Source organism: Nesoenas mayeri (assembly GCF_963082525.1).
Source record: "Nesoenas mayeri genome assembly, chromosome: 4".
NCBI lineage: Eukaryota > Metazoa > Chordata > Aves > Columbiformes > Columbidae > Nesoenas > Nesoenas mayeri.
In genome coordinates this window covers 18690272-18810877 of record NC_137540.1, presented here as the reverse complement: position 1 = coordinate 18810877, position 120606 = coordinate 18690272, and the positions used below count along the sequence as shown (strand labels likewise).

Below are 120606 nucleotides of genomic sequence, written 5' to 3'. Positions count from 1 at the left end.
GGGGTTTGTGTGTGTACGGGGTGGGGGTAAAATGTTGTCAGGGCAATCGAAAGTGGTTTTGGTAGGGAATGAGCTAGCTGATCCTTCTGCAGGATTGAGAGCTTTTTTTCCTTGAGTTATCTTCATAAAAGCTGCTACATTCCTAAGAAAAAGGAGGGTGCAGTGTTACCTTGCTTTCTGCTGCACCACACGAGCGGTGGCTGTAATAGCAAGCAAAAAGCTGTAACAACGCTTGCTTTTGAATGCATTTCTTTTAGTGTTCCTTCTTGTTGTTAAGAATTGTGTACACTAAAATAGGAAAACAAGTTAATTGACTTGCATTTCCTAGGCAGGTCTCTCCAGCCACATAAACTTCAAGGGGGAATATTGTTCATAAGTAAGAGATCTCTAAGAACAAAGTCTTTCAGTCCAGCTAGGTTAAGATTTGGGACTAAATTATATCTCAGTGATTCAGTATCATGGAAACCTTTACTGGTCTGTGTTTGGCTTCCAAGTGGCTGTTGCTACTGAGTACTTTTCAGTTATGGGAGGTCAAAGGCTGGTACCTACAATTCTTGCTAGTACAATTTTTTTAATTAATTGTGTTGATTTGTCAGAGGATGGTTTTAATTCCTTTCTTTTTCTCCTTTAATTTCTCTGTATAGGTGAACGTGCTGGTAGTTGCTTCCATAATCTCTTGTGCTGCCATCCTCATCGTGATAATTTATAGCTCCTACACACTGAACTATGGTGAAGAGGAGGAGCTGAGTTCTACCCCAGTCCATGTTATCCATACAGTAAGTATCAATATCATGCTTATTACTGGGAAACGTGACTTTCTTATTCTGCACGCATTACCAGGCATTACCTGGAAATAGAACCAGACTTACAGTGTGCCTAAATTAGAGTTTGAAGTGGTGCCTGCAGCAGTACACTTGTTTTTGGTTTTTTTTTTAAAATAAGTGAGTCTACACTTAAGTATCAAGTTAGGTGCTGAAAATCACAAAACCTACGCAGGACTAGACAGGCATTTTACAGCTGGCTCCTGCCGTTCGCTGCTGCCACAGCATGGCTAGGATGGATGGCAGTGTGAACTACCGCCCAGCCTCCCTGGACCTCCGTCTGAGCTGTGACGAGCTCTGAGAAGCAGCTGTTTGAGAGCAGCAGCTCGTCCCTGGAGGTCTGCACAGCGGGAATGCACCTCAGTGCACTGCAGGCAGGGTAACTGCTGTCGCTGGGTGCCAAAGGGTTGGCTTGTTCCAGGAAAAATGATGATACTGCTCATGGAAAGGAGGAGTTATTGGCCTGAGCCCTGGGCTGGTTTGAGGCAGCAATTGCTGGGCTTGAATCTTTTCCAGTGGGCGCATCAGATGATAAAGCTACAGCAGTTACAGGTCAGCTGACTAAAACCAAATATTATTTCAAGTCTATCCCCTCCATAGTCAAGCTGAAAAGAAGGAAAGAGTTAGCTCTTTGGTACCCCAAACCTGGTACAAGCAATGGCTCCCTGTGAGGTTGAAGGTAGATCCAGGTAGGTGAAGTTGTTACTAGTTTATTGCAGGACAAATCGAAACGGCGGGCTGCTACGGTGCAGTACAGCAAGAAGATGTTTCTCTTATTCAGTGTGAAGAAGAGCAGACCTTCCCTGGATTCCTGCTCATTCCAAACCTGATGCTGCTGCGTAGTGTCTTGCATTTAATCAGAAGCCCCAAATACTGCTCTTTTCCACTTTGAGGTTTGCACTTGGCTTGCTCTTTGGAGCACAGGAAGAAAAGCCTTTAATAACAGTGACTGTGAACCAATCTGCTACGATGCAACTGCAGAATTCCTGCAGTAACTAGAATATTTTTGGTGGCTAACTTCACTTTTTTGTTGTGGCTTTGACCTTTCCTTTTCTGCTTGCAGAGGTTTGTACATAATAAAGTAGTCAAGGGTGCTAATATAGCCATGTTAGCTGCATCCCTCTGCAGTGCTGTTGTTGTGCTGGTGATGGCTCACTTGGGATGCCGCAGCCTTCCACAGTGCTCGTGCTACGATAGCGTAACTGGGATGGTGAGTTGGGGCATCTGTGTGTTTGTACTGAATGTGGGTGGGAGGGGAAGAAGATGGGGAGAAGTTGTGTTCTTCTTCTATAAACCTAGCCTTAGTCATCCAGGGCTAATTCTAAGAAATCAAGTGGGTCTTAGGAGGGTTTTATACTTTTTGTATTTCTCCTTTTACTGTCTCCCTCTTATTTACAGTTCTGTGTAACACCTAGCATAAGTTATCATCTTCGTTTTCCAAATGTGTAGTGCTGAAGCTACTGTGGTCCCATTTCCTATTAATTCGTGCACTCCTCAAAAACTGCTCCTTTTCCTCTTACCTTTAAATCAACAATTGCTCCTGGTACAAAGACTTACTGAGTCTTACACATCAAGATGCCTTATCCATAGAACTACAAATCCAATAATAAAAATATCCGCAGTGCCATGTGTGCAGTGTCAGGGAGAAGACACGCCACATTTTACTGCTCATGTATGAGGACTCTACCTCAGGTTACAGGGCACACTCTGCACATCTCTGCTGAGAAAGTGCAGTAAATACCAGCTGCTTCTCTACTACAGTAATTCTGATGTTGTATTAAAGCACATGCATCTGACCATCTAATTTGATAAGGAATTAATGGGTATGGGTTACAAGGCAGCTGTTCTTGACTAAAGATACCAAACATGTAATGTGAGGCTGCTTTAAAGCTAAAACTTGTTACGAGGAGTGGACTACAGAGACTTTAAAAATGAGTTTGGGTATATCTTATTGAAAAAACTCACACATTAGTTTTTCAATGGCGTTGTTTCTTTCATAGGAATGGTTGCAACCCAGTGAGGACCAAAATCAGGCTGTGGAAATGGTTTGTGCTGTGCAAAGTGAGTAACTCTTTCCATCTGTGCGTTTGGATATTCTCCAGGGATGTGGAAAGAACATCCTGAATAAGTTTTACATCCCAGGCCAAAATCCTGATAAGCAATATACTTGGAACCAAAAGGAAGTCAGGATTTTGTGCAAGCATCTATACCAGGTTTAAGGGTTTCTTCTTTCCTTCCCCACACAGGTTCTGGGGGCAGAATTTTTAACTTCCCAGATGAGTTTCCAGCTCAGGACTTAGACATAGAGGAAGATGCATCCAAGCCTCCACCATATATCAGAATGGCTTGAAAAAGTGGTCAAACATTTTAAAGCTACTCATCTAAAAATGTGGCCAGACAGATGTAAGAAGTTCTTCCGCTTTAAGGATGGTTATGCACTTTTCCTTGGCCTTTTAAAAAAGCACACGCAGACAGAGAGAACTATTGAATGCCCAGCGTTCAAGGAAGATGACAGTGCAAAATGGAAGATCTGCTGATGTTTTTGGGCATTTAGACATTGTATAGTTGAAATACCTCATTGCCTCTGGAAAGCGTGGGCATTATTTCCTCCAACTTTTTTACTTAAGTCATGTTTTATTCCACCAGAATTCACCATGCAATTTGTCTAGCAGTGCTAGCCTTAGGCATTCAGATATTAAATACAATTAATTTTTAAAATAAACTGCTTGTGGAATATTTCCCCCTTCCAACGCTGTCTTGGTTTCTCCCCCTCGCCCACAGAATTATTTGGACGATACGATAGTGGGTGAAGGATAATGAAGGGCTCACTTCATTACTGAGCTTCAGAGTGCTTCCCCTCTTCCTCTTGGCAGGGATGGGGACAGGTGAAATTTATGATACAAAGCCTCACCAATGCCTTCCAGGTACTTCTATCAAAACGTGGATTCTGTGGGATGTGTGAAGGTACAATTAGTTTTAGTCCTAATGTGTAAGCCTGGAGTGTGGTAGGAAACTGAGTTGCAGAAGCTCCTCTTACAGAGTAACTTAGATACTCTGAATTCAGTTCAGGTTTTTCTATTTTGACTTTGGAGACTGAAAGTTCAAAAAAAAAAGCTTATTTTGTGGCCCATAGGACCAAAGTCCTATGTTGGAGATTCTCTAGATGACTTCTTTGTCCTTTAGACCAAGGAGCTACACCTTCCAGTCAACTTCCAGCAACTGCTGAGGTGCATAAAGCTCCCATATGTACTTGATAGTTCACTTTCAGGTAGGCTTAAAGTTCAACCCGAAGTTTTCAGTCTCTATTCCTGAGGTTTTCCTACTTGCATCAGTATGAGCTGGAGCAAAAATATTTAATTAAGAAATTAACAAATGGTGGCACCAAACCCACTAACTACAAAATCCACTTTCAACTTAAACCTGACTATATTTTTACAGCATTGGCCTTTAATATGGTAATTTATAATATTGTAATTCAGAAGGTGATGCTGTGCCTTTTTCTCTGGTATAGTGCCTGTCAGCAAGCATCAAAGCACCAAGTATGACCACTTTCTCCAACCTCAGATGCTTCTGGCATAACTCCAAACAATGTGATGAAACATTGGGGATTTTCTTTCCCCCGATTAACATAAACTGCTTTTCTTGTACGTTAAAAGAAAGTAAGAATCCCTCAGAGGTTATTGTGATTGCTAATACCTAGAAGTAGTGTGGCTTTGATTGTCTTTTAGTCTAAAACAGATTTTGCCTTTGAAAGCAGAAACTTGCTGGAAGTAGTTCGTTGCTAAAATGCAGTGCTCAGCCACTGTGTTATTTCTGGGTGGAAACTACAGTCCCATTAGAAATACTATTCTGTAACTAGTTGTTATGGTATAGGAAGGTATATACTGAGCATAATTCAACAGTGTTCAACTGCTAGCTGAAGAGAGCAATTAGATTCTATTGCGAGCATGCAGAGAGTGAAAGCCCATAGCCCCTGTTCAAATGCAGCACAGTTTCCATCGGCCTGAAAAGACAGCTCCTGAAACAAGGGGCACTGACTTCTCTGGTTATCAAATAGCCTTAACAGCATATATTGAAGTGTGAGTGTGGAAAAGAGAAGCATTCTCTGCCCTACTTCTAAATAAAAATGCATGTAGTTTATTCAGCAATGGCTATAAAGCCCTTGATGATCAGAAAAGAAGCTGAAATATGGAAATTGATGGAAACTGTATACCAATTTAACATCACTCCCTCTAATTGGTTAGCATTGCAGAAAATATATTTGTGATTGCAGCTTCCAGTGCTATATTTAGTATCCTGTTCTGCATGCTAGTTATGGTGCCTTCCCAGAGCCTGCCAGTATCTCCAGGGACTTTTCATGGTTTGCATCACCCACAGCTTTTGCTAATGGAAGTCAGATGGATTTTTTTAATTTTTTTTCATTTATTATGCAAACACACATCCATGTCACCTCCAGAAGAAATGGCCTCGTCATATGTTCCCCGCAGACGTTTTTCTTGCTGGCAAAAAGAACCGAGCCAACTTCCCTGGTCCTTCCCAGCACTGCAGGGTTTCCCCTTTGTGCTGGGAAAGGCCCATGGCTGCTGGAGGGAAGTACAGCTACACATGACAAGTGGCATTTTGTGTTGTGGGTGTAGCCGTGGATACACCTCAGCACAGTGCCTGCAGAAGAGTGCAAGCAAGGCCCGGGGAAAAAACAAAAATTCCAAGTTCCACCTGGGCTCAGAGCTCATTCTGCATCCAAACACCCCGCCCATGTGGGTGCTGCACCTTATTCATAAGCACTTTATGCTTACACCACCAGGAAATACAAATAATTTGGCATTTTTTAAGAGGAAGGGAGGCAACTGTGCCTCCGGCTCTTTTGGCATATCAGAAGCATTGTCCTCTGCGTGTCCCACCTGAGGAGGCTGCAAGCAGGGCAGCAGCACCTCGCTGTTGACGTGGCTTACAGAACCGGGTTGTGTGGTCCTGCATGAGAAAATTATGCAGACATCAAACACTTCATGCTCACCTTGTGTTAGCGTCATTTGTGTTAGTCAAAGGCAAGAAATTACATCCGAAAAGGTTTTTCTATCTTGAGTAAGCTTAGCAAAATGTTACCCTATTCCCTGATGCACAGAACATGACGCACAAAACCCCCGGGCTATAAAAGCAAAGGCTGCCAGCCTCTCCTTTGGCGATGCACTATCAGTAGCAGCCCGAAGTTAATCAGAGGGTGTAATCAGCAGGTTAATCAGAGAAGCTGGCTCTGTGAGTTAACATTCAACTAAGGGCAAAGTATTTGCTGAGGCTGTTTCCTCCACTGCTGGGGGAGGGAGGAGGGGAAGAGGAGGCATGTTGGTCCTGGTGAGGATCAGGGAACAGTTTCAAGTACTGGGTCACCCCCGGCCCCAGCCTGGGAAAGTCCTGAAAATCATAGAACTGTGCCAAAAAAAATGCCATTTTGATATGGACCATGCAGTTGGCTTCTTGGGGTAATGAGGGGATTTGGGGGGCAGGTTTCAGTGAAGTGAAAGAGGATGTTGGTCTTGGTAAATACTGACGTGAATTAAAAGATTGTGCTTGATTGATTGCTTTAGGTGAGACTTTTTTAACTGAGTGTGCTTGTCTTTTGAATATTCTGTCTTTCTTAGCATCATTAAAACTATCAAGCTCTTAATTATTTTTATTTTACCCTACTGTTTGTTTTCACCATCGTTAAATTGTGCATACATTCCTTTACACTTGCCGATAGACATTTTCCTGTTGCTCAGGCATCTTGAGCGAGAATTGGATCGCATTCCAGTTTCCTGCATAATGCTTGTCATACAGAATTGCATCCAAAGATAAAGAATGTAAAGCACCGATTATGTCCTACTATTGAAGACCATCCGAGAAAGTTCTAACTTTATGGTAGTTTAGAGTGTATATAATGTACGCAAACCTCTCCCTGTGTAGAAAGGGAAATAACTATTGCCAGTGCATGTCTTCATTCTGCAGTGTAAGTAGGCCATAAAGGCAGTTATTTAAAGAAAGAAATACACAACTGTGTAAGGTGACACAGGCAGGTTGCAGGAACAACCAGAGGCCACAGATGCAATGCAAAGAGCAAATTATTTTTGTCACCTTGCTACCAGGGGATGTGCGAAACAGCACTTAAGCTCCTGGGCAGAGGTCACACAAGCAGAGAATTCAGCCCTTGGTGAAGATCAATGAGCCTGCTCTTTTCAGCCTGTACACAGGGATTCACACAGGCGCAGTTTACCACAGTTTTCTGACATATTCCATCCTCTCACTCAAGACGTGGCTTCTGCTGGGGCCGGCAAAGACGGAGTTGTTCACTTGGGCTTGTGAAGTGTATCACAGAGCAATTTACAGGGTCACATGATAAACAAGTTTAGAAAAAGGAATAAACATACCTCTACAATAATGCTTTAAATCAGGTGTCCTATTCATCTTGTCAAGGAATTAAACATCAAGTAAAAGAATGCCAGGCATTATCAGTTGATTGTTACACTTGCTGCATTAGTCCCAAAGATGTTAAATGTTGTCTTCCATGCTGGCTAGTTCATCAGTTATGTTGAAGCAACACACGCCTTCAAAATCAAAGCAGCTTTTACAGCCACTACCTACTCAGGAAAAAACAAACAAACAAAAAAAAAAAGAACAAGAAACATTAATGTCAAAGTATCTTAGCATAGAATAATTCTGTAATACACCTACCGGGGTTGTCATGCTAATGAAACACATTGCTGAGAGATCTGTCTGCAGCTGCTAATTTCTCCTAAACATTAAAGGCAAATGATTTGGGTACAGTAGAGGCTAAACAAATCTAAGTATTTACATACTGGACTTGTGGAAACAACCTGGGCAGATGCTTGTAGTATAAGATTGCAAAGTGAGATGAGCCAGCCCATGATAGGGATGGAAAACAGGTGTGTCGTCTCCTGCCAGTAATACCAACGTGTTGCTCCAGCTCCTGCAGCTGATATCACTCTGGGTCTGATAACCCAATGGGAGGTAATTACCCACACAGTTGGAGAGCTCCAGCTTGCACTTTTTCAGATCGATCTTCAATATGATGTTGCATTCTCGACACCAATAACACTGTTCCAATGCTGTCTCCTCTAGATAAGGTACAGGTATTTATCGAAGATATCTGAAATTCAAGAACTTGAGATTAACAAAGGATGTAAAATAAGAGGGGAATTCTGGGTACAGAGCCACAAAGCATTCTCTGGAGTTATTATATGAATTTTTACATCTAGATCAATAGGCTACAGTCACAGTTCACAATCCATTAGTGTGGATAATTCCATTTCCCCTGTAGTTAGTCCTGAAACTGTACCCACAGCAGTGTATACATATTGCCACCCCCTAGGTGGGGACAGAGGGCCCATATAATCCACCTGCCAGGTATTCAAGGCCCATCAGCCCCATTTTATCTTTCCCCATAGCCTGCATAATGCTCTGAAATGTAACCGTGTACAAGGAGGGCAATGATGTGCACATGTTTTACAAGTGTATAACAGCAACGGGGCTTGCTTGTGAGCAATGTCCCATGCACACGCAGCATACACTGATCCATGTCCACAAGCTACATGCACAGTTAGAGCTTGAGCGTGCAGTTCAGCAGAGATCGTATTATCTATTATTGTTTTGTGACTTGAGTGAATCATCTTCATTGTGCTCTTCTATTAACCCTTCATAAGGGGAAGCCTCTTCCACAGAAGAGGTGGGGATAAAAGTGCTCCAGTGCCTAAAAATCCCCTGTCCTGGTTTTGTTAAAAACAAGTTTCTCTTTTAGTGAATTTGCCTGTCAGCTAAAGCCTTCATATTAGCTGCATTTTCCTGGAGAACCAGATACATGTTTTGGTAAACCTAGCAATGGAATGCAAACTTATTGATAAGCACGGATGGACATCTCGCGAGAGGAGCAATGAGAAACAAGTGACCAAGAAACTGACCAACTGTGTATAACATTCCATTCACGTGAATACTTTCTATAAAAGTGGAAGATCACGAGGATCTCGGCCCTTTTTTGCCTTTTCCCTTCTGCTTATGGCCGACATTAGGAGAGGACCTTGCTAGTTGTCCCTGCGAACTGAGGCCTAGTGACAGACTGAATCCAGCTCCGGTTGGCTGTAGAGTCCAATCCAGAACTTTGGGTGCTGGTTCTGCAGTTGCTGAGACTTTCAAGATTGGTTTTGTATATTTTGTATTATTTTCTCTATTCTTATTAGTAGCATTAGTAAAACATCTTTAATTTTTTCCCACTCTCTTCTCTCTGTCCTTCTTTCCCTCCTGATCACCTGTGCTGAGCGGGAAGGGGGGAGAGGGAGGGGCAAAAAGGGGGAAGTTGGGGGGAGAGGGAGTTAACAATACATCTGCCAGGGTTTTATTGTCACCCCGCAATCTAAACCCTCAACATCCCCAAAAGGCATATAATTGTTTTACTGAGACTGGCACAGAAATCTGCTGGGTCGTTTGCTGTACCTTATCTGTCATTTCTTTAATCCGTCCATGCCAATCTATTTCTAAAACTAGTACAGTAGCACTAGGGCCCTGTGTTTTAGTCAGGTTATTTGTCTGGCCTTGGTCCTGTTCATGCACTTTCAAAAATTCGGCAGCTGCTTCATTTTCTTGTTGTGACACTGCCATAGTCAATAGATCATCAATATAATGGCAAACAGTAATGACACCCAACCATAGTGCTATATTAGCTAAGAGCATTCAGTGACAAATGGAAGGACTGTGTTTGTAGTCCTGAAGCAATGCTTGGAAATATTAATATATTGCTGTTGTTGACAGGTAAAGGCAAACTGGTCTTGCATTGAGGTGGCAGGCAGGATGGGGAGTTCAGCGTAGTGTTGGCGGTGGGGCTAGGGCTGGTCAGCTTTTTTGCATAAGTATTAACTTTTTCAATCAGCAAAACTCTTCCAATGGCGTGATCCCACCTATTAATAATCACAGAATACTAGCTTGTACAAAATAATTCCACATTTGTTTCCTCATTACCTGAGCTGTGACTCCTTTTGGTTTTGATGGCTTTCCTTTATTCACCATCCAAATAGAGGGTTCCAAAATTACAGCCCAAATTTCTCTCAAGATATTTGCTAGAGTATTACCCGTAGCATCTGTCACTGCTGGTATAGTCACAGGTTTTAGTGAGGCAGGTGCCCCTCTCAAAAGCTGCATTTCAATACTTCTCATCACTGCTACCCCATCTGGACCAGCTCCCATAATCAACACATGAGCCATCCACATCTGCTGCACTAAATTAATAGTTTCCTCCATTGTACACCAATTTCCAAGGGACAACACCAATTCAACAGGTTCAGCATATGCTGTTAAAACTGCTGCACACAACCACCGATATAGCACAGGTTCAATAATATCTTGCCTGTCAGGACCTCTGACATTTTGCAGCTGAGCATATCTCATTGTATCTGATCATCATTGGCTATAGAGCTTAACAAATAATTTTCATTTGCTAAAAAAATTGATAGATGCAGCTTCACTATCCTGAGCTCACAAAATCCATGGCAGTATTCCCTCACCACTCTTCAGCTGAGAGACCTCTAAAGATTCCCTTAACTCTCTCGGAGCATAAGCACATACAGTCTGCCCCCCATGATCTGCTTGTTCCTGCTGCTGCATGATTTGCATGGGGGACTGTGCTCCCACCACCTCCCTACTATTCAAGTCAGAATCAAATTAAAACTCAATATCATAGTCTGAGGAGTCACTCCAAAGATTTCCATCCCACTCCTTGGGCTTCCGAGACCGCTTTGGGGTGAGAGCATGAACCTGAGAACTCAAAAACTTATCTTTACCTATTTATCCCTTTGTTTATTAATATTAGTGACACGTGCTACCAACCGCTCTACATTACCTTGCAGCTCATAGCATCGCTCTGCTCGAACAGGAGCTACTTCTTGCATGATCACCTTTGCATCCTGTAAAAACCCAACCTCCTTTTCAAATTCTCTTATGTAATTTCTCTGTAGTGCCACAACTTCACAGTCAAGCACTCCAAGACCAGTAACTAACAACCATCCCAATCTTCCTGATAACTTGTGAGAAGAATCCACCGCCATTTTCCAAGGGAACATGCACACAGCCATTTCAGTTGCCTGGAGGGTAATCACCACCCACTCACCTGTCTCAGGCAATCCCTCCAGCAAGGCCAGTTAAGCCAGAAAAGCAACCTCAGAGGCACAGGACTTCAAACTGGGCCATCCCAAAGTACAGGGAGTCACTGACACAGCCTCCCCCGTCCCCGACTTTTTTGCAAACCATGGCATGGCTGTTTTTAGAGGCTGCCGACCACATCAAATGTGTAAGCTGATGCAGGCAGGTCGCAGGAACAATCAGAGGCCACAGATGCAACGAGAAGAGCAAAGCAAACCTGTTTTTGTTACCTCTTTAACTGGGGGATCTCTGAAGCAGGACTTAAGCTCTGGGCAGAGGTCGCACAAGAGGAGACGCAGGCACTGCAGAATTCAGCACTCGGTGCAGGTGAATGAGCCAACTCATTTTGGCCTGTGCACGGGGATTCACGGAGGCACAGTTTACCACACTGCTCCGATCTGCAGGAATCTCAAGGACACGTGACAAGGTGCCTTTATGACTTTTTCACAGGCCTGTTAGCCTAAACACAGAGGTTTTACTTGTGATTTGTGTGTTTTTCTACACCCCAGCTGCAGTTGCTTGAGCGTATTTACACTTCTCCTCCTTGCCTGACCTCCCGTTATTCTCATACAGCAGCTCAGCCTTGTAACAAACCTTCTGGCAGCCCCGTTGCTGCGCTCAGCAGAGCTGGCTGTAGCAAGGTGGACAGCAAGCGATTTCTAAATGACAGACCTCCTTCCTTTCCAACTTTTGGCATCAGATGGGATGTCTGTGTATGGCTGGAGCAGGGAGTGTAAGTGGTAACAAGTGCTCATTGCAGTAAGAACAACTGTGTGATAATGTGCTCATGTAGACCCATGAGAGGTGCTGGCACAATAAGTTCAGAAGCGTTAAATTCTAAACATACCTGGAGGAAAACAGCTTGAAAAGCTTTAGCCACAGAAGTAAAGTGCTGGGTAGGTGTTGTATAGGAAAGGGATTAGATGCCAAAAGCCCATGTCATTTCGCCCTTTTGTTTGGGTATTGAAGTTAAATAGCAAAAAATACCACTCCTGGTAAGCAAGCAATTTTACTTAAGTGCTGCAGGACTTGGTTTTACTTCCTTTCACCTTCTTGCCAAGCTGGTCTATGTTACCACAGTGGAAATCTGAAGGGTCTTCTGGACGTTGCTTCTCCTCTATCTTGTATGAAAAGGCACAGACTTTTCGTGACAAAGTCTTGTTTGCCACTGGCCTGTAATAACCTGATGCGGCTTCCACGCAGGTATCTTGGTCTGTCACCTTTCTTTCCACACTCTCATACAAGGGCACACAACGACCCGCCCTCACCTGCGCGGGAAGAGGGGCCGGCGGACGGGCGCGCGCGGGATGAATGGGCGGCCCGCGATTGGGTGGAGTGGAAACGGGCGGGGAGCTGGGATTGGCGGGGTCAGGAGTCTAGGGCCGGGATTGGCTGGATGGGCGGGGCGGAGGCATTAAAAGGCGTGCGCTGGCAACACCAAGCGTCGGTGCAGTTGTCGCTCCGGGGGGTGAGGAGTGGTGCGGCCGCTCCGCCCGGGCGGGAGGCGGGTGGGGGAGGTTCAGTTCGAGCGGCCGGTGTCCCGAGGCGGGGAAGCGGGGCCCCGTCCTACCGGTTGCTACCTGCTTGGATCGGGCAGTGGAGGTCGGTGTGGGGCCGAGCGGCCCTCAGGGCCGGTGAGGCCCAGTGGGAGCTGGGGCGGGCGGGGGATGGGGGAGATGCGGGCAGTGCTGGCCGGGGCCGCGCGCGGCTCCCCGCGGGGCCGCGGATGGGGGGGCAGGGCCTAAATAATACAACTAGGAACAAAACTGCTGTTATTTTTTTATAAGTATAATGTAGAAAAATAACGTAATGAAGTTTTCCACGGGGACAGGTGCTGTCCCTCCCGTTTCCAAGCACTGCCCCTTCTCCCCCCGCACCTGGGCCGCGGGGCCACAGGTGGGTGCGCTCCCCCTTCTCCAATCACTCCGCCCAATCTGGGGGTTAAATGCTGCGTTTCCACAGCTTGGGAGCGGAGCCACGGGGCTGAGCCTCCGGGCCTGAGGAGCTGCCAAGGCGGGGCGGGCTCAGGGCTGTTCCCGGCACTCGGCTCTAGCGCTGCTCTCGGGGACGGGAAGCGGAAGCCGAGCGGCCCCGCCCAGGCCCCGAACACCGCTCGGGGGCGGGGCTGGGCAGGAGGGTGTCAGTCCCGAGTGGGCGGGGCACTGCCATCACGTGACCTAACAACGCATGGGATTGGCTGCGAGGGGGGAGGCGGGGCAAGGCGTTATTCAGAACGAGCCAATAAAGGCACTACTGGGGTAGTGATGACAGTGATTGATCTACGACCTTGTGAACAGCCCCCATCGCCGCACTGAGACAGGAGCAGCTTGTGGCAAGGAAGAGGTGGAGCCCGAGCCGGAACAGAGATTCTAGAGCTGAAGCTGAGGAGTCACAGAGCTGAAATCGTAATAAGGTACATAGGGCTAGTGCTGAAATACAGGCGGGGGGCTGGAGGGGAAGTGGTGTAGGAGCTGAAATACCTTAAGGCCGGAGCTGACATGACACAGAGCTAGAAATGAAATACTCTATGGCAGGGGCTAGAGCTGGAATAAAATCTATGGGCCGGAACTGGAAGAAACACTGCAGGGCTGGGGCTGAAATAAATAACATACCAGAGCTGGAGCTGAAGTAAAAGCTGCGAGGCTGGAGCTGAAACATCTCAGAGCTGAAATGAAGACCGGGGCTGTGGAGCTGAGAGAAACCCCATGGGGCTGGAGCTGAAATCAAGGTGCTGGGACAGGAGCTGGAGCTGAAACATCCCAGAGCTGGCTGCTTTCTTTTAATCCAGCAACCTGTGGCACATGCAAAACAGAGCCTTACAAGAGCTGAGAAAGGTTGGGAGTAGCAGTAATAATCGAAGTGTGGATATAGGCTGAAAACAGAAAGTGGTATTGGCCTGTAGCAAAAACATATATATCATATAACCAGTGCACAGCATGCACTTCTTGCAGTCAGTCTGCATGATTTCTTGATCCTTCCAACTTGAGATATTCTGTGATTCTCTGGCACCAACACTGCAGAAGTACGAGGAAACGTCTTTAGACTTTACTTGAGAGGGGAAAACCCATCAACGCAAGCAGCGTTTCCCAGCCCTCCCTATCAGCCTCTCTGTAAAGAACAACTGCTTTGTCCTGCACCTCTTCAGGCCAAGCTAACTGAAACACACTGCAAAACTTGCAGGTTTTTTAAATACCATTCTGAGCTATTGCACTAATGTCTGGTTTTGGTAGTTACAGCTTCAGTATTGCCAGAATTATTCTGTATTCTCTTTAATTGACATAGAATCATAGAATAACATATGTAGTCTTAATTTAAAACAAACAAAAACCCAAACCAACAAACAAAACCACAAAAAATCCCCACAAAGCTTCAGTTTGATGTTTTATCTTCTGACCTCTGTTCAATTCATCTTTTTAAATACACTCACCACATTTTAAAAAATCAATATTAGTTGCTGCGTATATATAGTGCTTACATTCCACCAGTACATGCAAATGTTGTTAAGCCCTTGCCCCCCACCCAACAAACATGAGACCAATTCAGGATTACGGCTGGTGTTCTCATTTGCCAAGTTCTTTGCCCTCTGTATCGCAGGCCTACCCAAAATGTGAGTATAAATGCAGACGCAAGAGCTCCCTGAACACAGGGAACGTCCTCCTGCCCACAGCAGCGTGGCAGAAAAGGCAGCAGGAGTCACGTCTGTGTCTCTTATTTTGCCTTGTGCAGGCAGCCTGGCAACCCTGTCTGAACCAAGACTTTTTACATCGAACAGCCCTTCACCAAAAAAGCCCAAGGGCTGGAGCTTTAAAGCAGATGCTGGCACTGGCCTCCCGGGTGTCTTGTACCACACAGTCACCTTGCTACCACAACAAAAAATTGTAATCGCGTACACACCTCCAGCCCTAGCAAAGTGTTGCATTACAATGCTAAAGTGTGCATGCCTATCATGTCAAAAAATATAGGTGTGAATACACAGATTTTCTGGTCATCATTTTAAATATATAAATCTTTATATACACACACATACACACACGCACACACACACATTACTTTGTGCAAAACTGAAATACAACTATTTAATCAAAGTTGAAACTTTTGAAAAAATTTAGCTCCAGATGCAGTTTGAGAACAGCAAAACTATCCCAAGCCTTAGAAGCCAACCACAAGGGCTGCCAGCACTGGGCTTTTCAAGAGCAGCATCACAGTGACTCAGATATCAGCTCAGCACTGAAGTCACTACTTCATGGTAGTCATGTGGATGAATTATCTCATACAGGAACTTGAAAACTCCTTCTGATTAGCAAAACAATTTTTATTTGCAGCTGAATCTTTGGTTGCTGGAGCCAGGAGCCCTTCATTGCCTCTAATTTGAGAGCAGGCTAAAAATATCGTGAAGTAAATAGAAAAGCTGTTGCATGTATTTTAGGGTCAGCTTAATCTTTTTCTCATTGTGTGCCCTTTCCGGAATAAGCAAAGCAGTGGGGAATGGGGGACTACAAAGGACAAGACACATTAAATTAATGTGTACAGTTTTTTTCTTACACCTTCATAAAATCCTAGCAGTCCCATCATCCCGTGGCCAGGGCTTCCAGTTTAACCTTTGTGTGTAGAAGACAACACAATCTTACTTGAACTTGTCTTCTGTCAGCTTTGTTCAGCAGCACTAACCTGTGGTTATTTTTTTCCCTTGATAAAGGCTGAAGATGAGGGGTTCAAAATGCAAAGGGGTTGAACCCCAAAAGAAGGGGTTCAAAATGCATTCAGCAGCCTGCACATCATCAAAATCCCGATGTCAGCCACCAGCAACACAGGGAGGGGGAAAACACAGGAGCTGAATGAAAGTGTCTCCAGCTCCAAGGGTCTGCACTAAAAGTGACAACCATGTCTCGGATAGGGCACTTGGCCATGGGAGAGGAAAAAGGGTCTTCAGACATGGCCTCTGCTTTATGACACGATTTAGATGCACAGTGTGATGTTTCTTAACGTAAATAACTGAAAATATTCATTTAGTGGAAGTTTACTGAATTGCCTCACCATGGAACTTTTTTCCTGCCTGTGACCTTCTCAAAGGGGCAATGTAAACAGTAAAAAAAAAACCCTTTTTTTTTTAAAAAAAGGAAGTGCTGAGCTAAGATCACAGTCTTATGACTCTTTTCGTACACTTACATTTACACTATTTGTCTCAATCCTTTTATTTAACACCTCTGTGCACACATGCATGCATGTGCATATGCATATGCACATCCATATGCATGCATGTACATGTGGGTATATAAAGATATAGCCTGTAATCACACAAGCTCTGTAGGCTCCATGTTATTGTGACTTACCACTGATTTTGCACGCTGATGGCTACATCTATGCAACACTTCTCTGGTTTTCGGTTTCAGTGTTTGATGGCATCTGAAACAGTCAATTTAAAAGAGCTTACAAATTGTTAAAAAGACAATGTCTATCCTTTTTTAAAAAAATGACACTCTGTATGCCTCCTACCAAAAATTGTTAGTATTAAATAAAAAGAAAAACCCCATCATTATCTTCTAAAATGAAGATGTGACTATCTAATGCACAGCTTTTACAGTCAAGCAGAGGCGGGGCTGTTGCTGTTAGTGTGCAGTCAGCTCTTTGCAGTACTGTGAAGAGTTGCTTGTTTTAAACCAGGACCTGACATGTATAGACTGTGCAGAACGAAACAGTACGATGGGCAGATAAAAGAAGAGAGAGCCCCCTTGAGATCTTCAGTGTTGTCAAATATAGTTACTTTTCCTTGATTCTCTGGAAGAAAGGAACTACCTGAAGATTCTGGTAGGGGTTGTTGTTTTTAAATGTGCGAATTCCATTTTCAAGCTCCATTACTTAATGGAAACACAGACCATGAGACCCAAGTGCACCCAACAGGTTTCAAAATAAGATGCAGAGACAGGAATCCAAAACATGTGCCCCACTCCTTTTTTTCTTACAGGCTTTTCAATTGAGGTGAGCACAGCCCGAGTCCAGATCGCATCTGCTGGCACTAAAACACAGTCTAACGGTGTGCTGACTACTCAGCCCCCTTACTCTGAGACTGACAGTCTTGCTGTCAAGCTCTTAGTTGGAACTACAGCCCACATCTCTGCTCCATGATCACCACTGTGCCGCCATCCCCAGGCCCCAGTCACCTTACATCAATTCCTGGTTTTTTTCAGGGGTGAGAAGAGCAAGCTGGGGAGAGGATTACAAATTTCTTGACATGGTCATTGGTATTGCTGGGAAATTTGCTTTTCATTAAATGATTGGCTAAGTACTCTATCATTCAAGACTCTCATTAATCAGGAGTGATTCAGCAAAGGCAAAAAATAACACATTTAGATAATACCTACTTGGAGCAGGATTACCCATCTCAGTGAGTGTCCCTGGATGGCCAGCAGCTTTTCCACACCTTCCTTTGGGCTCTGGAAGTGTGTTCCCAAACGACAGGGAGCTGCCTTCTGTAAGTACTTCAGTCCGTGTCAGCCCCTGTGGTGCTGAGAGGCTGCCCAGGGCCTAGCCGGTCCCAGGAGGTCACTGGACACCATTCTTTGTGTCACCCTCTCGATGTCACAGGCCCCACTGAGGTCTCCATTAGGCCTGATGAACAAGAGGCCTCCTTTGGGTGTGCAGTGTCAACAGGTGAAAATTAAAAAAAAATATAATTAAGAAAAAGGACACATGGCTCTACTTTTTATCTGGAATTTGAGATGTTACAACACATTGGTCAATGACCTTGAAAGCAGGACTCTGAAAAAGACCATTAGAATTATATATTCCAGAGGAAGTGAAAATGTTTACCAAGGAATATGACTGCCAAAACATTTATAAAAGCAATAAGTTAGCGGATGATCAGTCGGGGAAAACGTTAGTACCAGGTTACAGTTCAAAGGCGACAATTGTGCTATGTCACCCAGGATGAATCAGGTACCGAGTCTATGACCAGCTGCAAAATACAGCAGCTGCCCTTGCAGTGCATGATCAGCTCTTAAGGAGACAAAAGCAGCAATTTTTGGCCCAAGAGTGATCAAAGCCATAGGCAAGCACTACATGGATATTTTTTTTTCTGATTCCAGGTGGGAAAACCCCTGTGAGTCACAGATGAAGGTGGTAAAGGTCACAGAGGGAGTGGGAGGCCAGATTGCCTTTACCTTAATTCTTGCAGACTCCCACATTGCTCCCTTCCATCAAAGTCACAGCCTAACTAACTTTTAGATCACTAAGCCATATTTTAGAGATGAAATCAGATTAAAGTGAAAGACATTAGTTTCATTAGTGGTCCTCATCTATTCTTATCACATCTGGAAAGGTGTCTTTTAAAATTATTGGTTTATAAAGATGGAAAAAAATGACAATGGTGGAGCTATTTAAAGACTCTGTACTTTAGACCCTTTATTGGATTAGTAATAGTTTGGAGAGATTAGAGTACACATAAAAACAAAAACAAAACCCCAAACAAATATATTTTGATGCTTCTTAGCTATAGCATCATGAAGACACAAAAAAAAACAACCCACAAAACCAAGAAAATCCTAACGTGCAGCAAGTATCTGCACGAATACTAAGACACATCTAGAAATTATATGACAGCCTCTTGCCTTCCTAAGTTGGAAGTCACTTCCTTCCTAAGCAGTTCAATGAAGTAGGTGGTGTCAATGTGGGACAAGGGCTCACAACTGCATCACACTGTTGATTGTCTGTCAAGGTCTCTTCTGGTCATTCCCAGCGTCCAAAAGCAAAAACTATAGACATTCGGTAAACATTTTCTTTTAATCACCCTGTAGAATCAACAGCTCGTGTAAGCAGCGATGGCTGCAATTGTATTTAAAGACACAAAACACGTCTAAATAAAAGATGTTTTTACCTTTTTGTTTTTAATACATTATTAAGTGTAAAACTAGAAGAGAAGCATAAATAGGACAGTAGTGAAATAGTATGTAACACAAATTATCTGAGAGTTCCTGCGTGAGGAAAGGGCTATAATATTTACCAAAAAGCCAACTTAATTGCACTTGGATCCTTCCTCCTTGCATGCGCGCATGCACCTGAGCACACACAAACCTGCAAGGCTGTCTTTTGATGTAACAAAGAAGTCCCACCTTAGGTGAAGTTAAAAGGTTTTCTTTCTGAACATGATGTGAGACTAGGAGAAGGGGAATGGAGAAGACTCCTCTAGGGTCTTTATATACATTCAAAGGTCAGTAATTCCTTGGTTTAGAACTGTTGTATCACTTCCCATTGTTCTGGAATCTGAAATTAGTCCCAAACGTGCCCTAAAGCATCAGGTGGGCACTTCAGATGCTTCAAAGCAACTCAAGAAAGCACTGACAGTAGTCCAAGTATTGTGACAGCCTGTCACAAAATTGGCACCCACACATACAGAAAATATAAACTCTTTTTCCTCCCTTATAGTTTTTTTACAGATTTTACCAGAAGTCACATAATCATTCCTAATATAACTACTGAAAACAAGTGATAACCGTTTGTGGCAAAGCCAGTTTATTAGGTTTCTGGGATTGTGTCTTGCCCTCCCCCCAACACATACAAAATAACCCAACTTGACAATTTGGTAAAGTGAAAATACATATACAAAGTATTCAGTACTTTTGACACCGGTTTTGGAGGCAGAACATCACCACTGAAAGCCAGGAAGCGTACTGAATCCTGCACTAATGACCACATCACTTTTATGCCAGAACCATTACAACATGCTTTGTGCTGAAGACAAAATTACATACTTAAACATAGTTTCCGCACAATTTTAATGACATGAGGGCCCTTATTTACAGGTTGCGAATAACTCAAACCTTAACAGATTTTCAGATGTTTGAGATCAAATTTAACAGTAACATTGTAGCTACATAATGTCCTTACCTCAACCCCCAACCTGACTGACTTTAGAATTCTTCACTCTTTTTATTAAAAAAAAAAAACTAACCACAAACCAAAACAATAGAACATTTGCTGACATACACATAATTAAGAGGGATCCTTTTGAGAAAACGGATTAAGGACATGAGTGAAAAACAAATCGTCCAAGAGGACTGTAAACCATATTTATTTACAAATGATACACATAAATTTAAGGTTCTCTTCTTAAAAGAAAAAAAATCTTTTAAGATTAATCCATTTCTTAAAAAAACATTAAGGACACTAAGTGTTAAAAAGCTGATTGTTTCTGAAAGGACTGTAAACCAAATTCTAGTCATGTAAGGTTCAGAGTGAATACAAAAGTTCCCTTTTACAAATGTTTCATAAAATTACTGTCACAGTTGTAGCAGCTTTATACAGGAAAAAATATCATTTAGATTCTTTTTAAACATCTTAACCATATTAGACCAAATTGCTCTTTCTAAAGCTAGAAAAAAAGTCAATGCATCTTTCTTTTGTCAGTATAACTTGCAAAAGAATTACATCTTATTGACTGTAGTAGTTTAAGTAATACTAGTTATCTTGTTTCAATGATTTGTTGCTAACATGATCACTAGGATGGCAGCTTCTGAACTGCCCTTCCATTTAGTATCCAGTCAGTACCACACACTACACATTGCAAATAAAAAAAGTCTTCATCTTACTTCAACTCCTTCAAAAACCAAGTCACAAAACATTGTTTGACATGGCATATGAATGAAGTCACAGATTGCATTCTATGGCTTACATTTCTCTTTATGTAACTACATGCAACCTAGCACCATTTTTATTACAGAACTTCACCTTCAGACAGAACTGAAATAACATGGTTGCAATTATGGCCAGAAATGGTTCCAGAGGAGGAACTGCCCTCGTCTGACCCACCGCATTACCAATGCACAGCAGTAATGCCAAGGATGCCCGACCTACAGCCAATGACATTACACAGGCAGGTTTTAGCTCAAAAATCTGTAGCAGATGATGTACTTGGCAGATCTTCTCCACATTTCAAGACCTAATTCATTTTGTACTCAGAAGTATTTTAAGGAATTCTCATATTCCTAACATTTTGTCCTGAGCATTTCAATCCCTAAAATATGTTATCAAATTGGCTGAAAAAAGCTTTTTCAAGATATTTGAAAAGCATTCATCGTCAATAAAATCCTCTGAAACCCCCATCTTTGCAAACCAGTATGCTTTTGCCAACTTCATTCCATCTTTTATTCACTTGAGTGTTTTTACTTATCCTGGGACACTCAACTCAATTACAGTATCTTTATAAGTAATTCCTCATTGAATACTGAAGTTTTAGTCAGGTCAGAGAAGTTACGGACAGTTACAGTCCCAAATTTACCCCAAATCCTATGCTACAGTACTTTCCGTAAGAAGGAATGCATAGTTTAGTTTTACATGCTAATTATGAAAAATTAATGAAGTTTTAAGTATCAAATAATTGTTTAGAAGCAGGGACAAGTTGCCATGAAGAACCAGACAAAGTTTACAGAGGAATGGCAGGCCAAAAGCAGTTTCCACCTACACTGACAGCCCAAACTTTATCTGACAGTCTTAGGGTTTGTTTATTGAAATAAAAAGGTACTTGCTTAGCAATTTGCTAGCAATTTCCTACCAGTCACCAAATAGTCCTTCAAACATCAAAAACCTCCCCATTCGCTGACCCAAAAATCAACCTATCTGGCTGTCGCAAAACATTTTTTCCTACGTTATTCCAATGCAAGTAGCAACCAAAAATGTTAGTAAACTGGCTTACTATTTATAACCTTACCACAAGGGACGAGAACTATCTGAGGCAGCAAGAGCTCATGTAGAATTGCTTTGTCAAAACTTCACTTGAAAGTTTTCTTTCCCTTATATTTATAGTGAAACTTCAGTAATTCTGAAAGTACAATTACAAAGTGCAAGAACATGAGATGAGAATATCTACACCAGAAAAAATAAACACATTAAAGTGCCAAAGAGATTCGCTATAATTGTTACCAAAACCTGGAACTTTGCCAAGATCATAATTTTGAAGCATCTGCAAACAAGACAAGGTGACAGCTGACAAGAACCATTTAACACCAGCAGGTCACAGCAGGTTTTGGTTCAGGTTTTATATGTATTTCATCACGATCTGGGGGTTGACTAAGCATTAAGGGCTTGTGACTTTTAAGCTTGTGAGCCAGCGTCATAAATATGGCCTCCACATGGTCATTGTCATTGGGGTTTTTGGCAGAGGTTTCAAATAATGGCATACTGTGAGTATCAGCAAACTTCTGCGCCAAGTCCGTAGGTACCTGAATAGCACTTCTCAGGTCACACTTATTTCCAACAAGAATCCGTGGTATATCATTGGCAAGAAGGTGTTGTTTGCATTCCTCTATCCATGACGGCAGACTGTGAAAACTGGCAATGTTTGTCATATCGTATACAAACACAACAGCATGTACATTCCTGTAATAGTGCTGTACCATGCTCTTTCTGAAGCGCTCCTGGCCTGCTGTATCCCAGAGCTGGATCTGAAAAAGGAAAGACAGTGAGAGAAAAAAAAATGTTATTGCTCATGTTGGAAAATAACACAAATCACCTGTAGCTAAGGAAGTCACACATTCACAGAAGCCCACTCCTCTGAATTAATCCCACTGAAAAGTTTGTGCTGAAGAAAACTGTTGCTTTACACAGTATCAGCAACTTTTGCTTTCTAAGCTGCTCATAACTGAAGCTAGGAAGAAATTATGATGCAATTGGATCACAAATATGACCTCGTGAAAGTTTACGGGAGTATATATTTTGTAATATTTTTTACACAAATACTGAAGTCTTGCCAATACCCCTTTTATTTGAAGAAAGAACACGTATTCCACAGCACAACTCCTGGCTGACATGATTTTTATTGCCAAAAATAACATCATCTTCCTCAAACTTTTGTTCTTAGCATGAAGTTTACTGCCTATTGTGTTACTCTATAATAGGAAGAAATCAAATCATGTGTATGTAACAATAACATCAACAAGAACAGGACAAAGAAATCTTTCTCCACAGTGTATCTCTTGGAATTAAACTCTCCTGTGACAAACCTGTAACTTAAGCTTATTTAACTCTTAAGCTAGGACCATACTGTGGGTTTGTAGTATCAAAGCATGCACAAAAGTGAAAATAAATAAATAAAATAATGCATACATAAAAAATCATGCATAAACCTCCTTTTAGCTTAATATAATGCTCATGTTACCAACTATGCATCATTTTGTCCCAAAGAGACTGAACATATTTGCTTGAAGCTTAGTCAGCGTAACGGATAAAAAAAAAAAAAAAAATCAGAAGAACTGAAAGCTTTCAAACTTCTCAGGTCTAGATTAAAACAAAACAAGCTTTGAAGCACAAGCAGATGTAAACAATAGTAAAAGTCTGAAATGGATGAATCATCCTGGTACAATGGAAGCTTGGAGTCCTCAGATGTGCAGAGTACACTACAGAATTGTGCACTTACTGGGCATGGTGCTATTTTCACAAACTTGCCCTCCAGAAGACATGGGACTGCACTATACAGAAGTCAGAGCCAATGCACCTTTACACCAGGTTACCTGTACAGGGAAATACACTGGTGTGTGGCTCTGTCACACACACCTTAGCGATGGTGTTATTATAACACTGAAAGACAACATTTGATTCCTTGGGTCAAAGTCTGCCAGGGGAAATTTAGGCTGGATATTAGGAAGAAATTCTTTAAAGAGAGAGTGGTCAGGCATTGGAACGGCCTGCCCAGGGAGGTGGTGGACTCGCCGTCCCTGGAGGTTTTTAAAGTGAGGCTGGACATGGCACTTAGTGCCATGATCTAGTAAACAGACTAGAGTTGGACCAAGGGTTGGACTCGATGATCTCTGAGGTCTTTTCCAACCCAGTCGATTCTGTGATTCTGTGAAAGCTGAGTCCCAGTTTCCTGCCCATCCTGCACAGCTGAGCCAGTTTGATTAATACTTCAGCTTTTAACTTTTGAGCAGGAAACGTCAGAAAGAAATGTTTCCTCCCTGGGAACGAAAGGAGTTTCTTTTCAGATTCAGAATTCACAGAATATTAAATGTTCTGTAAATGATGAAGGTTCATTTAAAATTCAGTCTGTTGCCATGAAAGGTGCAGCCAATATCTTGATTAAATTGTTCTCCCATTACCATAGTTCTGCATTCCTTTGATCCAAATGTTTCTGTAAAACTTATTTAGAAATTGCAAGTGTCTTGAAAGTTGCCTCGTTTACCATTTTACCAGTGACTCGGGGCAGGGGGGGGGGAAGAAACCCAAGTGCCAGGGAACTTTGCTTGATGGCAAGAAGCTAAGATGCATCACTGATAGGGAGGAAGATTACAGTATCACATCTTTTTTTTTTTTTTTTTTTAAATCTGGAAGAGTAAAAATAGGGTGAAACTCAACACAAGCAGATGCAAAGTCTTGGTAACAGTGACTAACAATAAACACTTTTCCTACAACTGTAGGATTCATCAGCTTGGAAATTATTAAAACAGATGATGATCCAGATACACAAGTCAATCATAGGACATTATGAATCACCAGCATGATAGAGAAGGAAAAAGAGTAAACGACGTTTCAGGATGATGTGACTTTTTCTGCAATATTATGTTCAACTGTGATAACCCATCCTCAAGAAAAATTCAGACTGCAGCAGGCGGAAATGGCAGTTACTGGTTTCATCAGGGGAACTGAGAATTTACATGAGAACATCAGAACAGCTTGGTTCCTGTAGTCTAGTCCAGTTCTAGTCCAGCTTCTGACCCACAGACTTATAAAGATCCACGTCCTGCTTCTGAAAGATTATTAAGTACTGCTTTATTAAGATCATTAAGAAAAGCAAGGCAAGTCACCCTAGCCCCTGACCGCAGGAAACGGTAGGCAGTTGCAATCCACCTCATTTCAGAGCAAATACTCACTTTTTGCCAACTCTATTATACTGCAAACACAATGGACTGCATTTCCGTGGTCTGTTAAGGCAGTCTAGACAATCAGATTAAATACAGGCACCTAAGTGTGGGCAAGATTCATTCACCTGCCCAGGTAATAGATACTTCTAGATCCATGCACTTATAAAATATTATAAAGTCAGGAAACTTAAGGAAAAATTTCATTAATTTGGAATTTGTCAAATTAAAGAGAAAACAAAGAAGCACAGCCTGTTGTAATCCTTATGTTCCAACAACATGTTAAGGAATCACTATACATAATCTTGGAAGATGCTATATGAAATTAATTTAAAGAGGAAGCTCATTATCACAGGCAGATGTGAGCTTGTACTTCTCTCCCCACCTCATTCTGAGAGCAGAAATCAGTCATGCTTCAGTCAAGCACAGATCCGCATGTGTATTGCCAACCTTGGGTAGAAAAGGGGCAACTACATTAAAGAGTTATGTATCTTCCAAGTTTAGCTTAAACTATAGTTCCTCCTAATTTTTATCTATATGCACCTTTCAAGCTTGAAGGGTATTATCTCAAATTAAAAATGTTTGTATTCTTGGCATGGAATCATTTGTACTGAGGCAAATCCTTCCCCAAGACTGAAAGTTTCACACTTCAGAGGTTTATTTTTTTCCTCTTACCAGGTGAACTTGAAGAGATAATTCAATTTCTGCCCCCTCCAAAATATTTGCCCTACTGAAAAACAGCACTGAAAATATTCATGTTAATAGATGTACAGCGATAAATTAAGATTATTGTTTCATTATTATTTCAATACTATCCATCTTCAAGGGAGCACAGTGTTATAATAGCCCTTTAAAATGTGTGATTTGAAAATCTGGTTTAACAATATAATCCAGCTAATAAAACCGTGGACAGAATCACTTTGTCACACACCCTAGGGAAGACAAACAGTACTTAAATATATCAACTCAGCTATCACCTCCTACCTTCTAACTCCTTTTTGTGGATCCAGAAAAGCTGTTTTCTAAACAAGGACTCCCTTAGCATGCACGGCTTATAACACACTGGTAAAAACATAACTGGCCTTTAAAAAAGACAAAATCGTAAACTACGTCTCCTCTTACAAGATGAGGGAAAAAAAAACAACTGAAGAGCTCCAAGGTCTGGAACATGATGTTTGGATTTTCTTCTTTGAATTTAATTTGCATCCTTTGCTCTTTTAATGTAGGTCAGTAAACAGTGACATCATTGTTTTCATTGATTTTCAATGCTTACATCAATTTAGAAAAAGGAAGATTTAGAATGCAAAAAAAATAATTTGTTGAAAATGTCAATACATTCATCACATCTAGGCATGTTTCATATGAAGCTGTTAGCCCACTGTACAAGGTACAAAGGAATACCCGTGTCCCTATGTCCTGGAATCCCGCAGAATTCCTGTTTGGGAGAGCCCCGGTGAGAAGAACTGTGCTTGTGTTCCTGCCAATGACACAGCGTTTTTCCAGCTGCAGGAGAAATGCTCAGTACTGTGGCAGCACAATAATGACCATCCAGCTGGCTGGGGGAAGGGAAAAGAGAGAAGACACTACTTTGTAATCTCCTTCAATGCAAGAGGAAAAATTCCTCTGCTCAGCAAGCCCTTCAGGGCACAGCAAGAACAGCAGTAAATCGGTTCATCTGAGCTTCTCTTTTTCCTGGCTCAACAGGCATTGCTGGAGCTCACTGCTATGAGCGAGAAAGGTAAAGGTGTGTAAGAGAGGGGTGCCAAAAACCAAAAACTGATGCATACTTGATGACGCACAGCATCCTCCTAAGAGATACTGTCCTGGTCATAATGATAAAGTTTATTCCTTCTAAAGCTGAGACAGAACTTCTGGGAAAATAACGTGCCTCTGAAGACCCTCCTTCGGTTCTCCACCTCCTTCAACCAGAACTGTGTATTCAACAGGTAATATTCTCAGCAAAACAACCTACCACAACATACATAACAAAATGGCACGATAATTTGTGTGAAGCATCTCAGAACCATGTATTAGACTACATTCTTCTTCACTTTTCTCCAGCAAAAGCCAGGCATAACCCAGAGCTGGTGAAAATGTCAGTTGATAAGTACTGACAAGAAGGTACGTCCCCTCAGAAGGTTTTCTCCTCAGTCATGGACAGCAACAGATTAGGGAGTGCAGAATCTGAGCTATCAGCCAAAGAAGATATTCAGTGGTTTTATAAAGCAAAAGAGTAACAGAGACTCACTCATTTTTCTTTTTTAGTTAAAAAGAAGGAAACAGGGTGAAAAAAAGCCACAAGAGAATGAAAGTAAATGGACTTACATACCCTATGCAATTTCCTTAATGAGTAAGCAAGAAAGAGCTATAGCTTTCAGCTACATGACTGTAAGCCGTAAACTACAATTCCAAGACTACTGTTATTCCACTTTTCTACACATTATTAAACTTGGTTATAGAAACAAACCCTAACACAGAAGCAGAAGGGAATTCTGCTTAAGACCATGCTACTCCTAGTAAACAAATAGCATTTGTAAGCAGCCAGTGGTCTAAACTGCAAATGACTATTACGATCTTCACTAGCACTACCAGGCAGACCAGGTATATTTTACATACTTTTAAAATTTGCTGTACAGTGCAAAGACAGCAAAAGAGCACTTTTTCCTCCCATTCAATTTTTCACTAAATTTAATTTTGAGGACTAAGCTTTAGCTAAACCTATAATCAGACTCAAAAACAGCGTTCAAATGTGAGTAGGTATCCAATCTGTCACTGTCCAGTTCTGTATCACATTGCCCTAAACATGAAGCAATCTTAAGAGAACCCTAAAAAAGATAACTTGTAAGACATTGCCATCAATGATGTAGCAGTTCACTCCTGAACAATGGAACATAATTCATTATTTTCAATAGCTTCACTCTAAACTTTTGCTTTAAAAATACCTGCTTTTTAAAACTGATTCTAATCCCCTACATAATTTTAGTCTTTTTCTTCCACCTTCGCTTGTCTGAAGTTGTCTTTCAGATTTATTTTTGCATGACAAACGTAATTTATTTTTAAAAGTATTTCAGATTTTTGTGATAGTAATTCTTTTAACATTTTTAAAGCAAAATGCCTTGTAACAGTGGCATCTGCACAGCTTTGTGGATTTGAAGGTTAAGCCAACTAAGGTTGATCCTTGATAAACACAGAAGCAGAACTTCTGGGAGGCAACAAGCTCCTGATGCCAGGCACAGGCAACACTAAAATACTTGAAAATAATACACCTACCTAGAAGTCCATTTAAAGGAGAAATTATTGATTAACACAAGCCAAAAGCTGCACAAAGATTTGGCCTATGCCAGAAATTTTTCATTGCCATCATTGAAACCTACCTAGTAATTACACTTCCAGTAGGACCAAGGCAAAATAGTTTTAAACAAAGTTGCACAGCAGACACAGTCGAGGCTCCTGGCTGTGTAACACACCACACCGAACTCCCAGGGTCCGGAGGTGTGACATGAGAGCCTGACACCCCAACATGCAGCACCACACTTATGAGTGGCACAGCAGCAAGGGAGCCCGGGGTGTCCGGTCCTCTGGCCAGCCATGCGCCGGTGTGGCAGCTGCACATCCCCCAGATGTGGAGCCTTCAATGGGGCAGCTGATGGCTCTTTTGGCACCTTTTGTGCCTCATTGTGCCTGTCCCTAGTACACACCTAGGGTGGCACCAAGGTGCTGACCATCCCCTACCTCCCCTACCCCAGGGCAGAGTGACTTCACCTCCACCAGCTGGTGGGGCAGGAGGGGTGGACCCTCAGTCAATTGACAGGGTCGTTAACAGAAGAGGTGCCCAGAGTACCTGGAAAGCTTTTGGACCATGTTGTCATGCCCACAGCCACATCTGACCAGACTATAAAACAGGGTCTCCACCGAAGACCCCCTTTGGAGTGGTCTTCTTGGAGCAGCAGGTCTGTGAACTGGAGCCCTTTCCTTAGACTGGGACACCGTCTAAGGAGACTTCCCGGGATTGAGAGCGCCTCACGTCCTCGTTTGGGTGAGTGGTAATCTACTGGATATATCCTTGAATGAGCCTTTGCCCAATCCAGGTGTATGATTATTTCTTGTGGGTACCCTGGAGTCAGAGGGCTCTGTTTTGTTTCTTGTGAGTGTGTGCATGCACACTACGGATCTTCATTATTCTTACGTTGCTGTACCCCAATAATCTCCTCAACTGATACCTGAACCTGTATTTTACGTTGTATTAGTGCTAACGAACTGTATACACCCTGTTTCTGGTCGGTTTACCGGCTGCGCTTTTCCAGCCAGAATAAAGTCGGGTTTGGAACTTGTTGTCCGCCTAAAACTGCCTTAGGGGTGCCTCTGTGACAGCGGCGGCTGCCCGCTGGTGCGCTGTTCAGGGGCCTGTCACCCGCCAGCCCCCGCGTCTCCCCCGCCTCTCGCTGCCGCTGCCTACGGGGTGCCAGAGCCCTGCGCCGGGCTGGGGCTGCTCCCTCCTGCCAGCCCCTGGGGCCCGGCGGGCCGGCCGGAGGCCAGCGGCGGCCGCGCTCCCGAGCGGGCGGTCTCGGCCGGGGCTGGCGGGGCCGGGGCTGGCGGGGCCAGGGCTGGCGGGGCCGGGGTGCGGCGGTACCTTGATGCGCTCGCCGTCGATGGTGACGGCGCGCTCGCGGAAGTCCACGCCGATGGTGGCCTCGGTGCGCTGCGGGAAGCGGCCGGCGCAGAAGCGGTAGGTGAGGCACGTCTTGCCCACGTTGGAGTCCCCGATGACGATGATCTTGAAGATGCGGGAGCGGGCGGGGGGCAGCCCGCCGGGGAGCGCGCCGCTGCCCGTCAGGCTCAGCTCCAGCGAGGACTCCAGGTCGGCCGCCGCGGCCATCATCGTTCCGCGGGCCCGGGCGGACGGGGACGCGGCTGCGGCCGGGCAGGGACCGCCCGCCCCGTTCCGCCTCCGCGGGCTCCTCCTCCCGCCCGCGCGCCGGGGCCCGTTAACCGCCGCGGCCCGGGAGCCAACAGCCACCCGCCGCGCGCGCTCCCGGCAGCTCAGCGCCGCGCCACGTCACGTCACGCTTGGTCCCGCCCACCGGCTGGCGGCGCCGGCGCGCGGAGATCTCGCGGGAGCGCGGCGCTGCCGTTTCCTCCGCCAATCACCGGGCGCCGGCTGACACGCGCGCGGCCGGTGTCGCGGTGTCAATCACAGAATGTCAGTGACTGGAAGGGACCTCGAAAGCTCATCCAGTCCAGTCCCCTGCCGGAGCAGGAACACCAGATGAGGTTACACAGGAAGGTGTCCAAGAGCTGCACGACATTTCCGTCCAGACCCAAGTGGCCAAGCGGTGTTTTGAGCACTGCAGACCCAGTCTCGCAGCAATCCCGGTTCCCACGAGCTGGGAGTCAAGTGGGTCCTCCTGTTAATCCACCGCTTGTAAAGCTTCAGGTGCCGCCTTTAGCACTAAAGGCCCAGTTTTTCTCTGTCCATGTTTGGCAGATTCTCATGGCAGGGGATGGCAGGTTCCCATTGTTAGCAAAAAGGACACATAACCACGGACGTAGTTATATGCGGTGCTTTTATTCCAGCGCTGGGAAACCAGGGGTTCGCACCCAAAGCTGGCTTCGACCACCGATTCAAAACTCACTACATTTATACAACTTAGTTACATACATATTCATCACAACTCTTAACAACCATTAGCATATTCCACACCTATTCTAACACAAACTGTCTATCTAAGCGATGCTAAGTAACATTCGCATGTTTATCAGCTATTTCTAAGTTACCTGTTTTAAGAGAATATGTCATAAATCTATGTCAATTTGAAGAATAGGGTACGGTTATATAAGACCATGCTTGAATGCACATCTCCCTGGACACAGTCCGAAAACTTCAAAATAAGGTAAAAATCTTGGATACAGCATCTTAGATACAGTTTACTAAACCAAGAACCTTAGATACAGTTATATAGTTTACAAAACTAAGAATCTTAGATACGGTTTGCAAAACAGAAAACTAATTCAACCATAGGAAAACTAATTTCAACTATAAGATGCAAAACTTATTTCAACTATAAGATGTAAAAACTAATTCAACTATAACACCATCAGACTAAGACGATGATGCTGTGCCCAGGGGATGAAGCCTGTTGTTATCCAGACAAACTAAAACATACACTGATCTGAACATTAAACCCCCAATCCCTCATCAGGCACGCAACAAGAATAAAATCCAAGCGCAAGCCAGAAATGGATATACTTTTATTTGTTTAATTTTCATTAAGGCTTTTAGTTTTATAGTTTTGACAAGAACAAGGGGACAGAAGTGAATGAGAAAGTCACATTCCAGTAACTGGCAGTAAAAACAACCTTGTCAAAATTTTATTTCAATGTAAAGACAGATTAAACATTTGACTTGGTCAAATGGTTGTCACAGAGAAGAGCCTGGCTCCATCCTCGTGACACTCACCCTTTACATGTTTATAAACATGAATGAGTCACCCCTCAGTCTCCCCCAAGCTAAAGAGCCCCATTGTGAGTGAAAAATCCCGCACTAACGCCGTGAGTCAGCCAGTGGCACGAGCCAGTTAAATGAAAAATAATTTAACCCCTACAGCAAAAAGCAAACGTCAATTGTGGTAAAGAACAGACCTGTTACCCTAGTGGTGGGTCCCTGGTTGGCAAACTGATGGGTGAGCCGGGATTCCTCCTGTTTGGATCAGATACCTAATGATAGCCATTGGGAGCCCTCTTTATCCTGTGACATACGCCCCTCTGGCTACCTAGGACTTCTGCCTGCACAAATCCGATCAGAAATGATCTGTGGATCATTGCTCCCTGTAGAGCAACCGTCAAGTGGTTGAAGGATAGTGCTTTGAGCAGCCTCTCATTGCTCAAATATAAAAACAATAGGCTAGATCCGAAAAACAACAATAAAAACGCACAAACCCAAATCATCCTGAGTGCAGAGAAACTTTCCTTATAACCTGCGCAGAGGAGTTAGTGTCCATCTCAGAGTGTAATGTAAAAAAACAAACAAAAAAACCAATTCAGACTGTATCGAAACCTTGTGCCCTGAGAAAGGAACCACTTACTACAGTCAACACAGCACTCCAGACCAGAGAGTGTTTAGGTCTCAGCCATTGTTATTCCCCTTTCCTCCTCCCTTGGACCAACCTACTTCAAGGCTGTAGAAGAGTGTCTCCACCTGTAGCCTCCTCCTGAGACAAGGTGCCTTAATTTTTGCTGTCAAATTATTCTGTCAAAGAGAAGGAGTAATTCTTTTCTGGTCACAGGAAGGCAAGGAGGTTGTGCCACCTTTAGGTTCCTGCTGTCTCTCCTATAGAACTGCTCCTTTTTGCAGCCAGCATGTAAAACGTGTTTTGCTGAGGAGAAGAACCACAAGCGTGTCTCTATATATAGATCTTATGGTTAAAGAGGTGGGGAAATCCTAATTCTAGTGGGGAGTGCTCTAATTTGGGCTCTGGCTAGCATGCTAGAATGAGGGTTCAAACAGCTGTTGGGAAGGGTCTGCCAGCAGCTCACGTAACTCAGTGTGGTCTGGGTTACACCAAGAGTGCCGAAGCGAGTTATAATTACACCTGAGCTCTTCAGCAGCTCCGAATATCTTTTATTTCAATGAGGAAAGGGGGGTGGTCAGTAGGTCAAGAGAGGTTCTCCTGCCCCTCTACTCTGCCCTGGTGAGACCACACCTGGAATATTGTGTCCAGTTCTGGGCCCTTCAGTTCCAGAAGGACAGGGAACTGCTGGAGAGGGTCCAGCACAGGGCAACAAAGATGATTAAGGGAGTGGAACATCTCCCCTATGAGGAAAGGCTGAGGGAGCTGGGTCTCTTTAGCTTGGAGAAGAGGAGACTGAGGGGTGACCTCATTAATGTTTACAGATATATAAAGGGTGAGTGTCACGAGGATGGAGCCAGGCTCTTCTCGGTGACAACCAATGATAGGACAAGGGGTAATGGGTGCAAACTGGAACACAAGAGGTTCCACTTAAATATGAGAAGAAACTTGTTCACAGTGAGGGTGACAGAGCACTGGAACAGGCTGCCCAGGGGGGCTGTGGAGTCTCCTTCTCTGGAGGCATTCAAAACCCACCTGGACACCTTCCTGTGTAACCTCATCTGGGTGTTCCTGCTCCGGCAGGGGGATTGGACTGGATGATCTTTCGAGGTCCCTTCCAAGCCCTGACATTTTGTGATTCTGTGTGACTCTTTAAATGGCAGAATCTACGCACCATCTAGTGGCCAAACGCATTCTTAGTCCCTAGATTTTTACACTCTGCATTTTACACAGACACCCCCAACACCCTACCTGTGACTGCCTCTAAAAACTGTCAGCAGCTGCCTCAGTTTCTGTTTTGTTAGCCCTAAGACAGGCAGAACTGTCTTCACAGGGATGCACTTGGAGACAGCTGGCCCCTGAAGAATGGACTTGGAGGGAACACCTCCTGAGAGCCCCCATCTGCTGACACTCCTGTTGCAGAGGGGCTACCTTAGATTTTGCTCAGGGATCTGAGTGCAAGTGCTCTTTACTCAAAAGAATTCACGGTTCTTCCAGGGGAGAAGACAAAATCCCGCGTGCAGCTAACAAAGCTCCTCATTCACTCAAAGGAGTGGTACTCAGTGTTTGCCCCACTCCTCTCGCAGCCGTGTCTTAGCTTGAGCCATTGAAAGTACGTGTGTGGGTTTTAACTGCCCTTGCTCAACTCATCTCTTAACTCCAGTCACGAGAATTCCTCATCAGCCTTAACAAATCGGTAAGAAAGCAGTGATTTGGCACAAATCTCTTTGCAAATTCTACATAAAGAGAAGGAGGATCATACAATTCCTTGGAGTTCCTCAGCAGTGAAACAGTAGGCTACAAGGCCAGATCTTCTTAATTAGATATGGCTTAAAAAATGACGGCTAATGCAGTAACTCCCATTGAGGGTGATCTCAGGAGAATCTTTTGGGCTTAAGTCACTTTTACATGAGCTATTTCTGTGTAGTACTGGAAATTTCTTCACTTCTGATATATATGCAGTGATAAAGATGTTGATTAGATCATTACACTTCATCCAGCATGGACTATTTCTGGATGTGCCTTTCTAATATTGGAGAGTAGCAAATCCAGTTGAATTTATCTATGGTAACATTATAAATTAAAAATGCTTCTTGCTATACAAGCATTTGAAAAAGCTTTTGTTTTTATTCTTTTGCCAGGACAAGTTCTTTTAATATGCCATTTGGATGTGTTCAGTGAATGAACGCACAAGAGCCTAAGTTCACAGTTATTATTTTTTAGCAGATGTAGAAGTCTCTAAGGAAGGGGATTCTGAAAATAGATGCAAGTCTCCGAACTTGCTCAGCATTTCAAGAATAGTTATTTCCGTCTTCCCTTGAAGACACATTTTAACTTGTCAGTCCCATGAAAATGCAAACTGTTCAATATCTAAAAATTATGTCTGCTGGGTTTTAAGTTAAGGAGCAAATCAGGAAAAAAAGTGTAAGTCTAAGCCTGTCTCATGTAGCTGCTTGTGCTCTGAAGGGATCGAAAACTTTCCATGTGCATCCCTTTGATCCTGGTAGTTTAACGACAGGCAGTTGAAAAATGCTTTAATGTTTCTACAGATATACTGTACTACTGCCTTCTGAATTCCTCTGGGACCTTTGTCCTTTTGTGTGAGCCCTCACATACTCCATTTTTTTTTCAGGGAAAAGTCCTGTAGTTTTGCAAGGAAAAGTTCCACTACTGCAAGACTTGACTCTGCAAGTCTAAGAAGAGTTTGACCTCCCATTAAATTAAATTTATGCCAAAACACTGATGGCAGAAATGTTTCAGCCACAAAGGACAGCTTTTAGAAGGTAGCAGTTAAGGACCCTGTACATTGGGTTCTTAGAGCAGACTGAAAAAGCAAGTATTGATATACCCTGCTGAAATCACAAAGTCAAATGTTTAATCTGTCTTTACATTGAAATAAAATTTTGACATGGTTGTTTTTACTGCCAGTTACTGGAATGTGACTTTCTCATTCACTTCTGTCCCCTTGTTCTTGTCAAAACTATAAAACTAAAAGCCTTAATGAAAATTAAACAAATAAAAGTATATCCATTTCTGGCTTGCGCTTGGATTTTATTCTCGTTGCGTGCCTGATGAGGGATTGGGGGTTTAATGTTCAGATCAGTGTATGTTTTAGTTTGTCTGGATAACAACAGGCTTCATCTCCTGGGCACAGCATCATCGTCTTAGTCTGATGGGAACCTGCCATCCCCTGCCATGAGAATCTGCCAAACATGGACAGAGAAAAACTGGACCTTTAGTGCTAAAGGTGGCACCTGAAGCTTTACAAGCGGTGGATTAACAGGAGGACCCACTTGACATCCCAGCTCGTGGGAACCAGAATTGCTGCGAGACTGGGTCTGCAGTGCTCAAAACACCGCTTGGCCACTTGGGTCTGGATGGAAATGTCGTGCAGCTCTTGGACAGTGACTGAAACAACAAGCCATTTGGCCTATCAAGATAGCTGAGTCGATAACCAAATCACTTCCATGCCAAAAGGCTGCCCAGAGACAGGGCTCTCAGCAGACCCCAAACCTGCACAGACCGTGTCCACGCGTCCCCGCTGCGGCGCTGGGCTTTCCCTCTGCTGTGTTGGGCTGGATCACCCCCGGGAGACCAGAAAACGCAGCGAGGTGCATCGTGACAAGAGGGGTGCAGATGGCACCAGCAGGCAGCAAAGCTCTTCCAAAGGGTTTTGACCTGCCATGCTGTGTTAAACCCAGAGCCGTGTCCTCGCGTTCTCTCTCCCTGCAATTGTACACGCTGTGCTCGAGGGCTTTCTGCGGCTCACAGCAGCGGTGCAGAAAGGTTTGTCAAATGTCACCAAGCTTCTATATTTGCCTGTCTGCACCATGGCCTCTGATATAAATCATTCCTGGGCAGCAAACAAATCCAGTTGTACTGTGCTCTGCCAACAATCTGCCTGCATGTGTAAGCTCCCAATCGAAGACCCTGATCCCCAGGACTTGCTTTGATGTGAGGATATAGCATACATTTTATTTTCTGGCAACAGGTTTTTCTTCAAATAATATGATATCAGAGTGTGGTTTTGTTAATTATTTCTGCAAGAATAAGATTTCCTCCTTTTCCCAGGCTCTCATTTGCTATCAAGGGCATAGTAGTACACTAATTTTAATTAAAACATTGAATTAAAAAAATCCTACCTATCAAGAAAACAGAACCATCTCCACTTCAGTCCCTTTTGGCAAAATCTTGCTTATGCTGGCATCAACATCAGTTTTGTTTTCAGCAGGAGTAAGATTAGGGGTTCCAGTTAAACTAGCATTACCTTTATAAACAGCAAATCCTTCCTCCTGCCCCCCAAAATCCCAGCACATTGCAACTAGCATTGGTCATTTGTTTCCACGCAGAGACTGGAAAGACCCAAGGGGCTGTAATGACTAACCCGGCTCTTTCCCAGTGTCACGGTCGCACAGCTGCGCTGAAGTACCGCTCCAAGGACATCTCCTCCGAAAGAACAGCCGTCTTCAGGGTGTCAGGCACACAAATCTGCTTGTTAAGAGGACTATACATGAAAGGATATTAGAAGGAAATACTGTAATGTATTTACACTACTGAAAATCCTATTATCTCACCGTAAAGAATGATTTATAATGTGCATAGAAAAACAAACAACAAACCAAACAAGAACAAAAAAACCCCAGATGGAGCCCATGCATCTGATAATGTTGTTGACATAGGAATGAGGCAAAAGCTGTATTTCCCTGGTGGTCTGCAAAGATGTCCCTTCTGCTAATGTATTTTTAAGTTTCCTGCTGCATTCAGAGCTCCTACTTGTATTTATTCCAGTGGTGCCAGTTTTTCTTTTGCCCTGTCTTAAAACCCAGCAGCACCCTGTGCCTCCAGACACGACTCACAGCTCCGCGCTCGCATCCTTCGCTCCCCTGGTTCCAGCCTACCTGCAGCACAAGGCTTTTCCTCCACTCAGGGTAAGCTGAGGCCACCGTACGGTGCTCACATAGCACACACGTGATGTTGTACCTGTCAACAAGCTACAACAAGTCTGCCCGGCGTTCCCGTCCCCCTCCTGCTCTGTGGCTTTGAGGGAACGACAGAATAAAACTATTAGAAGAGACACTGGTAACCAGAGAAGTGAAGAACCTTGCTCTCCCCCCATGACTCATGCTAACCTAACCCGCTGGCGGCAGCTTTTGATACGCAGTCACGCACTACTGCTGGAAAACAAACAAAAACAAAAGAAGAAGGATACACAGCAGGTTTACCCAGTTTTAAAGTGACTGGGGGTCAGGTAGTTGGGGGAAAAGGCGAAGCAAAACCAGACTGCGTGAATAATATTTTGTTGTCACAGTATGCTTGGCAGGAACCGAGTTACTGAAGGTGATTCTTTCATGTTTTTCCTACCAAGTGAACCTGCAAAAGGGAGTTTTTAAGAAATACTTTTACAGGTGATTATCTTATTTTTCCTTAAAAAACATGTTAATTGGGTCAATTGTGGCAAGCGTAAGAATCAAGGGCTAAAATCCCAGTTTGTCTTCTGTAGGTTATGCAGTGTGAATAATCTACAAAATGGGGGGGGGGGGGGGAAATTACATTCTGATTGAGGTCTTTGGCCAAGAAAGGTTGGACCAGATGATCCTAGATCCAGTTGTATTTCATTAAGACAGTTGTTGATGTTGCAAGTGGAGTGAGATGCAGAATTATGAACAGTGGGTGACGCCTACGAGAAAAGAAAAATGCTCGAAATACATGAAGTAAACAGCCAGAAGCCAACGTTTTCTTAAAACTTTATAAAAATACTTCTAGATGAAAAAGACAGCTGCAAGAAGAATTAGCAGGTAATTAATAAAGCAGTTTAATATATTATGAGGAGTGCCTGGTTTTAAGTTTTGTATATTCATGGTAAAATCATACAAAGTCTATCCAGTGAAACAGCTGTTCCTGCTCCCTGGGACTGGTATGATACCTCTGTGGAGCTCTTCGAAGAATGAATTGATGGCTCTTGGTTTTGAGAAGCTCAAGACAAAATGCCGGACACTGCAAGGTCCTGGAAAAGCCCTCCCAGGCCCACGGTGTGCACGCACTTACCATGGAATGGCCAGTCTTACTGCGTGAACCACCAAATAGCCCCATCTTGCTCTCCTTTTATTTTTCCCTAAGTAAAGAGCATTTACACATCCCTTGCGTTAGCTGCAGAGAGGTTTTGTCTTCCTGCTGCTGTGTGTGAGACCTTCCAAACAGTTTCCAGAAGCGCAACGACAAGGTGGGGAGATCCTTCATACCTGATGGAACGGAGAGGTACGGGTGAAAAGTCAGTCCTGACAGATTTCTGCAAGCAAAATGACGTATAAACTACCAGGCTACCTTGGCTCCTCATAAACCTTCTGTGCTTTAAGTCCTTTTGTAGACTATCCCGAGGTGCTCTTCGCAGGAAAGGAAGGGTTGAATTTGAAAGAAGTTCAAGGCAGGCAGCTACTCAGTGCAAACACCCTTCCCCTCTCACAAAAGAAAAATGAGATGAATGGGGAGAAGGGATGCTATTTTCCAGTAGGGTACTATCTGTGCAGAGCAACCCTTACAGCAAAAAGCTTCCCTCTCACGCCTAAAGGGGTGAATTTCATGATATTGCTGCAATCACTTCAGTATCTCAACCCCACCCCAGGTACCTTAACAAAGTACAGAACCTGCAAATTGCCAGAGCCGTTTGTGCTCGCTGTAGACAGTGTTAATCAGAACTGATATTCACTACTCACGGTAGTTACAAACAGTTTTTTTCCAGGTAATCTTAACTGCTAAGGTCACAAACATGCTGCAGGTGCTGTGCCAGCTGCTAGCTTGTTCTTCTGCTCCAGTTTGTCAGTGTTACCATATTATTTTGTCTGCTGAGCAGTTAGAACCACAAGTCACAAGCTTCATGGGTCGGGAACGGAAGGCTATTGAGATTTTGGTTTTTTCCTCCTCAAACCAGATTTGAGGAAAGGAGAACATGCAATCTCCATTCAGCTGGCCTCTCAAAGCCCGTTTTTATTCAATCCATCAGTAAGAGTGTTTTCCAAATCCCCATCTCAGGTCTTCATAGCCTGAAAGAGCAAAAGACCTTTTTATACGTACGTACAACTAGCTTGCAAGGGTAGAACAGAGAACTCCCTGCCAACACGGCTCCTTCCCAGCCTGGCTCCAAAGGGAGCCACGTCTTTTCCCTACTGATCTTTCTCCCTATTGCCAGACCCCCACCCCAATTTACAGCCCATAGGTGTGGAAGGAGATGATCAGGAATTAAGGGCACTAGTCGAGGGATTGTTTATTACGAAGCTGTTAGGCATCTGAGGAGGACGCTGAACCCTACAAGGAAACACTAGTACTCATTTACAAACAGAACTCAGCATTTTTATTCATTGATTGACTTCCTGCCAGTTTTGATATTTGCTACCACCAGAGAAGAGCGTAAAAACACAGTACAACATTGTTAACCAGTTAGGAAGGCTAGAAGGGAAAGCAAATCCCAGTACAATTGCAAGTAACTTGGTGGAGTTAATAATTCAGATTTTTGAACGGATCCGCAATGAAGCAATAAATATGCCGCTGCACTGAACCAACAACAGGACTTTCACTAAGTTTGTGGTTTATTGCATTACAGTTTAAAACTAAACATTACCCAGCATCATATAGCTCTTCACCAACCAGGTAAGTGACACTTTTTCATGTTATATGCTAAATGGCTAAAATTATGCAGTAGCTGAACTAGACTAGGACTAGTAGAGGTAGATATTGAATGGGCAGTGCCAGGCAGAAATAAAATGTCGTTAAAGTACTTTTTGCCTTTTGTTATGAACAGTTAGCAGATGTGACATTTTCAATTAAAACAACAAACACCTTAGGAAAGCTATTCTAAGATGCTTTGGATTTTCTAGTAATATTTCTCTTGCAATACTCTTACAAACCCTTATGATATGGTCCTTTGTAAACTGGACAGTCTTTACCCTCCAAGTTTTCTGCCCTGATTTACTTAAGACCAACATACAAAGCTAGAATCTTTGTGAACATACTATTTGCTTGTACCAATCAAAGTAATACACATTTACAGCTTCCTTGGCACGGGAAGACTGCATTTATAGTATTTACAGCTTCAGTAATCTTTCTAGTAATAAAAAAGCTATTTTATACTTAATCTAAAACGGAATTTCTATTATGCCACCTTCTTATAACTCACTTCAGTCTTCTGTTGCCAAGCTGCTGTACCAATTGCTCCTTGCCATTCTCACCGCTGGCTCCATGCTCTTGGGAAGAGTCTCTGCCCAAGACAAGCATTAAAACTGGTGTTTGTAGACTGCAGCTTACATTTCCAGAAAATATAATCATGACGACGTGACCATGAGTTTTGTCAAAGCGTACACCCTTTGCTCCTTACAATATCCAAGAACAGTTCATTACTTGAACACTCCTGGAGACAAGAGCAACCATTTTCCTCCATCTGTAACAGCTTTCATTAATGAACTTACAGACTGCTCGGTTCCTTACTGATATTACTAATCATACTACATTTGCATTGTTTTCCTCCACAGAATCCCGGAGCAGTATGTTACAAGACAAGCATACTCTTACTTCCACTTAGTTTGAGCTGGTTTACGTTATCGCTTAGGTAGGAACCACATTTTTAGAGCAAACTTTATTAGGGGGAAAGACGGGGAAACATTTCAAAGCCAGCTAGCGACTCAGTACAGAACACTTAAAAAACATTTAAAGCAATCATGAAAATAAAAAAAGGAAAAATAAAACTATTTTAATTCAGGTATATTGAGCTGGATTAGTCTGTCAAGTGGTTTTGTTACGTTAGTGGCACACGTTCAAAGCACAGCTGTGGCGTATGGGATGCTAGCACTGCAGGAACGATGGCACTGCTGCCCAAGCCCTCAAAGGCATCGTGTTGGACAAAGATCTTGAGTTTTTTATGTGAACTGTGATGGTATCTGCACCTCTGGTTTCTCAGCCTGATCTCACCCTACTCTCATCAGTCTGTTTTTTCTATAACGACAACTCTATTTAGCTGAAAAATAAGGTGTTACACTGACTTCCAGGGTCTACTGTACAGCTAGAGCACCTCCAGACCTGGAAAAGCAAACGAAAGCAAACGCTAAAGGAAGCTGAAATAGGCTAAACACACCTCACCTGGCCCTAGAGAGCTCTCTGGGAAACTTGGAATGTTTTCCCTACGCTAGGAGAAAAACTTGGTGACAAACTCCCATCTGTGTTCTGGCTGACACACCGCACATCAGGGCACGATTCCTTCCCTATCAACATGGAAGCATTAAGACCTCTACTGGAAAAAACCCAAACACAATAACTGCAGAAGAATATAGAAGCTTTTAAGGCATTTAAGATGCAAAGAAATAAAGAGAGTTACTGAATAGATTATTCTGAGACCATTTTACCTGTTTATTCGCACATGTGAATGCTCTGGTTTCCAAATGGAAAAGGCGAGTACCTCACCCATCATCTCGGGGCAGCCAACCACGTTTGGTTACTTGCAATTTAAGTCCACTTCTGACTCTGGCTTTGCTTTATGCAATGTGCATTTGCACCATCTACACTATCTAGGGAAAAATTGTTTGAACATTTCTTCCCAGGAAAGATCCATGGCATATGTCATCACCAGTGGCTCCACCGATGGTGAAAACATCTTTCTTGGGTGAAAAATCATGAAGAATTGCACCAAATCATGTCACCAGTAAGCTGATGTTCTGGGTCACTCAGCCCATGACTGCAATCCCTGCTCACCTGCTTTGGCAGCCGACCACCAGCCATTACAATTTGGGGTCTCAGCACGCAAAGGGATTTCCCCTGCAGCACGGCGCTCCGTGCCACCGCTTCACCAGACCCATTGCATTGGACTGGAACTTCATTTCCAGCTCTTAAAAACTCCTCCTCAGATGTCAGCATTGCATCTAACAGGAGAGCTGCCAAAATGAAAGAATAACAATTCCTTTGCTGATCGAAGAACCTTCTTCTTCAGGTAAAGTCTTGACTTTAATTTCATTTCCTGGGATTGAAGTCTTCTGAAAGGGGATGAGGAACTGCTTTAATCCAAAAGCAACATCTCTGAAGCACTGTGGATGCCTTTCAGCAAAGTTACAATGAAGTGTCTTTGGGGAAATCACAACAGATGTTTAGACAGAGGCTTCTGGAAGGCCCACAGAAATATTCTTTCCCACTTGCATAATGGAAGATAACAAGTCACTTCTTGCTTTTTGTTCATCTATTTCAACACAAAAACAGGCAGTGAAAAAGTAAAGGAAATAATCCCATTTACAGGAAGCACCCAAAAACCAGAATTTGGGGAAAAAAAAAATTGCTTGACGCAATTCACAATCTGTTAAAAAGAGTGAGCACTCATCTGCCTCCAGCTAAGCATCAGAAGCCAAGGAAACGGCAGCAATACTCAGGGGCAAGGCCAAAAGCTCATAGCTCGTGTAGGCAAAGTTGAAACATCTTCAGTGGTTGCAGAAGACATGCAGTCCAAGTATCTCAGGCTGCAGAAAAGACTGAGATCTAGACATAAATACCAGAGTCAATTAAAGGCTCTATAGGTATTCTAGTCCCTAAAAGCCCAGCAGATTAAATATACAAATATAGCAACACAACTTACATTTCCGACATGAACTACACCGCAAACATACACAAGGATAGCCTAACCATGAAAAATAAAGTGGTGCTGAATATACGAGAAACAAAAACCTGTTCATCTGACAGTTAGAAAACTACAAACCCTGATAATTCTTCCTGAATTTCCTAACTGTATGTGTCAATCACTGAATTCCATGAAGTGGAAGAGGAAGGCTGTGTATCCACACGACAGATACTCTGTAACTGAACTCCTGCAGCAAAGAAGGCACTCACTTTATAAGCTGTAGTTTATTTTCTGCTCTGTTTTATATGATGAGCCTATTAAAAAAAACACATTTGTGCACTTATCTATATTATTAACACAGTAGACTTGTAGACTGAAGCTTGACTTGGAAAATAACGTTCAACATAACATTGGTGGAACTGAAAAGCCAAGTAGTAAAGCATTCTGTGTTATAGGACTTCCCAGACATTCAGTATTTACATACAAAGCATTTGCACTTTATACTCAACAACCACCCATCAGCAGTGACATTATTAGCGCAACCGGACAACACAGTAAGCCAACCCTGAGCTGTACTCTAATGAACCCATTCATTTTCAAAGTACAACAGAGATTGGTTTCAATATTCACACAATTGTTTTTCAAAACGTTTTATTGCATTATATTTGGTACCTTATGTTTGACAAAGGAAATTACATCTGTAACTGCAGGAATAAGAAGCTGGTCTGTTATTGAAAAAAAATCTTGGGCCCCTTAAAAGTTACAAAGTCTTGGGCTTGCCTGAAACAACTGAGCAAGAAATATATTCTTAGAAATGTAGGGCTTCAAGTATTACAAACCTGTGACACTGTGGAAAAGTTCCAGAGGTATCTAAACTGCAGCACTTTTTATTTTCTGCATAACGTGAACAAGGCCTGCTGAGGTTTTAAACTATTAGTCTCTTGATCAGTCAAAACGGTAGTCAGGAGTTCTCCTCTTTGCAACTTCAAGTCATAGTATGTTCTCATTTTGTTTTCACTCTATGTGAAAAATGCATGCTATCTTTCTAATTAGTTGGTGCCACATCACAGTGCATAATTTTATTTGGTTCTTGCATTACAGTTTTAAAAAGTTTGGCCAACCTGCGCGGATAGGTTTATCTCAAGAACAGCAACGTTGATTCTCCCCACCCCCCAAGTTTAATTCAAAGAGAGAGCGAGTTCTAACTGGTTCCTTCCGTTAAAAACTGTGGTGCAAGAACACCAAACTGATCGTGTACAGTGAATTTCAGAGACACAACAAGCTTATTGAACACACTATGTTTCTTAATTCTGCTTGATATCCGTATGTCCCAGCATCCGCAACATCATGCGTATGCTGCGGGTTTCTCTGCATATTCTGATTCACATTGCATACTTCCTATGGACAGAGTCATCCCTGCATCAAAATCAGTCAGATGCTAAAGCCCCATCAACTCTTTGTGCTCAGTGAAAGAATCCAGTGCTAAAACAGCATTTTTGCTGTCTGAGATAACAGTAATCTCACAAGACAAATTTAAAGTAATATTTCTGCCACACACCTGCTCTGAGGGCTATACGCCTCCAGGTTTCATATAAATTAGTTTAAAAACATGGGTAGGTAGGTAAGGAGAAAGGTTTTTTTCTTCTTCAATTTTAGCAGCTTTTAATTTTTAAGAAACCGAACAACCTATATTCAGTAATATGTTAGATATTTTATATATATATTTTGTCAGCAGGATAAAAAAAAAATGTAAAACTATTTGAAGGCAACATGTTTTTTTCCTTCCGTTCTCTGCAAGTTAGAACAATTCAGCAGGTGCGTGACAAAAATATTATACACCAGATACGGTCCAATGTCATTTTTTTCCAATAAAGTTGTTCATATTTCATTGGCCAGTTCTTCAGGTTCTGCAGAACTATCTCCATTAACTGTGATCTTCATATCGTCTTCATATCCAGGGGGCATGAAAGCCAAAGCATAAGGGAAAAGCTTATGACAATTTGCTCTGTACGTTTCAGATGCTTCTTTACAGTCTCCAAAGCTACCGTCACATAAAGCTTCTAATACTTCCATACAAGTCTAATTAAAGAGAAAAATAAAGAGGTGTTATGGCTTCGTAAACACTGATCTGAGCACTCACAAACCAGAAATATGACACTACAAAGAAAACAAACTCCAAGTATTGTCTTCAGGTTTCTATCAATATCAAGTGACTTTTTTCTTACTAGACAGAATATGAAATACCAGCATAGTCTGATTTGAAACGATGCAGTTTGAAGAGAGTTAAAAACCAGTTAGAAGTTTTGACTGAAGATGCAAATACTGATTTGCCACTTGTTTCTTATTTTCCTAAAAAACCAAATTATTCTTACTAGTTGGCAACCAAGGATCAGGCTTACTTGCAACTAAATATGTTTTTTGGGTTTGTGGTTCATCATCCCTTGTCCCCCCAGCCTTGGGACACACTGAATATTTCAGCAGCACATAACAAGCATTTGAACGTTAGTGTTCACAAATAAAAACAATGAATCCAGAATATATGCTATAATTTCTTAATAATGTTTTTTGAGAACATGCTTTCAGATAGAATTGGAAGAACTGCGGAATATAATTAAAATGTAAAAATAGCCATCAGCTGAATAACCATAATTAGATGTGATAACACTTCTGGTAGGAAAAAAAGTATCATTTTTACATTTAAGGATATGTGACTTACTGGTGTGTCTGTAAGTAGAGAACTGAACCAAATTACTCAGATATTATCACATCCTTCAGGTATATCTGCAGTTTCATATACTTTTTTTTTTTTCCCCCCCACGATTTAGAAGAGAAAAAGGAGATTTCCTGGTTTTTTTTGTTTTTCAACTTGCACTCCAAACATGAGAAATCCACCCACTAAGCTTCACTAAAGCCCAGCAGCATTTAACATCCTTCCACGTTGGGTATGCCAGTATTAGCATAGTAAGCGAGCCTTTTTCCACTCTTCTGACATTTACTTTGGCTTTTATTTATTCTGTGTATTGAGATTAACTACCCTGTCCTCCTGCTATGGGGTTATGAAGTTCTCTTCAACAACCCTTTTCCCCCACATTAGCTCTTTATGACACTGGCATCCACAGAAGGTCAAATATATGTAGATTTATGCCTGCAATGTGCCCTGAGGCAGCTGGTCTCTACTAAAAATGTCATGATAAATTTGATCTCTTTGCACATGAGAATGCCTTTCAACAAATGCCCAGACTCCTTCAGATTCTCATCTTTTTAGGGCACTTTCAATTTCCCACCTAAAAGTTCAGCAGAACTCCAACTCTTACTTTATATCGGCACCGAGAATGCTTAAATTGAACTTTTTCAGTTTTATCGCAATGCTGCATATGTGATTTTTATACACTGCTGAGTCAGCAAACGCTTCTTGCAGTCCTACCAAGACAAGACTTCTCTAAAACAACTACATATTTTTGGTTAAATTTTAATCTTTCCCCAGTCCAATGCCCAGAATCCCCCACTCTCAAGCAAAAAAATGCAGCTAACAAGGTAAAAAGAATGTTGTCGAGGGCAATTTAATTTTTGTTTTCTAAATCTATTGATAATCTATCTTAAGCTCTTTGAGACTGTTCAAACAGTAAAAAAGTCTATAAAAAATACTAAATATATAAAACACATGACTTTGTGTCCCATAAGCAGATCTGCTAGAGAAACGATCTGAGTATTTAACATCCTAAGCAAGTTCATAAATCATGGTAAATTGACTTTTTGTTGTCTCTTTTTCCCCCTCTGTTTTGTCCAAAAATTCTACTGTGAACTTAAATCCTTTCCAATTAAAGTTCTGTTGAACCCAGTATATTTCCAAAGGGGTGTTTTTTGGAAAATACCCATTTTTGCCCACAAAAGAATAATTTTACCAAAAGGTTCACTAATTTAACTTGCAATAGACCCAAAAAATCCTTGAATGCCCAGACATAAAGAGCACAATAAAGAAATAAAGTGTCAGGGGAACTAAGAGAAACAAAACGTCCTGAAGCTTGCACAGTCTGCCAAGAAATGTCTCTAATACTTAATTAAACATGCTGGACACTCTTACAGTGATGCCAGAGGAAACTGTTTGACTGGGACACAGAAATAGTTCTAAATAGACTAAAGAAAAAAGAAAGGATGCTTTATTCCTGCTCTACTTTGCCAGGTAAGGTTCTGACAGTGTGCAGTCACAGGAAGAACTATCCATGTTTATTAATTATTTAAGTACATACGAAGGCCAAAAGGTGCATTTGCACCTTTTATTAAAGCTAAGATAAGTTACACAGATTGCAGGGGGATGAATATGGAAAGCCTTGGGATAACCTGAGCCACTCTTAAGTCCATCTTTTTCTTGTGAACAGTTGCTTGTGCAACAGCTAAAGCTCAGACAGACCCCAACCTTTTCTTATTGGGGAGCTTCAGCATCTTTCGCCATGAGAATTCCCTTCTGTTTAATAAGCTGTCCCATTCGCTGCAGCAATAACACCATTTCTGCTGCTAGCTATTGTCATACTATGACAAAACTAAATTAATTTAAATGTGTGAAAAGGACATTAAACATTTCTGTTCAGATGAACCTGATACTCCTTTCTCTCACACAACAACCCAACCTCGCTACCATAAGGCACAGCAATCATTTCAGCTTCCTTTTAACTCCATAATTTTCATAAAGTTTCCATAGATACAGCAGAAGTTGTTGGTTACAATTTGTAGATGTGTGTTACCTGAAGATTTCTGTTAATGAGGCATTCATCCAGGGTCATTGCCAGCTCCACTGCTCTTTTCTGACTGGAAGGATCTAAATAGTACATCATTTTGGCAGCTACAGAAGAAAAAATAAGCTTCATCACTCAGTGGATGACTGAAAACATCTTCTATACAAACATCAAACAGAGATAATATGACTAAGAGGGGATACCGAACTCTATAGGTAGTAGTTCAAAATGCAGCGCACGGTGGGATCCCAGGCAGCGAAGGTAACAAATCAGACCTGCTGATACACCACAGGTCCCTCCAGCACTACCACTCACATCTCCACACAGAGGAGATGTGCACACAGGGCTCTTGTTGTCACACACTGTCAGGGCACAGCTCCAAGTCCCACGGCACAAATGTAGTTGAAGGGGCTGGATGCCAGAAAAGACGTGGAGAACAAACACTGCTTTTTGTGGCCAGGTGTGAGCCCAGCCTGAGCCGCGGCAGGAACACTCCCCGGGGTGCTTTACACCCCGTTCCCCTCACGGTGCTGCGATGCCCACTGCAACACATGGTCACTAGTGACAGACAGGCTTTTGTGACAGGTAACCAAAACCAAAGCTTCTCTTGTTAGGTGTACCAATAGCTCTGGGTGTTACCTGGCTTGCTGAGCACACACTTCTCTTGGCAGTCAGCCTCTTCAAATACACATAACAAAAAAAACACCACTTTGCAACTCAGAAATACTACTTCACATACTACACAGCTTATATGAACTGCTTCACAGATGCATTAAATACAGTTAGTCTTATGATACATTCATAGAATAGAATCACAGAATAGTCTGGGTTGGAAAGGTCCTTGAAAGCTCATCTAAGTACAATCCCCCTGCAATGAGCAGGGACATCTGCAACTAGATCAGGTTGCTCAGTGCCCCATCCAGCCTGGCCTTGGAAGCACACAGCATGCATTAGAAATGACAATAGGGCTGAGAGGTCCAAAAATGAGTATTTTAGCGGCATACAGAAAAAAAATATAGAAAACCACAGATAACCTGGTGGTCATGTTGTCACACCACCACAAACTGAGAAAAGAAAAGCATTCCTGATGGGAAGAGTGACGATTTTTTTATTTTGTAAACATCACTGGTGCTGATACTGAGATGCCCCTGCTAGACAAGCACAGAAAATACAGAAGCATGGAAGAAAAAGCATAATGGCAAAATACCTGATAACCTATGTGGTAGTGAGTCATAGTTCTTTTTAAGGAAAGCTTCATTGAAGTTCTTTGGATTAGTTGCTCCAAAAAGCCGATTCATTTCTTGGTTTAACACTGTTCTAACCGCATCAGGCAAATCCTTACTTTCAGATACTATTGAATTGGAAAAAAAAAGAAGTTAACAGAAGCGAGTACAGGTAATCACAGTAAAATCTATTTTATGCATTTATTTTAATGTTTGTCATATTTACATTATTAATATAATAGAAAATACCCAAAACCTCAAAGAAACATGCATGAAATTCAAAGAGGTAAATAACTGGATGTGGTTGGAAAAAGCTGAACTGTGGCAGTTTTCTGATGCTTAGAAAAAGCCGAAGCCTCTATTCCAATACAATCTTCCCCTTACTAATTAAAATATATTAGGCTCAAAGATTCAGATCAGAGAAGTCTGTTCTTAAACATATCTAGTCTGTAGCCACCAGCAGGAAGGGTGACCTTCGGGGCAAGGAAAAGGAGAGAATCCTTCCAACTTTCTGAAAAAAAGGACATAATTCTAAGCCTTCTCCTCACACACACTGACACAGACTGCCAATAGAAAAGCCAGATTCCTCACTCTGCAGTTTTCATTTCTTCACTCTTTCAGGGGTTCAACGTACGACTCACAGTCTTAAAAAGACTGACTAATACTTGTTGGAACAACTATGAAATCCAGCTGCAGTCATAGTAAACATATTTAATTTTAGCACGAATCGGTTGTTTAAAAGCTTTCTAATACATGTATTAAATATTTGTAATTAATTATACTAACAGTCTGTAAGCTAGCAATCAGTGACTGTATGCAGGTTAGGCATCATCTGGAAGCATGATGTCGTATCAAACAGATACATACCACTGCTGAAGAGATGAATCATACACTCATGAAGCCAAGGATGGCTAGAATCAATAGCAAAGGCTCTCTTCACAGACTGAAGCATCAGAAGGAACTTCTCTGGAAAAGAAAGCATTGGCAAATGGTCAAAAACCTGTGGCTGGAACTCACTGCATTAAGTTGCAGGAGTATTTAGTATTTGAAACTAAAATGATCAGAAGAAATGAAAGCTGAGTGTTCTGCAACAGTCTTTTTTCTAACACGCATTCATTTAAATAGCGAATTAAACATGTTAAGCTAGTAAATACATTTGAACATAATAAATTCTTAAAGTATAACATTTAACTGATACAAGAATTCAAAAGTCATGTGTTTCAAGAGACTAGCTCTCATTAGCAACTGCACACCGCTTCTAACATGCGGTTCTACCAGCTATAGACACAAATAACTAGGGCAAATGGAAGCTGGGAGAATTAACTGCAGCCTCACTGCTTATAGATTTAACCACAGCAAAGAAAGTGGATAATTGCCAGATGTTCAAATCTGGTTCTTCACAGACCGCTCACAGCTGGGGTGTCGGTCCAATGACAAGTTGTGTCTCAACATGGACTCTGCATATCTATCAATAATTTTTGCTTAAATTCTAATATACATCTTTATGAACCGCAAATTGCTTTACTTCATTAGTTTTCTCGCTCACCTTTTCGAAAATAAATCTCAAAGGCAAAAAGATGTGTCTCTATTTTGTTCTTCACTAAATTCTTCAGGGGTGTTAAAAATTTAATGGCTTCTTCCAAAGGTGCTTCAACCTACAAGTTCAAGGAAGTAACATACAACTAAGTCACAAAGCTTAAATCTAATAACTCTACAACAAGAAAATTTACTATTTCTGAGTCACAGAGTTACTCTCATAAGACAATGCATAAGATGCTTAGAACCTCTTATGTGACAAACTTTGAATCTTTCACTCAGTGTCTAAACACAGACGGCCAAGTCTCAAAAAACTGCTTTGTGATGGTTACAAATCACATCTTCCTAGATACAGAGATATTTTTGCCTTCTACCACACGTCAACAGCAAACACAACTGTAGCTGAACCTGCACTGTATGGGCTGCAGAGCTCTTCAAGCCAATCTACACACACGGGCCCAAGATGTTTGTCAACGACTACTTTATGCCCATGACAGTCTGTTCACATGAGCTTCAGACGGGTTCCTGAGAGCTGCTGGGTCATGGCAATGCTCCCAGCCAAGATACTGACAGCAAGCCTGAAGTAACTAGGTACTGATCACAGTGGCCGAGTCTCAGCTGCGTAATCCAGTCAATGGACAGTTTTAACACAAATTAATTCTGTACCAAGGTTCTTTACAGACAGATCTCTTGCATCTGGAGGCTAGGGATAACTCAAACAAGAAGTGTTGTCCTTCATACTAATGTGTTTATGAACATAAGCTACTAAGAATGAGATACAAAACCTGTCAATAACAATTTAGTAATTTTGAAGCAATACACTTCACTGCAAAAAAACGAGTTGAAGGCAACAATGGACACCTTAGAAAGTTCGTGCTAACCACATACTACAACAGTTTCAAATAAAAAATGCATCATTTATACATGCTGTTGTGAGTTTGCATACATCAGTGATAACTGTCCACTTAAACTATTTGGAATCTATAATGAAACAGATTTGAAAGCTAAGCCTTTAACACCAAAGCTACCAAAGAAGTCTAGGGGCAACTGTTTGGGGAGAAGTGTCTGCAAGTGACCAATTATTTCAGAAATGGTCTTCTGGCAGTGAGAGCCAACTGAATTTGAAGAGTCTACATCATGATTCTGACATTAAATCTGAAATATAATTAGGGAAGATTTGCCAAAGGAATGCATTATACAGCTGCAACCATTTGCTATAATCTTAGGGACTGCCTGGATTTTCCTGGGATATGCCATCACGTCCTTCTACTCCAGAACTCAATTTCAACATATGCCACTGAGACCATTTAAATCTTAACTGGCACTGCAATTTAGAGTGCTGCTTCTTCCAAGGGGTGAGCTAAACAATGGGAATACCAACAATATTCTTAAATGACTACTCAAGTTTTTAAAATCTCTTGCTTCCTGGCTACAAAATGAAGTTCAGTCTCAGCTTTCAAACATCATTCCATCAAGAGCCAATATTATTCATTATACATGCAATGTGAAAATAACAAATACCATATCTATCAGTACTTAGATACTATACTACTACAAATTAATTTTTCCAATCTATATATTTTTCATTTTGTTTCCCCACATTTTTAAAATGTTTTCCTGCTCCTTACAGGTACAACTTTTAGCACAACAATAGTCTGCTGGGTCACCTCCCATTTATATATCTTGACTGTTCTTAATCCAGATCTCAAAATCCATCTCAGTCTAGTCTACTGCTATTTCCAAACAGGTTCTTTATCTTTCCTGTCCCACCCCATTCAAAACAAATGGAAACAAATGCTGTTAAAGCATTCAGTGCTTCAATGCCTCTTTCAAAGGTTGCCTATGCTGAGTAAATAAAAAAGAAAATACTACGGGACATAAAGAGTGAACAATAATCACCTTACATACAGAACAGAAAGACTTCCATCTGATCAACTAGAAATAGGGCATAATCAACAAGTTAGTGCAATACACACATGAAGATAATTCCACCTGTAGCAAATGTCTCTGACTTCAACCACTGTCTTTGAGAATCAGGCACAAAAGCTGTGATTTCAGCATATTACTGACAGCATATCCAACAAACTATCCCTAGAAAATAATTCTTTTTATAATACCACCTGTGAAGAGCAGCCATACAAAAAATAAACAAGTTATCTGAGTGGCTTTCAAGTCATATGTGTGCTCACTATAACTTTCATAGAAATTTCTATGAGTTTATTATTACATTTGTAAGCACCTTTGCCAGTTTCTCAGGGATAAGTTCTTCTTTCGGTCCTCCAATTTCTTCATCATCATCATCTTTCTTCTTTTTCTGATTCCTCTGTTGCTTCTCTTTCTCAGCATTCTTTTTCTCCTCCTCCAGCTGTGCTTTCTTTTGCGCTCTTCTCTGCTTATTTCGTAGCTTCTTTAGCTCCTTGTCAGACATATTTGCTGCACACACACAAAGGGCAAAAGCAGACAGTGTTGATGTCTAATTTTAACAGCCTCAATCAGCTGCCAGATACCATAATCTTTTTTTAAACCATATCTACTAATAATGCTGCCATTACATTTGTAAAAGCTAATTTACTATAGACAGATTATTTTACAGCCTACGCTGCTGCTTCATTATTCAAAAAATTTCTCCGTAAAATCAGGGCAATATTAATTAGAACAAAAGTATAACATGCTGAAGGCAGGACAAAGTAATTGCTGCGTGACTTCACAAATCCAGTGCCAGGAGTAAAAGTGCACACCAATACACATTGATTTCTTCCTTAGGTATTACACAAGTTATGTTTAATGTAGTAATTAAGTGGTGTAACAAAAATAAAGTGGAACAGTCACACTTTGGCACAGACAGTTCCAGGTTTGCTTTTAATGCCTGACAGACAACTTGCATTCGATTCATATTGAGATTCTCTCCTCCCTCCAATTAAAGCATGGAAAATTCATTTAAAACACAACAAAGTGCCTACATGAAATTCTTTTACAATTCTACTTGTCCTAATTTGAACCTGAAGCCACACAAATGAACTGAGATGAGAAACCTTAAAATTTGACATTCTTCTTGAAGGATTCAACAGCCTCTATTCATACCATTTGAGTTGCCTCAAGCCACAATCATTTAAGTTGTTCTCCAATCACAAATTAGAAAAAAAAAAGAAATTGACAGATTTAAATATTATTTTTACAGCAGAAGCAAGAGATGACAAAATTTAATTTGCTACCTAGTCAAATTTTTGCATACTGATAAAACACTACCTCCAAGCACACCTGCTTCAATGTCTTTTCATAAACCAACAACCTCGAGAATTCCATGTTTTCCCAGCAATTTCATAAAACAAACATATTGTTACTTAAGAATTACAATGGCAAAAAAAACCACCAACATTGTTTTTTAACAAACAAACTTTCAGTAACACATCTACTTTTACATGCAGACCAAGTTACAACTTGCCTACTTTGAGCTGTGACAAAACCCTTACTTCTTGGCTACTACAGCTGACATAAGAATGCTGGATATTCATAAAATATTGACTAATTAGCGAAACTGCATATTCAATAAATCCTGAAGGTTGAATACCTGTATCAGCCTCATGTTCTTTATTTTCATCTGTTAAGGGATTATCATGAAGTTTCAAATATATCTCTATGGCAATTCGTGCTGCTTTGAAGTAGAACGGGTGTTGTCGAAGGATATCTTCTAGTTTTAACAAGTCCACGTAAGACCTAAGGGTAATCTTCCTCATACAGTAAGTGTGAAAGTCAAACTGGTCGTCCGTGATTTCTACAAAATGCTAACACAACATAACATTATTTAGTAAGTATTAGTAATCAGATACTGACCTTCACTTTTCAAATACACTTTCCCCAAAGGAATAATTTAGTAAAAGCCTGCTGTTTGACAAACACACTGTAACTGTTAGAAACCTGAGTCAACAAAACTCTCCAAAAATAAAAGTCATGGGGAAAAGAAGGCTTCTTAGGTCAGAACCAAACTTGACCCATTCCACAATCTCTTAACAACTACCTTCTGACAATCTGCAGTTTAAGGGACAAAGGTTCTGCATTTGTTGTATTTAAAGAGCACTTCAAGAGTTTTTCTTCTATTAACTCCTTTAGTCTTTTCAGTCAAAGGTAAAATTTTGACTTCCACTAAATACTGTGACAATGAATTCCACACTTGAATCACATGTGGTGTGATTTGCCCAAGATCTGCTTCCTCGTTGTCACCTGATGTCCCCTTGTTTTCGTTTGAGCAGCAGTGAAAAGTCATTCCCCCTTATCATCTCATACAAATTCATCTTAAACTCAGCTGTTGCTTGTCAAAACTGAGGATAAAACAGTGAGCATGACAAACTAATTGAACTCTCTCAACGTGGAAGTGACTCTAAGACATGTATTTTACTAGAAGATTTTCAAGGACATGTGACAGTCAGATGTAAACAGCACATCAGATTTATCTAATGGAAGAAAAGTACTACTTCTCTAGTCACTTAATTCCCAACACTGTTCCTTCCATTGCAGCACTACACCAATACAGTAGCTTTTGCAGCACTGTTCATAATGGTTCCAGGATTTCCTTCCTGAGCAGCAATAATTCTCATTAAGACCTCTAACTTAAGCACAGGCAAATAATTCTTCTCCCTCCACCACCTACACTGTTAAGCATTACTTTCAATCTGCCGTTTTATCATTTACTATTGAGACAGCCTTCTCTGCAAGTTCCTGCAACGAGGTTTTAATCACTTTACACCATCAGCAAGTGTTGCTCTCACACTATTCGCTCAGTTTCTGTGATCATTTATTGATATAGCAATGGAGACCCTAGAGATATGCCTTAGTAATTTCCATGGTAAAACTTCTTTTATTGTAAAAGCTCGTTACTTGTTCCTATCCTGTTTTACTGGCCATGAACGAGCTACTAATTCCATAAGATCAAGTTCCTTTCTTTTTCTGAGACAGTTTAGATCCTTTACAATGTGAAGGATGACATCAAAAGTGTTTCTGAAATCCAGAACACATTTTATCAACTAGACTGCCTTAAGCACAACTGGCACTCTTAGAAGATTTAAGAGGCACTGTCTTTTCTTACAAAAGCTTTGCTGATGGTTTCTGCATATAACATAATTATCTTATTTCTGATCTTACACCTTCAATCAGTTAATCCAATAAACAAACAGTGACTTAATTCCTTAGAAATGTCTTTTAGGGTGGCCTAAGTCAGCTCTTCATTTGCTGACCTCCTCTTCTGGTACCCAAGACAATTTACAAGACTAGCAGTAATACGGTTCTGGAAAATAATTTTGTTGATTTGTTTTAATGTGAGACTATTCCATGGACTAGTCTCTCCTACAGAAAAGCATCAGTGTTGAAATCTCCTTCAGCCTCTCTATTTGCAAAAAGGCAGAGCTTCCTACCAAGTTCTCCTCTTTGAGCGCTTCATTTACACCCTCAGATGTCCGCTCTTTTTTCTAGGCCCTGTCAAAAAAACCTTCACTTTTTTCCACAAGTTGTGCATAATTTTTCGTTGTTGTTGTTGCCCCTAACTATGGATCTGCATTTAATGTGCAAGTAACCCTCCTTTTTGGATACAACTTCTACTTTAAAAAGCTTCACATTTTTAATTTTTAAGCTGTAGCTTTTTTTTTTTCTTTTTAAGGAGAGGATATTATTTATTTATTAGATTTTTACATTTATTGTCTTCCTCTAAAATACAGTGGCAACATATTTCCTTTACTTTAAGGTTAGGGTTGTGAGCTCAGCCACATTCTTTTTGGACTTAAAGTACACATATTGTTGGCTTGTACCCAATACCTATTTATATTTACCCTGACAAAAACAAGACTATTTCTGAGAGTTTTCTGTTCTTTCCTGGATCTCCAAATGACGTTATGAGTCTTTATAATACACAGTTTACAATGGCATTGTTAGGAGGAAATCTAATTTAATCAACTCATCAGTAGCCAACATAAAATGAAGTCTCTCCTGAAGCTACATGAGGTAAACTCTTACTGCTCAGAAAGGAAACATATTTGCACAGTAAGCTTAAGCTAGTGGCTTTCAATCCAGGCAGTTTAACTAGATACGTACTCTCTCAATTTCATGGCATTTCTTAAGTGCTTCTCCGAATTTGTTCATTGTTTTGTAAGCTTGCGCACATTCTGTCTGAAACCACATGCACTGCATTTCATTCAAGTTCTCTACTGCCGAGGTTCCTTCCTGAAAGCAAAAACAGCATTATAAAATACCCCTGCCTCATTTAATTTGCTAGTTGTCATTTATCTTGCCATAATTAAAAGCACAAATAAAAAGGGTTTTAAAAGAATGCTAGATTTCAAAACTAGAGTCCTGAAAGTCATAAATGCCACAGTTAAGATTAAATTGCCTAGCTCATTAAGCAACTCTCCAAAGTTGCGTGTGTGTGTGTGCGTGTGTGTGTAAATATATTCCTCTAAATTCCAGGTTTTGGAAGAGTCAGAAACACACAATGAATAGCCAGGTAGTGACCATTCAACCGTGACAGTTCCTCACCTTTAGGACAGGAGAGACACTAACTCAGTGTTTTTAACATTGTGTGCCAGTGTAACACATTGCAGCAGCAAGAAAAATGGCAGAAAAGTTCTAGTCTGTGGCATTTAGAAAAAAACTGAAACTTCCATCTCTATTTACCAGGGGCCTGCTGATTAAGCTAAGTGTACAAGCAACTGAGTGTAGTAATAGGTTATTTCTCATGTAGTCAGTACTACAGCAGTGGCAAAGCAAAAGGAATACATTGGTAGCTTTGACACCTGATTCAGAAAAGGAGATGAAAGTTGTCTTTCAAATCTGGTATCTTGCACAGATCTGTGGAACTTATGACTTTCAAGCTTAATGTCAAAGTCGGCTACTTGGGGTGGATGCAGTTCTGAATTTATTCTCATCTAGCAAAAATAAGGCTATTCAAGAATCAGCCAAGAGTCAAAGCTGGGACCATGACAGATAATATTCAAATGGAAGGGAAATGAGAATGCCTCAAATGAGAAAGGCAGTCTTCAAACCAGTCTGATTAAGGCAGCTAAAAAGTAGAAAACTTGTCAGTTCCATTTCCACCATGGTTCATTTAGATCCTTTTAAATTATTGCTTTTTAATTATGCTGGTATTTGAGCACTAGACATAAAATCAAAAGCAGACAAAAAGGATTAGAGAGTACAACATCAGCAAGTTACATTTAAGTTCAGTTTTCAGCAACTGGTGTGCTTACTTTTCGACGTCTTCTTAAAGCTGCTTAAGATACTGAGAGGGTCAATCAACCTAGATTCACAGCAGTTTGGCATCAAAAACTCCCATAAAGCTACTAAGCATATATCCAACAAGACTTCCCCTCTCTTCAGTTTTGCCTGCACAAAGCCCCTATTTTGCAAAATCCTTTGGCTTCCCCTTATAAATTCCTCCTCGGTTCAACCCACCTTACTCGAGATTTCTCCAGCTCTTCAAGAGAGAAGAGAGAAATGGGACAACAAACAAAAAAAGGCTTTACTTCTGCAAGTAGGTCCCAACAGCTTGTTGCCTGCCTCCCAATGACAACTCATAAATGATACTGCCAGTATTCTAAAACTATAATTTGCCAAATATTCTGGAAAGACTATATGGAGCTGTATTGACTTTCACTTACGACATAATAACAGCAAGAGAAGTCAATTAAAAAAGTAACTAACCTATTAGACCAAAATTATCAGAATAAGTTACTGCATGGACAAAACCTGATGTATGGAATTAAGAAATCTGCGCAATGCAAGCTGCTTCTCACAGCTAACTGGTCATGGGTAAGCAGCCACAAAAAAAACAATCGAAACCAACAAAACCAAAAGAAAACAAAACAATACACACACAATCCCCCCACACACAACAGGCAGCTCTTCCTTTTATTGCTGTTAAAACATGGCCTTAGGGATGAAAGTTTGTTCACAGAAGGAAGACATCTCAGAAAGCCTCTCATCTAGTAGCCAAGAGAAGTCCGAAATTGCCAACTTACTACCATTAGAAAAAAAAAAAAAGACATAGGCAACTGTATCAGATCTTTCAAGGATCCTATAGAATCAACATTAAAGCCAAAGATTTATCAGAAAAATATTTTTTTGAGATAGTTATCTCTAAAATGGGCATGCTGTATCTTTCCTGACAAAAATGATCAAATTCAAGCTTTACAGTTTTTACTTAATACTATGGAATCACGCTTATCCAAGCTTAATTCAAACCCTGATACCAACTACCATTAGTGAAGCAAGCAATCACAGTTGCTTTGAAAACAGAACTTGAAGATTATAGTAAATGCGAGTGGAAAGTTAACACAAAAAGTTATTCCACACAGGATAAGACCCATGGTATTCAAAGGAGCTACAGTTAAATGCAACAAACCCTTGTAAACTTAGAACACATTTCTTCTGCTTCTTTAATGGAGTTTGCTTTCAACATATATTTTGCACATTTGGAGTTGATAAATCTGTCTGCTGTGTCCAAAGCCTGAGCCTCATCCATCCATCTTGCAGCTTCTTTAATATTTCCAGCATGCTTAAAGAGACAGAAATCAAAATTAGCTTCAGCAATTACAAAATATGCATGTTTTATCCACTCACTGCTTAATATACTTAGTTAATTTGAAGACATTTTTAATAAACAGCTTTCTTCAGGAAAGCAATAGATCTGTAAAGAAAAAAAATAGGAAAAATTACTTGACCCCATTATGGTCTTTTGGTACTAAATATTTTTTTCCTGAAAATGCTTAAAGGACACTTTGGATAATCCCATTCTCATACAATATCACAGTGTAGTTCAGAAATTATTTTTAAGTAGTTAAAAAAAAAAGAGGGATAAGAACAGGTGCAAGATACTTCAAACATCAACTAAATTTATTAGTGTTATTTTTAATACAAAAACATAATTGTAAACTGGGAATTCACATTTTGCAGTATGCTTGTGTACTGGGTTTGAGTAGCAAGGTTTTGGTAGCAGAGGGACTATTGGGGTGGCTTCTGTGAGAAGCTGCTAGAAGCTGCCCCCATGTCCAACAGATCAAATGCCAGCCAGCTCCAAGAGTGACCCAGCGCTGGCCAAGGCTGAGCCCATCAGCAATGCTGTCAGCACCTCTGGGATAACATATTTAAGAACAGAAAAAGCCACTGAACAACAGCAGCTGGAGAGAAGAGTGAGAATATGTGAGACGAACAGCCCTGCAGGCCCCGAGGCCAGGGAAGGAGGGCAGAAGGTGGTCCAGGTGCTGGAGCAGGTTCCCCTCCAGCCCGTCGTGCAGACCATGGCAAGGCAGGTTGCATAATACAAGATTAACACTTCAACGTTCACATCAAAACCCTACAGGGAAGTGTAGGTGTATCTAAAAGTCTTCCCTCATAACAAATAATCTCTGGTCACTAAGAATAAGCCAAACTTACCTTATAGATTTTTGCTTTCACAAGGAAGAGTTCTATCAAAGTGGGAGTACTTTCTATAGCAGCATTTATATATTCTAAAGCCAGGGATGGCTGTCCAATTTTATCATAATGTTGAGCCAAATAATACTGGACCCAGAGTAAAGTGGTTGGAGGTTCTTCTTTACCATCATCTGGAAAGAGACAAATGGAGGGAGATTTTTTTTTTTTGTTTAAAAAACAACATGCCAGCAGTGGAGTTCTATAAATATAGCCACAGAAATTAATTCTTCCTCCATGTCAGGCTGTCACAGCAGACCTGGGAGTGCTTCCAAACACCTGGGTCCAGGTAAGTCCATTAATTGTTCTCTTCTCATACTGTGGTTATTAAGGGAAAGGAAAAGTCAGTCACTGTGTCAGGAGGGAGTTCAACTTTATTCCAACTAGTCCCTTAACCTGGGCAGCCAGATGTGCAAGAATGCAGTGCATGATGCAGAGTTCTTATTTAAAACTTTTAGATGAAGAGTATAGCAAGGAGTCCTGCTAAACACAAGTGTTCATGGTTACAATGTAAAGGATTTCAGTACATTCAGCATTTATGTGTTTTCAAACCACAGACTCGAATATTTTTAAACAAAACAGGGTATCTGTTCAAAACCTCGGCTTTAAAAAGCTTTTCTGCCTCTACCTTTGACAAATTTATCATCACTGTTCACCTAAATGTATCCTTGACAATATTCCTATACACAAGTCAGTTCTGAAAGTTAGAGAACTCTCACTGAAATCCACAGTACTACTGAAGTCTTTAAAGTTATGTTCATTACTCAATTTTCACAATGAAGCACAGCACATCGCAGGGGAAGAAAAGGGGGACAAGGGATCTAGTCTCAAAAAAAAAGGTTCTGTTTGTCAGTTTATGATATAACTTAACTATACAATTATATGCATTTGTTAATTTTAAGGCAACATAAAATTGTTCATTTGAATGAAATTTAATATCAAAGCAAATATTGAATTGAACTGAACTAACAGTAAATCATTTTCTTAAACCAGAAAAGCATAAATGTGTTTGAAAGGCCTGAACACATTTAAGCAGGTGCCGAGTGGCTACATTGTAGCCTACAGCATTATATTCAAGGGAAAAATATAACAGGCAAAAATGTCTTTAATAATTAGGATAATTCTGTAAAGTTTTAATGTGTATTGTCATTCAGCTATCTTAATTATTTCACCATTATAATCCATCTACCAAGATTTCAAGACTATGTTCTGTTAATACAGAAATGTTTTTTCTCGGTGATTTTCTGTTATGAAGCCATTGCGTAAATGATAAAAAAAACCAATCAGCACACAGTTATCAGAGAAGGAACTATGAAGGCTGGATTCAGTACATGTAGAACAATGTCTCGCAACAAGACAGCTGTCAGTCAAACGTGGTTTGGTTGGTTGGTTGATTGTTTTGGTTTAACTCTCAAACAAAACCCCAAAGAACACAAAACCCAGCCCTCATCAAAAGCTCCATAACCCCCTTCCTCTGAAGACCATGCTATCAGTATCCTTTTTTGTTTGACATTTCTCTAATGAAATATTTAACATATCTTTCAAATTCCAATTTCCCAGACAATGATAAACCCAGCTCTTGAAAACAGAATACTTCAACACAGAACTGCAAAAAGATTATGAAATTTATGGATCCAACAGAAGTTTTAGAACAAGTGTCTAGATTCTGAGTACAGATTTTATATATGACAGCTTAAATGCATCCTAAGGATAGCTACAGTTCAGTTCTGTGTAAAGGAAAGGAAAAAAAAGGGGGGGGAACACCACCATCATCTCAATTTCTTAGGTCCCCACTGATTCTCTGCTTCTGAATGGTCACATAATTCTTACACCAGGCACTATTTCCATGAAGTATGACTGCTTTAACACTCACCATTTGGGTTAAATAACCTGCAGCTTCTTAGAGAGGTTTCATAACCTATCACGAGCTCTTCTATGATTGCCACCTACAGATGCAAGACAAGGAAAAAAAAATAATCTGTGGGCAGGATGGTACTTTATTTCAAGTTGAACTATCTGGTGTTACCCAAACTCGTTACTTTTTGTGAGAGAATTTTGCAATATCCTGAATTACAATACATACAGGAATGCACTCAATCTCACCTCTCTCTTTAACAAATTAAGACCAAGTATCTCCCAGTTAACACTTAAGCAGCTTATAACTAAGTAAATCTTAGTTTGCTACATTTACCATCTCGGCAGAAAGGTGTGTATGCTTGTACTTCATTTTTTTCCTAGATATACCAGACCACAATACACAAGAAAGTTTCCTTCAACTCTTCAATGCATCACAGCCACGAGGTAAATAATGTAAAAAGTGGGGGGTAAAACCTACCTTCTCCTTGTCTTTATATAATGACCTCAAGGTATTGAAGACTGGTGGACAACCTTTGCTGAAATTCATCCTTAGAAACTTGTCCAGACACTCCTTAAACTTCTCACCTTGAGAGGAAAAAGACCTGTTGATTTTGTTTTACCACACATTACTTGTCAAATACAGACTATTTATGCTGTTAAAACCTTAGCATCTAAGAAATACAAGTGCTGATCACTACCTGCTCAGCAAAAATGCACTTACCCGACAAAAAGTTCAATGGTAATCTTCTTGGAACTAGTCCCCTTGGGTATTTAGTCCAGGCCTCTTCATAGATCTTTAGCCTCTCCATCATATTAGCTGGAATAGAATTTTACAGCTTATTTTTTTCCCTTCTTTTTTGGTGGGAAGAGAAAGGGTGTGATTTATATCTGGTTAAAAAATACTCAGAATATAGAGCAACTAATTGGCTATATACTTCCTCAAGAACATTAACTTCCATTTTATTACTTTTAAAACTGTCATTAACTTAACGATTTCAATTATTCAGTATCTGTAAGTTGCTCTTCCAAGAGTGGAAGACTAACTGCTTATCTCTCATCTGAAAAAGAGTTCTTGCTTTATCACTGTGCTGGAATATTGAACAAAGAAAACCATTCAGGAGAATCATGCCCACTTTCCCAAAACCAGTATTACCTACAACATAAGATTAAGGTAACAGAGACAGTAAAAGAAAAATTGTAAATTAAAACTGTCATCTAAGAAATAATTATCTTCTTTCAACCATGCACAAAGGTTTACTGCATTTTTTGTTATTTTGGTTTTAAATAAGACGGGATAACAATAAAAAAATACTTCCAGCATTTCTTAAAAAAAAGAAAACACCACCACCACCACCCACACACACAGTATGACGATATGTAGACATTAAGACTAAAAAGCAAACTGAAATGAGGATTTTTAAAATAAGTTTTATTATTGAAAGCAATACAAGTTTTTGATACATAAATAAATTTCAAATGTGCAGAAATAGCTTGTTTACTACAATAGATCAAATCATTACCTGGTTTAAGTGCCTTTTCTAGGCCCTTGTAGTAGGCCCAGTTTTCAGGATTTCTTTCCTGCAGTCCTTTGTAGACTTCAACTGCTTCTTCAAGTCTGCCAAGCTGAAGCAGGAGGTCACCTGTGTGAAATTCAAGAAGTTTTAAATTAAGGTAATGAGACACTGAAGTAAAATATTAGATAATTCTTAACTCCATTTAGATTCTGATTCCTTAGAAAGAATGATCACAGCGGCATCACAACCTAGCTGACAGATATGCTTTTACCTTCATATTAGGTGCAATTACAATTAAGATTCTACAACCCAGCCAGTAACTTCTGAAACTTACTTGAAAATTTAACATTAAAAGCAAGATGCACGTGATTTTTTCCTTCCTTACTGCAGTGACTGGTTACTTTAAATGCAGTTGGTATTACAGAAGGCAATTAAAAGCAGTACACAGTATTTCATGAATATGGCATCATGAAAACCAAACTGAATTGCAGAGCTGCAAATAAAAGAATGGTTCTTCAGTCTGGTATTTCATAAAACTAAATTCAATGTCATAAAACTAAATTCAGTGTTTTAAATCAAGCCATTGATGCAATTAATGAATTCTTGATATTTCACAAGCAAGTTTCCTTTTAATGATAATTCATTACAAGATAAAACTGTTAAAAGTAAAGTTTCAATTTCCCGTTTCACAAAGGGAAACAATATTTTACAATGCTTTGCTATTGGCAGATGTTAGGCACTAAAACAGTACATATCAGAGGTGATACAGTGGCATACCAGATTAAGGTAAGATTTTTCTCATCCAGTTTCATGAGGAAAACGCAAGTTGGTGTTACCTCTCTTCTTCCCCATGCAACAGAACTAACATGTGATTTTGTCGAGAGATGATGCTTCCCACAGAAAGGCTAACTTGGGGACTGCATGCAGTATCTCATGTCAAGGGAAACATCACCTGGTCACTCACTGAAAATGACAGAATCTGGAATTTCTTCCTCTGAGGTGAAAGTTATAATTTTTACCTAATGGTGGCAAATGCCAGTACTATTTTCAGTGGGTTTGAGTTGTATTTCATTCACAATGGCTTCTGCACATGCACTTAAAATTAACAGATAACACTCAATTTTTAGCAGGCTTTTCTGTAATAAGCACAGCAGCTAAGCTAGACCTAAGAACACAAGGGGATCTGTGCCAAAAGAAATTAATCAGTTGTACCCTGTTGAAAGTGCACAGACTGCAAAGAGCATTTCCTTCCTTTTTCTGGTTACTTGCTAGAAGTTGTGGGATTTTTCTTTTTGTGTGAAGACCTATTTGAAAATCATATTTCAGTACCAGCCTCAGACCTTCATCAAAAGCTTAAGAACACACAGTATGTCAAAAGGTCTTTTGGATAAAAGGTAAGTCATCAAAGAACTCCACACCCCCACAATCAAAATTCCTCCTACTACGTCTGAAAAATGGTCTGCAATAGTGTAATCACTATATATATTTCTATTTGTAGGCAAAGCAAATAATGTATTCAGCAATAGCAGAGAGTGGCCTGCAGTAATTTTCCTTTGAGGAAGTACCACACATCTTCCATAATATTGTCACTACGCAATTCCTAGGTTCTTTTTGAAAGACAGCGAGATCACCATTGGCAGGAATAGGGAGCTGACTACATCATCAACATGAATAGTATTAGAAAATGGAAGGATTTCTTCTCTTTGCTTCAAACAGGTTCCAGTGCGGGTCATGACCAAACAGCATCTCTGGCAGAGTGAAAGTTTCACTTAAAGGGTGACAGAAGGACTGTACAAGCATAGAGCAGAAGAGGAACAAAGCACACTTTGAAAAAGTGTACCTGTTAATAGAGCTGTAAGAATGAATTTCTATCACTCTGCAATTCCGGTAGTAGAATATAAGATACACTATTATATTGCTCTGTTATAGTATTCTAACCTAGAACTATAATAAGCGAATAACAGAAGCCTCTGATGGGCTGCCCAGCTAAAGAGCCTGTTTCCACACACAGCAAGAGCGACTGAGTGTAACTGGAAGCCTCCTACTTTGCCAAAGATGATCCTGCCCTTCCAGCTAGTGATCTCCTGGTCAGGATCACTCTCAGAGCTACAACAGTGTAAGTCTGGGTGCACTGCCCAAATAGAATTTCAGGACATCAATTCAGGATCATTGGTCTGAAACGCTCATCAGCTCAAGAGTTTCAGAACAGTACGTCTGTACTTTACTGATGTCTTACTGACCCAGGAGAAGAGGATAACAGGCACAGAACAGCTGCAAGACACACAGTCCTTTACCACAGCAGAATTGAATAAATTAATCTAAAATCAAATCAGACATTCCAAAAGATGGGAAAAGCTGGCACTACAGGCATTCCACTGTATACTATGTGTTTAAATGTACCTTCAAAAAGTAATTTACCTTTAGTTTCTTCGACAGCCAGTTTATCACAGATTTGCTTTTCATAGGTACAAAGATGCTCCAAGGCCTCTTTATACAGTCCTGCCTCCCGGAGGACTTGATTTTGATACAGCAGCAGTTCACTGTACTCATAGTCCACTTTATCAGGTGATGTCTACACAGGGAGGCAAGACACAGAAGAAAGTTCAGCCTTCTAGAATGCATTTGGGATTTAATTCATTTCACTAAAGAAACTGGAGAAACTTTTCACATCACAAAAGCAAGCAGTGTGTTATTTTTACATTAAGCAGCAATCCAAACAGGAATGTCAAGTCTTCCTCTTACCTGCTGTGTCTTCCTAAATTCCTCTAAAATTTTTGCTGCCATTTCATAGTCTTCCAGCAGATGATAAGCAATAGCATAACCAATCCATGATGCTCTCTGTGCAGGTCGGAGCTGAAGCAACTGGTACCTTGTTTCCTGAAAAAAAGTAGCTACTAATTTTCCTGACTTTATTCTGATTCTCTGTAGAATCTATTATGCAACAGAATGTCTTCAGTATTCTAATATTTAAGGAATGTCACCAAAACTTAGTTTTCTTTATGCAAATGTGGGGGTTTTGAGGTTTTTTTGAGCCAAAAGAAGGAATAAACTTTAAAACACTACAACGGCCTTGATGGAATTAAAAAACAAACAATCCCCACAAATTAACACATCATGTCCAATTAAATACTGATTAGCTGGTTTAACTTTGTTGATGGATGACACATACACTTTTCCTGTCTTACCACCAATGAACAGAACGCAACTCAGGACACTTTGGTTTGAGCTGCAGGAACATTTACTCTATACTGGTGCTTCATGTTTACTTTGGAAGTACATGTGTATTAAATCATTACAAGTGTTGTCAGACAAAATAGGTCATGCAAGTGCATTCTTATTCTTTGGCCAAGAAGATAATTAGAGATGGAAGACGGAACAGATTTGCTTGGTATCGTGCTGTTTTAATCAGAGGGAAAAGTTATTACTTGTTTTGTTACAAACTCCTGAAAGGCATCTTCAAGTAATTTAAAATAAAGGAAAAAATTTACTACCTACTAAAAAGCACAGTCAGAAGCAGGGGTTAACAGAAAACTAAAAATAGTAACATATAGCAATTTGATTAGAATGAGTGAAGATCACTCAAAATACTTTAAAGTAGGAGATGGTTGAAGTTAAGCGAAGGAAAAAAAAAAAACCAACAAAACACAAAACACCCACAATCTTATTCCCAGTTCTGAGAGTAAAATTACATTCTTTAGAAACTAGCATATGACCAGCAATGAATTACTGGCTTCTAAGCATGTTAACATTTAATCCTTAATGCATCACTGGTATGTTCAGTAATTATGCATTTATATGCACATTTATCTAGAGGCCAAAATAACATATTTGCAAATTATTTTTTGACATCTATGCTAAGTTTTGGTTACCTTGTCTCAGCAAGAGAGGAGTCAAATTTCTAAATTACAATTAAGAAAAAAACCCTCTGATTAAGAAATGTCCTAACTTGGACATAAGTTTGCTGTGGCTGATAGTTCCACATGGTTCTGAGAACAAAACTTGTCCTTGGCATGCTAACATGACCCTAATTTGAAAAGGAAGTAATCTACGAAGAGACCAACTAATGTGTTTTAACAACCACAACTTTAAAGGTACAAGGAAAACCTGGAAAGATGAAAACCTGATATAAAATATTATCCAAAGTCCCTCAGGTAAAAATCTCATGGTTTGGTTTGTTTGTTTATTTGTTTTTCCAGAGAAAAACAATACCTTATTACATCAGCTGAAAACCAGGCAAGTTGCCAGGCACGGAAATGTAATTTAGGAGGAAATAAAGGGTTTTTTCCAATGAATTAATGTTTGAATTAGAAACATTTAGGGTGACCACTGTCATCTTTCCCTGGATGGCACAGTAAGAAAAAAAACAAGCCTTCTACAGTAATTGTTCTGTTTAATACTAAGTAAGCCGTACATAGATCATGGGCAGTAACTACAACTTGGCCTGAACCACACTCAACTCTTGGTTACACACACTGAACAGAAGCTGCTACTTTTCAAGAAATAAAAGTATTGGCAAGCTAGACAGCAGCTCACAATTCAAGAATACAAGAGAAAAAAGAAAAAAAATCTAACTACATTGGGAGTAGCATTTATAGAGAAGACAACATAAAGTTCGTATTCTTCTTTACAGAAGCATCATAGCCATGACACTGCCACCTTGTAATGGTTGGTTAGCGCAAAACATCTCACACGGCAAATACAGACAATTCATGCAAGGTAGCAAATAACTGGGTGCTAACAGCCAGAATCTAAGTCACCAAGCTGCATTCTGCTTTACGACAAAATAAACAGAAGAAAACAAGACAGTAATCTAAATCTTTTGAGTATTAAATAAAAGAAAGAGGAAGAATATTCAAGAGTTCTGATCCACAGCCTTATAGCTCACAGGAAGTGTAAGAAAATATTTGGACTCAGAGGAAGGAGCTGTCACTAGTACTCAGGCTGGCTGGGAAGCAAATGGGATGTTTCATGCAGCACACTACTTGCTTTGTATTGTTGGCCACTGCTGAGAGAAAACTGGTGGCCGTTGATTTAAAGGAGGAGGGATATATGGTTGGTAAAAAGTTATTAAAAAAAGATAATCTCCTTTGCCTGAATAAGTTGTCTTCTGACCACATTGCCTTTTACCTGCGGGAATCCTTCCAAGAAAATAACAAAAAGACTGGGGATTGCCTACAGCTGGATTATGCACCATTAAAAAAATTGAGCAAACAATTCTGCATCAAGCTGAAAAAGAATCATTAAATATGCTATCAAATCTGTATACCTTACAGAAATTGCTCAGTGGCACATCTGCTTTTACTTTCATAAAGGATCGAGCAGTACATGGTTCTAGCACTCTAGATCTAAATCTGTATTTTTTTGAAGTGTCATGAAACAATTCGCCCCCTTTGCTGCAATTCCCTAGAAGCTGATAATAAATGCAGTACACATACTTACCCTGTAACCTTCAAGATCCCTCATTTGAATCTGTAGCAGAGAAAGATCTCTCAAGATTTGAAGATTGTCTTTGTCCCATTTCAGTGCATTTCTGTAGCATTTGATAGCTTCGTCATACTTCTTGTCTGACCTCTGAAGAAGGCCATAGACATGCCAACCTGGAACACCCTGTTAAGGATTCTACTGAGTCTGAGCAGGGAGAAAACAGATCCAACATGGCAGTAACAGAACAGTTGGCAAAAAGCTCTTAAGCTGTTTTATAAACAGACAATAATGTTATTACAAACATTACAATTCTTTTCCTAGCAGTACAAAGATACTGCTTGCAAGCCTAACATCCAAAATTGTTTAACAGTTACATGTATAGGGTGCATATAATGTGCTGTAAACTGTACTTTTTGCATAGTGGGGGAGGAAATCAAGTAATAGCAACTCTCAAAAGACTATCAGGCTTACTTAAATGCATTTTTGAGGTAGGACATCTGTTAGACAACTGAAATGCTTGTACTTCCTGCATTCTCAGTGTATGACAAGTTTTTATCAATGTAATGGTGACTACTAATGTTTTCAAAGCAAACCACATGCTGAAATGCTCAGTTCAGCCCACCAAAAGTTGTAGCTCATTGATTAAAAAAAAATACATATACAATGCAAGTCAGAATAATATTTGAGCTGTGACTGCAAGGATAGCTGCAAAGCATCCGTCCTTCAGGTAGCTTAAAATATTCTTATGTATTGGAAATAAAATTTAAAATTCTGAACTTCCAGTATGAAGCCTAATGGTACCAGCTTTTGCTGCAACTCTACAAATCCAGTAGAAATGAACCTTTTCCATTCATAAGCAAAAGCCTTATTTCAAAAAGGATACAGACATGACTCTTCAAGTCATTCCTTAGGCCTCTACGCACAAGTTCATAAGCTTCCTCTTTCTTTCCTAGACAGTTCAATGTCAGTCCTTTCATTGCCAAAGTTTCTAAAAATAAATAAACAAATAAAGAAGTACGTGTTATTCATTTTCTTAAGTTTTTAAGCTTAATATAGCAACTCTAAATATAGTATAAATGCAAATTTAGGCTCAGTTATCAATATCAAGATTTTGCTTTCTTTTTTTCACATAGAAAAATACTGGCAGATTATTCACTTAAGTGTATCATACATGACAATAAACTTTATGCATAACCTTCACCACAAAGCAAAACTTTGTTTTATTTTAAAGGCACTAAAAACTGTCTGCTCTACAAATACTTTAGAGAGGGATTTTTTTTTACTGTGAAAGAGCATCATAACACTCAAATACTTATTCACAACACTTTGAGACTTCCACACATTGGTTCATGTCAAACTAGTTGGAAACAAAACAAATTCTCTCTTACTACTCTCATCTCAGTAGTAAGAGCTGACCTGAAAATACAGCAAGGAATAAAGAGCTTTTTCTTCTTTTACAATAAGATTATTCCTTCAGACATATCATGCTGAACAATATTTTATCTTTTCCTTTTTGACTTGCACTTCTACAGGAGTGAATTAACAATTTCACCTGAAAAGTAATTTAAGGAATACATACTTGTATTAAGAAACTTGCACCATGCTATAATGAATATTAGAATTGTAGCATAAAGAATGGCAAGCTATGACTACTGGTAAACCAGTCTTTAAAATTATAAATCTTACCAACAAGAAATGCTTAGCACGGTGCAGATTTCTGGACGCTCTTGTGACTTCACGTTAAGAAAATCTGCTTTAAGGGTAAATGTTTAACAATAAAGTGCTACAAATGTTTACAAAAGCTACAAATTACTACTCTGTCCTAACGTATAGGGAAAAAAGAGAACACATGCCATTTGAAAACTTACCTCCATGTTCTGCAAACTTTGGGTTAGAAAGGATCTGTTTACAGAACTTCAGCCCATTTCTATACTGTTTATGTTCGTAACACCTCTGTTGAAGAAGAACAGAGTACATTTATTCAAAAATTTTAGAGAAAGTATTTCTGCACCACTGAAGTTAAGCATCAGTGCAAGTAGAGCTTTTAGGGAATGTACTAGTATTTTAATGAGCCCTGTTTTATGAGCTTCCTGTGATTAAAAATTCTCTCCATCACCAGAAAAAATACTGTATGCTAGTCAGAACACAAATTTATAACTGAAGACACATTATCATACAGCAATGTGTCAAATAAGATACCACAGGAAGCATAAATGCCTACAGAGATTCAACCTGCCTTTAACATAAAAGCAAACCTTATGTCACAACGTATTTTAGTAAGTGTTCAACTCACTTTGGCTCACAATTACCTTTCACAGAAACACCACGAAACAATCTCCAACAACCATACAGGCAGGAAAGGCAAGGAAATCATTGGAACTTGGCTTAAACCATCTCCGAAAGCAACCTCTTCTGATCAATTAGAGCAGCACATCTATCTCATATACATCCACACTTTCAAAATGTGTAGATATTAACATTATCTTGCCATACTGGAAATTAAACATTCCTCTATGGTTTTATTAAATCCAACTCTTAACAGTTTGCTTGTGTATGAGTCTCATTTCATTGTGCAAGGTGACTGCAATGCAAAGTGGCATACAGCATGAACTTCTAAAACCAGTTTTAGTCTTTTACTTCTGTCAATCCACTCTCAATGCTAATCTTCAAACAGAAGCCAAAGGAGGAAGAAGTAATGTTGTAAACACCAATTCATACACTTTAAGTCACTTAAGCAAATGCTAAGAATTTCTTCAGTTCCATTTTACTGTAACACCAATGCCCTGACTTGAGTATAAGAGCAAAGAAACACACATTGCTTGAGCGCAGACCCAAATCCTACAGAAACTCAATAGTAATTCATATCAAGATCTCACTGACTCTACTTGACCAGTTCTGGTGGCAGGACGGCTGACAGGAGTGTAAAGCTGGCTAATAGCCAACAGTTTTCAAGTACTTCTAAAGAAGCTGTTGTTCATGATTCCACCTTCCCTCACACTGCTCTTAATTACCCTAAGCAAGAGCATTCATAAGCATGTATTACACCATTTGTCCTCTAGGCACTCCCACAAAAAAAGAGTTAGGCGAGGCAGATCCAAGAGGTCTTCACATCAAGCACAAAGTTCTAAAAATAAAACTTTTAAAACGTGACATGAATGTTATGGAAATACTTTAAAAAAATGGTGTTTCTACCTCAACTTCTCAGCTTTACATTGCTTTTGCACCATGAAAGGTGCTATTTAGTGTCCAGTTTTCTCTTCCAAGCAAAGGTGTAAAAAACGGGTATATTGCTAAGTGGATGTACTATTCTCTAGGTACCAAGATCTTATAGCTGAAATATCAAAGTTGAAGATCCAAGAGACATCACAGACCAAGGATCTTCCTCCCCTTATCCTGTCACCTCCCTTTGGAGAAAAGGAATCATGGGAAGGAAAGAGGAGAAGGAAGATGCTCAGAGAGCATCCAAAGCAAGAATGGCTCAAAGAGGAATGTACTGACAGAAGAATCATAAAATTGTTTAGGTTGGAAGGGACCTTTCAAAGATCATCTAGTCCAATGCCCCTGCCATGGGCAGGGACATCTTTCACTACATCATGTTGCTCAAAACCCTATATGACCTCTACTTCTAAAAGATCCTCTATCCCCAAGGACAAGGAAAGGTTAGCAGGGGAATGCCCTAACAAAGGAAGATTAAGGGTTAGGTAAGAGGAAATATGTATGGAGATATATATATATATATGTATGTATATTTCTTTAAAAAAAAAAACAAAACTGAAATGGTTATTATTTACACCTTTGAGTCATGACCTGCTTTCAAGTGGCTGGCTGAATCACTTTAATGAGCCACTGGTCAGAGTTGACAGAGAGCTTACAGATGACAACGCAATAGCATCAAGCCTTTTTTTTTTTTCTTAATTGAAATCATCAGTCATAAAAGTTACCGCCTTGGTCTCCTCCCTGAAAGCAGAACCACCATTTGCTCCCACCTAGGTAGGTGTGAAAGCAGCAAAACCTGTCACAGAAGTGCTGCAGCCACAGGAACTTAAGAACATGTCTCCAGCATAACTAAGGCACTAAGACACTGTCACCAGCTGAACTTCAGGGTTTTGCAATTTGCCTTTAAGTACAGCTGCTCAGATGCTGGCTATGAACATGAAAACTTATCTCTAAACAGTTCCATTTTACATATGCTAACAACCACTCCTTCACCTTGAAGTTTAAGAAAAGTCAGCCAAGATGGCATAAATGCTAGAGACAAGAAACATTTGCAGATCAATTTTTCTGAGTAGTAAAGTACCTTGCACCCTTAGTTCTGTATAAGAAATGTTGTAACAAATTCTCCCTTTAGGGTGCAGGGAGGAAAAACTTAGGAGTTTATATCCACATAAGTCTACAGAAAGGTTCACATCAACACAGAGAACACTGGATAGGGCAAATAAATTATCAAGAACTGATCATGTACTTTTATCACCTGAAAAACTGAATGAAGAACTAGCCACAGCTGCATATTTACCCCAGGGAAGTATCATAGGTCTCCATTTTCAGGTGTTTCTATATCAAGACAAGGTTGAGCGATTTCCTATATACAATTTCTCCAAATGTTTACATTAATAGTTCGAGCCTATTTCAATCTGTTAGTGGAAACATTTCAAATTGTGTCATTTTGTGAGTTTCCTATGCTGTGTACATATTATATGTATACATTGTATGTTTTGAGCAGTGAAAGGAAGGGAAAAAAATGAAATCAAGGTCATGTTTTGTCCTTTGGAAAACAGGTGATTGTTTAATTAAACCGAGTCCACAGCATCACTCTGAGATTCCACTGTTTGAAGCCATGCATATAGTTACCTACTTCTTCAAAGAGGTTATAAACTAACAAGCTTAAATAAAAGCGTGAATGAGAGAGAAGGAAGTCACAAATGCAGCATATGCCACCATAGATGGTACAAACCTTGGTGAACCTGTGGCTTCACGGAACAGAAACATGAAAGAAAAATCTTTTAGGAAAAAGGACGACAGTAAATATTGAAAAAGGGAAATAATGAACAAAAAGAATAACAAAAGGGAAAACAAGAATGACTAATACGCAGCCTGGGAGAGAAAATCCTTAAGGGAGTCAGTAGTTCATGTGTGAGACAAGGAAAAACAACCAGTAATACAATTAAAAAATAATAATTAAAAAAAAAAAAAAAAATCACAGAAGCAGGAACAAGAACATCTCAAGTGATCTTAAGACATAAAGATACAGGCGTGTGGGAAGCAGAAATGGTCTTCATTTGGGTAATTTGTTTTGTCCCAGATGAATAGCTTGTAGTAGTCATGCCCAAGGCTCTGTCCCTTACTTTGGGACAGCTGTTGTCCAGCAGTGAGATATTTCTGTTACACAGACCGCTCAAAGACTATGGTTGCCTCCTCTAAGCTGAACTCCTGCACATACACACTTGCAAAGCCAGCAGTCACAGCCTGCTTGTGCAGACAGACAAGCGCTGTGGCTTGTGACAGCATGCAGTGAGAAAACATAAAAGCTAAACTTCTAAAAAGTAACATTAAGGCTCATGCTTTAAAAGAAAAGAATTGTACTCTCCATCAGCACTGAATCTCTTATTATATTTGCTGCCCTTCAAAACTTTTCCTTTAATAAGTTACCATATGTTTAAAAATACCTAACAAGCTTTTCTACACATGCTGTGGCCAGAATTAGAGCCTACTCCAACCACACCAAGAATCTTTTTATATCCTTTAACTAATTTTCTATATTTATAGAAAGGAAGTACCACCCGCTTCAATACAATTCTACAAAGAATTAATAAAATGAGGCAGAGTATGATTCCTTCAAAATCATGCAAGACCATAGCAACTAGGAGAGAACTTGCATTCACACCTCTCTCTCACCACTAAGTATTTGTTCAGTGGATTTGAATGTATGGCAACTACCACAGAATGAGAGTGAAATTATAAGCAGCAGAGTTAGCCCATATTCTCTAGAATCTGAGTCTGAGGTGGAAGGAGGGCTTGTGCACTGGTGCTTGGATCCTTCAACTGGATTAGAGCATCTGTGCACAATCTGTCTTCGGTCAGCAGGTGCCTTACACATACACACGCTCAGCAGGCCAAGTGCGAATGAACTCCTCCGCATTTCTTCCTTGATGCCTGCCATGAAGAAAGGTGAAAAGACTTTGCTATTTACAGCTTACCTACATGTAGACAGCTAACTCCTAAATGGAGCTTGTTCCCCCCTTGCCCCAGTTTTCCAGTTTTGAATCTTTATTCTCTAGTGCATCTACTTTCCAAAGCTTGTTATCAAACCTAGCGCTGGCGAACACGACTGACTTGGATTCTTAAGCAACTACTCCAGTTACCCACAAGGTTAGGTACAAGGGCCATGCTACTGATTATAGTTGCACTCCTAAGGGCTGCTGACAATAGTACAGACATTACTTTTATCCAAACTTAATTCAACATTGTTTTCTTTATGTACTGTATGAACTTTTTCGCAATTGCTTTTCAGAAATTTTACAACTAAGTTTGAAATGTACAGAACTAGGCTCCCTGTTTGCTACCTGTAAGCAGGCAGCACATTTTGCCTTTGACATATTCCTTCCCTCTCAAATAGGCATTTTAATGGTTAAGCACATATGTTTCCAGCTAAGGATAATACTCAAGTATAGCATTTTGACATGCAGCTACGTATCTCAGCATGAAATACACAGCACATGGCAGACCAGATCCTGCCATTACACATGAAATATTTTGCACATATTCACTTCCACAAGTGCAAATCGTCTCTACCACAAAGCAGTCTTCATGTCCTGCAAGCATTCAATAACTAAATAATATCCATACCAACATAAATTTGCTAATTGTAAGACATTTTATAATCACTAAACTGCAGATTAAAGTGTCTTCTATGTTCAGTAACATCAATAGTTAACAACAGCACTAACTCAGCATAATGCCAGGAGTTACCACAAGTCTTGCTAGAAGCTTCACAGCACAGCGAATCTACACTGTCAACAGGTATGACTCAACCTGAGCAAAGAATCACCTAGAACAAAACACAGAAAGCAGAAAACCGTCTTTCCAGCAGGGGCACTAGAGAAGATGTGTATGTCCAGCCTAGCTGATTCAAGAGTGTTTTAAAACCACTCTGCAATAGTTGAAAAAAAAAAAGAGTCTTGGAACAGTCCACCTAGGCTGGATTTTGCAGCTGATCAAACAGGTGAGAAGACCACCCAGAAGCATCTCATGAGCAAGCTGGAGATAACCATAGGAGAACAACATACAAGAGAAGCTGCTTTTTCTGTCCTTATCTGGAAGTGTGCAAAATTAGGATTTTCCTCAAGAATAAGCACCAAAGCAAAGAAGGTACCATTTGCTCCCCAAGCACACAAACAGGAGCACTAGGGTGTCATTGACTGCTGTATTTTTATTCTTACTTGGACCAGCACAGCTGGTTATAAGAGTGCAGTGAGAGTAAAAAAAATATAGCAGACCCAGGTATAGGATCACATTCCCAATCACTATGCCCTTTGAACTGGAACAGTAATAAAACAATAGTGTAAAATTTCTATTAAAAGGACAGAATTTTGCAAAAAATAGTCTGAAGAACTTTTAGCTGTTTTCTCTTCTACGAAGACTTCCCAGGTCACACTTAATTCCAACTTATCCAATTTTTTAAATTCCAATATCTGCAAGTTAATTGAATTAAAACTACTGCAAATTTGAGTATTAACAACACCAAAAAAACCCCACCAACCACCCCACAGGAAGTCACACTGATGGTGACTCTGGTAAAGCAAACATCCTAATTCAGTCAGTTATGATGGACTAGCCAAAGAATACAATTTTCGTCACTGAATAAGAACCAAAATTGGATTCAGCCCCAAAAGACAAGGGAAATGCAAGCTTAACTCTTCATCACTAGTCTACTGTATTCAACTTCTCTTCAGACAACAGCCTGTGAATGTCATATTGCAGACTATTCCCCATCATATACAAGAGTTACCACGTAGGACAACTGATCTACACGTGGGTACGGGTAAATTTTTAATTGCATCTCAAAGTCCCCAGAAGAAAGTACGATGGAGAACGCACTGCTCTGCCAGAACACGTACACTTGTGCATCACATAGCAATGTTGGCAGCTGCAATGCCGTGAGACCTTTGGCAGCAGAAAGTCATAGCATACTTGGCCTTGGTATTAGCTAAAGCGTGCACTTACAATGCATGACATACATGTCTGCCACTCAGATGCTATCTACTTCTTCCCGCACAGTTCAGATGCAGCGACTTAAAAGACAGTAAGTCCAGGCACTGCGCAGCTCAAGGCTGTTTTCCAGCACAGTTACTCTCTCTATAGCTAGACTAGAACAGGTCAAGTCACTAAGGTGCAATAAGTCAAGCTAAATGTAGTAAAGACGATTCGGAAAGCTGGAAGCATTAGGAGCAACTACTCACCATGAATTAGTGGGTGTTTCGAGCACTAACCATATCAAACAGCTCAACAGCCCTAGGCAAGTGCTTCCACCACACTGATTCAGTTTCATGACAAATACAAGATGTATAAACCTAAGGACTGAAAAAAAGACACACGAACCTTACAGATACGCTAACACTGAAAAACTCTGGGGCAAACTTACATATTTTTTGCTGTCAAATCAAAACAAATCATACTGTTCCACTGCTCCTCAGTGTCAAGGATCATAACTATTTTGTATAAGAAACAGCTTCAGCAACAACCTAATTTAAGGGACTGAGTAATCCTCTACCCACACATCTTGCCTTATTTTGTGGAAGTGATCGATACCTTCATAACTAGCACTGCTTGGTAGAATATAATCAGACAAATAGAACAAGTTCAACATGAAATTACTTAGGAAGAAGAAATATGTGTACCTTTTCATTTAACACTGAGGCAGGAAAAACATCTATGCTATGTCTATGTTTTTGAATTGGTCTCATTCCTGTATTTGACAAAATCCAGCAGGAAACAGCTGCTGACAGTTACAGCTCTTGTAGAAGTAAAACTAGGAATTTTCACTCACTGAAGCAAGATTCTTGCTGAAAAATCCATCATTCAACATCAGTTCTGCTGGCCACTACTTGCCCACTTTAATCTCTCCTTCTTGGGGAGAATTACCATAAAATTGGGCCATATAATAGCTAAGATCAGCTGACTTCTGTCCCTTACCCCTGAACCCCTATGCTCAGGCTTCACCATTTAGCGTGAAACTGACTGTACTTCCCAGTATGGATCGAATCAACTTGGTTTTTAATGATAACCTGAAACAACTAAGCAAATAAATTAAAATTCCAAGACCTGGCATGGAAAGGGCTAAAGGAACCCATACAATAGGTTCTTCCAGACTTACATGGACATTTCAACCCAGCTATACCTCACAACATAGCCCAATACATGTGATAAGGCTACTGACATTTTCTACCCATGTATGATGGGCAGAGCACTTTTAGCTCTGAGGTATGCAAGATGATGTCTTGTATTACGAAATAGTTAAATGTGGTTAGTAAGATAAGAAAGGTTGTTCTTCAACATTGCAAGGTTTGCTAACTCAGTCGTGTGGTATCATAGAAGCAAAGAGAAATCCTTGTAACAAATCTCACTGACCTCAGTCTTAAGGGTGGCAATGAATAATTGTTTTCACTAAATCCCTTATCAGCAAAATCAGAAAAGACGTAACTCCTTATCACCAGTCTTGCTGCATTGAACACAGTGCTGCTGTGGACAAAAGATTTAAACTTGAGGTGCCCAGAAGGTAAAAATCAGCAAAAACTCATTAAAACCACCTGTGAAAAACAGGAATAAACACAACTTGATCAAATTCTAACCAAAATAAAGGGCAATACCATATAAACTGGATCAAGTCCATTGCCCCAAATAAGATTAGTTTTAGGTAATTACAAAAACCACTTTGGGTTCAGCTAAGAGTATCTATAGCCACAACAATATAAGACTGGCTATGATCCTACAACCATGAAGAAATCAGGATGTGTTTCTATTAATAAGTATTTTATTTTCATAACTGAAACAGGTAAGGAACAAAATTATGCTGCTCTTCAGAAATTTACAGCAAGGAACCCTGCCTCTACAATTTCTGACAGTCCCAATGACAACAAAGGGCCTAATTTGGTGAACACTGGCTTTAGCAACAGCAGTATTACTCAACTGATCCCTTAATGGTATCCTAGAGTCTCAAACAGTAATTAATTTATCAAGTTAGAGAAATATTTCTGAAAAACAAGAAGAGTGACTTGGCTTAAAGCTGCAGGTCCGTTCTTCAGCTCCAATGTTTCAATCAAGACATAATGTTTCCTACTACTTCTGACAAGGCCAAGTGGTTTTTCCTTTGTCAAGAGATACTCAAGTGACTGACATCTCAACAGCCAAGATATTGGAAAAGCCTTGCTAGCAAGTCCATGTTTCAGATGAGATAGTATATGGTAATACTCCAGTGGTGAGCATACTGATTGCCATACAGTCATGCCAATGCAATGACGACTGCATACAAAATGTGCTAATTTATTTAGTTACTGATAAAAGTGAAATTCTGGAAACTGGTCTTTAATCTTGAATCAAGATGACTTAAGAGGAGATTTCCAAGTCTGCCACCTCAGCAACCTTAAAGTCAGCACCGGAACTTCTATGAGACAGAACATTCTTTTTAAAGGATGGGTGCTGGTGAAAGTATTAGTGAAGGAGAAGCACAGGTCTGTCTAGTTTGAAAGTGGAGGGACAGGGAACAGATTCTGGAATGATGACAGAGGAAGATGGCCCAGCAGGACGGACTTGACATATTTACAACAGAGCCAATGAAGAGATGCTGTTCAACAGGCTTTTTTTATCATTAGGAAGTTCCTATGTCTTCTAGTAGAAAAGTTGTCAAAGCCAACATGGAAAAGAAGACCAGCTCAAATATGAACAACCCCAAAGCACAGTAGTGTTACCATAGAAATTATCAACTCAAGGTGAAATTCAAGCCCCCCTTCTCTTGCAGCAAACACTGTGGTTATTTTAATGCCCCAGTGGAGGACACAGGTGCTCGCCATGCCTCATCAAGCCTGCCTAGCACATAGGTAACTGATACACAGATGAAAGATGCATGTCTCTCCAGACATCATGAACACCTTATACAATCACCAGCCCTGAACAAACTGAGAAACTCCTGATCTGCATACAATGTGGTATACACAAGCCCAGACCAGCATGGCATCTTGTTTCTTCAGTATGCTATGTGTACAGCACGTACTAGAGGCATAAATCAGTAAACCTACTCAAACCAGGGCTGAACATACTTAGTTCCTCACTTGAACTGTTTGTTTGCAACATAAAATACAACATTTCACTTCTTAAATAACTGGACTTTTTTTTCCCCTGCTCAAACTGTATTCAACTAGAGACTAAGTCTCCTAGCTATGGTCAGAAGCATTTTCACCATCTTGCTCTGCTTGAACACTGTGACTCAAAGAACTGTATCCTCTGCTGCTTAAAGGAGCTCAAAGAGTTTTCCATGTAACATATGGCATCTTTAATAGCTTTGTTTTAATAGTTCTTCAATACATTTTCAATATATTTAACTTCTACATCCAATCAAAAGTTAACTGGATATGTGAAATAAACTGAACATATGTGATGACTTGTATCTGACCAGATACAGTGGCTGAATAATCTGGCAAAGTGCCAGAAACATTTATCAGGTATATTTAAATAAATTAAGACAGTCAATCCTGCTTCCTAGAAATACTACTTTATCTTTGCTAGTAAGAGAGAAGGAAGGGGGGAAAAAAAAAGAAAGAAAGAAAGAAAAATGCTTTTTCCATTATTTCACAGTACATCTGCCTTCTGGGTACCAAAAAGTCAACTTCTTCCCTCTGACCCTCATGTTTGCTATTCTGTCTTTGCCTAAATTCTTGAGTATTTCTGGGCTGCTCAGAGATTGTGTGTGTTCAAATGAATGACACAGGCTCAATTTGTTTAAAATGCTCAAGTGGATCAAAAACAAAGAGGGGAAAAATGTAGAGATTTACATTCTAAATTTCTAAGAACCTTTGAGCAGAAGAAGAGGAATATCTACCTGCAGGCTTACAGTAAACAGTTAAAATTGTAAGAACGATATAAGCTAGAAACTTCCTTTTTAATGGAAGTGCAAGATTAAGTGGAACAGCGATCCATAATCCTGTAGGTAGTTTTTTCCCTTTGTACTACAGGAACACTAAACTGTGCAACGCATTTCAACTGGAAAAATGTTTCTATTAAAACCCCCACATACCTGTAAAGTGACTGGTCTAGTCAGTGTGTTGCGACACACAAAGGCAAAGTGCACACACTCCTGAACTCAGAATTTGTTAGTTAAGTGGAAGTGCTGGTTTGCAAGCAAATCCATACACAAATGAAATTTACTGATCATGTAAGATGTTTACTACAAAACAAACAAAAAAACAGACTCTGAAAGCTAATTATTGCCTTTTGCTACAGAAAGGTAAATTCCACTTCCGGCTGGGCAACATGGTGTAGTTTTTGCAAGAACGTAACACTTAGCATTTGTGCTACAGGCATACTTCTTAAAAATGGCAAAGCAATGAGGCCTCTCTGGAGCTTAAAACACACAAAAAATCAGTTTGTGTTTTTTGTTCTTTTTTTTTTTCATTTTATCCTTCACTTCCAAAAATACAAGGCTGTTACCTACTTAACTCCTGTTTTACTACCTCCTCGAAAATGAAAACGTGAATGATTTTACATTTATGTAAACAGTCCATGGACCGCTAATTATTTATCTGAAGGGTAACACATCCTTTCAATGCCACTTGGGCTGTTCCCCAAAGCTTCTGCTGAAAAAAACTCTCACCCAGGCACGCTCAAGAGAACAACTCGCCAGCCCAGCAGGGGCTTGGAGGTCCCCTCGGGGAGCCATCTGCCCCAGCAGACTCCATCTCCTCTCCTTCAGCCACCCATGGGCCAGAGGAAGAGGCAGCAGAAGATAACAGAGGGTTACAGTCCACTGAAAAGAAGGTGTAGACCAAGGAGAAGCTGTAGGGAGAGTGAGATGGAGTGAAGGCACAGGAGAGTAGAGTAGGGAAGTGAAGTTTCTTGCATTGATAAATGGGACTTCCGAAAAGGTGTCTCACTAATCCACATCAAACATGTAATCAAAACGTCAGAGAGAAGGGTCATTATCCATAACAAGGCAGACAAGTAGTTCATTAGCCAAATTCTGAGTGTGATGAAAACCGACTTCAAGCCTTTTCTATTCATCATGGGTTACAAGGACACCTAATCACAGGGTAGTCTTGATACCAGGCTACATGCCACAGGCTCATCCCTGCAAGGTACAGGAAAACATCAAAATGCTGGAGTAGCTTCTAGCTTACCCAGTACCTGAAACTCTTGTATATTTATTAAAGTTTTTCAGTTAAAAAGAGAACAGAATTAAAATTGCTTCAATCTATAGAAATCTGCTAGGACTGGAGCACTCCTTTCTCTTTTCTGACCTGAACCAAATTGCAGAGCTTTATCTAACTCATATGAGCTGAGCCAGCATTTTCAGCAAAGAAACTCTTATTCTTCCCTTGTTTCCGCCCTCCACACAAATACTCAGACAGCCACGCACCAAGCCCAGAAAAAAGAACACCAAACCAGTCAGGTTTAAACACAGACAGGCTCCTTGATTCAGTCTGTCTTGTAAATACACAAGTCATCCTCAATGCACAGATAGGCGAGCCAGCCAGAAGGCTTCTGCTTTCATAGCTCATAACACATCAAAAATTACACACCAAGTCCATACCAACTTCCAAGCAGGACTAAATCTTTCGAAGTAGAAATAAGCTTTAGAGTTCATTTTAACTACTTTTTAGCCCTAACTGAAGCTGCACGTCTCAGAATGAGATACCTGTACCTCTCTAGTTCTACAGATGTATGTTATTTTCACAAAATATTTTGAAAAAAGAAGTGACAGAAGGCTACACACATCCCCCCACGTAAGTGCTAAAAGTTTACAGAGCCATAAGAGTGGCATTACTCCAAGGGGACTACAGGACTCATCTTACTTCTGATCTCTGAAAGGATCAAAAATAGTAATCTAAGCCTCTTTGAAATGAGATTTCTAGACAAAGTTAACTTCTTTATGAAAAAACAATATGGTGCTTGACATAGATAACCAAATCTTCTAAATAAATCCACTGAACCTGCTAATGTAATTCTGTCATTTTCAGTTCAACCCAGGTCCTTAGAAACACAAGGTTCCTGCATCCCAGCTGAAACAAGTTTCTTCAGTCTAACTGAACTGTGCACACTATTCTGGTATTTGGATTGCACGCTATCTTAGCCTCACTCTAAAAACCAAGCTTATTGCCTAAGCTCCACTGCAGTTTCTTTTTACTCTTATGCCAGCTGCCATCCAGAAAAGTCAATTGTTGAACTTTCACGAGAGCAAGCGGCAAGTTAAACTTCGGGAAGACTTCAAAAACCTTCACCCTTCTCCACTTCCTCCTTCGAAAGCCATCTTCCCCACCGACCAGCGCATCTGGTTATTGTCTAAGCCAAAAATATGAGATTAAAAAAAAAAAAAAAGGAAAGGCGGAGAGCTCAGCAGAGCGGCTACTGACGAAAACCCCACGAATGAAGCGGCCACGGCGGGGGTTTCACGGAGCCAGCGGAGCGCTGGCGGGCTCCCGGGGCCCTCACCGCCCCGGTGGAGGCCGCGGGGACACGCGGCTGCCCCTGCGCTCCTGCGCCCCGCGGGCCCCGCGCCCGGGCGGGACAGGCGCGCTGACAGGCGCCCCTCGGTCCGCCCGCCCCGGCAGGAAGCAGCCCGTGGCCGGGGCGCCGCAAGGGCCGGGGCGGTGGCGCCGGACCCGCGGGGCGGCACCGGGGCTCCGCTCCCCGACAGCCCGGGGGAGCGAGCCGGGGAAGGGGCCGCCGCGTCCCCCCCGCGGCCCAGCGCGGGCCTCCCGGCCCGTCACTCACCAGGATGCGCTTGAAGAGCGCGTTCTCCTTGGGCGGCAGGCTCACCGACGGCATCCTCCCCGCCGCTGGCTCCGCTGCCGCCGAGGGGCTTCGGGGGGAGGAGGTGGGCGGGCGAGCTGCGTCCCGTCCCCGCTACTCGGTCGCCGCTGCCGGGAGCCTCCCCGCCGGAACCTGGCCCCTACCGCCGCTGCCGCCTCGCCTTCCCGCCCCCTCGCCCCTCCCTCAAACCGTCGCGCTCTAGCCGGCCGCGGGCCCGGCTCCTCCCGGCCGCCGTTTGCGCGCCGGGCTGCCCGCGCCGCGCCGAGCCCCGGGCGGCGGCTCACGTGGTAAATGAGCAGGCCGGAGAGAGGCGCCGCCAAAATGGCCACCGCGGAGGGCTTCCCCAGCCGGGTCACGGCGGCCCGCGCGCATGCGCCGCGACCCCGCGCCGCCGCTGCGGCCGGCCCCGCCCGCGCCCCCCGCCAGGTGTGCCGGGCCGGGATGGGGTGGGATGGGCGCCCCGCCCCGGGAAGGAAACCCCGCGGGCCCCTGCCCTAGTGCTTGTGCTTCAGGCGCAGCCGCTGCGCGGCCCCGAGGGGCGCGGTGTGCGCTCGGGGAAGGGGCGGGCGTCGCTCTGCCCGCGGCCTCAGCGCCGGCCCGGCCTCGCAGAGCCGGTTCCGCGGGCGGAGAGGCGGCGCCGCCCCGTCACCAACGGCGGGTTAAGGGCGGGGAGCGCGGGGAGTTGCGCAGCACGCGCCCGGCCCGCCAGGCTTCGTGCAGGGCAGCGCGGCCGCGCGGCGCCCCGGGGACGGGCGGGACGGGACGGGGCCGCGCTGGGACCGGGGGAGGCGGGAGGGAGGCGGGGCGGCACCTCCTGCTCGGCACGGGGCGGCCTTTAATGCGGGCCGTCCCTTCACCTCCCCTGTGGGCGGGGCGGAGTCGGCAAGATGGCGGCGGCGGCCTTGAGGGCGGCGAAGGGGTTGCGCTTGGTGGCGGGAGCGCCGAGCCTCGGTGAGCGGAAGCAGAGCGGGGTCTGGCTCGCCATGACTCGGGGCGGCGTGGAGCCCGTTTTGCTTTAGGCGAGCAGGACGTTGTCGTCCTTCCGTGTGCGTTCGCGGGCCGCGGCAGCGCCCCGCCGCTCACCGCAGCGCGGTGGGAGCTCGGCTGCTTGCGGCAGGGCCGGTGCCGTCCGCGGTAGCTGGAGCGCTCCTCGCCTCGCGGCAGGAATTTAAACAAGCTGCCGTGCCGATGTTCCTATTCTTGTTTTTCTTTAATCCACACATACTAAGCTGCTACCGCTTCCAGGCTGGGGGAGGGCCCGCTTCTCCTGGCCGCGGCTGTGGGGCCGGCCCTCCGCAGGTGCCCTCGGTGCGGCGGGTGTCGGAGCTTTCTGCAGGGGGTGAGAACAGGCGGTGGAAGCGAAGTACAGTGGGTTGTGGGGTTTGTGGCCTGAGGAAAGGGGAAGAGTCGCTGCCTTGATCTGCTAGGAGCGCCCCATCCCCGCTCTTGCCCCATTCATGCATGATAATTGGGTTTCTTTGTGGTGGTGATGGTTGTTTGTTTTTTCCTCGTGATTGTATGGGTGTCAGTGACTTACTTGGTTGTCTAAACCTGGAAAACGTTAACGTGTTTATAATCCGCCTTTTTAGCTTTTACTCGTTCTGCATTTGTTGCAAGAAAACCTGACTATGCCCAACCAAACTGGTTTGGAGTTGGCTTGGCTTTTAGCACCAGTGCTGCCTTGTGGGCTCTTGTAAGTGTTTTCATTTGATTTTTTTTAAACTTAGCTATTCCCAAATTGTAGTAATCTGAAGGTAATGACAACAACCTACTTATTTAATTGGGGTAACGGATGGTCATAGCAGGTGTCAAGATTGAAGTATGATATGTTGATTAGTTATGCTTTCCCAAATCTATGTTGTGCTTTTCTTGTATTAATCTTTGCTGCAAACTTCAAACCAGCCACTGCAGAAGAATTAATTCTTCAAGCTTGTTGGCTTAAGGCTTTAACATTATTTTCCCCAATAGATCTTAAAACATACAAACAAAACCCTAGGGATGTGCCTAAGTAATGTTGTATTTATCAGACTATTACTGCATTCTCTTCTCATTTTTCAGCAGTAGTAGATTGATTAAGACCACTTTTTCCTGAGCAAAATGCATTGTAAGACATTCCTTGTTTCAGAGAACTTACAGTCTTGATGAAGCACGCAGGGTGTAGTAGCTCTAAGAGATGTGCAGGATAAGCAGCACTCTGATGGTGACAACACTCTTCAGGGTGGGGTGGATTTGCTTTGGGGTTTTCCCCATTTTTGAGGTGATGGTCGATTGGTTAACAGTAGGAACCTTCCCCCTCCCCAGCTGGCCAGCAGAAAATATTGGAGAAAGATGTGGGAAAAAATACCTCAGTGGACAACTGATAATTTACAGATAACTTACTTTGTATTGCCCTAATTAACTGTTAGTTTTCATTCTGATAATAGGAATTTTATATTCTGTAGAAGTCTTTTTGTTCCCTGATTCCAGCTGTGCCTTGGATAGCCATTTAACTTACACTGCTATTTTATAGCTTTTCAAGCAGCATAATGAGGACATAATGGAATATGAAAGAAGAAAGAAAGAGAGACAACATAAGTGTACGGAATGTTCATAGTAAGTATGCACATATAGATGCTTTTTTTAGCTAAACACAAACTCTGCATATCTTTGACTTCTGTTAGCAATCAAAATATTGAACTGACTCATTTTCTTCCCTTATTATTTTCCTTAACACTTTACATCCTGGCTTTTGCTATTTTTCTAACACATTCCCAGTTTTAAAATAATGAGGTGGCTGGTTTATATTTTCATATATTTGTTTGTGTGCATTTTCATTCCCAGATTTTTGTCTTGAAGATGAAAACTTTTGGAAAAGAACACATCTCTTATAGTGTCAGTAGTAAGTTTAGGTTGCAAAGAGGATACCTTACGAGCGCTTTAGTGGCAAGGAGATCAGGGTCACTAAAAATAGCATGCTTTTGCTTCTCTTTTTATTTTAACAGCTCTACAGTAGGAAACATTTTTCTCAGTTTTACTTGTATATTACACGTAAGAATGGTACAAAGTCAATGGCCATAGACTTGCATTATAGTGGAAACCATATACAGTCATTGTCTTTTTCAGTGCAAAAAACATCACTGTGTTTCTGCCAACTAAAAATTCTATTGGAGATTATGGCCTCAGAGCAATTAATATGCCACATTAAAGAATCTCTTAAACTAGGTATAGAGAAACGTGTCGCACTGTGTTGTTTTGTTTTGTTTTTTCCCCAAATATTCCTGTCCAGCTAAAAATACAGTATGTTGTGAGATATTTCTAACAATATTCATTGTATCTGATTTCCTTGTTGCTAAGCTTTCTTTTTTCTTCTTCCTTAGGTTGACAGTATGCTCAGTAAGAAGCAATGTCATCACCAGTTGTCCTGCAAATAATTCAGCACAGCAGAAGTATAAAGTCTCTAAATACTTATATGTTCATACATTTCATGTGCAGAATTATGAAATAAATTATAAAGTCTGGGAGAAACTTATTAAGACTGTTCTTGCCATTTATATTTTGTTCAACTAGTCTTGAAATCTTTTTAAGGTAGCATTTCTATTTCGTCGATTATCAGTGTTACTTTCAAAACTCATTCTTACTCAGGAAGGTATATTACAAAAGCAGACATCACTTCAGAGTAAGTTCAGCAAATATTCCAGAAGTTAAGTGTACTGTTGTTCTGCCATTGTTTTCATTGCTGAATTTACAGAATAAATAAGAATGGAATTTACCAGCAACCTCATAAAACTGTAATCTCTGTAAATGCCAAAATGTGTATTTGCTACTTTATGCATCAAAGAGGCGGCTTTCAGCTCAGTCTTGACCAGACAGACTTTCAAAGCTTGACCTAGTGACTTAAAGAGCTGCCATAATTTCAGTTGCATGTCTGTTTGCAAGCTTGGTCTAGATCTATTGTTCTTCAGTCTTTTGTGATCTGGTGTCCTGGTTTTGTTAAAAACAAGACGAGTTTCTCTTTTAGTGAATTTTCCTTCCAGCTAAGTTATTCTAAGTAACTGCACTTTCTTGAAGTGAAACATTAAATGTCACAAGCTGTGGCCCATTACTGGCCCTCCTGGTAGTCAGGGAAAGAACTGGAGTTGGAAAGGAGTGGAAAGAGGGGTAGACAGAACAGGTGACTGAAACTGATCGAGTATTCCATCCGATACACATCATACGTCCTATAAAAGTGGGAGATCAGGAAGGTCTCGCTTTCTTCGACCATGGCCGGCATCTGAAGAGCACCCTGCCTGTCACCCCTATGGTCTGAGGCCTGGTTCCAGACCCTGCATCCCTGAATCCAGTTCCGGTTTGCTGCAGAGTCCAGCCCAGGATGTCCAGAAGCGCTGGGCTGCCCTGGGAAATTTGAGAATGGTTTCATATATTTTGTATTATTTTCTCTATTTATTAGTAGCATTAGTAAAACACTTTAAAATTTTCCAGTATGAAAGTCTCTCTCCCTTTTCCTCCTATTACCTTTCCTTTGGGGGGAGGGTGGGGGGGTTAACAGAGAGCATCTGCCATGGTTTACTGTTGCCCTGCAGTAAACAATGACATCTGGATTGATTTTTTATTTATTTATTTATTTATTTTTAATCCCTAGAGCAGAAATGAATTATTCTCAGAGCCAAAGCAAAAATTAGAGATGGCCAGCCTTTAAATTCTGTGTGAGTTTTTTTCCTTGCTGAGAAGTTTGCTTTGCTCCATGCAGAATCAAAATATATTCTGTATTTTCAGAAAATGAGGATGAAAGTTCAGTCTGCAATCTTGGAGACAGCTTGTTAGTCTGCCCCTTCATAAATGGCTATTACATTGGTTCTCTCGGGAACAGCTTCTCTTCTGTTTTGCAGCTCTTTGAGACTTGTCATATGTGGAGCCGCATCCTGCTGTTCCCCAAGGAGCTGCTCCTTTAAATTGCAATAGTCGGCAGCTTGAGGCATAGTGACGGCTTTGTGGTTTTTCTCCGGGGCTGTAGAGGGGGAGTGTGTGCAGTGCCCTTACCCAGGGCTCATGTGTGTCATGGAGGGGAGGCTGGCTTTCCCGGTCTGCATTTTTGGCATTGCTCTCTGTCTGAGAGGTGTCCACAACCTCCGTGGTGAGACTGCACAGGCGCTGTCAGTCTCTCATGTGAACGCTGCCTTCTGCACATGTCTTGGCCGTCTCTTCAAATGTCAAGGTCAGTCAAGGACAAAGGACAGAAAAATAAGATTGTGACAATCGGCAGAATACGGCATTAAATAAGCATTGTGGGAAGGTCAAAGCTGTGTGTCGAAAAAGGTGAAGTAGCAAGAGACAACCACCTGTGTGGAGGGTGGCTGTGCAGCTCCGACCCTGAAAGACCTATGACTTTAACAGCCAATGTGATCCCACAGTGGTGATTCATTTCCTCCAGTCTTTCACCATCAGCATTAAACTCTCTTGTCCTCGTGTTCAACCCCAGTGCCATTTGCTGTAAATGCAGTTGATTTCTCCAGGAATTGTTGGCAAAGGAATGCTCTTAAAGAACTTCCAGTAAAACAGCAATGTGTTTCTTTCCCCGCCTCCTTGGTAGATGAAATCCTCTATATCTTTCCCAGGACTCCGCGTTTCTCGAGTCGTTCTTGCCGTCTCGTTCTGAGTACTGAGTGCTGACGGCTGTGTGTAATTTCCGAGCAGACGCTCCCGGTGCACGGCGCCATGACCTGGGGAGACACTTCCCAGCTCTGTAGCGGGGGCTTTGCCGCAGGCACGGGGCAAAGGGCCGTTCCGTACCGCCGGCCCCACCGCCCCCGCACCGAACGGGCCGAGGGGCCTCCCAGGTGCACCGGGATGTGCCAGGGGGCGGGACTTGGGATGGCCCCGCCCCTCGGCGGCCCCGCCCTTGCGCATGGGAGGAGGGCGCGGGGAGCCGGTGTCTTCTGCCGCGGTCGCAGCCTCGCGGTGTCCGGCAGCCCGAGGTCTCCGCTCGCGGTCGCTGCCACCATGTATCTCTGCAGGGCCGCCTCGCAGGTGCTGGCCGCTCGCCTGAGCCGAGCCCCCTCTGCTGCGAGCCGCCTCAAGCAGCGTGGTACGCGAGGGCCGCCTCGGAGCTCGACCCGGGGCCCGGGTAGAGGTCAAGGGGACAGCGCGGGGCGGGGCGGGTGGTGACGCCTCCGCCTCTGCGCGACCGGGGGGGGACGCGTGAAGGTCGCGGGCCGGGGGTTGCGGCGGGGAGCGCGCGGGGAAGGTGCGGTCGGCGCGCGCTGCGGCCGTTGGCGCGGTCCGTTACAGCGCGCGGCTGCGGATCCCCGCCGCGTCACGGGCAGGCGGCAGCCGGTGCGGCTGCTTGGCCATCGCTCCCCGCCGCCGCTCGGAAAACGGCTGGCCGGCCGCCCCGGAGCCCCCGGCGGACAGCGCCTGCCTCCGCGCAGCGGGGCCGTGCCCTTGGGAGAAGCGTCCGCGGTGCGGCCGTGTGCACCCACGCTCGTGGGAGCTGTCGGGGTGCCGGTCTGGCGTGACCCTCTCCCGGAGCCGGGGGACTGCCGTTTGCTTCGCTTCCACCTCGTAACGACAACAAAAAGGGGTGAAACCCCAAGGCCAGGTGGATATTCAACGCAGTGGTTTGTGTCGGCCCCGGGAGGGAGCGTGAATCAGCCCGGTGCGTGTCAGCCATGGCTTTTGGCGCATCAGGGATTGTGTAACCAGTAGCAAAAAAAAAAAAATCTTCAGGCCGTGTAGGATGAGTGTAAGCTCAGTGAGTACTCTCCCACCTGTCACAGGCAGCCTTTAAGAGGAAGGCATTAATGAGAAATTAGTACAGAACGTGTATATAAATATAAGACGATGCATTAGGATGCATGACGCTTGAAAAGGAGTCTGAAAAGTGTGTCATGAGACAGATGATGCTAAACGTAATCTGGCACACGATGGCAATATTTTGAGATTGAGGCTGTTTTTGCAGCTACTGATTGCAATGCTCAGAGCGATTTTATGTCTAGCAGCACCCTTTCAATGAATCAATTCTCATCTGTGCTCATCTGGGATGAAGTAGTGAAATTCAGCTGAAAGCTTTGTCGACAAACAGAACTACATGTATTTTTCATTAGTCTCTTTTTGAGATGTACAGAAGAATCCAAAGCTGTGGCAAGCGTCAAACCCATAGAAACAGTGAACAAAAATAAATGGGTAAAGCTGCTGTTTTGGCGAATAAGTACTTGATCAGTGATTACATTGTGTAATCCTGCCTGTTTGCCCTGTTGGCCAGCACTTGAGCTTATGGGTATGTATATAAATGTCAGCAGTCAATTTGAGATTGGAAGCCCGTGAATTCAAAGGAAAAGGCTTTTTCTTGAAGGGCTCTGCTAATAAAGTGAAGACAATTTGTTCTCTGCTGATCATGACTGCTGCAAGACTGATTAATCCTTTTACATTCCTTAGGCAGGAACATCTTTGCGTTCCTTAGTCTACACAGATAACATACAGTACTTGGAACCTGCTAAACAGCGTAGTTCATGGAAAATCTTCCTCTCTTAGGAAGAACTGAGCTATGTACCTCATTCAGTTAGGTACTATGCCCCGTTTTACTCTTGTACTAAACATTGCTGAGCTCTACCTCAGTTTTGTTACAGCTTTTAAATTCATCCCTTCCCATACAGAGTTCAGATTCCATCATTCTGATTTGTGATTGTATTTTACATCAATTTCAATCATGTTTTTTCGTAGCACCTCTTCGCCAGATGGCATCTGGGAGTGTTCCTGGCTCTTCTGGAGAGACCATGATTTACTATCTCCTTGCTGGTGCTGCTGCTTTTGGTGGTTTATTTTATGTAAGTGTTTGGGAATGGGCCTGTTTGTGCTTTCTGAGTTGGCTTTGTATAAGGTGCGTCAACAGAATGCAGGTGTCGTAGCACATAGTTAAACACAGCCAAACTTTAAAATCAGTTCAAGGAAACTAGTGAAACTCAATGCCCATTGCTTGCTTATTTTACTGTTACTCTGATGTGTAGGGCTGTTGTCATTCGTAGTGGAAAACATATTTAAAATTATGTGGAATGGATGCATCCAAAGATGGAATGGCCTCTCTGTGTCAACCACAAATGTTAAGAATATGTTGAAGCAGGCAAGACAGATATAAAATGAGATGTCTGAAGCCACAAGGGGAGAATGTAAACCTTGTTAATTGGGGCACAAATAAAGCTAATAAAATGTATTACTTAGTAAAAGCATGTTAGAGTTTTGTAAATATCTACTTTTGTCAAGCCTTTTGGTAATCATTCTCTTCCCTACATCTAAATATATCACACTTTGTGCTTCATGTCCCTAAAGCCCCCATTTTGTAGCTTCCTTATACCCCATCCAAGATTTGGCATGGTGAGGTAGTGACTAGCACATCCCAAAGAGGAACGTGTTTCTCTCTCGCACAAAATAATCCTTTTGAATGGTAAGTAGGATCTTCTTAGTCTAAATGTCCAATTTGTGTGATTGCATATCTGGAAGAATAATACATTCTCTTGCTGTTACCTTTTTACCATAGGGTTTTGTTTGGTTTTTTTAAGTAATCTGACTGTAATTGTATTTTAAAATACTGTATTCAATTCTTGAAACAGTGCAGAGCTTTGAAAGCTACATGGTATATTATATTTGCTTTCTAACAATGGAGAAATATGAAATGTATAAATATGTTACTATAGTGCAATAGATTCTTTTTTTTTTTAACCTTGTTTAGCATAATTTGATATGGCTTTTAAGATGAGCAGTAGTACTTGTTTAAACAAGGTTTAAAACCCCTTCTCCCCCCTTCCTTCTTTTTTTTTTTTTTTTTGGTAACTTTGTAGGGATCTAGCAATTTATTTTTTTTTTATTTTGTTTTCCTTTCAGGCCTACAGAGTAGTCAGTTCATCCCGCAGCAACTATATTGAACATATGGATATTCTTCACGAGAGAGCTCAGTCACGGAAAGGCAGGGGTGAGTTGAGATCTTCTCTCTTGTTCCCCAGGTACATGAGGGTGTGGAACAGATTTCTACATAGTCTAATCAGGCCTTACCCCTGTCCAAGTCCTCGTCTGAGCTCTGTGACTGGGAGTAAAGACAACCGTGGTTGTGCAGTGCTCTGTAACAAAGTAGCATCTGCACAAATTTTGGGAATGGACTTGGTGTTAAGGCAGTGAATCTGACCTGTGAGCAACGTGCAGGGGTCTATTTGGATAGAAAGAGTTAATGTGAACCATTAATTGTATACTGGGTATTTGCATTTGATTTACTGGAAGCTTAATGAAACTTGACTAAAGGCATAATGCTGTCAAAAACAGTTTTGTTCTTTTGTTTGTTGGGGGTAGGTGATAATATCTTTTTCTCAATCAACAATTTGGCTTCAGGCCACGTGTTATATCAGGGAACCCAGTTCAATCTTGCCGTGTTGAGCGAGGAAAAATACTGTGTTTTTAAAAAAATATTGTACATAGAACCCACTTCTTGTTCCACAACTTTGATTTTTGTCCATTTTAATTTAGGATTAAATGAAAAGCAGACATCACCTAAATGTATGGCAAATTCTTACTTAGCTCTTCATGCTTAAATAATTAGACCATGTTAGTTCAAATACTTGTAATGGAATGTTGTCTCTGTCTCCATCAATTAGTGTTACTGGAGCGCTAATATAAAAGAGAACGTTGGCAAGCATGGCCTTGCTAGGAAAAGCAATTATATTTTTTTTTAAAAAAGGCTTTTTAAAGGATCTTAATATTTTTATTTGGTTGTTATTTAAAAAAATAAATTAATGAAGCCATAGCACTTGAAGCTGCTTATTTTTTCTGATGCTGACATCTAGAGAATTGATTTAATATATTTGAATCCACACAAAGAACAATTTGAGTATAGTATGCTGAGTTTAAATTTTGTTTTCAATGTGAGAACATGCTTTGAATTGTCTGCCTCTGAAGTTATTTACTTTGAAATTGTTATTCTTGAAATTCCATAACGTGACCTTCAGTTTTAGAACTTTAAAGTCACAGATTTTAACATTTAAAATGGCAAAACACCTTAATTTCCTTTCTCTTAAGCAGCTGAAAATAATAATTTTTAAACTTGATTTTTGGTGCTGAGAATTTGGCCTGAATTTGAATGCAATCCTTCCCTGACCCTAAAATGAAAAATCTAAACAGCACCAAAGTAGATATTTCCTTCTAGTCACCTGTTGTTTAGGGAACAAATGAGGATTGCACTCATTACATTCTGACTAACGTAGTCAGAAGAACATGGCAGGTGTGAAAGCATTAAGCAAACCTTCTAGGGCACTCAAAATGATGTCAGTATATTCCCTTTTCTCTTAAGGTTCACTTCTGCAAGGTACTGAGTTTTAACCCATCTCCCAAAATGTTAGTGTGGGATACCAGCATAGCCATGGGTGCTGTTTGCCCACTGAAAGCTGTACCTGTGTTGCCTGAGACTGGGTTAGGAGTACTCGGTGCTCTGTAATTTACTTAATTCTGACTTCAGGTACTCTCTGGCCATCCCATAATCCAAAGCTTTGTGCTGCTTTATGATTTACATGAAAGTCACAACCATTGGCAGAGTGGAGCACCTCCCTTATGAAGAAAGGTTGAGGGAGCTGGGTCTCTTTAGTTTGGAGAGAAGGAGACTGAGGGGTGACCTTATTAATGTTTATAAATATATAAAGGATGAGTGCCATGAGGATGGAGCCAGGCTCTTCTCGGTGGCAAACAATGATAGGACAAGGGGTAATGGGATCAAGCTGCAACACAAGAGATTCCACTTAAATTTGAGAAGAAACTTCTTCTCAGTAAGGGTGACAGACACTGGAACAGGCTGCCCAGGGGGACTGTGGAGTCTCCTACTCTGCAGACATTCAAAACCTGCCTGGACATGTTCCTGTACGACCTCACCTAGGCGTTCCTGCTCCAGCAGGGGGATTGGACTGGATGATCTTTTGAGGTCCCTTCCAATCCCAAACATGCTGTGATACTGTGATTGGCAGATGACTGCTGCCTTCTTTATTATTGATAATAAGAAGTCCAAAACATTTATCCAGCCATACAGTGAACATGACTGGGACTTGTTTCCTTTATTATTCTCAGTTTTGGACTCCTGAATAAATGCTCAACCCAGAGTTTTTAATTCAACTTCTGAGTAGGTAATTCCAATTCACAATACAAAACTACTATTGAATCAGCTCTTCTAAATCCTTCCTCATTCCCAACTGTATTCTCCCAAAAGAGGTTTCTATTCTTTTCCTATGGAATCCTCTGTGTGCTTTCTCAAAAGAATAAACATCACTCTTCCTCCCCCTTTTTCCTGTTCCCTGCATAGTCATATTTTTGTGTGTATCTTGTCACAGAGTGTTACCATAGTATTGCTTTTCCCAGAAGTGCCACTGTAGCCTCTTTCCCTGTGCATTCTTTAGATTCAATTGGTCCTTACAGTTTTTCACAGTAAGCATTGCTGATAAGATTACTTCAAGAAAATGATTTTTAATTGCTCTTAATATTTTAGGGTCACGTAAAATCAAGCTATAGAACAGTGCTAGGAACAAAATGAAATTGTGGGCAGAAAAGCAGCATGCCAAACAGCACATTCATGGCATATTTGCTGCATGTCATTAGTAAGAGTAGAACTTTCTAGCTGGAATAATTTAATATTAGGGAGCCGCTGATCAGAGAGAGAGTCTCCTGATCTGAATTATTTTAGTGGTTTCTAATCCTAAGGAAAATTCTCCCCTTGTGCCCAAACCCAAAATATTCGTTATGAAGAACTACATGTAGCAAACATGGCTGTCAAAGCAAGAAAAACAATCAAATACTATTCTAGGCTTGTTTGTTTGTTAGTGGGTTGAAGTGATATTTAATGGTATTATAATGAATGATATCAGATATTTTTTAAAAGTTCTAATAATAATTTTCTGTAGCTCTTCTTAACTGAAGGCTATTCTCAAATGTATGGAGGGATTTTAAAAGGCCCCTGGCAGAAGCCTGACTCGAAGTAGCAGCAGGAAGTCTGGGACATCATTTGAACTGTAAAATGATGCTTTCCTTGCAGAACATTCTACTTGCTTATTTAGCGAATGCTGAGTTTTGTCTTCCATTTGCATATGTCTCCTTTAAACTTATTCCTGATTTCCTCCTTTTTTTTAGCAATGACTTTTCTTTTTAACTTGATGCAAGCTGATTCAATCTTTCTAATCTGTACTCTGCTTTTACACTTTCCAGACTAAAATACAAGGGAAATCTCTTTCCAAACCTGAGGAAGTTAAATACAAAGGACAGTCGTTCACCATTGCGTACCTTACAGCCTACCTTGGGATGACTTTATACCTCCTATTCTAAAACTCCATACTTGTGAGACTTTAAAAGAATTACCTATGATTGCAAGGCCAAACCATATTGATTTTATTACTGAATCTGCTTTGTAGAAGGCAGTTCTGAGATGATGGCTGGCTGTTCTGAATGAATGCACTCTATATTTGACTGTCCAATAAAGTGTACTGAATGCTGAGCTTGGCTGTTAGTCTGTTCTTTGTGTAATCAATTTAGTTTTTTGAAATATAGCATTCTCTTAAAGGGACATGGTCAGACTGCATAATAGAAAACTTCGATTTTTACTGAGCGATGGATAGACTTGTGTTAAAACCTGAACACAAAGAGATAGGCTTGCACTAGCATAAGAAAACAAAGAAATAAAATTCATCTGTTTAGCTTTTAAACAGATATAAAATAATAAAATAAATTCTGACTGTGTTTCTTTAAGCTCTTTCCTTTCTCTTCTCACTTATTATACACTGGATTGCAAACTTTATTTCCAGTTCTATTTTCTCACATGGTGAGCTGGTTCTAGTGGTAAACTTGCAATGAACACTTGCTATACAACTTTATTTTGTTAACCTGATTTTAGTGCATGTTTGCATGGTGTTTGTCCATCTTTGTGGTTTTGTGCTCTTAGTTATTCATGATTTGTCTCAGCTGAGTTTGAAGTAACGCATGCTTTGGAAACACTGGGTTTTTCAGATTCTAAAGGATGCGACCCACAGCAGTCTAGACAAGTCTTTGAAAGGCAGCTGGGACTTGCAAAAAGTAAATGATCAGTCATGAGTGGTCCTATCTCTAGTAAGGTAAATGCTGACCACTTAAAATTAGCAAGTTATTTTCTTCTATGCCTAGTTTCAATAAGGGCCCACTGATTTATTCCACCAACAGACCTTATCTTTCTCACTTGAGTGCCATGGCTCATGCACTCCCAAGTGTGATGTCAGTGCAATCAATATAGCTTTAAAGAAAGCAGGGTGAATAGGGATAGCAGAGTACTCGTGCCATCATAGAGCTAAGAGATGGCGCAAAACAAATCTAAAAACTAATCACTTGTTGTGCTCTGTGTTATTGTAGTTATTGCCAGCCAAGCTAGCCTACCTTGAAAATAGCCCTGCACAAACTGGAGGCACACCTGGGGGTTGCAGAGATTCCAAGTTGTGAGCCTGATTGGTAATAAACTTCATAAGAGCTTCTAGGCATGGTTGCAAATGTCTTATTCCCAGTGTGGTAGCCCCACTATGGGATGCAAACAAGAATCCTGCTCCCTGTGACGCCTGTGAGTGCGTTATCACCAGCCCTTTCAGCAGAGTGGGTTTGGAGTAATACTTTGGTGTGGTCCTTTCTGATCAATCCCTGCACTTCCACCTCTTGCAGTCACTTGCTTTAAGCCACAGTTTATTTTCTTATTACACTAAAGCAGTTATGAAGCTCAGTAATTAAGCATATGGTTTCCTCTACTTGTAAACATCTTTTGGTGCAAGATTAGGCAATATGGAGGGATTAATTATTGATTTATTGACTTCGTAAATTCTGGTCCCAAAGCTTAGCTTCCCATTTTAAATTTAAATGATGATGATGCTAAGAAATAGTTGATGAATTTGTGTTGCATGCATGTGCTTTACTCTCTTTATTGTATTAAATAAATCCTTAAAAGGTGATGAAGAAGAGATGGCTGAAGTCACTGAAGGGAAGACAGCCATGGACGAGGCTGACGCAGTGGCTGCTGTGGGACCTGCAGCACAGGATGAGAGTTCTAGGGTATCTCCAGAAACTGGAGAGGAGAATGACTTACCGGCTCCAGAGGCATCCCCTGCTGTGGAGGAAGCACAGCAGGAACCTGCTGCTAATGTGGAAGTTGCTGCTAATTCAGAAGCTGCTGCAGTGCAAGGTTAACTTACGATTGTGGTTTTTGCGTGTCTGTGTTGTGGATTCTAAAACTCTGCCTCTTGATACAGAATGTTAAGAACAAATGACAGTATTACTAATGGAGTTTGTTCTACAGTGAAAGCTAATTCAGGTGCCACCTTGACATATCATGAGTGTAAGGTAATTAGGTTTATTAAATCAGTGTCTTTAAAAGCATGCTGCCTGTGGCACCAGAGTTACTGTCTAAAGCTAGTAGAATGAGAAGTTTATTTCACTACCCCATTCTATTTCTTTAAGATCTTACATGAAGGTCAGTGTGTAATATGATCAGTTCAACAGTTGTTTCAGTGTTCTAGTCCTTAAGGGTTTGTCAAGGCATCGAAACTAACTCTATTTCCCTGGCTGTTCCTAAGATACTCACCCCATAAAATTATAGCAGTTCTGCCCATGTAATGTCAACATAATCTTGCATAGCAAACAAAATGTTATTGTGAACTCGGTGTTAAGGGTATACTAGGCTTAAAGTTTCAAAATTTGATAAAGCATCAAATTAGTATTAAGCACTTACATGATTTAGTGGCTACATATCCAGTGTTTTGAACTGTCAGGGGTTTTGAAATATTCTGGTTTACTATACTTTTTAAAAATTACAATAATAGAGATGCAAAGCTATCCATAAGTTGCATAAAACACAGGGTTATAATTTAACTTCATTTTTTTTTTTTTTTTTCAGCAAGCTCACTTTTTTTTTTTTTAAACTGCTAACTTGTAAGTATAGAGCAATGAATTATCCTTTTACATCTTTATTTGTTAAAGCTAAAGTTGGAAGGGACACACAAAAAGAAATTGAAATTTGTCAGTAGATAGGGAAGGCAGTAAATGTTTTCATCTTGTGTCTTCAGTTAAAACACAAACAACAACAAAAACTTGTGAGCCTATCATGAAAGGGAAACTTCAGTCCAGTTCTTGCTTTGGAAGGGAAGACTTCACTGTGACAGTAGCAAGTATTGCATACACTGGGTTTTCATCTCGACTTAAACATGGAATCTTTACTGCACACCTATGTTTCACTTTCTTTTAGAAAACAAACATCTACTTGAGAGAGTATATCTAAAATGCAAGTCAAACTGAGATTTAAAGTATTTTGACTACTAGTCCATGGGAGGTTATCATAGCACCTTGAAAAGTATTAGCCGATTCTGGAACTGGTTTTGCCTTTTTCCTTGGTGACGCTAGTGAGGAATGGATGCATCTTAATTGCATTTTCAACAAGTGAACTTGAGAAATGGTGCAGCACTTCAGATGTCTGACTTTTATGAAAGCTCTAGGTATGAATGGGATTTAGTTCATGTCTGAATAGCTCCTATGTTGTCTGCAAAACAATCCATTACAAATGACATTTTAAAACAACACTTGGTCCAACCTACTGAAGGTAATATAGCAATAAAAAGTACAAGTAAGTATATTACTGTTTACATATACAAAATATTTAAAATACCTAAATCCTTAAAAATTTCAATTTCTGTGGAATATTTAGACCATTTCATTTAGAAAGGAAGTAGTATGTATATGTTAAGGTTAGTGAATCAGATCTGTTAAGAGATAATGTTTTAACATGTCTTGCAGTGTTTACCTCTGTTGCTCTACCGAGCAATTGTAAAATTTCATTTTAAGGAGTGAGCACTTGCTTGTATCTGGAAGTGGTTGAATATTCCTTTCACATTGCTTATCTAGAGGTATTTGTTAGCTGTTGGATAGGGTAGGATCTTCCGTATGGTAAATATTCCTGTTGCTCTGTTGAAGAGGAAGCAGCTACAATCTTCCCTGAGAAACATTGTGCGTAAGTGGATTAAGTCTGAGGATCTAATTGTAGATGTGGTGACTTCACGTAGTTAGTGCTCACTTGTAAGAGTCAGTATGTCTTGTAACTGTTAATTATTGCTGGTGTTGACTGGAAGTGGATGTGCTATTTAGAAACTACTGATTTCTTAGATCTGTTTTTTCTGGCAACATACTTACTGAAGAAAATGACACTAGAATGGCACTTCTGTTATGCTGATATTTATAGGGGATTCTGAGGGTCATTTCAGGTGTCCTCTGTCAAATCTTACTGCAGTGCTTATTCTTTGCTATGTGGTAAATCTGGTGGAAATGAACCGGTGGGATATAAAATTGTTGAGAAACTTCTGCCTGTTGTTTCAGCCAACTTCCTTCCACCCTCTAATCAGGATATTGTGTATTAGCTAAAACATTGTACTTCACCTCGGTAATTACTAGTTTCTAAAGCAAGGGAGCGTTCTCCCTGACGTAGTGTTGCCAGTTCTCCTTTGCATTACTCGGTTGTTAAAACTTGGTTCTGAGAACAGTTCTCTCATGCCACTGGTGCCTGGTGAAGACTGGTGTAAGTAATTGTTCTTAACAGGTGTGCCTAGATGAAGGGTGAACCCTGTGAATCTCTTAAGCAGTTGTTGTGAGGTTCTGTGACTTCTGTGTAACCTGAATCCTGCCCTGGGAGGCTGCAAAGTCTGCAGATTCTCCTGCCACCAGGTCACATTAGTGTTCCTCTGCTCCTCGCTCTCATCTCAGCCCATCTGCAGTAGACCAGCAAGGCCGCTGAAGTCGTTCTTCCCTCTGTTCTCTGAGGAGATGATGGGTGTCTCTGGCTCTGGACCTCGTGAAGGTTTAAACAAGCAGCACGTGGTCTTGCACATGCAAGCTTAAACCAGTGTCTCTTTCCTTTGAGCTATGTAAAGGCTCATTTCCATTGACATGATGTTTAAAATAGAATAAGGTGGTATTTTGATTCAAAAGTCCTCCGCTCTGTATGTACCACTTCATTCAGTGTTTCTGTGCAGTAAACAGCTGTGGGATTTTTTTAAATAATTTTATAATTAAAATCCTTCTGGAAATACCTTCCAGTTTTGCATTTAACCATCTTCATCATTTGTGTTCTCTCCATTTAGAGGGAAAAAGAAAGTGTATCCATGTTTTTTACTGAGGAAGAGAAGTATTCTTCTTTCAGAACTTCCAAGGGAAAAGCAGACTTCCTTTGAAAAATAATATTTATTTAAATAATTTTTATTAGTTTTGTTGGTAGCTTGATGTTACTTCTGCAGATGAAGGTGCAAGAATTTTTATCATTATTAGTGAAACTCTGCTTTTTCAAATGCAATTGTTTCTTTTAATCTCTAAGACTTTCTGTAATATGTTTGGAAGTGCAAGGTATGTAGCCAATAGATGTTCATCTCCAGCATGTATATGTGCATATGTATACAAATAACATAAATGTGTTACTATACATGGCTGTGCAAAAAACCTCAAACCAAAGCAAAAAAAAGCCCTGATCTTGGAGGTTGGTACTTAATACTTAATTAGGTTAATTTCATTTTTAGAAAGTTAATTACAATTGTATCTGGCTGGAATTATCTCCTTGCCTCAATTTAAGCAGTTTTCAACCTGCTACTGGTATCTGAAATTTTGGGAAATGCTGTTGCTGAAAAAGAAGGTGGCATTATGCCATGTAACTCTGTTCCCAAGATTTAGCTTCCTTTAAATTTTCATCTTCTGTACTTTTTTGTTACTTGGACTGTCACACTGTCACTCTGGGTTACTGCCTCATGTTGGTAAGATTCCTACTGTTCTCATTTTAGTGTACACTATAAATGAAGACCAATTTGTCTACAGATAGCACAAATGCTATAAAATGCACAGATTGGCAAGGTGCTATTTGGATGAGGCAGTGTTGTTGCATTAGTGACTTCTAGTTTTTTGGTTGGTGCTATAAACTTTTCTCCAACTCTAGTATTGAGGCTTGAGGATTTGGCCATTTTGACTGCAAAAGCAATTAGTCTGAAAACGTGCTTTCTTGGACTTCTGCAGCATAGGTTATTTTCTAATTTTGTCAGTATTGTAGGATATGGTCTATGTTTATTATTTCAAACACTATTTGAGTAACTAGTTTTTGGGGGGATTAGTGTGTGAATGTGCCCATATTTCCATGTTAAGCTTCGAAGGGCATTACAATGCCATTTGTCTGCAGCCTAGAGAAACAAATACAGGCTGCACTGGGCAGGAGTTACTGCTTTCTGGACGGGACTTTTGCTGACCCAATCGCACAGTGATGCCAAACAGACAGAAACACGTGATGCCATCAGCGTATGTTGTTTTTGCTTGGTAGGTTGCCAAACTCTGGATATGTATTCAAATGCTTTCCCATCTATTCTATGACACTGGGAGTATTTTGGAGATTACTTCAAGGACTTTTCAGCAATTTGCAATGGCTCATGCTTATTCAGAGCTCTTCAGAATGATGTTGCTCAGTAGAACAAACACGTCCTGCTCAGGTTTTTTTGTGTGAGATGGAGAAAGGAGGAAAAGCTGTGCAGCCTGCAGCTCTTTACAGCCTTAGGTGCTGGGGTGAGGTGCAGTGTGGATAGGGCTGGGCAGACCTTACCCCTTATGATTATACCACTTGTTCACAGGTGGACCTCATGAAAATAAATACACTTTTTTTTAATCTCTTCTCAACCTTGCTTGTAGAGGACAGAAGCATCTCATAACAGGCCTATTATTTGTTATTGTCATGTGTAGAACTTCATTGCATTAAATGTGTCTTTAGATGAAGATTGCTGTAATGGAAGACAAATAGAATCAGCGAAAGTATTCATATGGTCTGATAAAATTTGTGCTCTATTACCAACTGTAATAAAGGTTTTCTATTCTGAATCTCCTTTTAGAGGATTTTTTTTCCTTTTCATTGATTATGGTAGACTAAGCTATCTAGATTAGGCTCTAGAAAGTTGAATTATGTGAATTTTATGCTACTGGGGAAGTATCCATATCTATGGAACTTCTGTGGGGTATTTCTGCTTCGCATTTATCACTTTCTTTATCTGTCCCTTGGGCTGCTGCATTTATCTTACATCTCTCTGATTGTCGTACCCTGGCCACTATTCTCTTATCTCTACCTCCTGTTTTTCTTCCATAAAACTGAGCTTGTAGATGAGTTGTCATAACATAACTGGAAATATCTCTGTAGGAAGAATGTGAATGGTATTTATTATAGAAAATACCTCTGTAGAAGTTATGAATATCTGAAGACACAAGCTGGTAAAGGGAGAGACTGTTCAGTTTTGATCAGCTTAGCTGAAAAGATAATTTTACAGCATTAACTGGGCTGGGGAGGAAGATCCCGGTAAAATGAAAAAAAACGCAACAAACTTAGAACTTCCCAGCTAAGAGTGCAAACAAATAAGTGGGGGAGAACTTCATAAAATAAATGTCTTTCCATTTGTCTGCTGTGGAACAAGGGGACAAGTAGCCTCCCAAAAATACTGAGGCTGGTAAAATGACTTGAAGTGAATAATGCCTAAATGATTGTCACTATTAAGGAGAAAATGGATTTACTGATTCTTACTAGTAGAATATTTATAGCTCATTGTCAAGATTAAAAAAAATCCAACAATAACTTTATTTCTTTAAATTGGAAAGCAAGAACTCAGGTTGGTCAACAAAGCCTGTTAGCATTTACTTAAGTAGTAGTACCTGTGGTGGCAGTTCAAACCACAATGGTGGTAATGATGGGATTTTTATATTAATTTTTGGTTAGTGTTTTTCATTGCAGAGAGAAACACCCTTTTCACAAAACAGCATGCTGAACTTTGCTCTTTTGAAAAACAATATGAGTAAAACTTCATGCATGACTTTATATAGAGTGTTAAAAAATGCCTAACTTTAATGAAAAGGTTTTTTTAGAACTTCTGAAGGATTTAATAAATCGAATTATTATCTCATTTTCACATATGCTGTTTATGTTAACTTGCACTAGTTTTCCTGGTGATCCATTCCCATCAGCAGCTAGATGTTTGTTTAAGAAAACCAACCAAACACAATGTAACTTACTTCTCATTGCTACAAATCCTTGTTGCAGAATAGAAAAACAATATATTTGAAATTGTATGAAGTATTGTATCGTATTCTGGATTAATGTGGTATGCACTGTGTTGTGCTTTTATTCTGATCACTGCAGGCATCTCTGAATCCTTTTTTAATAATTTATTGCAGAATAAGCTCTCTTCAAGTGAGTCTTTGGTCATTAATATGAACTAACACGGATTTTCTTAGGACCTAGTGACCTAAATTAGGCACAAGCAGCCTGTGAAGTGTTTGGTTGAATGAAGTTGTTCTTTTCTTGCTGTATGGAGTGAAGAAATTTTATTATCTTGAAAAAGTGCATCGTAACACTGTGATTTAGGCACTCATCTGAACATCATGGATTTTTATTTGGATTACTTACGGTTGACTTGCAAAGAGAAAAAGCTTTCATATTTTTATAATGGCAGGATTATTAGGAATCCCTGTGTACTTTTGTTTGTCAGTTTCTCAAAGACCTTGGGCTCTGAACCTCTGGTTCGGCTTTAGCTTATGGAATGGCTGCAATGTCAAAGAGAGGAAGCTCCTGACACCTGTGGGCTGTGACGAGGCATTGCGAGGTAGGGAAGGTTGTGACTGCCTTCTTTTTTTGTCCAAAAAAGAGGGTGGCTGGGCCAGTGCAGTTGCACAAACGATTTCTTGAGAGCAATGTGAGCTTCAGCAGTTGCCAGCCACTAGTTCCTGTCCTGCACGTTCGAGGAACTGATGGGACTGAAAAATAACCAGTGCTTTTCTAAATAATGGTTAGTTCCATGATTTGGTTTAGCATGTAGATCAGAGAGGTTTATTTTTTCTCACCTGAAACTCAAGTGCTGAATTCACAGCGTTGGTTTTGTGGTTAATTATCCTACAGATTTGGCTTGAAAAGAACAATGTTTAAGTGTTAGGTGTTTTTTGTTTGTAAAGAAATGGATAACATACTCTAGGTTATTATAATGCTAAATGGTCACTGAATGAAAGGCCACTGAGCAGAGGGAGAGCATTTCAAATAGTCCTGAGTGACGTTCCTGGTGGTTGTGATATTCCTGGTGGACCCACCTGGACCTGTTCCTGTGCGACCTCACCTAGGTGTTCCTGCTCCAGCAGGGGGATTGGACTGGATGATCTTTTGAGGTCCCTTCCAATCCCAAACATACTGTGATACTGTGGTATCAGCAAGCTTTGTGTAATGAGCTCCCCCTGTCTTCTTGGCCAACGAAGCCTGAAGCACCTGCTTACTTCACAGGGCTGTATACACAGTTTTACATGTTTTGTCCCAAACTGACATGGTGATGATTATTTCCCCCCCTTCCTGTTCCTGAGGTGGCCGATGGGGGTTTGAGCAAAGAGAGGAGGTGCTGAACCCAAGTCAGCTGTACTTGGGCTGGCAGGTGGCTTGTGATGAGAGGAAAGAAGGGGACATCTGCTGTCACCACCATCTCAGGAGTTAGAACAAAAGCCACTGTTGAACAAACTTAATTTCCATTTCCCTTAAAGCAGATATGATGGAACCAAAATGTGTTAAGTTGGCCTTAAAGGGAGTCACAGTTTCTTACAGCTACCGTTGTGCTCTCCTCTGGATTAGATCTGGGGGAGCGAGTTACCCCACCTCTTGTGCACTATTTCGCAGTCTCTTGCAAAGATGTTCTTTAATTCCTTGTTAAACAGGGTAGAATTTGACTTTTAAAAAGTGAATTCTACTCCACTGTCAGTTTTCCATTAGTGTGTCTTTAAACTATGAAAAGGAAGAGGGAATTTTTTTGCTCTGTTGATCCTAACACTTCAGGGGACATCCTGAGACCCTACGTGGAGCTTACTGAAGAGAAGCTTTTCAGCCTGAGGAGATTAGGTGAAGAAAAGCATCAGGTTCTGGTATGATTAGTTCTCTAAAAAACAGTAAATGAAATATTTTTTGTTTTCACAATTAAAACTGATGTGTTTGGGGTTTTGTTTGTTTGGTTTTTTTGTTTTGTTTTGTTTTTTTCTTTGGAATAACTGTGGCATTGGTTATGTTATAGGCAGCTTGAAATATCAAAGCTTTCTTTTGTACTCCAGCTTTGGTTTGTGTGCTTCAGGCAGATTCCATTTGTATTAGGCTGGCTGACTTGTATTATTTTAGCTTTATAAAGCCAAATTCTTCTGCAAATTTATATTTTTAAAAGTAATTGAATCTGACATTCTGCATTAGAGATACCAGCCTCCTATTGACTTTTTTAAAAAAAATAATGATATGAAGGCTACTGCTTTAGGTAAAATGCTTCACTTAGAAAAGTGTATTTTAAAATATCTTTACAATTGCAGGAAACCAGTGCCTGTTCAGATTTTGTTGTTGTTGTTTCTAACTGGAAATATCACTTTGAAAATTAATCAAAGGATTAGGATTAGAATAAAAATGTGATAGTTTTAAATATATTAGTAGGGAAATACAGAACTGGGGAAAAAAATATAAGCTGTACTCCTGAGAATGCTGTGGTTATCTTGCATGATCTTGTCATGAAACTTCCAACCTGGGAGGAAAAAGAATTCCTACCTCTTCCCAAGCAAGGAAGAAACTGCACATAGCTTTCGTTATAAAATCTGGAGCAGCTCTTCTTCTCCATATGTATTGTAAATAAGAAAAACATACTTGTGAAGTCACTTAAAAATACAAGGTAAAAGCTTAAAGGCTGGATAGATTTAAAAGTCTAATATAAAATTTTGTTAAATTATGCCTACTGGCTGTTTGCATCAATCCCCTGTGAATTGGTATCAATAGATACTACAAGTAATCAAACATTTCAACACAAAAGCACTCTGAACAAGGAGATTATTGCTGTAGTGCTGAGTTGACTGGCCAAAGGTGGTAAAAATTTTGCTGTAGGTGTAAAATTCTGAATTCCAAGAGTGTCCCCTCACTTTTGAAAAAACTTGGACTTCTTCTAATGCTGCTCTGTGAGAGGCAGTTTCCTCTCTTTTTTGCGCATTAAGAGAGAGATGTATTTCTTTCAGTATGTGAAGTGTTTCACCTGCCTGAGGAAGGAGGAAAGCAGTTATTTCCTTTCTAGAATAGATTCTTTCTACATGCAAAATAAGATTGTTTAAATGAGGACTAAAGAAACTTTGGTGTTGTAGGAGAGGAAGGTATCCTGCTCCAGGAGTAGTCCAGGCTTGCTTAGACAGAACTTCTCAATTTCAGCCTGTCTGCTTATTCTTCTGGGCAATGCTGACATGACTGTAGATGAGTAGAATAAGTAGTAAACTGTTTGGTTTTTCTTCTTGATCTCATCCTATTGCTCTCTTCAGCAATCCCGGTCAATGAAAGCTGACATATGAAATAATACGTACGTATTGGACAATTGGTCATTTGCTTTTTTGGCTTTCACACATGATGTATGAAGTGACTTGGAAAAATCCAGATGTATGAATGCTGACTGCTAAAGCCTGGCCATATATGCCCTGTAGAAATGCCATCAGAAACACTATTTTCTATGAAAATTCTTGCAAGAACCAAGTTCTTGGCAGATTTCACTTACCATCATTAGTGCCAGCTCAGTTTGCTTCGTATCTCCCTTACACCTGCCTGCTCAAGGTTGTCCTATAGCATAGTGTTTCCCAGGCAGCAGGACATGACTGCCAGTGTAAGCTGGTTTAATTTCAGGCTAAAGCTTTGTGTTCCAGACAAAAACCCAGGCTGATTCTGCATGAAAACTTGCTTGGAAAGTTGAAAAGCTTGTTTTAAATGCTTGAAAGCTTTGCAGGAAGATACTATGCAAGCAGTAGGATCTGGGTTCTGAAAGTCAATCCATGTGCATGGGGTTTTTTGTTGGTTTTGTGCTGTTTGTTATTTTGTTTGGGTTTTAAAAAATTATTGTTATTATTATTATCAAGAGAAAGTCAATCTGTGCATGTGGAGTTTGTTATTTTTTATTATTAGCTGGAGCAAAGATCAGTCAGTCATACAGGTCATGCAAGTCCCTGCTTATGCTTCTCTGGTCTGCTGAGGGAATGCTGAGCTCACCAAAATTCAGACAATTCAATTGAAGATCATGAGGATGCAGAAGTGCTCTGGATTTGGAATGTTTTCTGTTCTACTGTGAATGCACAGAAATGTAGAGTCCTGTGCTCCCAGTGCTGCAGCTGTAGCACTTCTAAGAGTAAAAATTGCGTCTTTAAATATTACAGGAATAACTATACATGAGGCAGCTTTTTTTATTTTTCTCCTGAAATGATAGGGATAGCTTCCTAAAAGTTATGTTTCTAGGTGGAACTAGATGTTGGATGTCATACTAATAAGCTACTGAAGCTTCCTAGTGCCACTGCCTTATTGGGAAAAAAAAAAAAAAATTAAACCCCCAAAACTTCATTTCCCTTTGTCTGTAAAATCAATTTCCTTTTCCGTATTTACTCAACTCAAACCAGATGTGTTTTCATAACATAAATGGTTTGGTATTGTGTTTGGTGCATGTGTAATGTGCTGCTGGTGCTGCCCCATCATGTTCTGTTCCCTCATGTGCAATTTGGAAGGATGTGTTTCTTCTCAAAATGGTTATTTTGTAAGGTAGAGGAGCTAAAGAGCACTTGAGAGTGCATATAACTGTCCAGGGCAGAAACAGGTCATATTTTCACTAGGATTCAGAGTTACATGTAAGCAATGGATATTGCAAAGATGTTGATTTAAGTACTGATGGTTGTGTAGTGGAAATATGTCAGGGGTCTAACCAGCCTGAGGACTTTTGTCCTCGAAATCCTCAGTATGTTAAAATCCCTTTGAATGCTTCAGAACAGCTGTTTATGCAATATGCAAAGCCTAACCACTGACATACAGTTAGTAACCATGATTAGTTTACAGCTAGTAAATGTGATTAGTATGATTTTTCTGAGGTTCGAAGTCCTTTTCTGTTCTGAATGCACAAGAAGGTTAAGCTCCTAATTCAATGCAATAGTATATTCAAATACCTGGCAAAACTGAAGAAAACTGTAGCCACTGATACTAGGATGTAGCTACTTATCTCAGAGGGAAACTTAAAGTTGGCATAAGAAAAATAAATATCAACCTTTCAGGAAAAATAGGTAATATACACAAAGGCTGAGATTTTGCTACTGGACATAATAGTTTGTATGAAATGATGAAGCATATAACTTCTGCAGAGTAATATATTCTATTAAGGTTTGGGGGCAATGGAACAAAACACCCAGTGAAGTAATGCTATTGATGAATGATATGAGGTTCCTCCCTGCCCCTCTCAGATTAAGGAGAAGTGGGGTGGGGGGGAGAGAGAAACAAACAAAACACTTTTGAGAATATAATAAGAAACCAAAAAAATCAAGAACATTACTATTTTTAGCAGTTTTAAAATTGTATGGGTTGTAGTGAATCATCATTTGACTGACCAATTTAACCGGAGCACTGCAAGTGGGTGCTAAAGATGTTAAGGAGCTGAAGGAATATTGTATAATATCTATAATGAAGTAGCTGGGCATTCAGTGGAAAACATAATATAAACAGCACTTAAATACTGTCTGTCTTCATTGCACAAAAGCAGTTGCACAATGCAGATTATTTTGTTCAGCCAAAGCCTATAGAAGTTGTAAGCAAGCTGGTGTAAATAGAGAACATGGGTCGTAGTCATCGCTGCACAAGGAAATACCGAGACTTCAGAATTTCAAATTGATCAGCATTCAGACAATAATGCAGAACCAGTTAAGATGCTGTAACTTCTCTACAAGTCTATCTTGAAAAAATACGGAAGCTCATGTTTTTAGTATTTGAACTAACAAAAGTTAGAATTTATTTAAATTACATCTATTGATTTCTGTAGAGTTTCATGACAGGATTAACAACTTTGCAATAACTGAACAGTTAGTAAAGTGAAATCCTTCTTCGAAAGATTACAGACAATGAGTCATCATTGTACCAGCCATTGATTAAAATCTCATATGAAATAGGATGTTACTGCAGGATTTTACATGAAACAACTGTGGGAGATTAAGCTGGACTGATAAAATACGAAATGCATGCAGATTAAAAAAAAAAATGGGGGAAAAAAAAAAAGGAGGGAGTAGCATAGCACTGAGATTAAATTTATCGTTCAGAGAAACAACAAGAAGTTCCTAAACTTTGTAATGCTTTGTGCTACTGGCTGGTCAGCAGCAGAGGGTGTGAGGGGCTCCAGCAGAGAAGGGGTGATATGGTTTCCCGATTCTGAAAGAGGTGGGGAATTCCTTCTCAGCTTGCCAGGTAATTGTCCATCTGGTGTTCTCCTGGGATCACAGCACCTCCCAAGAACAGAGAAAAACATGTTCACCTGGTGAGCGGGATGCTGAGTGCTTGTTCCAAGACTGAGCCATATACAAGCCACCAGAAAATACAGAGATATTTTCCGGTATGTCAGATTAATCCTCAGAGTAGCTTCCATGGTCATAGACTGGTATTTATCTTCATGGTGCTCAAAGCATCAAGAGACACTTTGTAAAGGAGTGGTGCCAAAATAATCTTCATGGGCCAGTCTGAATCTTTGCTGGAGGTGACGCCTTGAGGGATGCATAATGAACTGGTGTAAGCTGCTGTGAGCACGTGTAAGCACACGTTGCTCTGCGCTTGTGTGTCCAGACCATGAGCTACTTCCAGCTTTCTCTTCTGGGAAAGACCACTTCAGCTGTGGCACCTGCAAGGTGGCTCCTGCAAAACTCCAGCCACGTGTCCTCAAGGAACAGATGTGCAAGCCACTCAAAATTACCGTCTAGAGTTTTCTGTGGTAACCAAGGACAACTACTCCTATCTACAGATGCAGGTTTTCAGAAACATGATCCATGTTGCAACAAGGCCCTTTGTATTTTAGGGAGTGACAACTACTCTGCAGAGACCTGGATGGATACATGGTGAGGAATCTGTATTTTGTTGTAGTAGCTTGCCTTTCTGATAGCTATAAAGAATATTTTGGACCAGAGACAAATCATTCAGTACAAGTGGCGTAAGTGTTAACATTTGTTTTCAGCCAGGTAGGTGACAAACACAATTCCCTTTCAAAGGAAGTAGGGTTTTATTAAAAAGCAGGAAAGTCCACGTTGCTCCCTCTACTTGCTTACTGGTCTCCTCTTCTTAATGTGAAAGAAATTAAACACTGAAATGTCACAAGAAATAAACAAAAATTAGCAAGATCAAACACTATAAGTGAGAGAGAAGGTTCAAACTGAATGTTTGGTGTTGCAAACTCAAAACCAGCATCTTGTTACCACAGCAAATATACTGCATTACATCAAGTGATGTTAGCTATAAAATATCTAATTTTCTGAATTTTAAAAATACTATTTTTATAGCGCAGCTGTTTCCTATACAGACAAAGGTAGCAATTCCTGTCTTGTTGTTTTTTTTTCCTGTTGCTGCTTCAAAATTCAGTTAGTATATAGACATGTTCCATATTATGGACTTTGTATACAGATAGATTGTTTTATTCTTAAGGAGTATTGAAAAATGGTGAGTTGGCAATCATGCTACACTGGAATTGCAGCCTGACACTTCAGCCTGGTGTTGGGACACTTCTACGTTAAAACTACTCATAACATCTTTGCAAGGTTATGGGGAGTGTGTGTAATGTCCTGTGGTGTTGATCAGACTAGGATTATTTCCAAGGAAACTTTACAATTACCATCTTGCACATCATTAATAATTTGACAGAAAACAGAAAACAAAATGAGGGCATCTGTAGGATAATACGTACTTTAGAGAATATGTACCTTTATCTAAAGAAATGAAAATAGCTCTTGCTTATAGTTTTCAGCCCTAGGGTTGGGGAGAGTCAGACACTGGTCATGACTTCTCTGGAATTCCACTTGCAAACTTTTATTTGCATGATAAGATTTATACATGTCATAGATTCTGTTGCCTTCAGTTAATTCAAACACCTGTGTTAGGCAGGTGAGAGAGCCCTGACTTCTCTCCTTCATTTACATAGGTGAATGGAAAGACAAGACAATTATTTCTCTAATTTGATTCATAGAAACTGTGAGTGAAGTCTTGGATGTTGCAGCTTCTTCTGCCCAAGAGGAAAACTCAGATGCTGTCGAGGAAGGAGTAGCCTCAGCAGCTCAAGACATTTCTGACACACCCTCAGGGAACCAGGACATTGATGCTGAGGAGTCGGGGCGAACGTCAGAAGGTGCAGGAGTCCAGCTGGGTCTGAAATGTTTTGTCTGTGAAAAACACTAATGGCTGCTTTCCCTGGATGAGCTGCAAGAACATACAGAACTTGAGTGATGCATAGTGTCTGCTAGTGATGACTGTGTTTGCCTTTGTGGTGTTAGCATAAAATTTAATTTTGAAATTATGTGCAGTGCAATAGAAATAGGCATTACTAAGTTGGACCATGGGAATGTTTTGAGCTCAGTGCCCTGCGAAGGGGCTAGAAGTTCATTAAGAACAAGAAATCCTTCTTTGTGCTGCATGTGACTTAACACCCTGTGAAAACATGTGGCTTAATTTAAAAGGCAGAATTTTTGTAAATTACATTGGTGTCAAGAAAAATACAGAGCATGTGATATTTGTAAACCTTACAGTGTTTCAATGCAGCTGTAAGTGATCTTATATTGCCATTGAAGTTGAATGATACAATTGGATGCAAAGAAAAATGTGTTAAAATCATCACTGCAGAGGTTTTTAAAGGAGTTTAGAAGTTTGGCCTCTGAACTGTTTAACACGTAGAATTAGAAAGCTAAAAGGAAATATATCTGCATACCAAAGGTGACTTTGTAAATTGTATCCCATTAGTCCAATGGATCCTTTGGGCTAAAGGAAACAACTGACTTAACTATTTGTTGTCAAATGAGTTGTTTCCAATGTTTCTTACTGCTGTTTTGTGTCCATTTTCAGTTTCTGTGGAGGACAAGACACCTGAAGAAGTGGCTAAGGAACCCTAAAGGTACATGGTACAGTTGCAGCATGTGGTTTCCTACTCTCACCTTGCTGTTTTTCTTAGTTAGTGGCAATTGCAGCGTCTGGTAAGTCTGCACATGCACTCTGATGGTGAATTTGTATTTCTGCTCCCACCAAGTACTCTGCAAAAAACAACTTGGCTGAAGTATTTATTACTGTTTGGGAACCATTGCTGGCAGCTTTTAGAGCTTAGGGAGCAAAACTTTTCTCTATCAATTGTCATGCAGTTTACTTGATCTTAGTCCCATGCAAACTAGATTAAGACCCAAGAGTTGTAACTTTCTCCTGGGCAAAAAGTGTTCTTTGTATATTGATTTAAAATTATATGGATATTTGACTTCTAGATTATTGCCTTACACAAGTGAACTCCTCTTTTATTATCTTAGGTGTAAACACAGTGAAGCCGTAACCTTCTGGCCTGTTTTTTTTCTTTTAAGACATTTAAGATTAGTCCCTCTGCACTTCTAGTTTGTGCTAAAGAAAAACATTGAATACATTGTTCTTACTGTTTTGCTGTTATCTTGTTCAATTGGCCTTATTACATTAGAGAACAAAAAAATATATCCAAAATATTCTTACTATTTTGCTATTGCCTGTGACTGCCATTTCCAAGGTGGATTGTAAGATGGTGATAGAAATATGAGGGAATAAAACTTTTGGCTGAAACATGAATCTTGGTAGAAAATAATTTAGCTATTGTTAACAACTGAAAGCTGAGCAAATAAAGCTCCCGGGTCAGGAATTCTCAGAATTATTTTTGCTCCTAGCAAACACTAATTCTTGGAGCAGCAATGCAAGAGGAGAATTAAATGGAGCAAAAAAAGTTCTTCTCCATTGTACCCTAAAAATGTGTGTTCTAAATTCACCTAGAACGTAACTATAAGGTTGTATGAGTCCTTCGCAAGTGCATCTTTGCTTATTCCATCACACACTGCAGTATAAAATAAGGTAATGCTGCTTCTTGTCGTAAAATGTAAATATTGTTTTAAACTGCATTAATAAACAAACCAAATATCTAGGGTCTTTTCCCATGTTGTTTTAGCATTCAAAATTAAGAAGAAAAAAATCAAAACAAAGCTAATCCCCAAATTATAAAATAATATATGAAATAATAGTGTGAGATGATATGTTTTGCTACTGAAGTTTGTATGTTTTACTGGGAATAATGGTGTGAAGGGGAACAGATGTTATTGTTCCCCTTTGTTTTCAGAGTACAGCAATTCTTCTTTGTGTGGCAGTTGGCCACAAATTCACACTGCTATGAGGCTACTTGTATCAGTAATCTACACAAACACTATTGGTTTATCTTGTGATTAAAGTTAAGCAAGTAACTATTTGTAGAATTAAGAATTATGTGTCCAGCATGCAGGGAAATTCATTTATACCTGAGCAACACGGCTAAAGAGGGGAGACTCCTTGAAACTGGGCTTTGTTCTTGTTAGCAGAGCAAGTTTTCACAAGCCATTGGGTAAGTATGATTTACACAGCAGTAGTGTTCATATGCTGTAGTTTACTGATAATCTGCAGTCACATTTGCAGCGTCCTTTGAATGTTTGCAAAGACGACGACCTGGTGAATCAAGTCTGTTGATAAATGTCATTTATTCTTGCTCCCTCTAAACCAGATTCTTTTTTCTTCTTCCCAGTGAACAGCGCTGAAGCCTTTGAAAAGGTTTAATTGGAAATATTTGTGGCAATCAAACAGCTGATTCCTGTGTGAAACCTCATACTCTTCCCCGGAGACATGTGCAGTTTGTCATAGCACATCCTGCTCATTAGGACCAGTATTCATTGCTGCAACAGACAACCTAATACAATTTAAGCTGATTAGAGAGACGCTTCTGTGACTAACATCTCTGCTTTAGAAAGTAGCATCCAGTAATAAATGTCAAAGCACCACCCAGCATGTAATAAATACACGTGCTAAGAGAAGCAGTAGACTTAACAGAAACCATGTCAGGTGAACTCATTTTAGGTCTTTGTCTCATTACATACAATGATTTCTTACTTTTGGTCCAAACCACGGTGCATAATTATACCATTATAACATTCCATGCTAAAATGTAAGTTAAAAGTTTTAATGAAGTTAAAATCTTATAAAAATTATCAGCTGATATTTTTAAATTGAGTCGTGGGGAAAATAGCAACCTTGTTTGCTCACTAGTTTTGGATTTGTTGTTGTAAGCATAGAACATTTGGCTGTACAAGATCTAGTTTTCTTCCTGTGTTAAGCATTTTAGATGCTGCCCTTCCTTGTGCAATAATATCCAGGAGTGAACGTTTTTAAGGCTCCTGCTTTGGGAACAAAAACTGTTTGCAACTAGAAGCAATAGGCAATTTAGAGCATGAAAATGAAAATAACGCCGACTGAAGTTATCATCATTGATTGAAGTGGTGGCTCTTGGGGGTGCTGGACCCTGTTCCTACCAAACCTCATTCAGGTTCTTGTAGTCTTTCTGTGTTGTTCTGCCTTAGCAGTGACCCACAGCGGCGGTGTGACAACACGAAGGTTTCCAAGAATGCTCTTGTATAAATCGCACGCAGTTTATGCTACAGCAAAGCTCCTCTCTGAGAGCTTGCAGATGTCCAGCAAAATCCCTGTGGAAGGCTATGCCACAGCTGTTCAAATGGATGAGGATTCTTAGGGACTGATAAAGAACAGAATAGCTAAATAATCTTGTCTTGTTAATATCACCTTAATAATGAAAAAAATCTATAATGAATGGTGGGTTTGCATGGCACTGTTCTCCTCACTCTCCATTGTGCTATGTGCATGAGTGTACATCTGCTACAACATTTTTACTGAGACCCTCACCAGCAAAAAAGCAATACAGCCATCACACAATGGTGATAATTCTAAACCAGGGCCAAACAAGGTATATTGTACACAATTTATATCGAAAGTGTGAATTATAAGGTATATCTGACTGCTTCCTCTTCAAGCAGAACTTTGGAAAAATGTTGAAAGGGAAATTACAGCACTATGACATTCCTACCCATGGCACAAAGCAACACATGCCCCTTCCCCTATCATAAAGCAAATTATAATAGTGTTCCAATAAAAATACAGCTTATTGACCCTGTACCTGCTTAGGAATAACTGGAATAATGCAGAGGCAAACTCAGGCTAAGCTTCAAGAAGCCGTACCACAGCCTTCTGTTTAAAAGATAAAGCCACTGTGATTAAAAGCAATTTTTGTTGACAAAGCTACTGGAATAAAAGTCTTAGACTGCTATTTTGTTGGATCAGAGTCTATCTTTACTTATCTGGTAGATTAAATGTCCTATGATGGATACATACTCTTAAATGTTCTATTTCCTCGTTTTCACTAATTCCTAGTGAAAGAGACTGTTTCTAATTTCTGTAGCTGGCAGTAGGGTTTCTGAAATTGTAGTCTTTGCCGATTCTCCCTTCTTTTCTGGACCTGCTCTGGTACATGGCAAAATATATAAGCCCTTGGGAACAGATGCCTGAAGAATTGAAGCACAACCTATGGTACACTTTCCAAAGCTTTTCTTCTTTCTGATTTCAAAAAATATAATAGTCCCAGGGTAGCCTATACATATACTTCATGTCAGAGAGCCTCCTTTTTCTAAACAAACTTCACTACTATTGAAGGAAGAAGGAATATATTATAAACTCTAGCTGTCATGACATGTAGCACAGCATGGTCTGATCCAACACTTGATTATTCTAGATTAAAAACAGATATTTTGCAAGTTATAGAGGGCTGCTCTTCAAGATAAATAGCCAATAACCATGTGCAGAATGCCTTGCTGCTTAATCAGAAATTCTTTGTCTTATTGATTTAGGCCACCCCTGGCCAGCACTGGTCACTTTTATCAGTTATCCTAGTATGGAGTCTAACTACCACATAGGTGAATATTTTTTCACTTCCAGAAAAGCAAATTTTTTAGTTGCTGCACAAAGGCTGTGATGAACCACAGAAAATGGTGAAAGAGTAGTGGCTCACTGAGGAGAACAAGATCCCAGCAAACATAATGCAAGACTAAAGGAGATGGGGGAAAAAGTTTGTTCTTGCCAATACACTTCAAAGCTCAGAGTGAAACTCATGATTCTTACATTTGTCCAAACAGCAAATTGCTCCTCTGCAGTCAGCAAGTACCTGTGAAAGCAGCTACCAAAGTGTTTCACTGGTTCGGGTGCCAGCCTGCTGCTGAAATGCTGGAGACAGGTGAAGTTCATCTAACAGTTTCAGTCTTACTCTTTGCCCCTTCTGATTGCAGTATAGTATTTCAATTTTATTTTTTCATTTGCTTATTAACAACATAAGGCAATTACTTAAAATGATAATTCAAACTGCAAGTTGGTACTCAAAATTTGGAAAAATCTGAGAGTGAAATTCTTTAACCAGGATTTCTTGCACCTGTGTGGCAAGCTTTGACCATGTGATAAAGTACTAATTTTTATCTGGTTTTCTGGGGAAAAACAAACAAACAAACAACCCATAAAAATCCAACAGTCCCAAACCAAGCCAAGAACTGAGTCTGTGCTTTTTTCCTACCTGTTGGTGTCTCTCTCCTTCCTTCTTCCTCATGAATTTTGAACCAAGTAGCCAACCCCAACTTCTGTTTTACCACAGAGGTGGGAGGGACACAAAGTTCCTACCATCTGAGTGATGACTTGAGGTGATCAGTAGCTTATTTTGTTGTGTTTGCAGATGAAAGAACACCCATAAGATGATGCAGCTGAGTTGTGCTTTAGTGGCCATGATCAGCTACTGCAGATGCTGTTTCCTCTCTGCTGGTGGTTGGGGGGTGAAAGACTGAGCCAGCTGTGCCCCAGGAGGAGAGCTTAGGGGCACAGGCATATATGGACAGAGGGAACTTCATGTGAAAGGACACAGGAGCTTGTGTTACTTGATTTTCTGCATGGGGATTAGCTCATTGCCCCAGAGTGCTGGCCCCATTGCCACACAAATGGTTCTGCTCTTAGGAAAGGTATTTCTCGGTTGTACACTTTGCTCTGGCCCTGCTCACCTGCTGCAGAAAATGGAAGGTGTGGAGGATGATGTTAAGTCCATCCCAGAGTGACAGCCATCAGGTATCATTGTGGGTAATTGGATTCTCCTGCATTCTAGTCTTTACTCCTTCATTCGAGATGCTGTGGGAGATGGTGCCTCCTCCAGCTTTATTGGGATGGGAAGAAGGGCTAAAACTGGGGGTTTCTGTGCTAGTGTTGTCCTTGCCATTTGCTTGGACTACAGGTAATTAAACAGGTTGACGAAGCAGCATGATTTACTTAGGGATTTAGCTCTCAGCTGGTGTTCTCTGTTTCCTCTTGATGTTTCACCAAACTCAAACTATGGCTTTAGGAAGCTCTGAAACGTTGTTCATGACTGATGCTGAACAGCCCGTGTATAACAAATAGGAAGCTTCTGGGGAGTTCAGACTCTTCTTTATACAGCCTGTTAATTACATGCACCAGCTTCCTGTGCAGATTCAATGTTTCTTAATTACCTAAAAATCTTGGTTCTCCTTATTTCAAACCTTCATGACTTAATGATCTTTCAAAAGATATCCATGTGACCTCTGTTTGTGCACTGGGAAAAGTATTATGCATTGCTGTAATTTCTGTGCTTTATCTCAGGAACCTTGGCTGCTTGTATTTTGTCTTCTCACTTCAGCATTGACTGCAGTATGCAAACCGATTAAATTATAGCGGAAAATATAGAGAGTAAGTGGGAGAGGAGAGACAGTAATATGTATCAAAATCATCATTCCTCTTTCTCTTTTCCTCTCTATAATTTAATTAAATTACTGAGGTTTGTGGCGATTCATAGATCACCTCCCCATAATGTGATTTTCTTTTGGCTTCTTTCTTCCTGCATAAGGCTATCTCCTTTCTCAGTAGTTACTGGGAAATGTTATTCTCCAGTTAGCGCTAACTGAGAGTCATTAACCATTGGGCAACATGCACTCACATTATCAAGCAGAAGAGGGCACTAAATCAAAAGCAGTATTATTACTAAAACGTAGAACAGAGAAAGCATCCCCCATCCCCAAAACTTGAACAATACAGGAAGAAATGAATAATGTATGTTTGTTTTTTTTTTTTTCCACTGGAGAAAAATGGGCTTGATTATTTTGAAGCTTAATTGTGATTTGGAGAAAATCCAAATCATACAGATCCTTTTCATTCCACTGTTGCAGTAAGTGACTGATTTCCAATGCAAAGTATTTGGTGCTGAGGCTGTTACAATACAAGAGGAGCCAAACCTGGAGTAGCTGTTGAAGGCTTGACAGTTCTTGCCAGTGGGAACACAATGAGGCTGGATGTGAATCTTTGTTTCCATTTAAATGATTAATGAAGTTTAGTAAAATCAAAATCACTGCAGTCTTGCCCCGTTTCACTTATGACACGTATCAGCAGTAGAAGGAGACTGCACTAATTATTGAATCCTGTCTATAAACAAAGACAGAAGGACTATGAAGTGTTTGAAGTTATTACTTTATGAGAAAAACCTTAATGGTTTGATTTCCCCACCTGCCCCCTTTGCTTTCAGCATGTCTGGCCTCAGAATCTTGAGTCTCCTATGCCAGTTCTAAGATGTCCTCACTCAGACACCATCCACATGAAGACATTTACTAATTGCAGAGATTGGATGTTCATAAATGAAAAGTGATTTCCAATGATGAAATAATATGCTGTAAATATAAATTTGCCTTTGAGGACAATTCCTTTTTTTTTTTTTTTTTTTTTTTTCACTTTTTGTTAAAGCAAACCCATTGAAAACAAACTAGATAGTCTTCTTATGAAATTTCTTCTCACAAAACACCAGTTTCCAAAGGATTTTCCTGCATCAGGAGAGTCCCTTGTGAGCATTCTGGTTTTTATGTCTAAAATAAGAAAATCAATATGCTGTGTACATTCCAAGGGGTTTTTTTGAGTGCAAATGAGGTAAAGTCCTCTCATTCACGCTTATTCTAACTAAGATACTTTTTTTCTAAAATATTGCACCTGCTATATTTTAAAATGTATCTAATATAGCAACAAACTGCTACGGATTTCCCCCCTTTATATCCGTGTAATTCCTTGTTTCTTAAAAGCAATACAAATGTATTCAAGGGTGAAACCCTGCCCCTGGCAGGCTTGTTTCAGCCTTGCATCGCTCCCCTGCTCTAATCACAGAGCTCCCGTGCAATTAATGGTGCCACAGCCCCTGAAATGCTGAGGATCAGAAGATTCTGGTGGTTACCCACTTAATAAGTAAAGTAGCATTGTAGTCTTAAGAAAAGGAGAGCGTGTGATTGGGGTTTTTTTTTGTTTATTATTTTATTTTCTTCTAACTTGTATGTCAGTAGAGGGAAATTATAAAGGAGATAGAATGGATTTGGAAAAGATAAGGATTAGACATACAATTTAAAGGACTTCACTGTAAAATATAAAGTGCTTTAGTAGCCTACACCACGAATAAAATCAAGGGGTAGTAGGAAGTTTAAGTAAGTTTGAGGTAAACTGACACTAGGCGTGTGTCTTCCTAGCACAGAAACCCTGCTTTTGGAGGCAACAAGAAGTCTGAAACTTTGCCTTAAAGCTGTCAGATCTGGAATTCTTCACAGATGTAACCTTTATTTGTCTGGTATTTATGCTTGGCAATAGAAACATGAGCATCAGATCTATAGACCTCAAATTAGGTCTCATATCCCCATAAAAATTACCCCAAAAGCTGGTGAGTGTTTCCTGTGTGTGCCGAGTTAACCTGAGCACCTGTCTGGGGTCAGGAGGGCTGTGGGAGCTGGGCTGCCTGACCCTGAGTAATCATCTGCTTTCTAGGATCGACTGGTTATTTGACCAACACCTTGCAGTGGCAGGGGTTGAGAGCACGGGTGCCATCCTCCTCTGCTTCACTGAAATACTTTTTTACCTTTCGTATCTCTGTTTTGGATAACTTTCTGCTTAGAATTTCCTTGAAAATGATGGGTTTATTGGTTTACAATTAAATGGTAACACAGTATGTATCTGAGACAAAGCAGGGCTTCCATGAGGATGCCTTGTAAGTGCTTTTAATGGATGTCCCACAGCTTCACATTTCCCATAGCTATATACAAAGCAAGCTCTACTGTAATGCTGGGTTTAGCATGGATTTGTGGTCTATATGGAAGTTCCCTTGTCATCCTGGTCTCTGTAATCCCAGCTGTAGCCTCTGTGGTCCATGTGATTCTTTTGTTATTGTGCCATCAGGCCTCCCTCATGTCTTCTAGTCCCATAGTGCCACCGGTTTCCCACTATATCTCCAAACACCTCAAATGTGGTGGGTTTTTTTGTTTGGTTGTTTGGTTGGGTTTTTTTTCAGGAGGAGAAAGCAAGACAGTTAAGAAATAGCATTGCTGTATATGGTACACAGCTATATGCATGTCAACATATAGACTGT

General features: G+C 40.8%; 4 protein-coding genes and 1 long non-coding RNA gene across 7 annotated transcripts; 3 read left to right on the top strand and 2 right to left on the bottom strand.

Moving 5' to 3' along the window:
* Nucleotides 1-12560: 12560 nt before the first annotated feature.
* Nucleotides 12561-17048, top strand: LOC308040351. Its single transcript, XR_013922117.1, has 3 exons — nt 12561-12599; nt 13295-13410; nt 16960-17048. It is a non-coding gene; the product is annotated as an uncharacterized lncRNA (long non-coding RNA).
* A 2584-nt stretch (nt 17049-19632) lies between these two features.
* RAB33B (RAB33B, member RAS oncogene family) lies at nt 19633-29833 on the bottom strand. The gene is made up of 2 exons (XM_080344313.1): nt 29469-29833; nt 19633-22429 (listed from the first exon to the last, which is right to left on the bottom strand). Exons 1-2 carry the CDS (start codon nt 29715-29717, stop codon nt 21986-21988), a joined length of 693 nt encoding a protein of 230 aa, XP_080200439.1. The 5' UTR covers nt 29718-29833; the 3' UTR covers nt 19633-21985.
* A 13301-nt stretch (nt 29834-43134) lies between these two features.
* NAA15 (N-alpha-acetyltransferase 15, NatA auxiliary subunit) lies at nt 43135-83679 on the bottom strand. 2 transcript variants are annotated; one of them, XM_080343729.1, is made up of 20 exons: nt 83198-83679; nt 70090-70174; nt 69105-69209; nt 68237-68394; nt 65540-65728; nt 65216-65369; nt 62804-62923; nt 62005-62100; nt 61762-61868; nt 61300-61372; nt 59391-59560; nt 58360-58512; nt 56055-56183; nt 53545-53758; nt 52216-52409; nt 49987-50095; nt 49308-49406; nt 48425-48568; nt 47227-47324; nt 43135-44566 (listed from the first exon to the last, which is right to left on the bottom strand). In XM_080343729.1, exons 1-20 carry the CDS (start codon nt 83249-83251, stop codon nt 44366-44368), a joined length of 2652 nt encoding a protein of 883 aa, XP_080199855.1. In that variant the 5' UTR covers nt 83252-83679; the 3' UTR covers nt 43135-44365. The 2 variants fall into 2 exon arrangements, with proteins under 2 accessions (XP_080199855.1, XP_080199856.1); XM_080343730.1 differs by having other exon boundaries at nt 65540-65674.
* Nucleotides 83680-84083: 404 nt separating this feature from the next.
* Nucleotides 84084-86748, top strand: NDUFC1 (NADH:ubiquinone oxidoreductase subunit C1; the record flags this gene model as incomplete). Of its 2 annotated transcripts, XM_080344210.1 has the most annotated exons (4): nt 84084-84187; nt 84826-84929; nt 85746-85828; nt 86593-86748. In XM_080344210.1, coding segments are annotated over exons 1-4 (252 nt in total). In that variant the 5' UTR covers nt 84084-84123. The 2 variants fall into 2 exon arrangements, with proteins under 2 accessions (XP_080200336.1, XP_080200337.1); XM_080344211.1 differs by lacking the exon at nt 86593-86748 and having other exon boundaries at nt 85746-85829.
* Nucleotides 86749-89140: 2392 nt separating this feature from the next.
* MGARP (mitochondria localized glutamic acid rich protein) lies at nt 89141-112195 on the top strand (the record flags this gene model as incomplete). Its single annotated transcript, XM_080344025.1, has 6 exons — nt 89141-89297; nt 90932-91035; nt 92087-92174; nt 97182-97415; nt 111280-111438; nt 112149-112195. Exons 1-6 carry the CDS (start codon nt 89213-89215, stop codon nt 112193-112195), a joined length of 717 nt encoding a protein of 238 aa, XP_080200151.1. The 5' UTR covers nt 89141-89212.
* Nucleotides 112196-120606: the final 8411 nt, after the last annotated feature.

Excerpts from the sequence above, each read along its gene's own strand:
- RAB33B (XM_080344313.1), bottom strand. The coding sequence starts at position 29,717 with ATGATGGCCGCGGCGGCCGACCTGGAGTCCTCGCTGGAGCTGAGCCTG. Across the intron at positions 22,430-29,468 it reads TCGACGGCGAGCGCATCAAG|ATCCAGCTCTGGGATACAGC; the intron begins GTACCGCCGCAC and ends TTCCTTTTTCAG.
- NAA15 (XM_080343729.1), bottom strand. The coding sequence starts at position 83,251 with ATGCCGTCGGTGAGCCTGCCGCCCAAGGAGAACGCGCTCTTCAAGCGC. Across the intron at positions 65,370-65,539 it reads AATTTAGGAAGACACAGCAG|ACATCACCTGATAAAGTGGA; the intron begins GTAAGAGGAAGA and ends CTCCCTGTGTAG. Across the intron at positions 59,561-61,299 it reads CAGGTTATTTAACCCAAATG|ATGATGGTAAAGAAGAACCT; the intron begins GTGAGTGTTAAA and ends GTCTCTTTCCAG.